Below are 118,706 nucleotides of genomic sequence, written 5' to 3'. Positions count from 1 at the left end.
ATGAAGTCGATACGTGCGGCGCGATTAGATTTACACGATAATTAACGATTTAGCATTACTACTTACAATTAAGGGTCGACAGGTCGGTCAGCCAAACTCTGAATTGATGTTGGAGACCTCGCGCGGTGACAACGCGAAACTCCGATTTCAGTGTTGCCAACGCCGAGAAACCAATTCTCAGGTTTTATGTAGTGGTGCATGTCTGTACACGTACATACACCATTGCATTGCTCACGCGAACGCACCGTAGAGAGACAAGGACCGATAATCACGTGTTCTCCTTGTTCCTCTACCGTGCCGGTATACGCGAGATGCCGCCTGAAAATGGCCTTCCGTAGCAGAAGGCAGTAGCGTAGCAAGGCTAATAAGTACCTACTTTTTGTAAATTTTATATATGCTTATGCACATATGTGCGTATATATATATATATATATATATATATATATATATATATATATATATATATACACATATATATGTATATATATTATATAAGGAATATGTTGATTATTCTTGATTTCTTTTTGATTATTGATGCTATTGTATAATTTGCTCCAAATACTTATAACGTGAAAGAACGTTGAGTAATGTATAATCAATGCAAGGATGTTCAGTATATATCATCCAGTAAATTAGAGTTCAAATATATCAATATTAATTTTTTTATAATATATATATATATATATATATATATATATATATATAATATATATATATATATTGGAATATAGAAAATTGATAAAAGATATATTTCGGCGATTTAAAAATTTTTTAATATATTGAAAATATTTTTACTACATACACTATATATAAGTGTAAAATAATTCAGAAAATAAATTTAATAAAAATCTACATACCAGCTGTGTGCATGTGTGCAATTGATTTATTACTTGAAATTTATTTACGAAATTATTTTGCATTTATATATTTATAGTGTGTGTAGTTGTAAAATAATTAAAATATTTTCAATATCAAATTTTTAAGTTTATCGCCTATATAAAAAATATATTTCTATGATTTTCTATATTTCAATATATTATAAAAAAATTGATATTAATATATTTGAACTCAAGTTTTTTACGTGATTAAATATTCTTGCATTGAGCCATCATACGTTACTCGTAAGTTTTCTCACGTCATAAGTACTTATGTAGCAGAGAGAAAGAAATGAGAGTTATACGCAATGTAACATCAATAATCGGAAAAAATCAAGATAACGGTTGTCATATCTGTGTATATATATATATATATATATATATATATATATATATATATATAAACTTATATATTATATATATATATATAATATTTCATTTATTTATAAAATACATTTTCAATTCATATTAAACCTGAGTGATATTTTCTATATGCTTATGCTATCCTCCGATCTATCCCTAACAAATTAAGAGGTGTAATTGCATTATTATCATCAATTATTATCTTATACTTTTTACCTCTAATTTCTATAAAATTTAATTCATTATCATTTTATCCTTTAAATCAATATTTATTTTGAATTTTCATTAATATTTTTATTCTATTAACATGAGCAGGAGCTCAACCTATTGAAATACCTTTTATCATTATTAGACAAATTTTATCATTATGTTACTTTCTTTATTTTATCTTATTACCTTTCCTAATAAAAATTTGAGATTTAATTATTTTTAAATAAATATTAAAAAATTTATCATTATAAATAAATTTAAAATATTAAAAATAATTATATTTAATACTTAAATTTTTTATAAATTACTATTAAATTAAGGTAATGATCTTGAATTTAAGTTTATGTTTTGAAAACATATTAAAGAAATTTTAATTTTTTATTAACTTTTAAACATTTAATTTTTTTTACTAAATTATTATTTATAATATAAATTTAAATCCAAAAATTAATAAAATATAAACTAAAATTATTGGTAAAATAATTTTCCAACATAAATATATTAATTCATCATATCGTATTCGAGGAAGTATTCCATGTATAAAAATTACTATTCTACATAAAATATTAATTAAAATAAAAGTTAAAATTATTGAATATTTTAATAAATTTCTAAATATATAAATTCTAATTAATCTAAAAAAAATAATTATTCGATATTCAGATAAAAAAATTAATGTAAACCCACCCCTAAAATATTCAATATTAAACCCTGAAACTAATTCTGACTCACCTTCGATAAAATCTATAGGACTTCGATTTAATTCAGCTAAAATCCTAATAAAAAATATAATAAACAAAGGATATAAAACTACTATATATCATAAATAAAATTGATAATTAATAAAATCAAAAAAAGAATATCTCTCTCTTATTAATATAATAACTAAAACAATTAAAATAAATCTTACTTTAAATGATAATATTTGTGAAACTGATCGTATTGCCCCTATTTTTGAATAAATCGAATTAGCTGATCATCCCATAATAATTATAACATACCCTCTAATAGTTATAAAACAATTATTAATAAAATAGAATAATTTAAAAAATAAATATTAGTAATGTAAGGAAATACTAATCATATTATTATTAAAACAAATCTAATTATAGGACATAAAAAAATTATAATTAGATTTATATACATAAAATAATTCTTTATTAAGTAATTTAATAACATCACTAAAAGATTGAAATAATCTTATAAATCCCACCTTATTAGGTTCTTTACGAATTTGTACATATCTTAAAATTTTTCGTTCCAATAAAGTTAAAAAAGCTACCCCAACTAATATAATTAATAACAAAATTAACAATCTTAATATATTTAACGCACTATAAAAATATAATCTTAAATTTTGACAAATTATTACTTGTATAATTTTTTTCTATTATACATCATTTAAATTCTAAATTTAATACACTTAAATTCTGCCAAAGTAATTTTATTTATTTACATATATTTAATCAATTAAATTTATTCATTAAAAAAAATATAATTTGAAAAAAAGTCCTTTCGTACAAAATTTTCTTAATTTTATTATAGATAGAAACCGATCTGGCTTACACCGATCTGAACTCAAATCATGTAAAATTTTATTAGTCGAACAGACTAAAATATTAAACTTCTTCATTTAATTTTTATTTTAATTCAACATCAAGGTCGCAATCATTTTTATTAATATAATCTTTCTAAAAATATTACGCTGTTATCCCTAAGGTAATTAATTTTTATAATAATTATTATAAAAAAAAAAATTTTCTTAATTTAATAATCAATCCTTTATAAAAATTTCATTAATTAATGTTAAAATTATCTTTAAATTAAAGTTTATTTTATTTAATTATCCTCCCAATAAAATATAATCATTAAAATAAAATTTATTTCCTTAAATAAATTTAAAAATTATATTAAATTCAATAGGGTTTTCTCATCCCATAATTTCTTTTAAGAATTTTAACTTAAAATTTAAATTTTAAATCTACAAATTGAAACAGCTTTAATTTCATCAATTCCTTCATTCCAGTTTTCATTTAAAAAACATGCTACCTTTGCACAGTCAATATACTGCGGCTATTTAAAAATCACTGAGCAGAAATAATTTTAAATTATCAAAAAACCATGTTTTTGTTAAACAAGTAAATTAAAATTTTAATTTAATAAAATAAATTTGCCTAATTCTTTAATTAAATATACATATATATTTTAAATTTAAAAATTTCTATATAATTAATATAAATATACTTATACTATTATTATTTATTAAAATACTTAATTTATTTAAAATATTTTTTTATTTAATTAAATCAAATTTTCAAATTATTATTATATTTAAATTAGAATAATCCATTCCATAATAAATTATTAAATTTTTATAAAAAATTTTTAAAAATAAAAAATATTTTTCTATTTAAATCATTTATATTCATAAAATATTTTAATTATAATTTATAGTTAATTCCATAAATTTACTAATTAAATTTTATTATTAATTTAATTAATTGTAAATGATTTATATATAAATTAAATTTATATAAAAAAAACTAGATATCATAAAAGTGGATTAAAATATCTTTTTCAAATAAATATTTAAAATAATTTTTATACATTAACTTTAATATTTTATTTAACTCATTTTATTCCGAGAAATTTAAATTATTCCAATAAACAACAAAATTTAATAATCCCTGATACAAAAGGTACAATTAATAAAATTTATTTTTATTTAATTAATTAATTTATTTTAAATTTTCATTTACATTACTTATATCTATAATATTTATTTAATTTTTTTTAATACTTCAACAATTCAAAAACTAACTCTATTTAATTTTTTATTATAATTTTATTTAATTAAAATAATCACACACACAAATCATATTAAATTTTTCATAAATATTTAAATTTAATTTTTTTTAAATTTTAATAAATTATATTAAATCATTAATCTTTTCAATGTAAATAAAATATTTTTAAATAAACTAAAATTTTTTTTTATTTTAAATACATTTTCCAATATATTTACTTTGTTACGACTTTTCTTACAAATCATAATTAATAAGAACGGCGGGCAATTTGTACATAATTTAAATATAATTCAACTTATAAATTTTTATAAATTTACATTTAAATCCTTTTTAAATAATAAATTTAAATATAATTTACAAAAAAAATATTTTTCAATATAACTCATCTAAATCTTAATAATTCTACATTTTGATTTGAATTTAATTTATAATATAAATTTATAATTAAAATCTCTTAATTTAATTTTCAACAATATATAAAATATTTATATTAAGTTAATCCATTTGTGGATTATCAAATTAATCAACAAGTTTTTCTAATATAATAAATTACCGCCAAATTTTTTATTTTTAATGCTTTACATTTAATATTTAATTAATTTTATTTTTATTTAAATAATAGGGTATCTAATCCTAATTTCTTTTTAAACTTAATTAGAAATAAATTTTCCAAAATAAATTTTTTTTATTAACTAAAATTATTACATTTCACTATAAATAAAATTAAAAAAAAAATATTTAAATCTCCTTTTTATATTCTTTAAATTATTAAAATTATTTATTCTTATCATCAGTTTAACCGCAATTGCTGGCACCTAAATTTATTAATAATATAAATAAAATTATCTATTATAATTTTTATTAAAATAATTATTTTAAATATTAATTAATCATTAAAAATTATTTAAATTTTTAAAAATTTTTTTATAAAAATTTATTTATATTCAAATTTTATAATTAATTTGTAGAAAAAAAATTATTTCCCTACCTTATTCACTAATTTATCATATTTATCTAATTCATTTATTTTTTAATCAATATATAATTTAAATTAATATTAAATTTAATAAACATTTAATTTATATATTGACTAAAAAATAAATATGACATTTCCTACCACATTCACTAATTTATCATATTTATCTAATTCATTAATTTTTTTATTTATTTATAAAATACATTTTATAAATAAGTAAAATATTATACAGACAATTTATTACATAAATTTTTTTATAAATATAATAAATTATTTATTATATATATTTTTATTTAATTATTTATATAATAATTATATTTTAATATAAATTACGCACACGGATAAGAAATATCTTACATTTGCTCATCCCATATAAAAATATAAAAGTAATGGAAATTAAATTTTACATTAATTTATACTAGTATTATGAGGTAGTTAATACATGAAAATCATATAAGATGAGTTCTGTACATCGATTAGCATAATATGATTACAAGTCAATAAATGATTTTGCTAATATATTATTTTGAATAAAAATTAAAAAAATATAAAAACAAAAAGAATGAAATTAATAAATTTTCTTCATTCTTTGTTTTCTTCTTCTATTAATTATTTTTTCTATTATTTGAATAAAAGATGTATCGTGTGTAATAGATTAAATAGATAGATAATTTATATAAATATATAATTATACGTTTTGAAATTTATATATATATATATATATATATATATATATATATTAATTTCAATATATACATATATATAAATTATTATTTATCTATTACATACGATACGCCTTTTATTCAAATAATAGAAAAAATAATAGAAAAAATAATAGAAAAAAACAAAGAATGAATAAAATTTATTCATTTTATTTTTATTTGTTTTTATAAAATTTTTATTCAAAATAATATATTAGCAAAATCATTTATTGCGACTTGTAATCATAATATTACGCTAATCGATGTACAGCATTTATCTTATACCTGTAAGATTTCCATATGTGTTACTACCTCACAATACTATTATAAATAAATGTGAAATTTAATTTGCATTACTTTTATATTTTTATATATAATGAGCAGATGTAAAATATTTCTCATTCGTGTGCGTAATATATTGGTTTTTGTATTTATACTGATTTTACACATATCAAATGCAAGAGAGACAAAGATAGAATGATACTCTCTCCTTGTCAAGCTGTCAGTATGTTACCACAAAAATTTCCCCATGAGTATAGATCTAGTGAGATTTGTTCATCCCAAATATTACATAAAAAGAAGTTACGTAGCTTCGTGAAATATTTTTTAATATATTCTTTATATAATAAAGCAGGGAGACAAAGAGTCAAATTTTGCATTATTGCTCTTAAAAATTTATAATAAATTAAATACGATCTCGTGGCTAACCCAATCTTACCCGCTGCTAGCTGCGCATCTCCCCAAGTTATATTATGAATTTTATATTTATCTTTTTTCCAAAAAATCGATCTTTGTCTCCCTGCGGACAATCCTACTGATTAAGAATATCGTAAATTTAATAAGATTCATTAAGTATTTTGGCTAATATATGGGATGAACGAATTCGTAATTCCCGGCCGGCCGATAGGCGTCTCCACCATGTCGCCTGTCGACCCTTAATCTGTGGTTTCGATCAGACGTTTCGCATTTAGATATTCATGAATCGTGACTGTTCGTAAATGTGGAGAGAAATTGCGCGAATAGATTTTATTGAAAATAATATTTAAATTATTCTTGAAATTTGTATTGCTTTTATAAATTTTTGTACGCAGTATTATGCAAGATATAAGTATTTCAGTAAAATTCGATGCAAGTATGTTGCTTTAAGTATATGTATGTTAAAGTTTAGCATTAATTTGAATGAAATATATTGAATGATCAGTATCACTATTTTTAGGTTAATACTTGTTAATCTTGTTCTTTTAATATTTCTGTCGTTTTCTGAGAGAAAATACTTTTACTTAAAAATTACAATTAATTATTTCCAAAAAACTTACATTTTCTATTAAGAATACTTCTATAACATCTCTCTTTTGCAAGGCTTTTAGCAAAACATGTCACGTGTTTCAATTCCTCGTGCAGTTGGCGTGTGATTATTATTACATTAACATTTTATAATATTAATGTATAATATTAAAACAAAAATACGCCTTAAATAATCAATTTTGCCCAAATTAATGAACTCTGTTGTGCACATATTTAATTTAATTAAATAATTTTTTATTATTTTAGGTATAAAATAAAGTATCATGCATTCTGACGAGGCTATTGGTTGGATTGTTCAAGACAATTATGTTCAAGACAGGATGACTGACAATTCTTTGATACATAAATTTACACCATTGGCAAAAATACGAAGAAGGACAAAAATACTCAACAGCAAAATAAAAAAATATTCTGGTGTGAAAGATTACAAGCACTATATAGAATTAAAGACTGATGTTATACGGCGTGTGGTAGAGGATACTGATAGTGATTACTCTGACTGTCTATCCGACACTGATTATGATATCATATACAACTCTTTAACACAGACTAAAAGCTCAGTTAATAATTCTGAAGGATATACTTTCACTGAAGATGATTGCAAAGGCCTTAAAAAGAAGAATAATATCAAGCGTAAGCAAAAGAATAATATAAACAATATAAAAGCAAACAACAAAGAAACCTTACCAAAGAAGAAACTATTGCAAACAAAATGCAATACTAGAGCATCTAAAAAACATATAGACTGGCAAGAAATCACAAAGAAAAATAAAATATCACACTTGTCTAACAATCGAACATGCACAGATATTGAGGAAAACAGTGTTAAGAATAATAAGTCTGATTATTTACTGACTCAATCTAATAATCAATCTCTTTCTCCACCATTTGATTCTCAAAATAGTACAACATCTAATATAGTAAAATCTGATAATGAAAATATGAGAGAAAGTTGCATAGATTCCAACATAGTGATAAATGACTCAAATTTTCAAGATACAATATTTAATGAAATAAAACTTAGTGAAAGTGGGATACAAGATTATAAAGAGCAAAGTGCAGTGATAGACAAATCAAATACTAAATTAGATTCACAAAATCCATTAGATTCTTTATCAAAAAATTTGGTTTCTTCATCTAAATCGATCAGTTTAGATAGTATTGAAGTCTCTGATAATGAAATAAGTACTGTTAATAAATTGAAAAATAATAATAGCAATAAATTAAAAGTAGAAGTAAATAACAAAAAGTTGATAAACTCAAAAAATAATAGCAACACATATGAAAGTCACAAATCTAAATTATTAAAAAATGTTAGAAGGAACTTAACACCTGTACTAGAAGAAGCTGATTTGATGAATAATGATAAAGATATTGAGAGGAATAAAAACGAAGAAAATGAATTAAATAATCAATTACTTGTATCTACCACAGGTTGTACTCGACATAGTACTCCAATAAAAAAAATACGATCCAATTTATCACCAGACCAACAAAAAGATTCTGGATTTGAAGACTCACAGGATAGATTTATCAAGATTGGACAAAATGATATAAAAAGTTCAAAAAATTTAAATATTATAGAGAAAATACATCTTTCTTCTCAACAATTTGAGAAGATTGCTGAAGTTGAAATAATAGCTTTGGAAAATTCTAAAGAGGATTCAAATAATGACATTTTAGAGAAACAAGACAATAAAGAAAAAAAGGAGTTTTCTACAAAAGAAGTTGAAGAAGAAGACGTTGAAGAAGAAGAAGAAGACGTTGAAAAAGAAGAAGAAGAAGAAGACGTTGAAGAAGAAGAAGAAGAAGAAGATGTTGAAGAAGAAGAAGAAGAAGACGTTGAAGAAGAAGAAGAAGTAGTAGAAGAAAAAGAAGAAGATAAGAATTCTTCCCAATTGAATTCAATTAATGAAGACATTATACAAAAAGTTTATTTAACAAATCAGAAAGATAAAACGAAATTTGTGCAAGCAGAAGAAAATATTGAAAAGCAACAATCATTACCTCTAAAGGAGAATTATGCAGAGGATACACATTCAAAATCTTGTGATAATTATGTAAAAGAACAAGAAAATATTAAAGAAGAGGAGACCTCTGAAAGAAAAGTAACACATTCTCTTCGATTAAATGAGGCTGATAAGGATACAGAGATTTATTCAATTAATTGTCAAGATGAGATGCATTCCATGAAATTACCAGACTTGTGTAGTATAGAAAAGCAACAAATATTACCTAAAATTACCTGTACCGAAATTGTCAACAAAAAATATACGATAATAAAGGAAAAGGAAGATAATATTAGGAAAGGAAATAAGGAAGATAATATTAGTATTGAAAAAAATGAAAATATTAATTCTAAAGAAGAAATATTGAAAGCAGAAGAAATTGACAACAATATATCATTAGAAACTGACAATGAAGAGGATAATGCAAATTATATATTGCCTGAAACTAAAAAGCGACTTCAACAGCAAGCGAGATTAAACTTAGTTGTGAGTAGTGATTCTAATTCAAGCGATGACGAATATATAACTGGTAAAACATCAAGAAAGCACAATGGTGATTCTGATACAAGTTGTTTTAGTAAAGATATGTTTGAGAATGATGAAACTAATTGCGAAAAAACCAACATAGATATTTCATATAGCAAAGACAGCAGCAATGAAGGGATGCCAAATCCTATAGAAGAAAAAGTAAAAATAGATTCATCAAATATAAAAAAAGAAATAAGCAAGCAAGCTGATAAAACTGTATTATCAACAAGCTGTACATATGAAAATAATAACTCAGCTACATCTGATGCAAACCAAAATTCATTAAAGGAAATACAATATTGTACAGATGTATGTAACTATGAAAATAATCAGAATGAAAGTGTAGATGATGTTGAAAGTTTTCAATTGAGAATTTCTGAAAATATTTCGTCCATTAGTGAAGAATCTAAAAATCAATCTTCAACAAATGTATCATCCTTAAATAAAGAGAACTTTTGTGATCAAAGTATTCAAGATGAAGACAGGATGAGCGATTGTATCAGCGAATTGGGAACTAGATGTAAATCTAGAGATGAACAAAACACACAAGTATCAACAAAACGTTCAAGTGCGCATCTTGATATTTCCTGCTATTCTAGACCATACAATGTAAGTGCTCTTTCTCTTTCGATTCTCTTTCTTAAATGATTATTATTTGATCATTATTTTTTCAGTTACAGCAATTAATCGAGGACGAAAATTTGCTTCTAGAAACGATACCAGCAAGTTTTACACTGCCGGATCTTACTGAAAATGATGAAGCTTTTATTTTGAATATTCCAAATAAGGTAAATAACTATTCATTAAAATCAATATACATATATTCTCTTAAGATATGGAAATACTAGTGTTTTAGCAAATACTACAAGCATTCTCATCAATGCAGTTAGCATCTTCAATTTTAATATTAATTTCTTACCAATATAAGAAAAGTAAATTCGAATAATTAGGACAAGAACTTTATCAATTAATATTTAATTATATGGAATACATCTAAATTTGTTTTCTAATAATAGAAGCGCTAAGTTATAGAAAAATAAAGTCTTGAAACATTTTTTTGATTAATCAAAGCTAATTCATGGAAATTATTCCATAGGTCTTACAGTGCAACCTGCAGGGTCAATTGCTATCATTAAAAGAAGACACGATAAAATTCGGAAAAAGTAAATATAGAATCGTGCGTAGAAAAGTGGGTACTGTATCTTGCATTTTTGCTACTGGTAAAAAACGGAAACCTTATAAAACAGGTGAATAGATTTTTAAGATGAAAATATAACGTCTTGTGTATATTTAAAAGTAACAATTTTTTTAAATAATAAAATAGAATATACTATTAAAAACTCAATTATTTTTGCATATTTTTATAGAATGAGAAATTCTTATAATTGATTTTATTTTCTAGTAAATATTAAAAATATCAGCACTATTACTGTACGAGAAAGATTGCCACCATGTTCGAGAAAATCAGATGTATTAAATTCTAATACTGTCATTTCTTCCGAATCGAAATCGTCAAAAATAAATAATCGACAAACGAAAGAAACAGAAATGTTAAAAGTTGATCGCAACAAGCGCAAACGAAGACATTCAGGTAAATCAATTATTGCTAATTATTATAGATAATTTCTTAAAATCTTAATTTGTATACAAATATCAATAATCAAATATATATATATATATAGTAAAATATAAACATATACTTTATAGAGGTAACATATATTTTATTTAATATATTACTTTCATATTCAAAATTTTCTCGAAAATTATATTAATAAAAAATTAATTTTTCTTATCAAGTTGATATAAATGTCTATACATTTTTTCAGGTTTTGAAACTGAACAATCTGCGACTAAGATAGGACGATTAAAATTGATTCATTCCTAAAAAAAATTAAAGAATATTTTTAAGGATAGGAACTTAAATAACAAACAATTTTATTATAATACGAAAAAATATTTTGTGTATGAATATTCAATATCTGAATAGAATATAGAATATCAAGATATTAAAATAAGGAAGTAAAAATGTTTATAATACTGATAATATATTGCTATCATTTTATCAATACATGATTCTTTTTCAGTTCCAATAATATATGTATACATTTCTTCTATATTCAGTTATTAATCAATCATATATGACATTTAATGTGCAATATGTCTATATATTTTTTGTGTTTAATATTTTAATATAACCTGACATTTTAATCTAATATTGACATTATTTAATATATGATATATAAAATATAGCATACAAACTTTATATAATATGACATGTACATAAAATAAAAATAGATTTAAATACAAAGATTTCCTTATATAAACTACTACAATATTAGAGATAAGACTCGAGATAAGATTTATATATATACAAACACTTATGTCCTTGTATGTACAAGATTTATCAAAATATAAAACACTAAAATATCGTAAATTATGGATCCTATATAATTCTAAAATAATTATAATATATAAAATAGAAGAACGGATTCTATATAATTATATTCTACTAATTAGAAGATTCTAATAATTTTTTGTGTAATTTCAGGAATGAATATATTTAAAATTCCTTTGCTACAAGCTTTCTTTGTAGATATTTAAATATCTTCCAAATGTTTATATTGTCTATTGCCTGATGTCTATTAAAGAGTATAAAAGAATACAGAAGAAAAAAATATTGATTTTTTTCAAGATATATTTTATTTAATAAATTTACACTCAATTTTATATTAAATTATGCTCATTATTTATGCATATTTTCCAATTTTGTAACTTGTAACATATCAGCAAGTTTTACAAATATAAATTTAAGTAATTAATTTTCGATGATAAACATTACATTTTTATTTGTAATAATTTTTTAAAGTAATTTTTATTTTTAGACATTCAAAACGACAGTCAAACAAGATATATTAAATTTCGTAGAATAGGGAAATTTTCATTATGTGAATTTCATCTATAAATCATGTTTTCATTATGTGAATTTAATCTACAAAATCTCTCGATGATATAATCCAACAATTCATTTTCAAGAATAATCGTTATGTATTTTACATATGTTATGATTTATATACCAATATAAATTATATATAAATTCAGTGAACTAGAGATATAAATGTTATTATGCAATTGATTTATTTAGAATAATTAAAACGTGCGTAAATTAATTTTTTAATCAATAGAAATTAATAAAAAGATTATGCATTACACAAGTTCATCTAATTCGTATTAAAATTATCTTACTATATTTATTATTTAATTATAATTTAGAAGAGCTTATACCCTTTCTAGGAAATTCCTTAAATGGTTTTGATAGAGGATATAAAGATTGACTAATTTTAAAAGATAAAATATCATCAATTTTCTTAACTTCTTGATTGGCTGGTATATCAGTAACTTTTTCAATTTTAATATTTGAATCGGATATACTTTCTTCCGTTGATGTATTATCTGTTGCTGTAGATATAATATGCACTGACAATTTGTGTCGTGCTTCACTAAATATAATGTCCTAAAAGATTATAAAATATAATTAATTTTTCAATACTTCAACCTTTTTCTACCATATTCTCTTTCTATAAAATGAGATAAAGTATAATACAAAATGTAATACCTTATAAAAATTAACTATTTGCTGCTGCGTTATAGTCTTTAAATAAGCTACTTCGATATTTGCTCGATCAAAGTTGTATTGCTGGCTTGAAATCTCATTCCAGAATATAGCACATAGAGAACTTAACATTTTTGGTTTCTCAAGACGTATCGTAGCCAGGGCTTTTTTATGTCTTTCAAATTGCTCTTCTGACATTGCAGATATATGATCCTAATAATAATATATATAATATAAATATTATAATATTTCAACAAAAAATTTATTCTATCAGTTTATAAGAAAATTTTGTAACATAATATTTTTTTTATTATTATTATGTTATCTCATGAGTATTATACTCACCAACATAGAATTCATAAATAAATCGATTCGTTTTTCAACATATTGCGGATGTTTGTCACTTTGAACTATAACTCGCAAGCCTTGCGCTCCATTCGTTCTACGCACACCGCTAAATACAATATAGCCTAATTGTTCCTTAGTTCTTAAAGTATTGAAGCAAGGTTCCGAAATAATTTGTGCTAAAAGTTCCAAGAGCATATTTGACTCTGTTGATTGCAAACCAGTTTGATAGTATATCTCTGTGCATGAACTTTTATGCAATTTATTTTCTGCTTCAAATAAGAAGTGGCAACCTATAATAAACTTATGTTTATTATTATGTATAATATTATTTACATTTTCTCTCCTCTTTTTAAGAATGTTAATTTTTAAATTAAGAAATGAGATTTAAATTATATGCTTACCATCTTCCAATCTAATTTCACGATACAATATTAGTTGTCTATGCAATAATGGCATTATGTGAGGCACTGCACTTGTCAACTTGGATTCAATTAATCTAACTGTATCTGTGGCCTCCACTATAGTCACATTACCATGTATCAAACATTCTACGTGCACTTTACTAAGAAGTTGTGGTATAAACTGTTGAACTCTATCAACAATTAGATCTGTGTAAAATCAACAAGATTTTAATAGTATAAAAATTTTGAAAAACATTTTTCATACATACACATTATTAAAAATATTTAAATATATAAATATAATAGCTTAAATATTTAAATACATATATTATTTAAGCATTATAAATTAAGAATTAAAGTAAATAAATTCTTTAAAATTTAAGAATTAAAATATTTAATTAGATAAGTACTTTATTTGCAGTAAGTTTTAATGAAATTTTTGAAAAGAAAAAAAAATTAAAAAAAGATTAAAAAAAGAATTATTTTAACTTTCAAAAATATTATCATTTAAAAATATTTATGTATATATGTTTAATATTTTTAAATACAACAAAAACTTACGTTCAGTTGCTTCCAATAATTCATCTTTAGTCCAGACTTGTTCTGCTAACAGAACTGCAAGATAGTAGACTGCATGTTGATAGGGCTGCTCAGCCACAAAATTTTTCAAGTTCCTGATATACTGTAAGCCACATATTCTACATAAATATGCTGCAATTTAACTTAATAACAATATAAATAATTATAAATCTTATTGTACATACACTTTCTTTTAGGATTTCGAATCTCTTTGGATCAATTTTAAAGTTTATCATTCTGTCCATAATTTTGTCTAACAATACATGCTGCTTATCGTCGTAACCACCTATAGCAAGCTAAAAAAATATTTTACTTTGAGTAAAAATAATTTTCAATGATTTTTAAATTATTTGAGATAGATATTATAATATTATATTGACAGACAAAATTATACAATAGTTTACATTAATATTATTGTTATTATAAACCCACTGTTATTCCATATTTGCTATTACTGAGTTCCCACTGTAAACCAGCTAAGTCGGCAGCATATGCATATTCATTGAGAGAATCACGAAATAGCTGGACAAACATATAACTTAAATTGCAACTAATGGGATCTATGTATGCGAGTGGGCTAAAAAAGATTTAAAAAAAGATAAGATTAGAAAAAGTCATTACATTATGCACAAATGTATATTTGATATACTTATATATATGTAGCTTGTCACATACCTGACGAAATCGAAGATCATCTTAGCTCTTGGTACAAGAAATTCGTCATCTTTTTTAAACCAAAGTCTTATAAACGGTGTATCCTCTATAATTGTAGGAAATTTTTCTATCTAAAAAATTTTAGCAGCTAATGTAAATGTTGACATACAAATAAAAGATTCAATTAATTCATAAGCACTGGCTTACATATGTACCTTGTAATATTAATAATCTTGTAATATTAATAATAAAATATGCATAAAAAAGTACCTTAATAAACTCTCTTGGATTAATACTCAATTTTATAATAAGTTTTATGATAATAGATCTTACGTTTCGTTAAAATTTCATATTAGATATCAAAGAGTGCTTAAGAATTAATATCTCAAAAATTAACAATTTTAATTACATTAGTTTCATGCTTCATATCAAACTTAGTCGCTATAAATTCATTCTTGGGAGGCAATTTCAAATCCGAATTATCGTTAACGTTCTCCCACATGCTAATTACGTCCACTGGTATCTTCTCTTTTTTGTATTTAGTGCCATACCACTTTTCCGTCGAGTTAGCTATATTTTCGTATACTTTTCCAATCACGTGAACTCTGATATTTTGCGGTGTTAAATACTCCATTATCTGATTGATAATGTCCGGTCGCCATTCAGGGAAAATACGTTCCGCACATAAAACTTCATTCATGGGATATTCCTGCATCGCTTGTACTGTAGAATTCACGTAAATACGTGGTGAAGATTTCTCTTTAAAACGAAAATTCATGTTCGCGATATCTCTATATTCCTGTAAATATAAAATCATGTTATCTTGTATTTGATATTAAAGTGTAATGTTTAGAATTTGTTTAAATACAAGATATCTGGTGAATCGTAGTATAATCGGCCAGCGAGAATATGTATAATTTCCTATAAGAAAAACAAAAATATATAATAAAAAAATAAATATAAAAATAATATAATCATAACTATTCTAAAATTTCTACATTGATTTTGTATGAAAAATATATCTGAATAAAGTTTATTTAGAAAAAAAGAATAAATATAATTGCGATAAGCATTATTTTCAAGATCACAATTTTCCAAAGACCTTTTTAAGATTTTTTAAAGAGAGAGATAGAATCATATTACATATAATTTTTTCATATAAATTAATTTTTCATAAGTGTTATTTTTTGTTTCGTGTAACTGTTATTTGGTATAAACTTTTTTATGCATCATTTATGAACATATGCAACATGTTTCCAACAATTATGTAACACATTCGGGATTCATTTTATATTCCTTTTATGAACAATTTGCAAATTATTCTACGATTTACCAGACACTTCCTACTAAATTATTTCATTTCGTCAATTACATTGTAGATCCATTCAATTGGGCCTTTTTTTTTAAGCATACTGATATACTGAAACATCAGTGTAATAATATCGTCAACATGCTTAATTCCTTCTTCGGTTAGATCGACAAGAACGCTGAAAAAACTGAAGCCTCTAGCGCCTGACCGTTTTCCAGATGCTAAGGAATTGCACCAACCGTTGGCCTTCAAGGCTGATAATAATGAGCCTTCTCCCTCATGTCCGAGCAGATGAGAAACATAATGTGCAGGCTATATCAACAAATAGAATAAGATATATCATTATTAAGATATAAATTGTCAAACATATTGTACATAAGATTTATATGCATACTGATATACTGTGTGTAACATTGAGAATTATTAAGAATTTTATATTATAGAATATTAATTATTAAAAAGTTTATAAGACTTATATAAGATACATTAAAAGAAAATTGACTTTATAAATTCTATGAGATTCTAGAATTGATAAAGTCAATTTTCTTTTAATGGAAAATTTGAGATAGACAATTTATGGTTAATACTTAATTATTAATATATGTTATATATTTTTAAACTAATCTTTCAATTAAAAAAATTTTATCAAAATATAAAGTCTACTTTAAAAACTCTAAACATACATACATGCATATATATATATATATATATAACAATAAAAAAGTTGCATTACCGCAGATCGATAATATTCTTGCAAGTCAGGCAAAGGAAACGTAATGTCTAAATTCCTCATATCTTTTATTGGAACAATGTACCATTTAGTACGAAAGCGTTTATTGTTAAATGGGTGTTCAGGCCATACTGGAACTTCAACTTCATTGTTTCGCACCTCACAAAAGAGGTCTACTACCATGTTTTCAAGTTCATCTAAACTCTCTAAACATAAAATTTGTTAAAATATAAATATATAACAAATATTACAATAATGAAAATTGTTGGAAAAAGATGCAATTTTAGTCAGAGAAATTAAAACAAAAATTATATATATTTATCATGAATTACATTTGCACTTATTGGCTTATGTTAATGTAATTAACTTAAAATATTCAGATTTGTTTTTAAAAATAATCCAATTTCGCTTTTATTTATTTAAAGTTTCAATAATCATTTCATAATCACTTTTAAAAAATTTCGTACTAATTTATATAATTTTTTTTCATAATTTCCTTATTCAAATAACAATAAAAATTTTTTTTAATGAGAAAGAATGTGACAATATATAAACGATTAATGAAATTGAAAATAAAAAGAGAAAAAAAAATACAACAGATTTATAATGAATATTTTGTTATTCATATTTTATAATCAAATCTTTAAATGCAAAATATTCAGATATTAAAATAATGAACAAACTCTTATATGTAAATTATTATCTTACCTTTGCCAAGAATGCACAATGACATAATATTTGCAGAATAATACTTTTCATGAAACTCAAGTAGTCTATCTCTAACATTGATGTCTTTCTGTTTTGGTATTATGTCTAACGTTTCTCTATTACCCGTGCCGAATTTGGAAAATGGATGATCAGAGTTGGCAGACGATTTGTCCAATTGATCAAATCGCCAGGTGTCATTTGCTAAATTTTTCTCGTGTTCCGAATTTATAGCATTTAACTCCAATTCAGTCAAAGTCTCTGTAAACAGAGGTTTCAAAAAAAACTGGGCAAAACGGTCTAATGCACCTCCTAATTTCTCTGGAGTTATATCAAAGTAATAGGTGGTATGATCTGAATGCGTTGATGCATTACTCGCACCACCATTCTGTGACAAATACATATTATAATCATTCTGTTGAGGATACTTCTCCGTTCCCAAAAATAACATGTGTTCGCAAAAATGAGCTAATCCAGGCAAATCATCTGGATCGCACATATAGCCTGTAACATATAATGAACAAATAAGTGTTATTATTTATGTATATTATTTTTTTTATTAAAAACGTTTTACATTAATTTGAAATATTTATAAATATATTGTTATCAATCTATGTGATATTTCTAAATATGTATAAAATAATTTTTAAAAAGGTTCTATAATTATTTTGCAAATACTCTATATCTATAGAACAGTAAGATAATATGATTAATATTACCTATATTAACATCTAGTGCAACAGCACTCTTGTCAGTTGTTGAATCACTTATTAAAAGTACTTTCATTTTATTAGCAAGTACTAAACCTCTATACAATCTGTCATCATTTTGTGATTTTATTATATCATCATATCGTTTTTCAACACCTTTGTGAGTTGACATATTGATTACCGCAGCTTTGGATTCTAGAATATTATTTCTGTAAACACATAAAAAAACAAAAATTTAAAAAGTAGAATTTATGAAAACTGTCACATAAAAATGTTACTATTAAATATTTAATTTCAACAGTTTGAATTAAATATAACATTTAAACACACACATATATATTAACACTAAATTTAAAACTGTATATTGAGGTCATTTCTTTGCACAGGTGGTTTTTTCTGTTGTGATATTTAGAACTAAGTTCTCTTTTTGAGCAAAACTTGTAATAATTTTATTACATTACATACAAGTCAAAAATTAAAAATTAAACTCTTATAAAGTATAAAAGTGGCATGAAAAAGATATTAAAGGTGTTATATATAACCCCAGTGTACAGTTTATGTTATGATTCTGGATAATGTACAATTACAATGGATCATTAATTAACTAATTCTTACTTGCAGTCACAACTCTCCGCAAGCGAGAACTTGTCATTCTGATAAAACGACGTCATCGTGAAATATCAATGATAAAATTTCGCGCGAAGAATTATAATAATACACAATCAAATTTATATATATATATATATTTTTCACTGTCACCAGTAAAATTTCACTGATTTTTGACAAACATCCTTGCTTCGCAGGATTATTATTGGACGAATGTATTTTCTCTCTCACGCAGATTAACTCGGAAAAAGAGAAATAGTAAAAAAAATTGACTTACACAACAAAGATTCTTGTTAGAAAAAGAAAAGTCACTGAAAAAGATACCCTTAAGGTTAGATTCCAGCGAATGATTACGAATTTGAACAAAAGAGCTGAAATATCGGGATAATCTCTCGATATTATCGAAAAGGTCAGCTGAAAAAAAAAAACACGAGATGTTGAGCTAAGCCTACGTTGATCTATCACAATTTATCAATCGATATGCACTCCGAGTGATGACAATGCGAATACAATTGTGTCAAGTATGTATGTAGGTGTTCATAGATCATATGGAGCATGCAGGTGTACGAAGGATGACAAGTCGCATATCTTTGAAACGTATACACATACGCATACCTGAACAATAGAAAAGATTGCTTGAATAGAATGCGAGATTTTAACGTGTGCGTAGCGAACATTTAAATTTGCAAAATCGGAGTAATCGGAAAGACGACGAAATGACTAAACACACCTACACACACATGCTAGGTTATACGACACGATGTTACACGAGTAGTCACGATTTGAAATAAACGAGAATCCCGAGGATTTAAATTTGGCGCCACATTTCGCCATAATTGTTAGTTTTCAATGTGCAGTCTGATATTAGTTGAAATTTGAAAACGAGCGTAAAGAATATCGAGTTGTCTCTCTTCGATTTCGTACTTTATGGTTATTAGTCGTGCAACGCTGTGATCGTGAAATTCAAATCGCTCTATCTCGAGTTTGACTGCTTAAAGTGTATTTCGCGCAAAAAGATTTTGTAGCAAGTGCTTAAATTGTTTGTGTCAATATGAAATATATACAATGTCGCTGCTACGCGTCAGTATCGCGAATTCGGTATTTATTATTCATTTATTTATTGTCGTCCATGTCTCTGATATATTTCAAGATATCTTTCCAAAGTGAAACAAAGATGCTGATTATATGTCAGGTACAATATATAGTCATTATAAAATCGGATAAAAAATATTTTGTGTATTAAAATTATGTTTATTTGACTAAATTTTAAGTTGATGCAATTTCATTATTTTATTATTAAAGCATCGACATTCGACTAAACACACACACACACATACATGCTTATATACAGGGTGTTCTGCAACAGATGGGAAAAAATTTAAGGGCGAATTCTCTGGCTAATTTGGAGACGATTTTTCCTTAGCAAAAATATCAAGAGAGGTAATCATTTTTTACAACTTTCCCATATTTGTCATTATGTATCTTGTAATTAAGCCTCAAATTAAAATTTTATTAAAGTAAACTCCACCTGAAATTAACTGAAGAATGTAATTATGTTACATTTTTAACTTCACAACGTTTAGTTTTCAAGAAATCCATTTTTTTCAATCGCTTATAACTCGAAAATTATTGACTTCTCAACATTTTTGCTAAGGAAAAATCGTCTCCAAATTAGCCAGAGAATCCGCTCTTAAATTTTGTCCCACCTGTTGCAGAACACCCTGTATAGTGTGTAGCCTGATATTGGCTGAAAGCGGATCTAAGAATATCGAGTCATCTCTTCAATTTTGTGCTTAACTTCACACTTATATTAGTCGTGCAACGCTGTGATGGACCGTGAAAGCTAGCACTTTAGATTATACTAACGTTCGACTGTTTAGAAGTGTATTTCGTGCAAAAAGATTGTAGCAAGTGTCGTATAAAGTGTTCCTGTTTAATATGAAATATATGCGAATTCGGTCTCTCTGATATATATTTCAAATATATCTTTTCGTCAGAGTGATACGAAGATTATGCCAGGTTATGTCAGGTACCACATATATATTGCTATTAAAACTGTCTAAAAAATATTTTGTGTATTAAATTTATGCTTTGCATGGCTAAATTTTGAGTCGATGCAATTTTATTATTATATTATTGAAACGTCGACATCATTTAATCGTATCAATTTCCCTCCAATTTAACCATTGCTTTGCGCATGTCTTGAATATGTCGTCATCATCAGGGTAGAAAACATAACGGTGAAAATATTCATCACAGATGCGATAACCTAAATTTAGGCTATCCGCTAAAGATACGTGAAAAGCACGTGTAGTGAATAATGTTTCGACCATATCATTTCGCTAATACAGCCTCACGTGCTGTCATTAACAAAAACAATGCACGATTTGTAAGTTTTCAAAAGTTGAAAGAAACATTCAAGCATCTCTTGAGCACGGATTCCAATAAATTACCGTATGAACATGTTTGTCAAATTGGTGATCCTGTCCTACGTGGTCGTGCCATGCAGATAAATCCAGAAGTCATAAAATTGGCAGATTTTCAAAAGGTAATTATAAATTATAATTTTTGTAATGCCAAGTTTTTTAAGTGTAAAATGTTAAATTAGATTAAAATATTTTTATAACATTTTTGGACAGTGATAGTCTGAAAATTATATATCATAAAGAAAAAAGTTATAATTTTCTACATGCATATATAAATATAAATAATAATAATAATGCTGCAAATAATTGTCTACGATGATAGCAAATATAAGATTTACAACAAATATATAGAAGAAAAAAGAAACCTATAGTTTGTAAAAAAAATTTTATGATTATAACATAAAAAATGCTATATATATTGAAATATGATATTGTGTTTGATTAAATAAAAATATATTAAGAAATACTATATAGAAAAAAACTTATGCACTATCTTATATACATATATGTAAATTTATTTAAATTAATTATGCTGATGTTTTAGTTTTGCATTCATTATCAATATTACTTGTTTCTATATAGAGATTAGAAAGAATTCAAAAGATGTGATATTTTTATGTTTCTTGAAGAATCAAACACATTGTTTCTATTTGTTTGTTTTAGTTAAATAGTTACTTATTTTTAGTAATTATAAATAATATCAAAATAACTTTGTACAAGAATTCATCAGTATTTTTTTCTATTCAATTTTTTCACAATTAGTTTATTTTTTAAGAATATTATTATTGTTTTTTCTCATTATTGTAGGAATTTATTTTATTATAATACATTAAAAATCTCATAATGCAATGCAAAGAAACAAATATAATATTATATCATTATTGATTATTCAGGTAATCAGACATTTGATAAATGTCATGCGGCAATATGAAGCATGTGGTATGTCTGGACCTCAAATTGGACTTCCATGGCAAATATTTGCTATAGAACACACGGAACAACATATGAAAATGGATCACCAGGTTATCAACAAAGTTCATGAGATGGAAATTATTCCAGTGACAATTTTTATCAATCCTGAATTAAAAGTTATAGATTATACGCCTATCATCTTTTATGAAGGATGCGAGAGCATTCGTGGATATTCAGCTGCTGTGCCCAGAGCTTATGAAGTGGAAGTTACAGCTCTGAATGCTTCTGCTGAACAGTTTACATGGAGAGGACGTGGATGGTCCGCTAGAATAGCACAACACGAATATGATCACTTACAAGTAAGATTTAGAGAAGAGAAAATATATATATATATTTAATATTAAAATATTATGTATTTATGTAGAATACACTATAAAAAATACACTAAATAATTTTGTTTTACTTTTTTTAGGGAAAACTGTATATAGATAAAATGGATATGAACACATTTCACTGCACGGCTTGGGAAAAAATTAACAAAAACAGAGGCAAAATACATTTAAATTATGGGCCGAAAAAATAAAATATATTGTATATTAGTATTTACATTGACTAAAACAAATGCAGTGTTTTTATATGAAAATTAAATTGCGTTTATTAATTGTCTACAATGTAATCTGTATAAAATATGTAAAAGTGACATTTAAATCATGTAATTATCATATTAGTATCATTTTGTAAGCTAGTCTCTTAAAATTGTTATTAAATTAATTTTTACATTATACATGTTTTTATTTATAGATAACATTATAAATAGAAGAGAATGTAGCATCTATACTATTTTATTTATAGAATAATTTATAGAAAATAAATTGATTATATTCTTTGATTAAATTGAAATTGTTTTATTATTTATTTGAACTCAAAGAAGTTAATTAATGTTTGCTAATTACATGTCATGGCATATAATGATTTATCTTGATAATAGAAATCGTTTATATCTCAGTACAGAAGCATATAGTTGTTCTATCTTCTACATTGATTGAAATACAATAACTACATAAAAAATTAGATGTTTTATTTACGCATTTTCCAGGATACAATCATAGCACACTATCAGACATATTATAGGTATGCAGAGCTATATAATACCGAATGAAGAGAATAAATATTTTTTCAAAATCGTATTCTTACATGATTTCTATAGGGCGTTACATTTAATTGCTATCTTACTAACGCAGTTTTAAATATCGTTCATTTGTATTATATTCTATCACGTTTATATTTTTCAATGGTCTCTGAGATATGATATTAAATATATATATATATATATATATATATATATATATATATATATTAATGCAGATATAATCTATGATTTTTTTATTATATACGATTTGATTGCATTTCTTGATAACGAGAAAAAATTTCTAATTTTTTTATATATATTATTTTAAAAATGTATATGAATAATCGATTCGTAAAATTTTTTTCTCAAATTACGACAGAGTTTATATTTTTCAAAGGAGAAGAATTCCAAAATAAAACCATTACCCGTCTATTTTTATTTAGAATAAACTTTATCTAGAGATTTGCGAATAGCTAGAATATTTAGTACAAAAAGCGAGTTATAAATATCACGTCAGCGGTGGTATGAAAAGTTCTTTGGTTCCGAGTATATCCTGTTTATTGTTTCAGCGCGTCATTCATGTATAGAATGTTTTGGACCGTTCAGAGAGATATGAAACATGCTCGCTTTTTCTGATAATATGATCTTTTAGCTGCGCATTTGTTATCTTTTCATAAATAATCACGATTTTGAATATTTTCTTAATTATGTACTTTTTATTATAATTATGCTATTATGCGATGTGTCATATGTACATCTAAATCGTATCTTAAAAAGCGTTTGTTTTCCCAGAGTATTTCTTGCTCCAACGACATCTGAAATTCTAAACAAAATATGCGTCATAAAGAGAAATTATAGATATTTTTCTTGAATTTGTTAATATTTAAACTGATATACAAAGTGAGAATAAATAAATAGTAATCATATATATCTAAAAAAAGATATATGTACATTAAAAATAAATAGTTTCTTTAAAGTACTATGCAAGTTACAATAATTGATAAAACAAATAAAATAATATTATATTAATATAAAAATAAAACAGGATATCTTAAACTTTATTAAAAACTTTAGACCGGCTTTATGATATTAATATGTCTAAATAGAAAAATGTGTGTTATTTCCAAGTTTATTTCATGAATAAGCGAAGTGATTAAAATTTAGACTTTTGCAAATAAAAAGTAATACTGTGTGAGAAGAGTTTTGCTGATTACCTACAGATTATCTACGTGTTCACAACCACATTTATTTAGTGTGCATATTCACACAGAATTTACAACGTTTGATTTATTAATGAGAAGCTTGTAATTCATTGCAGTTGGTTGTGAAGATACATTATATAAACTTAAATAAAAGGTTCCACATTTGATTTTTTACTTATTGTTAGTGTAAAATATATGTGTGAATTTTATATTTTTATTCTTATGCTTATTGATTGAAGAGAAGTGTCTTATTTTACAACAAGACCAAATCTTATACCGAGCATTATTTTGAATTTCTTCATTTTTTCCTGGAAGAATTAACACATAGGAACACGACAATTATATACGCGCGCGTGCACGCGCGATGTATGTTATACATTATGAATCATTATTTTTTTTATTTAAACATTATATACACTCTCCTAACACCAATTATTCGCGAATTGTATGTCTCCGTTTTTGAAAAACAGTGTGTATCAATGTGTATGGAATATTGGTCCGTCCATCTTTTTACCTGACTATGAATGATACGTTATCAGTAAAGAGATATAATTCAATGAGAACAACAGAATTACAGTTTTTGAATTACACATTATGTATAATACAATAATAACACAGATATCATCACAATTACGTTTAGTGATAGAGTAAAACTCGACTAAAGTTTTCGAAATAAAATAATTGTGTCTTTTGGTATGTTACAGAGTGACTATCTAACAGCGGCAAGAAATGTCTTCCCTTCTTCCGAGATGTGATTAAGCGTAGCCGCGATTCAGCCGATCACGCAGACAGAAAGGAAGAAGCAAGGAATAAATAAGTTTCTTATATCCAGGTATGTACTCGTTGTTGCTGAGGGTTTTCCTCGTCCTGTCAGGACACGTGTCCTCTGGACTGCGAAGTCCTCCACTTTCTACCGTGACCTCGATGATGAGCCAACAGCCGGTCGTTTCCGCCTCTCATTGATTGCAGATGCAGCGGTATTCGCACCGTGCCTATTGAATTAGAAATAGGGCTTGTTTGCATCGATACATCGATTAGTACGTATCGTGCTAGATCCAATTATACTATGATAATTAATAGAGCCATTTCGCGTTGTTGTGTTTAATCGTATGCGTAAATTCAGGTGTAATTTGCTCGCGAATGATCGTTTTGTCTCGTAACAGAATGCACGAAAATTAAGAATTAATTCTAGAAGAAAATCTAAGTTAATTATGTGCTGATATTTTCTATAATAGCAACGTGTATAAAAGAACTTAACATATAATTAAAATGTGTATAAAAGAACTTAACATATAATTAAAATGTGTATAAAAGAACTTAACATATAATTAAAATGGCAAACATATTTGATGGAATGAAATATATATGAAACAATTAAACGATTTTTTGATTAAATTTTATGAGGTTTTGGAAATTATATAATTATAATACATATTAATATATAATAATAAATCTATATAAAATATAAAGCTTGCTTTAAATTATATATTTATAATTCATAATAAAGTTCAAGATAGATTTCTATTTATTTAATTTTATGTAATAATATAATGTAGTACATATATAGGAAAAAGTAAAATAAAAAAATTAAGAAAATATAAAATACACATACGTACATATATTAAGATATGAACTATTTATAATTGTAGATGAATTTCTGTTTTGTTTTGACGCCAATTATAGAATCATGGTCTAAAGCAGTTGCTTTGTAGAAATAAAAAACATTTGCTTATTCCTTAACGTAATTTTCTTGTCAAAAATTAAAAATTCTTTCAAAAGTAAATTGATATAGAATTTAGATATACTCAATTTTTGATCTTGTAAATATCTCTTGTAAGTTGATGTGATGTTAGCAAACGAGAAACCCCGTGTAACAATTACAGTTTATTTTCCATCACGCTTATTGCCTTCCTGGCCTAAGCCGAAATCGATATCTAACCACCGTGTACGAAACGAGTTTAGCCTGCATTGTGCAACATTCAACACTGAAAATGTATCCGATTCTTATTTCCCAACGAATTGCAGTGAGCAAATTAAATTCGAAAATAAAAATCAAATATAAATATATATATATATATATATATACATGATACGTCCCAAAAGTAAGATTTTTTACACTCCACCGAAAAATAGCGCCAAGAGGATCCTCTTAATTTAAGATGATATTCTTAATTTATTCTTATTTTCAGAAAAAAATATACTAAAATTTAGAGAACTTTCTTAAATTAAAAGGATTCTCTTGGCGCTAAGAATACAATTTTTTCGGTGTCTCATTACTTTCGGGACACACCACGTATATACCTATATTAGATATGAATTGTTTAACATAAGATTATATTTCGTTGTTATCTTTAAATTCGAGTGCATCAATTTACATGGAATTTCGCGATGATTAGCATGATGTGCAATTTCTGGACGTGACAACCGCGTCGTCGTCATTGTTGACGATGATATTGGGGACTAAATGGCATAAATCTATGGGGGAGGCTCGTGCATCCCCCTGTGTCGAGTTAGCGTGCTCGGGATGAGGCTGCAATTCGTTCTTAGGCGTCGTAGAGCCGGTGCTGCAAGCGTGTTCGGACAAAGTGTACGAGGACGTACCGTTCCTTGATATCCTGGTGTGCATGTCCGGGCTACCGGTACAGCTATAGCGGGATGTCACGGCCTCCGAACGCGATAGGGACGGTTCCGATGTCACTCGTACCCATGGACACCAGAAAAAGAACTGGGCGAAGCCACGGCGAAATCTGCGACGCACAAAACACGCAGAGGAATTAACGTAGTGAAAAATCCCGAATTTACTTTCAAGATTAAATTTTACCGCATGATATATGTGTATGGATAATTCTAATCTAAATATCTTCATTTCTTAAAAAATCTCTTATTGCGCTTGAAAAAAAACATCCGTAATTATAAATATTGAATATATATTTCTTTATATATTATTTTAGAATATGAGAAAGTCTGAAGAATATAATTAGCAGGTTTTTTAAAATGAATCAAAATTATTTGATTCAGAGCTCTACTATCATATACTATATAAAAAAAATGACTTTGTTTTAATACTTCTACTTTTCACGAAAAGAAGTTGTAGTTGCTGTAGATCGTAAAATTTTCTCATATAAGTGGGTCGTCTTTTTTCCATGATATCCCCGCGAGAAATGAATGGTCTAAATAATACATACATACATACATATATATATAATGTAAAGCATTTAATTTCTCGGACGAAATATCTGGCTGTCATTCCATTTACATTATTACATAAATCATACATCACATATAAAAAAAATTGTAATAACAGCTATAATCGCAAAGTTTTTTTTTTATATAATTTATCTCTTTTTCATGTTATAAAGAAGAACAATGAAAAATAAAAAAATGATTGAAAAGAATTTAGAAAGGCATTATAAAAACTGCTTGATTTTTCAAGGAAAATATTACGATGTTATTTAAAAAAAACAACTCAACGATAATTCAAATATATTTATATAGTTTTATTTTAATATTTTAACTTTCCGCAAAAGTATCAATTGTAATATAGTAGATTGCAAAATTTCCTTACATGATCCATCTTCTCTTTATACGTTATGCATACAGAAGAAGAATAGATCTTCTACAAGAAATGCATGTAATCAAAATCGCCTGATTTTTTCCTCAGGGAAATATCCAAATAATATAGAAGAGGCTCTATGATCCAATTATTATGTAAAGAATATATATCGCGTCATTATTATTGTGTTTACTGTCATTATGAGATCGCGGTCCGAATGCAAAAGAACATAATATAATAATTACATCACTTCTTATGTAATATTATATCACTTATAATATTATATCACTTCTTATATACATATTTATAACAGGGTGTCCATCGGTCAAGGAAATCTGGAAAACTGAGTATTGTCACGGAATTTTATAAATCTGGAATTGTCAGGGAAAAGTCAGGAAATTTTACTATTTATTTTTTATATTATTCTACATTGTCTTAATAATTTGAAATTTTTTATTAAATAAATATAAACTTTTTCTTGATTCCAGCACGCTAATTTTCTGTGTTGTTAAAAATCGATTCATCTACAGCGTGTTTGTTAATTTATATTTTCATTGTTGTGTTATTTTATTTCAATGTGTTTAATAGAGATAAAACTAAAAAATTTGATATAATATAAATAAAAAAGGTGATTATTTAAATAGGTTATAGTGACATGTTTGTTTCGATTATCGTCGTTTAAATTTTTCGACACTTGTTAGAGTCATTGCTCGAATGCTGCGTTATTAAAAATTAAAATTTAATCTTTATTTACAGAATAAATTATATATCACAAATTCGAGAGAAATTGAAAAAAGGCAAATTAAAGAAGATTTGAATTTGATCCTATTTCAATTTTCTGAAATTGTGATTGTCTTGCAATCGCAAACTTAACTTTCATTGTGAAATATCTGATTTTAATACAATATTGTAGAATAACACTTTTGAATAAATATAATTAAGCTGAATATATATTATGTAAAAAAATCTTTATAATTATTTAAATGCTTAAATGCAGAGCACTAAACATTTTTTTTATTTTCTGGGAGGGAATTACTGCAATGACCTATCTTTTTTTCAATTAACTAATATTAAAAACTAATATTAGAAAAAATAAAACTAACCTGAGGAAAAATAAAACTAATCTAAGGAAAAATAATACTAATATTAGGAAAAATAATACTAATCTTAGGAAAAATAATACTAATATTAGGAAAAATGTATTTTTGGCAAGTTCTAAAATATTGAAAGTAAATATAAAATATAAAATTAAATATAAAATTGAGAAATGACGCGCGCTACGCACGAACTTTTGTTGTTCTAGTAATACTCAAAAATCAGGGAAAAAATTAATTTCTGGTCTTGGAAAATTTGAAAAAGTCAGGGAATCTTTTTCATTGAATCTGCTGGACACCCTGTTATAAGAGATCGAAACATTTTGTCGCGATGACATATTAAAAAATTGTAATCTGCTGTTCGTATTTCAAGCGGCGAGATGTATTATATTATATATTCTATTATATTTTTTTAAATCACACTTTTTTTCTAGGACTGTAAATTCTTGCAATACCGATGTTAGTAAGGAAATAAAACGTATGCGTGTGACGTGTAAAAGAGGATCGGACAGAGGGTTTGAGGTCAAAGTTACGATTGTCGATCGACGCTCTATTTATATTTTCATTTGCGGACGAAACGAAATTATTTCGATTCCTCGCTGAAGATTCGCGGCTTTTATCACGGTTAACGATGTCCCTCGAGTATACACAAGTCGAGTGTACACAGATCGACACATGTATGTATGTATGTATGTATACATTTGAAACAACGTTTCTGCGGTGCTAGTCGATCCATCCTGTCCACGAGGATACAAATCGCTTATATTTTATCGAAATCTCGATCTAGTTGACCACGCGATTCCATTAACCAAGAGAAAGGAAATATTCGGCATTCAAAGTGGATCGCGTTTGTGTAAATGGCGTTAATGGTAGCACTACGATGTTATTTTCTGTGTTCCGTAATAACTTCGGTCTTCCGTCTACTCTCTATAAGTATCTCTATAAGCCGGATGAGCTTATCTTCCGTGCTACGTTGGATTAACTCTCGATAGTTCATCAAACACTCTCAATGAGGCAACGGCAATATGAATTGCATTCGAGTTTTCTTAATTAACAACTTCATTTAAAATGAAGTTAAATTTAAAGATCGCGATGAATGACCAATCTACAGATCTTTATAATTTTACAAATATTTGAGCGTATCCTGCTTGATGAGTTTTTTATCTCGATGATTTAAAAGATAGTATATATAATCCGAACGTAGTAATGGAATCTGTGAAAATGTGGAATTTATATATCACGTTTTAATAAACGTGATGTACAAAAATGATAGTAAACATGAATTTGAAATATTTCGAACCGAGAAATTATTTAATTATACCATATACATATAGTTCGAAAACGATATATTTTGTAGATCGGAGATCTGTGTTTAATTTGTATGTATAAAAATGCGCGTTAATTAGCATAGAATAATTTAAGTTAGTCTATGGTATCACGATAAAAGCAAACTTGCGAAGTAAAGCACGGTATCTGAAATGGCGAGAAGGAAACTTTCGCGAACTCTGTTAATAAATGAGAGGATTTGTCGATACTATGTTTACGTATTCGCTTATCTTATGAAGTAAGAGATGGACTCTTAGGAAATAAATCTGCAGTCATAACTGGCATTATGAAAATTTAATTTTCATTATAAATACCTAAATTTATGTCATATATTTTATGTTTTTGATCAAACAAATGTACATTGTAAAAACGAAGCAAAATGATGCACTTTTTTAATGACAGAATAGAAAAGCATAAATATCTCTTACCTGGTATTCATCCAACAATAAATTATCGGGTTGTACATGCTGTTGGACATCGCTAACCAATAAATGCCCAGAAAAACTTCTTGGATGTACGGTTCATTTGTAATCTCTGGCAAATAGGACGTCACAATGAAGTACACATGAAACGGAAGCCAACACACCGCGAATATCACTACTACGACTATCATCATTTTTACGACCTGGAATATAAAAAGAGTTTTCTATCAGTCGAACAATTATTAAAACATCGGTCATTTATCCGTGATTAGTTCTCTACGAAGACCTTTCCAATTTTGTCATGAAGATATCAATGTAAATATATAAAAAAACGAAAGCTGGTACAAAAGTAAATTCAGTAGACAACATGATAAATTTTCTATTATAATTCATATCACAATTTTGCGATCTTCATAAATCAGAGATAACTTATGCTTAAATTGTCCAAATAGTATAACGAGAAATAATGAACTTTGCACATATAATTAAATTAAAGAGATTATAATATAAACGTTATATTATATTTTGAACACAGTTTGTAACGTAAATAATCTCAATTATTTTATAAAACAGAATAGAAATAATGTGTAAAATGTATAATATTTATGTCATTAAATTATCGATATGATTTTAAACACCTGTTAGATTCCACCCATTTGTGTTACATTTGATACCGCGAACGAGGATTTTTTGCGAATTCTATTTAAATATTCTGCGAAAAATGTGTTGAGAAATAACAGGTAAACTCGTAGGATGAATTAATTACGGTTAGAAATGACGTGCAAGATTTAATTACAGAGCAGCAATAACGAGCGGTAATTGTATCCACTATCTATCTATCGTAGGATTTTCTGCTTTCTCTTTTGGGTCTTTTCCTTTGACATTTTGTAAACCGGTCTTGTATAGAATAATGTGCCCGTTGAGAGTGGCAGCGTTATCGGCAATTCAAGTATTTTTAATTTCCCGCCTGGCAAAAGCAATTAACAAGCTTCACGTTAATTATTATTAGTGCAGCGCGAGAATTAAACTATCGATTGTACTTCATCGATGCATTCTTTGTTTCGATTCTGGCAGTTTTGTTGATCCGTATAAACGCACATTACAATAAATATCTTTCAATATGTGTTTTTCTCACCAAGAGTTGCATAGATTAAATTTTTATTAAATTTGTGATAACAAAGTGTTCGAATCAAGAAACTCATTTTTCGTTTTTTATTATTTTTACGAAATTTCTTATCTTTTTGTCGTGTTAACTATATATATTATGTTCTTGTCCATTCGATGAGAGATTCTCTTTTTTTCTTTTGAAATTAACGACGTTTCGCGCAAGGTATAGTTCTTGTAATCAGGCGAAGACAGCTTGCAGAGGACAGCTACTTGCTGAGAAATAACTTAAATTGGATCTCTTAGGATAGTTACAAACTATACTTCATTATTTTCTTTAGATAATTGAAAGATACGTTTATATTCTCCTCACGTATGTGCATATACACGAGTCAAATGTGCGGGAATTGTTTCTGATTTATTTGATTATAAATTGCAATACAATGAATACATACGCATCACGTCAATTTGCATTGAAAAAAATAAAATAAATTTTAATATTCCGGTGCAATCACGTTCGAAAAATTGTTATAAAGCAACGGACCGTGATATTCCATCCGAATATTTATGTCGACCTTTGGCAAGTGTCTGCGAGGCTTTGCGATACGCTCAGTATTCTTGTTGCTTCTATCCCACGTTCTTTACAAAGTCGGGTAAGAATCTGCATTTTTCTTCCTCGCTGGAAAAATCTACGGTAATCGCACCAGCGTTTTGTTCGCGGCAAACAATGAATTTTGAATAGCGCTTAAAAACTTGTATAATTTATCTTGTATAATTTATCCTTCCTTTTTTTTCTTTATTGTTTTAATTTTTTTCTTATAATTTTACTCATAAATTTTCTTCAAGTATGACTGATGAATATGTACATGGATGAAAAAAAAAAAAAAAATAAACGGTATATAATCGACAAATTTGCATTACATCTGCGCAATGCAAAATATTTGAAATTTTTTATTTATAATTTGAAATTTTTTTATTTTATAAATTTGACTGGAACTCGAAGAAAATGTGTTAATTTGGAATTATATAATGATTAATTGTTCGCGTGTATTTGCGTATATTTTCAGAGAGGATAGGAAGCGACAGTCCAAGAGACCCGAATGGCGAGAGTTATTAACGGATTCTCATCCATTCTTCCGGCAGTTGAACGAGAAGAATTGGTCCCCATTCATCAGGATTTCCAAAATAAGAAAAAGACTAAGGGGTTCGAGACAATTCAGCTCACGAACCATACCCATTTGCCATATCTTATCTGGAAGGATACTGCGCGCGGCTGTTGGGTAAGTCTAATTAAGGTCAAGGGAAGTAGTGCGTCCCGACACGACTGGTCATATTATCCAACATCTATCCTTTCTCCCGCACACAATGTCAGAAGCTAGCCTCGCTATTAGTTTCTCCATTATTCTCACAGGTTTGTAATAGCGTACACATTCATACCTTACAAGCCATTTCCGTTCCTTGAATTTCCTTGACGTGAATTGAGTGCATGTCCGATACGATTTCAAGGAGAGTTTTCGTTCGTGACATTGCGTTTTTTACAGTTATCACTGTGTAAAAAAATATAATCATTGAAAACTATAAAAAAATTTAGTTGATGTTCTCATTATTAGTTTAAGAATTGAAAAATTTCTCGTAATATTTTGAGAATTATTTACTTTCTCATTGAAAATTTGTTTAAGTACAGATAAGATTTAATTGTCTAACGTCATACATTTTCAAGAAAATGACATGAATTCAGTTCTTATCGTTCTCGTATTTAGTGTACGAAACACGTATTTCTACAAGAATTTATTATTTTTCTAGAGATATCAGAAACAAAAGATATTTGATATAACATTCGAATAAAAGCTAATGGGGCTATATTGCAAATGTATATACTTAAGTGCGCTCCAGATGTATTTGAGATTCAAATTTAAGAGCGACACTCCGAAGAGCTCAAGTGCTTTTCCTCTCTCGTTTCGCGCACACCTTTTCTAAACCACACATATTTCATGTGCACATTTCAAATATTAAATATGTATTACATATCTTAACGTATTAAAAATCTCTTGTAGAGATTATTCCAATTTTATATCTTGGCCGTGCCCAAGTAAAAAATTTGGTGCCTTGTGCACAGGTATTTAATTCTAACGAAAAAATTTAGTTTCGTTTAGAATAACGCACTGTCATCCGCGATTTGGCTCTTATTGCCTATCTTATATATGTTAAATTTATATTTATATTACAGAGCCTAGTTAAACTCTTAATATGTATTACATATTTCAAATATGATTGAGAGCTTTTAAATTTTTTAAGAACACCGACAGTGGTTTTCCACAGTTATCTAAGAACTAGAAAAATATAAACGGAATACATAATAATAGAAAGCTTTAGCTTTTGCTCTATGCGTATGTAAATTTAACAGAAGGAACGACTTAATTATATCATTTGACTAAATCAAATTCCACTCAAAAAAGCACTTTCCGGTTTCAAATAAATTATCTCCCAAAGAAAACTTATTAAAGAGATACGAGAAGATTGCGAGTATTTTTTTCAGAATAAAAAGTACATATAAGGATATATAGTATACAAATATCACGTATGTGTGTGCGGCTTAAATGATAGAGTAGCTATATTATAGGTATTGTGACACACCACAGTCTCTAACCAGTAGATACCGGCCGTTTGTGTCCACACATATCGTACGGTATGCCTATATAAGGGTTCAGGGTGCCACTTGTAATACACGGGCCGCCTCTGTGACGGACGTGAAACCCGCACGCCTGTATGTCGGCGGTCGGAACATTGCGTCGATACGATATGTGACGGAATGGAGCAACGATTCCGAATATGGCAGAGCGGACGCCTTTTGTCGTCTAATCGAAATCCAATGAGACTCTCGCCGCGCTTGAACATGCCGAGGAGGGTAGCTTAAACTAGATTCTCCTTGAGTTCGCACGAGCGCGAGCGTAGTTCATTGTTATGTAATCTCTCTTCTTCTTCACGCATATCTTTGGTATTCTCATTCGAAATAAGGAGTTTTTCCTCCGACAAGCATAGATGAATAATGATGGATTTTATGAATTATTTATGAAATATAATACCACTTCTGGATATTTTACTACATAATTTATATTAAATACTTCAATTATGAGAAATATATGAATTGTATAAATCATTATTACCTGTGCAGTGTTACGTATAAAAAAATTGATGTTTTGTGCTTAAAAAAAAACAAATTAAAACTCAAAGCGTAAAGACGAAGAGTTTAGTAACTGAAATGTAAATGGAAGACTAAGTCATAAGGTGATTCATTTTGCACTAACAATAAGTTTCTAACTTCATTAAGTTTTTGCATACATAGTTACTTTCATTATCTTTTGTGCACGATTTCTTTGCGCATATTTTTATAGAACGAAAACAAAGTTATAGTGATAATTAATTATCGATTAGATTTAGAATAGAATTCATTATGCACATGCAGGTGCTAATGTAATTCTTTTGAATTTTTAAGAACGTGAGAAGAGCGATAAAAAAAGTTATCAATTAACGTGATTTTTAATTTGTGGTTTGTCAATACTTTTAATTTAATGATTTTTCAAATTAAAACAGGTACTCTTATATAAAAACTTTGTGGCAGTTTTCATTACAAAATTTCTAAAATTAATTACAAAAATTTCGTGTCCTTTGTTTATATCGAAATGATAACGCGTTAGCATCGAATTATATTGATGTTGTGTGTGAAGTGGTTCGATAGATTGACTAAAGAAAATATGCATCTGGTCTCGTTGTATTAGTATATTGATTTACGCTCTTTGTCGCGAATTCATTATACATCCATTACATGACGGATCATTTTTACTTATCCGATAATTACGTTTCATTTATTTTCTCGTTCTCGCGATCGCGATTAGAGATGACATTTCATTATTATAATTGCACTTTATTATTATTATATTTATATCTTATACTATTGTTATCTTGCAAAAATATGTGTATGTGTATTGATGATTTTTTAATGTATTATATTCATTATATTACTATATATTATTATTATATTATTATATAATTATAATATAGCTATATAATTACATTTTTGCTAATATATTATTATTTTACTATAATCACGAATAAAATGTTCTTCGAGCTAAAAGAGCATTTAATTGCAGCGTTCGTGAAATGAAGGCAACGGCAAAGGTATGAAACATGTATCTTTGTATTTTTTATGATTTTTGATTGCAAAACGTAGATTCACAATGAATATTTATCGAGACATTTGATATTTCGTCGCTTGTATCGCGCAAGCGAGCATTACTTTTTTATTTTGTAATTATTGGATATGACTTGGTTTTCTTTTTATAAAAATATGCGAGCGAATTAAATCGCATAAGTATTTCTTTTAAAGACAAAAGAATCGCGTCCCTTGAAAGAGTATTATTCTCTTATTTCTCTGTTCTTGAGGCCAGAATTAACTAAGCATCCCAAAATCCCAACGTCGTATTATTGTCCGTCGAGAACAGATGAAACTTCCTCCTGCGAGCTTTATTGAGCCAGAATAGTCGGGAGTTAAAGTCAAAGCGCGGAAATAGAGGCCCGCGATGTGACCGAGTAAAGGTGCAGGGGTCAGCCAGCCTAATTACAAGTTACGGCTTTAGATTCAACCTCTCTGTACCTCTGTGGTATTCCGGTTGCTTATAATCGCCTTTCGCATGTATACGTGTGATTCGACTCATTGTTAAGTTTGAAAATCATTGCAGATTGCACCCAATTAGAAATAGGCGTCTTGTATTGCATAATGACATTTGCTATCTCGTATATAGCAAAATATATTTAAAAAATATGAAATTATCGCTAATATTAACCTTCGTATAGCTAATTTTTCTAGATGCCGATAGATATTCATGGAAATAAAATATATAATATATAAATATATAAATAAAATAATATATAAAAAAATATCATTAATAATAATTTTCTCTAAAGTTTGAGACTCGTACACAGTATCTCTGTAATATATGAATTTAAAGAAATTTCGTATAAAATTCGGACATCCTGTAGTATCTTTTGCATAATTTGTTTGCCTTCGCTGTAAATAGACAAATATCTTTTCTTTCTAAATGTACGGCCTCTATGAGAGAGCCAAATATTCATCCATAATAAAGATTATCCATAAGAGTCGTTAGGAAAAGATAAGGAGAAAAGACAAATTTCAGAATTCCTACGTATTACATATTGCAGCGCAGACATTATTAAAGAATTTCCGATGTTATTTATTTAAGAGAAAATCACGGAATATTCTATCTTTTTCCCCTAGAGTCGAATAAAGGCTAAAGCCAATATCAGATTATGAATTATTATCGTTTCATGCAAATCTTTATGCCGCCCCGCGTGTATTTCCGGATCTGATGGATTGTTATACGCGATTACATGTGGCATATTGTGTGTGCTTTGTAAAATCAATTTTTACGTTATTTGTCATGATGATTGACGCGTTAAAATTCTAACTTCCTTCGATCGGACGTTAAATTCATTTTTCCCGAAAGCTTAGACAAACTCGCAACTTGGCTATCATCGATATGTTCGAAGGAAATAAAAGATCGGAGATTTTGATGAAAGATTCCTTTGACAATGATAAAGCGGAACGAATGTGATCGAAATACATTATATGATCGCTATCTTGTCACTTTGTTCACTATATATGTATAGTACCAATAATGCGTAGTGCTATTTTTCAACGTATGTTGTTACATCATTATAAAGATGATCGACGACGCAACGCTGCTGTAATAATCATACGAGACTCGTTAGAATGCAAAAAAATCGTGTTATATGTCAATTCATGTTTTAAATAACGTATTCGAGATTTATTTAGTATTTGGAAAGTTAGAGAGGAGAAAAAATATGTTTATTTTTCTCTTGCAAATGACTAAGAGACTGAAATTTGAACAGAAATAGTTTTAAAGTGTTCTATTTAGCATTAATAAATTAAGATATATATTGAATTTCGATTCAGCGATATATAACAAAGACGTACACGAAATTATTTATTGTTAGTTGTATTACTTCGCGTATATATATGTATATTAAATGAAGATACTGTATCTTCACTTAGCAAACTTTATCGCGAATTTACGAAACTTATCAATTATCTTTTATTTCTCTTTCGTTCAAATATTAAGAACGAGAACAATTTACTTTTTTTTTTAATAGAATATTTCATCGTTATGAAAAAAAAGTTGGACACAGAAAAGGGGAAACCTTTTTACTGCTGCAAATCGCCCTTCGATCGTGAAACAAAAGCAATTTCAGCACCTGATTGTACACGGATATTTTTATTTATTTTATTTATATACACGATACATACCCTCCGTTTGCTTCGAATGTTCTCGAGCTGTCTGGCTGTGGCTTCGCCGATGCTTTGCGAGCCCCACAATTCCAGACCGACCCTGGCGTACGTGAATGTCATGGATCCGATTGGTAGAAAGTACGTCAGTATCATGAAGACAACGTTATACCTGAAAATCGATTAGAGAGTCATATCTTTACACGAGAGAAAATTTAGTTTTCGACATAATATTAAAATTTTTATTTTAACACAGCGTCCCGCATCAGAAACGTATTTTCCTTTCTATTTTAATCTAAACCAAATCTGTTTAAAAAAATAAGAGTCGACTTTTCCTAAGCTAGAAATCTGAGATCGCATTATGTTAACTAACATTGAGAATTAAAGTGTCTCGATGTGCCTTGTAAGCTCCGAGAGCTTAAACAAGTAGGAAAAAATTGTTTTTTTTTCCAATTAATTTCGCTTTTCCATAACAGAAAAACGTAATTTAATGTTTAATGGAACTGCAAGAGTTTTAAATCGGAAATTAAAAATGTTGTAAAAGTAATAGGCCGCAATGAAGTTTTTATTAAGGAAATCTTAATTTCAGATTCGCGCCATCAGATATTCATTAGGTATATAGAACGGTGTAATTTATAGTCTAATAGTCTAATTTATGTCAAAATTTCACTGAATCATGTGTTTTGTTTCGAGTGTGGTAGGGCATACTTTCGACATAATGAATTTAACGATAAACAGAGAGATAGAGAGAGAGAGAGAAGTGAGAGAGAACGGGGCCGTGACACGCGATGCTCAAAGGGAATGAAAATATCGTGGTATCGTGATTCCGCTTTCGTTCAAAAGCATGACGCGTGTAATCGCGCTTTCGGAGGCGTCGATTTCAAGTGAAAATAATTCACTAAATTCTCGATTATCGATCATATTCACCGCATGACGTGACGGATATTACGGCAAGTGTACATATTATTAGACTTAATGAAGTGATAAACGGTGCACGCATATTCCAGATTATTGTTTGCTAACGACCGAAGCGTATCGATGGCATTATCAGGTTGCAATTGGACGGACGATTAAACTGAGATCGCAGCGTTTTCGAAGCATGTAATCATTTCGGTACACGACCGCGATAATCGCGTATAATTGTCATTAATCTTTAGCGAATGAGATGCAAGTATCGATCTGCCGCTATCGAAATTTATGGCAGAAGAGCAGCCGGGTATTTAAATGCGCAATATGAAAATGCATGTAAAAATTACAATTTTTCATCAGATAAAATTTGCGAGATAGAGACGTAGACTGAATTCTAAAGATTCAAAGGACTCGAATATTTTATGTGAGCAAGTATTTCAAGAGAGCAGCGTAAATATATTCACATTTTTTTTCAAGTTTTAACTCACACATTGCGAGAAAGGCTAACATGCAAGAAGTGCGTTGACTAAATTATCATTAAAAATTTTCCGTATTTGAACGCGAAAAGTGGCGAAGACCGAATGTTATCGTAATTGACACCGCAAATTTTCCTCTCCCTAATGATGTTTTCCCTAATCAAAGACAATTCTCTTCTATCTCCGCATACATTGATGACGTTAATTAAGATTAGCTGTGAAAGCGACGCTAACAGTTATTAACTCTCTCTAATCGCGAATATTTAGTTCACCTGAACGAGTTAAAACGTACTCAGTCAGCGTTAGAATTATTAATAAACGGTAATGAATTCATTAATAGATTTTACCGCAACTGCGCTACAATTTGATTACGAGGCATCGCGATTATCAATTTACAGTAGTTGAAATTTCATGCAATTTCTCGCTCGCGAACATCGGTGTTGATTCGAAACAAATAAAAAACTTGATTTAGAATACGCTGGCACGTATTTTATTAAGCTATAGAAAGCTGGTAAAAAAGAATAGAGCGATCGCGTAAGCCTGTTTAATGGCAGTGAACGAACGAATGCGGAAATCTCCCCGGAATATTCGATTCTCGCCGCGTTAATACCGACATTTATACAAATTGGTTTCCGCTGCGCTCAACGCGAGGACTGCGTCTGGGAATGTTCGGCTTGCGGAAGGAAGAAATGTATTCGGAAAATCTTAGCAATATTGAGAGTGAGCTAGTCTTATGATAATGCATGCAGAAAATCGCACCTTGAAGTTGAGTATACCTAAAAGGAAGAAGATAAGCCATGAATTATGTATTTTATCGAATAACGATATACGTTTAGCGTAAATAAAAAAAGTACACGTTTTTCAACAACGCTGTCTGCGTGAATTATTGGATGATTAATTTGAGATGATAATAAAAAATAAAAAACATGGATAGTGTCATCAGTGCTTCTACAAGTTTAATCGTATTAAGTGATAATAAAAGATGGAACTCTATTTTCGATTAGTTTTTACGATCATGACTCGTGCGACATAAAATAAAGTTTTTCATCTCGCGTGATTTTTCAGAGCGGAAAAATTCAGGGAGGCTGTATATATCTATATAGAGTTTATAAAATGTAGTTTATGACGAAATTATATTATATACGCGATATACTATAATATACATTCGATTTTATGTCTTGTCGATATGCACGCAACTTAAAAAGCCCAAGCTTTCATTGAACCGGTGAAAGTGCTCGGGTGAACTTAGAGAAGACTCGATGTGTTTCGAGAGGTCAGTTTGAACCAAAATTTTTGTATCGACCAACGATGAAATCGACGGCACTGTTAAATTTCGGACAATTAAAGATAATTGAGAGAAGAACGAAATGAGCTTTGAGTGGTTGCGTGAGTCTCGCAATTGCTTTGGAGAAATTCTTATACCGGGTCGAGATTTACAACGATAGATATCTAGACTCGCGATAGCTTCGATTAAGTGACATGAATTATTTAGGAAAGTGCCGTTCGAAGCAGCATCTATATCGGGGATTACAAATTATCCGACCGCATGCGTGATTTTATACATGACGTGCTAAGCACGATAGCCAGGGGATGGGCTTTAGATTATAACGTGTCCGAATCTTTCAATTAAGAAGCAGGAAACTCACTTTGGGGCGAATGCGTTATCTTGTACGAAACGTTTTCGCGGTTCTATCTCAACGTACAATCATACAGAAACGCAAATGTGGAACAGATGTTGATCTATAATTACAACCTGATCAGAGCCGATATAATCGCACGAGTGGAACATAAGTATTTTGAGGGAATCTCGATACGTTTACGGCGCACCGCATCCAATCGAAATTGAAATCTATTTAGCGCGTTAACCCAGAAACACCTCGCGGCGAAACGGAGAAACTTATTATGCGATGGTACGCGTGGCATTTGGAGTTTATATGTACTTGAAAACGTGAATTGAAATTAATTGTAAAATAATGCTTTTATACACGTATGACATCGATAATCGCACACAAGGGGTTTATTTAAAATAAATTATTTGATAAATATTACGCGAAGAATTTGGTATATCTATATCAAGAAAAACTATATATAAAATATAATATAAAATTGCTAAAAGATTCGCGAATACATATTTATTATTAAGATGTTCGACTTACAAATATTCGTCGTAACTGAGTCCGTTGTCGTCCCTGTTCGGCCAATCGCTATAACAGACGATGCGAACCTCGCCGTTCATGAAATTCTGGGTGTAAGTGGTGTAGAAAAGCAGCATCGGTAAAGAAAGTATAGCCCCGACGATCCAAATAACGACTGCAACGCACAGCGTCGCCTTCTTTCCCATACGTGGTCTCAAGGGATTTACAATAGCCATGTACCTAAAATAAAATTTATATTAAAAATTATAATTAATAAAGAAAGCAGTTATATATAAATTAAACAATTAAACTGTTTTGATCAAACAGCTTGATTAAAATATTATTTTTTAAATATTTAGAATAGGATATTATATTTCTTACTTAAAATAGATATTTACGATTTGTTGTAGATATTATTATAAGTATGCATACATATAATTAAAAAATAATATATTTGTCATGATATAAGATCAACAATATAATATCGCAAAACCCAAAATTACGGTATTACTTTCACCAAAAAATATAATTAGGTGCTATGTTTCTAAGAGAATATTTGATGGCATGAGTTTTGTGACAAATTTTCCTTACTAAAGCCAACTTGCTTCAGAAAAGATAATAGCTCAGGCAGAGTATCAATCTGTTTTTTCTTTCCGAAAACAAGATACATTATAAAAATGTATCCTCGAACGAGGAAGATGCGAACGCAATCGGAGAATAATATCATATACGTATAGCGAAATCATGTTTACGCGACTGATACATCTCAGAAATAAGTTTTAAAGCTTTGCCGTAGGCGAGCGTATTAATATACATATATTTGATCTCTTTTTAGTAGAGAAAGAGAGAGAAAGACAGGCAAATCTAATCGTAAAATTCATATTACTGATTGTGAACGAAGATTGCTAGTACTATAAGAACGAAAAAGAAGGGTAGAGGCGCAGCGTGTCTTCCTGCAATTTCGACAAATGAAAGTTCGTGCAAAGGATCGAAAAGGTCAGACAAGAAAACGATGAAAGGAGTCGCGAAATCTATTTTCTAATATCCAGTAATCAGGTTATTTCGCGAGACACGATGTAGTAGGATCAAATCCCAGCGATATGTCAGAATCATGTCTCTCGCGAAATTGCAGCGATCTCTCTTCGCCATCGAACAATTCTGTTTTTACGCCGCCGAGAGCGGATGTGTTCGCGCAAAGTTCCTGTTTTCTTGAAAAATCTCGCGAGAAAAATATGCCAACGATATCTAACAATGGAATAATATAAACGGAAATTATGCTATAATTTAGAATTCTTATGTATGTGTATACATATATATATATATGTATAATATATTAGCTAGCAGAAATGCGCTTCATAAACTCGAGGTGGATGAATAATGATGCTAATAATGATGTAAACTTATCCATTGTTATATGAGCCATCGCATAAATCCTATAGTGATTTTAATAGCTATGTGTATTAAATGTTAGAGATGAACCTTTAGCTAAAAATTTACATGAGAAAGAAAGAGATGTTAAATTAAACTCAGATTTGTGGATTAAATTCCAACAAGACTTTTCTACCTGTTCTGAGTGCACGCTAATGCGATTCATAATGAAGGAGAATACATTATGAGTCATCGCGCTCGTATACGATGTAATAAGCAAGAACGTGGCGGTCAAAAAGGATTTCGTGTTTAGAACAGAACTATGAAGGTTGAAAGAATAGAGCGAGGAACGACGCTTTTTTTCATTTCTGTTCACTTTAACGGGCTATTCGTTAGAGATCATCGTGTTCCCAGTGGAGAATATACAAAGATAAATGCGTCTGAGATGACTCCTGAGTGTATTTGCGACGTTTATGAATCGTAAACATGACAATATTAATAACAACAATTTGTTTCTCTCAAATGACAAATCGTTACGTTCCATTTTGTCGCGCAAGAGCTGAGCCGTGAATTATTTTTTATACGAACAGAAAATTTCTCTCGAGCTTCTTTCTCGAGGAGATCAAACCCGAGTTTTATTTTTATTTTGAAAGAACGCAGCTAATGTTTTTTTACATTTTAATTTATTATATGTATATATAATCCGACATCCGATTCTAATTCTGTTATGCCATTCTCAAAGATAAAATTACAACAAAGTTTGTCCGCGATCTGATCGCATTTGTCTCGCTACATCTTTACTCTCTTCGAACTTTCTTCGTCTTTGAGACTTCGTACGCACACGTTATTTAACACACAATTCTCGTTATGTGACGCGAATAAAATAATCTAAACTTTCAAATAAAATATATTTCTCTTCAAGCCAGAAATTAGAACAATAAAAACAAATTATAAAAAATATAAAAATATTTTTTTAAAACAATTTATATTATTTAATATTCCGATATCAATCGCTGCAATTTTAATTTTTACAGAAAACATGTTTGATTTTTTCACTTTTCAGTGTGAATGAAATGTTTGATCTCTTGAAAATGTCCGAGACAATTCTGTCGATTTTTTTGGAAATATGATACTCGGCAAAACTGACATGTCTCGCATACATATGTATATACAAAGGTATCTCTCGACCTGAAATGTACTACATTTTCTCGCATTCGAAATAGGTAGTGCTGCACGCGTGCAGCAGGCAGTTGCAACCTGTGAGAACATTGTTACCGGTGTAAAAGCGGAACAGAGAGAAAGAGAAAGAGAGAGAGAGAGAGAGAGAGAGAGGAGAGAGAACTTTAACGGCCGTCACAGATGAATGTCCTTGACGTCCTCAACGTGCTTTTTGCTCGCTGCTTCGCGAATGTTAATCCAGAGATGAACATTAAGAGGTACTATACGTAATGCACGCATGCCAAATTCCAGATTCTCCAAGTTTCCACGCTTGGTCCTTGTCTGGTTATACTGCGAGGATTTCCACTTAACTGGCTTGCGGCTTAATCCCAAGTTGCGATATCAATGTTCTAATGTAAGGGCCGAATATATACATTACGCTCTGACACGGTACCAAGTAGATTCTTGAAATGGGAATGTTATTATTACAGAGTAATTTTCCGAGAGATATAAATGGATTTGCTAGTCGAAATGGATCGAAATTTAAATTTTGAGAATATAAGATAGATAATATTGCTCGTACAATTCATGTTTTAACTATAATTCAGTTAGTTAAGAGATAATTACGTTAAGCTTACAATTAGTTAAGTTCTTCAATATTGCCGAGTTTATATACGGCGATTATAATTACGATTTAACTTTAGATAAAGCATTAAATATTACTTAATAATGAAACTTAAAGATTCGTTAATATATTCTTATATATTTATACATTTATATGAATATTAATAAAGATTTATATAAGTATAAGTATGTAAAATAATTCATAAAAATATATATATTATGCATTTTACATATTCATAAAAATATCAATAAATTGAATTTATTAAACACTTTACTTTTTAATTATATTTAATTTAAAACTTTTATTTGACTTTTGTGCGAAAATAAAATAGATAAATCATTGTTTAATCATCTATTGAAAACACGATAATATAAATAATATACGGATATTTTGAGTACGATTTTCACAAAAAATATTTTGATATCTAATATTTTATATTTGTATATTACAGAGAAAACGTAAAATTCGGGAGTGCCGTTAAAAGTATCGCGCGTACAAGTGCGGGAGTGCTGTTAAAAGTATCGCGCGCGTTGACAATCCTGACAATCTAAGAGGAGGAGGAGGCTTTGGAGAGGCATCAGGCACCGGCAGAGCAACCCTAAGGTAAATATCGTTAAAGGAAATATCGTTCCCGATTCAGCGACTTTCGGATCTATATTTTTCTCTCGCATTCATTTATTTAATTTCCGTAGGGAGGTTCGAGGGTATTGAAATTAAATCTCAAGTATGAGATTATTTTATATTTTAATATAATTTGTATATTTAATATAATTTATATTTTAAGTCTTGGTAGTATACCGAGAGATTGATACGTGCCTTGTGCATAGTTTATTTCCAACGAAAACTTAATTTTCGTTGGAAATGTACGCAGTATTATCCGCGTATGGCCTTCTTATTCATGATTATTATTAAATATTGTTATGTGTATATTAATTATTATAAATCGCATTAATTCAGTTTATTTGTTTGAACAAGTTAAACAAGAGAAATTTAAAGATATTATATAAATTCTATAAAAGTTTTTATTAAAAAATTTTTTTTTTAATTTATAAAATTATTGTATTATATATATTTATTCATAGATTATTATTGTTATGTACCAAATATAAAGTTTGGCGTATCCAATAATTTTTTGAAATAATTTATTAATTTGAACGTTGCTGTTATTTAGATTGTTATTTTTGTATGTTACAGGAGGAGACAACGCGTAGCTTGAACATCAACTACTCCGCTGTTGTGCATCGGTGTCAGTAAGTGAGATAAATTTTTATAATTTTGAGGTAACGAATTATAGATCGTAGTTGTAGATTATAGATTGTAGATTGTAGATTGTAGATTGTAGATTGATTCGTTACCTGAAAATGGATAAACTAAGAATGAATTACATCAATCTTACTTATAATTTATTGGATTTTTGATAAACGCCTTTAATATACGTACATAATTAAAGCATATTACACATATACAAGTGTAAATTAAAGTATAAATTGATGAAAGATATAAAGGATTTCAATTCTGATTTCACTTACTTATTTTATTTAAAGAACACACTGATTTTATTAATTGTACGTAGTAACAACTGCATTATATGTATATAAAAATAACTTATTTTTACAATTTTTATTATCTAATTTTTTTAGTCTATCTATTTATATAATGTGACATATAAAAATACTTTGATTGACGTAAATCCAAATTATCGATCAATTAATTATTGATCAAAAATAATGTATATAATATGAATGTTTCTTAATGAATTTTATTTTATTATAAATTTATTACAAATTTTATTATAAGTAATATTTTATATATATATTTTTAGAAAAATATAAATGAAACCATTTTGATCGATGATTCGGTGTTATGTTAAAGCAAAATTAAAGTGATTCATGACAAACGATTTGTGATTTATTATGATTGTAATTGACAATGACCGTAAAATTTGACTCATGCATTGGTGATGATAATTAGTCGAAAAGGGAAGGAATTTTTCCCTTTTATTGATATTTCTGATAAAGAGCAACGTTACATCTTTGACTAGATGTAGCTAGAATTTATTGTGACCAATAAAGGTAAGTCCACTGGCCAAAAAAAATAGTTGATTTAATCGTGCAATACTATTTTAAAATACAGGTAAATAACGTATGCGATATATTCTCAGATCTAATATTGAGTTTTAATATTAAAATGTATGGATAAACATACACATACAATTCAATTGTGTACGTGCGTATGTGCGTTACCTAGTTTTAGAATAAATTTTTATGGTAAATTAGGACAATTTGTTTTTTTCAATAGAAATTTATTATTTATATATATAAAAAAAATGTCAGATATTACATATTGAACTATTTTCTTTCCTTAGTATAAAAAATTTTAACGCTTTAAATTTAAATCATAATTATACATTCTACATATGTATACATATAAATAATACTGAAGAATTTTCCGACATGTATTGTTTGTAAGCGCGTTTTAATTATTGACAAATTATTTTAAATTTTTCAAGAATGTCCTATATTATCGTATCAAATATATAACAAACGTAGATTTTCTATACGGTAAAATTAAAGTCTCTGTATGTGGAATTTTTTTAACATGAAAACAAATACTTATTTAGAAAATGCTTTCTATCGGAAAATTGATTTCTCGACTATCCTGTAGGCATTAACTAATAATACAAGCAATGCGTAACTGGTCGGGATTTCGCAGAAATAGACAGCTGATGTTGGGAAAAAGACTGATTGTGAGTAAAAAAAAAGAGATGCATTTCTTTCTTCAAGTTATCAGACAAAATTGGGTTAGTAGTTATGTAAATGACTTCGATAAGCTTTTATTGCTAATAAGATAGAACTTATTTTGTATTCGTCTTTCAAGTTGAGTGGCTTTATATCGTTTGCTAAGCCGGCCGTATCCAGGCTGATCCAGGCTATATAGCAAAGGATAGTAATCGAGAAAGGTTCCCATGACCTCCTTGCGTCCGATTATGCGCTTACTCGTACTACTTTTAATGCGGGAAATGTTCTTCTCTTATTATTCGGCTAGGCTTCAAATAAGCGATTTGTAAAATTTCAAGCGAAAAAAAAATATTTTGACAATGTTGCCATCTATCATATTTGTCGAGGATATGTAGTTAATCGCCCTATTTTGCGCAGCTGCTCGTGTTCTCATACGATACAAAGGTCCAAAAGCCGTCTTATTTCTCAGACGCTCTTTCAGACGTCTCTTTTGAAGTTTCGTCTCGAATTTTAACAAGGCTCGGCTTATAACTTTTTATTGAAGAGAGTCACGAAAGATAGATGTTCTTTTAGAAAGAGATAGCCTGTCTGTCATATGCTGCACGTCTTCTGGATACGAATGACGAGGCATTTATAGGAAAGTGGGTTGTACGAAAACTCTCAGAGGGTTCATTTGCTGTCAGTGATATCGTTCTTTAGGTAAAGAGGAATAATTCGAATTGCACTACCATGTTTTATGGGATCTTATCTTCGACGATTTAGGGTCTTGACCCTTCTGAATTCTTATTGCATCGTTACAATAATAAATTGCGGATAATATTAACCTTCGATCTCTTAGGGTAAATTTTGAGGACACGTAAAAATTTTGTTATACAAGCAAAATAAATGATTACAGAGTTAATGTGATATTTAATTTTTGAATATTACTATGCGCAAATTTGTAGCTTCCGAGTTATTCTAGGAAACGCCACGAAATATTATTTGCTTTTTTTTGCTCTGTGATAAACGTAAGTTTTTCAAAGAAAGTTCTTTCAGCGCGAAAGCGCGAGGTTGCTTCCCAAATATAATTTGAAATGCAAATAGACTGAGTGAGCGAGCGTGGTATAAGAATTTTCAACTAGATTACAGTATCAACACCTATACGATGTTATAATACTATATATGCTTTGAAAAAGCATATATAGTATTATAACATCGTATAGGTGTTGATACTGTAATTTGTCAAAGCACAAACACATGCGATGTTAAAATAGCAATGTAATTTGATATTTAACGGTTTGACATTTTTTTTCTCTCTTTAAATTTTTTGAAATAAATTTTTCTTTTTATCTATTTATTTGTCATTTTTGCATTATTTTTTATTACAGATAGTTTAATAGAAAATAATATTTTTTCTAAACACAAAAAAAAGAGTAATTATTTCTTGTAGTTTTTAAAAATACGATTCTGGCTTTCATATGCACAAATTTTTCCGTCACATGTTTCAGAAATTTGCAAATTTAAAGTTACAAAATAATTTAGCGACTTAAAAATCCTTACTTTGAATAAAGTTTGAATAATATAATTGAAACGATAAATATAATTGAATGATAACTATTTGTAGATTTTTAATTATCTAATTTGTAATAGATATAAAAATTTAACCACAAAAATCTCATTAATCATATAATCGACGTAATAAATTTTTATGGGGAATTGAATGTTTTATCAAAATCCTACTTAATTTTAATTCTAATAAAATGTCTCCAATACATTGCATATCATAGCTATATAATGAAATATATTAACTAATTCAATTTTCCAACTTTAATTAAGTTTTTCAAAATTACAATATGATGAAGCAATCTGAAAATGAGAATCATATTTAATGTAATAAAGAAAAATTATAAAAAATGATTACTCTCTTTTATATATTTTTTCATTAACATTATTATCACTCGTAAATATTATCGTATGACTTAAATATACAAGATTGTAATTAAAACTTAAAAACTTGCATTAGCCGCAGAAGTGGATTTTGCTTCATTAGATTCGCGCTTCGCTAATCTCGTTTCGTTATTCTTGCCAGCGGTATGCTTTTTCCGCAACAAATAACATTTTACAGTAGTCGGATAATCGCTCGACCGCTTCGTGAATACAATGCATATTTTATCAAGCTATATACTCTGTGTTTGTTGAATCCCTCGTTAACCGCGTAATCGGTTTCGATAAACGTTAATCCCGACTAAACATGGATGACTGACCGTTCAGGATTAACTCGTCGGGAAAACAAACTAGATTTTCGGATTCTCCGCGGTTGTCCGCTCCCGAGTTTCTTATCGGTCCCGCATTCTCATCTAAACGTTCTTATCCTCGCCGTTGTTGTATACAACAACTCGTGTCAACCTTTCTTGCTCTTTCATTTCGATTGTAATTGGCGCTATAATTGTGTGTCTAAGTTGTAGCTGCGTGTTTCGGGAAGTCCAAAGGTTTAAGCAACTCCTTGGAATATTACTATTCGCGGAGAGAGGTGAAGGAGGGTGTTGATCGATGACGCGATGTCGGTCGTTAATCGAACTCGCGTCGACACTGACGTTAGGCGTTGTAATTGTAGTTTGCGTTGACATTCGATTCTACTTGGCAGCTTTCCAAGTAACTTGGCTTTAAGCCGACGTAATCAAGAACGATTGTTTCTCCCTGTAGATCTTTCCATCTGAAGCGTCGGTCGACTCGTCGCAATTTGCTTTGTAACTCGAGTTCAAATTGGCCCTTCGCGATTTGAATTACGTTTGCGGTGGCGAGACAGAACGATTGTGGCGACGAATGTTACAGAAGGCGTCCGTCCAGCCAAAGATATATATTCGGTTGGATGCGCACTCGAAACTTTCTCAGGAAATTTGGAAGACTTGCGAGGAGCCTTCGTTTATCTTTAGTACGACATGATGGTATAGTAGCTTGTAATGTTTGTTCTCGCTTCTGAATTGCCTCACGGATCGAGGTACGCTTTCAACATTTTAGTTTCGAACACAGCCAGCTCGATGGTTACGAGTAAGTTCGCATTTATTTCCAATTCGCTGATCGTCCAATTTTGTCCTTGATCGACGACTCAAGTCAGTATTCGCATCTTACTTTAGCCGTTAATTCTCCGTCGAGGTTCGATCGGGGATGATAGGGAACGACGATATTACCGGCATTGGAATTTTAATCGGTCGTTGGCGATACCGTCGGTATTTCGATTAAAATTCGCGTTGTTGTTTGCCTCGCCGCTTATTTATGTTATTCGGGCACCGGTCGAATGACGTTAAGTGCCGATCGAGCGAATAAAAGGAATTAAGGGAGCCGCTCTTCCAAACCGCACGTTTTGGCCATTTTTTCTTCTCGTGAGTAACGCCCGAGCTCGATTCAAACAAACGGAATAAGTTGTTTTGCATTGTTTAGTCGCCGCAACAGGTTGCGACTCAACAGGTTCGGTACACTTCGAGCGTCTGCTTATAGGTACCACCGATGCGTTTCGTGCTTTTAATCTGATTTTCTGTCTCGGAACAGACGGAATTGTCCGTACGTCGCTTGCGGATTTCCGCGAGAATCTATTTCGATGACTTTTGAAGAATTGTCATATGTACAGAGTCGACGTGCGAGTTAACATCACCATTTCCCTTTTCTATTTTGTCGTATACAGTTCAATGAATTCCGATGAAATTTACCTTCTCAAACGTATTGATGACGTTTTGATTAACGAAGCGAATGTTTGTGTTGCGTCGATCGAAACCGGAGACTGTCAGCTGTGCCGCGACATCCTCTTTAATAAGCGAAATTCTCTCCCCAGGTTTTGTTTCCGGGTTTTGTTCCGGACGGATTGGATACTGATGGACGGCTGCGCGGCTACACCGTTGTTCGCGATTCAAGGTGGTATTGACACATTCGCGTCGGCATGTCCGATTTTACATAAATTCGACCTTCGATCGTCCCCTTTCCCCTTCCTTTCCCTCGGCGAGTTCCACCCCGTGGTCGTGGTTTTATCATCGGCCGTTATCTCTGGCAGACCGTGGAACGTGAGTTCTTCACCGCAACGCGAAGTTACTGACGGCTTAAGAGCGGTTCATTCCTAACCGTTTGATTGAATCTCGAAATGCTCGTTTCGTGAGAACGCCGATATCCCAGCTACGATAGGTATTGATGTTGGAATTTAAGGCGGTATTCGCGTTATAACCCTTCGCGACCTGATCTCTCGCGATACGCGAAAAGATGAGTAACTTTGTCGCGTCTGGTTTTACAGCGTCTTAACGGCGTTTTCTCGCCGCGGAACGACGAAGGGATTGAATTTTCCATGTTTACGCGCAAGATCGAACCGATACTGTCGCCGAAATTGCCGTTTACGTTGTTATATTACGTTGTGTTGTACCTGAAACAAACGCTCACATTCAGATTCTCTGCGACGCCGCATTTGATCGGCACCTTTCACGTTCAGCGAGGCAAATTTTTATATCACGCCTCTTGATTCTCGTTTACAGTTTCCCTCAAACGTGCTTGTAAACGTCACTTCATTATTAAGCCTCGTGATTTTTTTAGCAGTAAATTTCCACCTCGCGTTTAAAAACTCTGGATGCTACCTTTTTTCTTTTTTTTCCTTTTGATTTTGTTAAGAGATTTCATCATTAAACCAATTCGATATTGTATTTTCTTTCTCATCGCTCGTTTCATCGCGGTGATGGAATTCAATTCTACTCTTTTTTTTTTTTTTTTTTTTTTTTTTTTTTTTTTTTAGTTTGATCCTTTTGAAATCTGCGTTATCTCGCGCGAAATCCCGAACGATTCTGCGGCTTCCGCGGCGAATATTCCAGGCCAGAATTTTGCAGTCTAATCCGGCAAAAAAGGCGAGAGAAAAAAATTAATCTTGCAAAACGAGAATCGATCTCCGTCAATATTTACTCGCGAATTAACGGACCGAGGGCGACGTGTCGGAAACAGAGAGAGAGAGAGAGAGAGAGAGAGAGAGAGAGAGAGAGAGAGAGAGAGAGAGAGAGATCGGATTCAATTTGCGCAAACTAGTCAGTACTCTCCTGTGAAACAACGCTCGCGGACAAACCATCTTCTCATCGTAAACAAACGGCAATAGAAGTGCCGGTTTGCATCCTCATGCAAACTGATGATTGGATCGCTCGCCTAACTGCCTGTGTGTATCGCATTGTCAAACCACACGACAGATAAACTTCTCGATTATTGATACGATACGCGAGACGCATAACGTTCGATATCAATTCGCGAATACGTGAAGTTTCGACAGCCTGCAATTTGACGAGAGTTCGCGAGATCCGGTGGTTAGATATACTGTCTGTAATATCTATCGGCGATGACGTTTCCGGTAGAACGAACGCGATTCGAGCAAACCGGAGAACGCGCAGGTAAATTTCTCTCCCTTTTTCTCTCTCTCTCTCTCTCTCTCGCTCTCTCTCTCTTTTCAGTAAAAAATCGATGCAATGACGCAAAAGCATCGGTGGCTGTTTGCGGTAAAAGATATTTCTGCCGTCATTCTGATTAATTTTTCTAATCAACAGTACTTTTCAAGAGTGCGTTTCTCTCTGGGAAATTCCGAGCTTCCTCCACTTTGTTAGTCGAAAGGTGTCGGATGGTCGTTAGTAATCGTCGTCGTCGTCGTCGTCGTCGTCGTCATAGCGATCGTTAAAGTTTTCAAGGCGCTCTCGTTAGCTTTCCACGTGAATTCAGTCAGGTCCTCATTTTCTCTGTTGTGCAAGACACTTCGCCCGCAGATCGCTTAAAGCGACTCGGACCGCCGGTCATTGATTCGTGAAGCTGCGGAGACAATTCCCGTGGGATAATCGGCGTCCCGAGGAAATTGAATCGCGGGTATCGTCGTCCTTTCGGGAAAAGAGAAGACCGTCGATCGCGGTCGGAGTTGAATCCGTCGTCTCTTCGAAAAACTCTCGATTGCACTCGATGTCTTTTCCACGGTTTGATAACAGCAGTAGAATCCAACATCATCATTCTACGCTTTCGTCTTCGACTATCGATCCGAGAGACTATCGAAACAGGGAGTTTGATCTCTCGAACGTGATTTGGAAAGAAAAAGTCGAATTTTCCGGTTACTACATCGTAAATGCACAGGATGTGCGATTTGTTTCTATCTCCTTGGCGATCTCTGGACGAGCTTTCATCCGGAAAAGCATTTTTCGTGACCGGTTTCCGCGTAAGCGCAGCGTCTGTTTACGATCGCAAGCTTCTCAAGGCGGATTACCAGGTTGTAACTTGCGTCCATAAATTTTTCATAGATCGAACGTTGATCAGCATCGACATAAAATGCCAATGTCTGATTGCCAAAAGTATTGCCGCGCTGAAAACATTGTACGTGCATCGAATTACCTATCGTTCTCATCGATCAGCTCGCCCTAAATGAGAAATAAACTTTTCAAAGTGTTCATTCTTTTCCCTTATACTGCTCGCCTATCAAATTCAGTTCGCTTTTGAATGATAATCTGCAATTAACAGCTCGCTGAAAAGACGGTCGATAGAGTAATAATTGATAGAATTTTACATTTAATTATTTATAGCTTTTAATAGAAAATGTCACATGTAATGATTAATGATAGAATATCAAGGCGAGAAAAGAATAGCAGACGTATATTCGCAAGAATGAAATTTGCTCCATCATCTCTCCCTCGACATCAATTTATATTCTTTGTCTAACATGGACCAATGTGTTATTATAAAGTACCACTTTTATTGGTCACATCGGACACCGCATTTCGTCTTCTAATTGAGTCATTTTTATCGACTCTCCAATGTATCCCCGAGCGATATTTCAGAATTTATTTTCCGTCTCTTCTTAGACTCTCTTTCTTTCTCTCTTACGATTTCTCGCGGGTATTAAAACCGATCTTGTCGATTTACGATTTTTTTCTTTACATATCCCATTGAATTTTTTTTCCTTGAATATAACGGATCGCCGACGTAGGTTTTAAGATGCTATGCTCGCTGTTTCGGATCGATGTTGTTGTCGGAGGCAGAGAAAAAACTTTTCTGAAGATTTGTGGTGTGTGTGCGCATCTTTCCTTATTTCGTGCCATACACAGGGCACGCCCTTTGCAAAATTCCGTTTGCGGCAACGTGTGCATCCTTCAATGCGCGGCATTGTTTCAACGCGCGGCTCTCGTTTGAATCGGTATCGGAAGCATGTACGTGACATACCGCGCAAGGAGCTAACTGCATCCCCTTCTCCCTTCGTTATCAACATCGTCGCGCTGTGTGCATTTCCGATTGGAATAATGGATGCCAAACATACACGGGGATGTCATAATGACGTCAATATTTAGAAATGTGCGCTCTTCAGACGCTAGCAAATTTTTATAATTTTGCACAGTTGCCATATACTTACATAAAGGCGAAACGTCATTCAATAAAACAGAGTTCTCCAAAATTTACGATACATATTAAAGAACTACAATATTCTATCTTAGATTCACCGTACTGTTTTATTAGTCGTCGCCGTACACTGAACTGAATCCTGTTACTGGATAATTGGATCGTAATGACAATCTTTGATAAATAATTATTTGAGATCCGATTTTGTGATATCATTAACAAATCGCTAACTATATCTCACAGTCTTCTGGTTTCTTTAAGTATCAATTTTATAGATAATATTTTTTCTGAAAATAAGCTGACGAGACTTTTCTGTAACGTGTAACCTTATAGAACCAATTGGTATTAAATTAGTCGATCGATTCCATGATAAATTACATCAATATAAGTCCTTTTGTGAACATAATATAATAATATAAGTATGTTCTTGGCGTGGAAGCGCTATCAACGCGTAAGTTATTTTTATTCAAAGAAAATTGAACGCTCACGCATTTTTAAGGAGGTTTTTGTACAAGAAACCATAGGTACAGAGAGAAAGAATTCCAAACAAGAACGATGAAAAGTTATAAGAGAAAATTTTTCTTGAATAAAGCAGAGGGGAAGAGAGATCTAAAAAGAAAGAAGAATCTTGAGCATTTTTTTTACAATAATACTCTTAGAATAAATATTGAGCGGGAAATGTATGCAACATTTTCACTCGCGTGGGTTTACAGACTGCACGATAGATTTGCTTTCAATAGCATTTGAAACGAAAATAACTTGAAAGATTAACTCTCGACTCGGTATTCATTCTTGCTGTGCGTGGACGGAAAATCATATATTCTGTTATATTCTGTTATATGTAATATAAAATAATGTAAATATTTGTGAAAGACATTATATAATAAAATGATAAATAATATTTTAAAGATAGAGACGATTCTCGCGTAAAAATAACATTAAATTATATATACTACGTGTAATGCTGGACGTTTGATTGCATATTTTATTTATTCCTGTTGCAGATTAATTATTTGCCTTTAATATTTTAACCGCTAAATCTGCGATCTGTCGGTCAACGAGAATTCTTTTATAATAGAATAATATGGTAGAAGTATGTATTAACTGCACAGGAATTAATTCTTATTATGTGCTTATCACATTTGTATAAGAATATTCTGCGAAATAATTTGCAATTCCTTCTGTGATTATCTTTTTTTGAAGCAGAGGGTTTTTTCCATTCTCTTTTATTAGCGGTAGTTTTTGGGGTCGGCCAGTTTCTTTCCCTTTTGAAGAGACGTTTTCCTCAAGGTATTGATTGTGCTTGAAACGAAAATATTTCATGACGAGTGATTCTTTACTTTACGCGTCGGCAATTATTTATCCTCTTTTTCACGATAGACGGAAACTTCACTGTGAGTCTCTCCTTCGCGATTACGCGGCGATTGCCTTCTCTTCAATCTCTTCGATGTCGACTTTTCTCTCGCGATACTTGATTTCGATATCCTTACGGTAGGGAGGTAGGTAGGTAATGATAACAGCAATATCCTTACGTGGGCTATCGAGTGTGCGGGAGAAAATTAACTGACGATCCAATCTTTGAGTTTTTCTATCTCTACGACAACATCTGCTGTCGACATACGTTTATACCTAGGGTGTGACAAAAAACATTGTATAAACTGGAAAAGTTGGAGGAATCTGCGCTTAGTTTAATTCTACAGTTTTATAATTAGCGACAAAATTCAAGACAAAATTCTCTATTTACAATTTCATTGTGTAATAGCAAAATAGTAATAAAAAAAAAAAAAATACGTAGAAATGTAAAAGATATATCAAAGAGCGAATGAACAATACATTAGGATTTTATACTACAATAATATAAAGTTATAAATAAAATTCTATCTCGAGTCTTAACGCGAATTTATAGATCGTCTAAATTGAGCTTAGGATATAAATTTAGTGCATTCTCTATCACATATAGAGTCTTTCGATTAAGGCTTTTTCCATTTCGTTCGATTCCATCACATTTACGGAGGCTCGTTGCAGCAACGTCGCACAGTAATACATTTAATAATCTAGATAAAAGCGCTTTCTCGTCGTACTGAAAATCGATCGAAACGCGCGAGCTGCAACGTCCGCGTTATTTCTATCTTCGCAGCGAACCGCCAAAGCCTACGTTGCACCGATTCCCTTCTCTGACTCTCCGTCTTTACCTGTCTGTCTTCTCCGTGCTGTGATGTATTGTCGAATCGTCTCGGATCCTCGCGACGTTCGTGATAACGTATACATTATCATTTATCAGGGGACCGTCGCTTCGCGATCGAGTGCAATGCACCATGCACGTCACTTTAGAATAAATGTCAATGCTGTTGCGGAATTCGTCGTCGCGCAAGCACGATGTTTTATGCATTATCCTCCCGGTATCACCGAAAATTAATTTCTGCGAATAAATCCGTCCGCGCGACGAATTCGTGGTTATTGGCGCCGGCAACAACGAACAATTCTCCCTTCCCTGTGTTTTTTATCCTCGACATAAAAAGCGAATTTCGGGATTTACGAGCGCTGAGCACCTTCCAATATTGTACGGTGCATCTGTCGGCGACACCGGGCAATCAAAATTTTTTTATCTCATCATCCATTTTTATCGAGATTCCAAAAAAATAATGTCTAAATCTTCGAGAAATACACACGATTGTTTTTATGTAATTTTTATATTTAAAAATATCTGTGCAACGATGTCTCGTGAAAAAGACCCTTCAGATCCTTTAGAATCGTTCTACGCTTAACTCTGTGGATGCTGTTTTTGAATAACTTTTCTGATATACATAAAATGAGGAGTTCTTACAATATTGCAAAGAGCACTACTATTTATACTAGCGTTTTCGCCGTTAGTTTATCATTTTGGTCTTTGCTTACGTAGTTTCTTAAAGCAATCATTTGCTTGGTTGAATAGGACGCGAACTTATAATATAATGACTTTGAGAAACCGAGTTGTTTGGTTCGAAAAATAATTGAATTTTCAATTGAGATTACGATCATTTTAACTGACTGCGCTAGAAATGTTACGAATGCATTTTCGTACTTTCCGACAGAAACTTTAAAGTTTTCGCGATTTATTGCACCAGTCATCGATCACCTTAATTAAGTGCCTTCTCTCTTTAATATCGAAGGAATTATCTTTTATTCCACTCTGATTAAAGAATCGTAATCTAATTGGATTAAAAAAGGAAAGAACACAAAAAACTGGATTTACGGTAAAAAAAAGAACGGCGAATTATGTATTCCGTTGAGAGTATAATCCCAAATGTTGTTCTCGTTCAAGAGGAAAGTTGCTTTGGAAAATTAACTTGACATTTTTAAGCTGGCGAATTGAATTGCGATTGTTCTGATATTCCTGCAAAAAAAGCGCCCCGTTTTATTTGCCTGCTTTGTACGCGCTTATATTTCTTTTATTGTTCGTTGTAAAGCAATTTTTTATGAGTATGATTGTAATATGTGTTCTATTCCATGCAAAATAATTCTATTAAATATCTTTCAGATCGATACGACGCTAATAATGAATGCAATGATGAATTTAGGAAACGAAAGAAAGTTGTTCATTTTTTTTAACTTTTTATATGCACGGTGTTAAAAAAATAGGCCGACAAATTTTGAAGGGAAATGGAAGATTTCAAAATAAATATTTTTTGTTAATGCTATTTTTCTCTATGATGTTTTTAATTTTACTATATGGTATGAAATAGTTTGTGATTTAAACAGTAAACAAACATATAAGTGGAAAAATTAAATTGTATTTTAATCAACAAAACACGTAAATTGTATTTTAATGAACAAAACACGTGGAACACATGTAAAAAAAACTTTTATATGGTATATAAAAATAATTCACTCTTTTTACAATAAATGCTAAAAAATTCCTCCATTAACTTTAATACAAAGGTAACAAACTGAAAAATTACAAACTCATATCTCATATTATGTTAGTATTAAAATTAAACGTTGGTTGTAGAGAAAATTATTAACAATTTTATTTTGAAGTCTTCTTTCTTCCTTCTAAGATCGTCGATCTAATTTTTTAACATTCTGTACATATACGCGTGAGAAAAATATTTGGTGAGAGAATATCCCAATCAAGGGCGAATAAAAAGTTTAAATTTATTGAACAATGTAATTGGATCTTGACGGCTATGAAATTTCGTCTCGTCTAATCGCAAGACAGGTGACGCTAGAGCGAGTGTTTATCTTCCTCGTTTTTGTTAGCCAACTTTCGACGTCAGATTGATCGTCGTTGTAAGTCTGAGACTTGGCTCTTCCATTTCGTCGTGAAACCTTTGTTCTTAAGGCAACGTTACGTATGACGCATACCACGTTATACCTTCAACGCACGCAGCGAACTCGTCTAGATAAACAGGAGGAAATGTGTTTTCCCTGGACCGGACATCGATCTAAGTGGAGTTTCAGCACGAAAAGCATTCACACGCTAAAAGCGAGAGGGCGCTCAAGCGAAGGGAAAATATGGAGTTTGAAAAAAGGTGGTGGATAACCACGGAAGTCAAGAGTCACGTTATCGGGATTAATAATTTGATGTGTCTAAGAGTCTAAGCATTACGGTGATGACTGATACTTAAGAGAAATGATTAATATTGAGTCCTTTAGAATAATATCTCTTTACGTGTCTCGTACAATAGACAAATCTTGAATGTTACATTGTTCTAAAGTTTAGATTTTAGATGTCATACTTTAAAATGTGCAATCGCTTTTAAGATTATATTATTCTAAAAATATAGAGAGAAAAAGTACATAAAAGTTTATGTAAGTCTTTTTAATGTATTTCTATTTTTTTAACAAAAAGAATTGATATATGAAGTATTTACTTACTGAATAGTTTATTTATCACAAAACTCATGCATTTATATAGTTATCTATATATGTTAAATTATTATGAAATAATTTTAAAATTCTTAAGTTGCAATTTTTTTAGCGAATTACATAGTGATAAAATAAGGGTTGTCTTTTTGTTTGATATCACACATTCTACATATTCAAAAATTTCTAAAATATTTTATTTTTGTTTTTCTTTTTTTCACCATATTTATATGTTTCTGGTGATGTCAATTTTTTAAGGGCAAATTATTAAGATTTCAATTATTATTCACACAATTAAAAAAAGTTTGAACAATATTATCACATAAATTTTTATTCGAAATGTTAGCTAGCTTATGCGCGACTCGAATCTAAAAGCGAAAAAATATTGGTTTCATTACTCTTTCTTCCCTTACTTACCGGTCGATAGATATCGCCATCAGGGTGAAGACGCTGGCGCAGATCGTGAGAACCGCAATGAACTGGCAGATCTTGCAGTAGAGGGTGCCGAACGGCCAATGGCTGTTCAGCATGTAGGTGTAGTTGAAGGTGACATTCAAAGTGGACACCATCGCGTCCGCGATGCTGAGATTTACTAGGAAATAGTTGGTGACGGTGCGCATCCGTCTATGCGCCAACACGATCCATATTACTATCAGATTGCCGCCGGTCGCCACTGCGATCATGCCGGCAAACAGGAGCGTCCAGATCATCTGCCGCCACCACGGCAGCACAAATTGATTACGCGGCATTAGATCCGTGTAGTTGGTGCCGTTGTGATAGTAGGTGTCATTGTCGTACCACAGTGTCGTCACGTTCCAAGGATGTGACGTGACATTGTATGTCAAGTACTCGTCCACGAAGCTCTGCATCGTGACGGAATCGCGAGAGAGTCTCTTCTCTCTCTTTTCGTTTCTCACTTACGCGAAACAAAATTTCTCTTCACTCTTCTTCACTCACTTACTACAATTCACCTGTCGCCTTTATTCATCTTTTCCTTCGTATAATGTCGTTGTGCAATTTCTCCTTATTTCTCTCTTCAAGTTGAATTTTCCACCGAAAAATCTACGTAATCTTTATCTCTTTCGCTATTCGAAGGTTTGCGTTATGCCATTCTTCCTTTTTCCTCGAGACATGTTGACTTTTCAATAACTTTCGACATCAGTAGCATTGTAAAGAGACTCGGATGTACTCAGGTCGATCGAATCTTGTTCGTTCCTTTCCAGAATTGAGATACGAAATGTTCGAACAGTCTTAAAATTTTGTTCACGGCGCTCGATTTAAAGAGCGAAGATTCGCCTCGGATGGAAAAAACTCGGGAGGAGAATGGGGAACACTATCGTTTTTCGGGGTGAATAACTCGCACATTCTTGGTGACCGCGCATACGAACTCTCGACCGATCAACTGGGACGAGCTTTCACGTCGATGTAACTCCAAAAGACTTGCATCGCATCTGTTCTCGCATAGTACGGCTATATATAATCCAGGGAACGAATTCTTCCGTTACCACAGAGGAAAGTTTTCGCGGTCGAAGAATCGAGGAACACATTCATCGATCGTCTACGTGTCTCGCAGCAGAGATATTCCTCTTCTCTTTCCGGTGTTCTCCTCTCGTTCTTTTATTCAAGGTTGATCTTGCGTGAAGACGCGGGATCCAGGCTACGGGAAATACGAGCTTTTAATTTCTTGTCGATTTTTCCGTCCGGCCGACGATCTTAATTGGAAATCGCGCTCGGAGAGGGAAGATTGATTCGATTGAAGGGAGACGAACACGCGGCCTTTGCGGCCGCTTCGATTACGGAAATCGTTAATTCGAAGTCATTTTCCCGTTTATCGACGTCGTCGTTAATATTCGCGTTCTCGCGCGACGGACCATCTCGTTTAAGTTCCAGCGATACGGTAAAGTCGTCGATAATACCGTCGGCGATATATGTATGCCTTTGTTAGAGACTGCACGATAAGCAGCGGGACAATTCCGGACGATTCAACGTTTGATCTCACTTCCACTCGCGTTTCATGCACAATAGTCTCTCTCTGCAGAATCCAATTGTGCCTTGGAGCTTCGTTGGATGCAACTCCATTGTTCTATACTGTCGAAGAATAATAAATGCGCTTTTTTGCCGATATCTGTTGTAACCCGTCCTTCGTAAACGTAATCGTCGATTTTTACACGAGCTCGCTGTTCTTCTCTCTATAATTAAGAGAAGAGATCCGGCCGTCGTTGATTATTACGCTAATCTTTCCGGAAGGTTCAATAATTCTCCCAGAGGGTTTACAGGAAAGTTTCGCGTTTAATCTTACAGCGCGTCGCTTCGACCGTCGTTCGATCTTCTTTTAACGATGACTAAAGCGCTCGTTGATGTTTCGTCGTGAAATTCGTTTTACGACGACGGGATGGTTTTTTGCACGTCAACTCCTCGCCAAGGACGATAAATATTTCTTTCAGAATTTGAAAACACGGGTATTCGTCGGCGATGTGCATATGTTCCATGCGTTTTATCTCGAAAAGAGAAGTTTCGCCCACGGTCTGTTATACGATGCTGCTGCGCACTTAATGAAATCGTGATTTTGCAATGATTCTCATCAAACTTTCATTTTGCGTCGCTCAGTCATAACTCTTTTTTCTCTCTCTCTCTCTCTCTCTCGATATCATATTGCGCATCGTACTAATTAAGTCGAATCAAGTATTTCCGTTTCGTTTCACGCTAATTGAAAAAAGTTACGCTTTAAATTCCAGCCTCTTTCTCGCGAATTTGCGGTTGATTAATGCGGAAGCGAGAGAGCAATCTAGATCGTTTACACATCGCTCTAATAAAATCTTCTCACGTTCATCGAAGTCCCGGTATTATTGTGATTCTCTTTTCGCGAATCATTCCTCCGGTAACGCGCTCAATTAGATGACGACCAGAACTAAATCTTCGTTTAAAAACGTTTTCTCTTGGTGCTTTTCGCGACACTCTCAACTCAGATCCGCCCTTCGACGCTGCATTACGTCGGTTGCCATTCTCGTCTGTGACACGCTTGGAATTTTAAAGTACGATAGTCTCGCACATTCTTCTTCACTACGACGACGGAACTGTCGCTCGCAATCCTCTGTTCGACGTTATTAGAATGAGCGGGAATCTCACCTCGCGCGAACGCTTCCGGGTATTTCCTTAATTTTCAATTGACTCGAGGATTCCCTTTTTTTAGCTGCGTTTATCTCGGGCAAAGTGGAAATTGTTCCTTGCCCGAGAGCATTTTAACGAGGTAAGATAAAGGAGCGAGAGAAAGAGAAAAAGAGAGATAGAGAGAGGAGATGATGATTCGCGGCGTCGCGTTCTCAGGAAGTTGCCGAAGACTCGCGTCCGGAAGAGAGTTCGTCCGATTTGCTACGCGATCGATGCGAAAGTTCCTCGAGAACAATGCGCGAAACGTCCCAGTCCCGGGATATATAATTTGAAACTCGATGAGAGGTCCAAGTTTTTGAGGACATTTGACGAAGAGCCTCGTTGTTGAAGACGAAGAGAACGATGAATCTCTTCTCCTTTGTCCGCTGAGAGTAACGTCGCAAAAAATGCTTCTCATAGGCCGAGTATTTTCCGAGGGAAAAGAATTTGCTCCATTACTGCCTATTTCAAGCACGTCGGAAGATTCTAGTCGAGGAATTGCTCTGTTCTTTTTCGTCTCACCGGGATTCCATATTCGTTGTCCCTAATGGCATGCCCTTATGTCCGCGAATTCCTCCAGCGGGCCGCTGCACGATCATTGCGGTTTCAGCTACACCATCGCATCTGAAAAATATATATTACGACACCAAGTTACTCCTCAAGTTTGAATAAAATGCGGTCGAAATCGTCGCATGATTTTTTTTCTTTTGATTCTCGCACGCGGCGATATTAAATGTAATTAATCGAAATAATAATAAGAACAAAATTCGTAAAATTTCATTTTGATTTCGATTAAATTTTATTCTGTCTTGTTTGTGAGCCGATTGCAAAAGGATGAAGATATGAATGGGGAAGATCGCGATCGTGGAAAGATGCGGAAAAAAAGACGGCGGATGTGTTAATTATGAGCCGTTGAATTTCTTGAAGAAATTCAATTATAAAACTAGGGAGACCGTGATCGTATACGATCGTCTCGATTAAGATGCTCGTGGAATGCAAAGTGTGGCGATAGCGTTTCATATACCTTATGTACCTTCGGGTAATCATTCTTCAAGATTAATGTTTCCTTTCCGCCCTTTCTTCTTGCCCCCCTGCTAATCATTAAGTTGACGTTTTACTGACATTCTATCACAATGTAATCATCGACGGACTATTATTTTGTCGAATAATTCACGTAAAACACTTGTTTTAACATACTTGTAATAACCATTTCTGCCCTTTTGATAACATGTTTTACTTTTGCGCGTATATGTATATCAAGGATAATGTCCGTTTTGTTTTCTTTTATGTCTACAGTGAAATATCATTTGCTTAATTGTGCCTCGGTTGTATTTTTTCCATTATTCACGTTATCTAAGCTCTTTGTATATAATGTAGAATATTACGAGTAAAAAAAGATAATTTAATAATCATTCCATCCCTTTTTCGTAAAATAATTTGTATAATAATATAATATGTACTAATACCTGTTAAAGAAGAATATTCTTTCTCAAATATGTACATGCGCGATACGATTCTTACGTTATATTCTTTGTATTCTTTTTCTATCGAGATTAACAGTTTACGATGATGCATAAATGTCATGAAAAATGAATAAGACACAAAATTATAATCGAGATTGTTTTCTTTACGCGCGATATTATTTAGAATGGTCTCAAATAAATGTTTATTCATTGTTTGCTCACGTGCTTTTTGCATTTTATTTGAAACTTGAAGCGTTCTTGAAGAGCTAAATTTATTTAAAATTTATTTAAAGTGTAATAATGTAACATTAATATAACGTCTTAAAACGTTAAAATTATGATGAAAACTTAAATTAAAAAGAAATAAATAATTAAAATAAAAGTTTCCAAATTGTTATGAAAATTCAGTATTATGTGCCAAAAATAGAGATTGTTATTATATTCCTTAAGATATTTTGAGATAAGAAAAAGATATTTAATAACAGCAAAGAATTTTTAAAGGTAGAAATAATTTTGTGCAAAAATATACGTGTGTTAAGCAATTTTATTCAGAGTTTATTAAAAAAGTATACATCCAATTAAGATATATATATATATATATATCTTAATTGAATATACAACAAATTTAATATATATATATATATAATATAAAATTTCTTTTCTACTTTCTATTTCGTATATAAAATTATAACCATATATACAACTGTATATTTGTAGCATAAAAAATTGAAGTAAATTGCAGTAAACTTTAAATTTTTAATTTGCATACATTTACTGTGCTAGTTTTTATTAAATACATTCGATTAAGTAAATTCTTTTTATTTTGACAAATGCAAAATAAAATTCTTTAATAAATATTTTTGCGCGAAATGTACATGAAATAAACACACCATATTTGATGTAAAAACGGACATGAATTTTGAACAATACATTTAAAAATGTGCAAATACTTTAGACAAAACAAAGTTTGGATTTTGACTATTAGCAAATTATTTTTTCTCTATCTTAAGAGATCTTAAAGAGTATCATAAAAACTCGTATTTTTTTCGATACAAAATGTAAGAATAACAAACATAAATTGTCAAGCACATAAGCAATAGAACGCTATTGACCACCAAAACCGAATAGTATATTGATAAATAATTCGTTGATAATATTTTATATACGCATTATATGACATACTTATATTTTTTATAAAAGTGAATTAATTATTAATTACTTATTAATATTATTAGATATAGCAAAAGTATAGTTCCTATATTGATCGTGATCGCGTTTAGAAAAAAATTTAATGGAGCATTATTTTCGCATTATTTTTCTGTTCAAGTATCGGTGCGCGAATAACAACAAAGCCGAAGCAGGTAAACAACAGCGCGTTAAAATCCATAGCCGAATACCGAATATAATTATTGATAATTTATTGTCAAAATTTTTTATACACTAATGACTGATGAGGTATGCGTGGTCTGCGTGCTACATTTTGCAGTCCGTCATTTGCGCAGTGAAATTCAAGCGAAAAGATAACGGCGTAATCGCGCTCTGTATTATCATATTATTATAAGTAGTATTATGCAAAATGTGAGATCATTTTATATAATTATTATAATTAACAATTATCAGATTGTGGCGCGCGATTAATTAATTAAAAAATGCTGATATCATTTAATATTTTGCATATAGATATATGTGCATATGTAATAAAATGTAAAATTTATTTCAGCAATATTTAGAGATATATATTTCACTCGATTCTATATAATTCAATTTTTCGACAATTTAAAAATTATATATTAATATAATTAAAAATCATATATTAATAATATGCAATATTATATAAAACATATTTACATATTTACAAGTATTTTAAAAAGTATAGTATACATACAATATATAATACCCATGTACCCATATATTATACATATGCATATACAAAGAAATATTAATTTCTATCTATTTAATATGAATTTTTATTTTAAAAATATTCTTAACTTTAATAAAATCTTTCTGTGTATGATACTTCCTTGAATAACAACGTGACCTCGTTTTCTGTACATATCGTTAACATATGCAGCAAGTACAAAAACGATTATGATAATCTCGAAGAAAAATCGTGTATAATATTTGATATGAGAAAGTAATATGATAATCAACTTTGCAAATAGTTTCGTTATCGTAATTGTGGCACATGATCGCGAGGTTAACAAGGAAATTACAGTGATACTTTTTTTGTTTATACACCCCTGTGTTTGAATAAAGTAGTCGTACTACATCTAGCAAACTGTAACTGACACCGTACCGTGGTGTTGATTATTATTTTAGGTCACTGCAACACGTAGTAGAATTAGAGTTTACGCGGCCTCCCTGGCGAATACAGACGACGAATTAAGTAAAGCAACGTTGCACCAAAGACATTTATGAGATAATGAAAATCTCTCCTCCAATTTTAAAGTCGACCAGACTGGCAATAATTTATTTTAAATAATTAGTTTAATTTACAACGTTTCGGCTGTCATTGCAGCCCTTTTCAAGTAATCTATAAACAATTATATACATATAAATATACTCTTAATGCGCTTAATCATACAAATAATTATAAATTTACAAAAATATATATGTTTACATACCAGATTAATACAATAAATCATATTTACAGCAAACCCCGACAAAATTAACCATTGTTTTGATGAACAATGTATAACTGACAGAAGTAAGCCCGAAATAAATAGATGTTGACTGTTAGCAGAAAACTTAGTCACTACGCGTTGAGGAAATAGAAAACCAAAGTACTGTGTCTTTCGCAATTTTTAAACCGTCAATACAAAGTCAAATACATAAATAAATAAATAAATAAATAAATAAATATGTAACATGTGACAATATAATATATTAAATAGCTTCAAGAACGCGAACATAAATCCCACTGAAATTCTCCGTATCTTTTTGTAAATTAATGCTTTTTCTTTGGTTTTTTATATAAAACATTTCTGCTATTTCTCTTTTTCTTGTTTGTTTTTCTTGATGCAGAATTACAGGAGAATCCCAACGGAACTCATGATCGTTGCAAGTCCGATGCAAACTAACAACTGAGTGTGATGTCGTGTCTTTTTTGATGTTATTTTTATGTTCCTTAATACGTTTCTAAATGTCGCTTTGTTTGTCCAATATATGTAGAGTCACAATTCGCGCATTCGATCTTATAGACGACATCGGTTCTTTTTAGGTTATCAATACTATCTTTTCCTCTTTTTATCAAAGTGTCTAATTTTTTTGGAACGGTATATAATACATCGATTCCATTTTTGTTTATGCAACGAGTAATATTTTCGCTCAAATCTCTAATATACGGCAACACTATAACATTTCGTGTATCAAATTTATCTCGATTAGACGCACCAAAATTACCGCCAAGGGCGATTAAATTTGGCGGTAATTTTGGTGCGTCTAATCGAGATAAATTTGATACACGAAATGTTATAGTGTTGCCGTATATTAGAGATTTGAGCGAAAATATTACTCGTTGCATAAACAAAAATGGAATCGATGTATTATATACCGTTCCAAAAAAATTAGACACTTTGATAAAAAGAGGAAAAGATAGTATTGATAACCTAAAAAGAACCGATGTCGTCTATAAGATCGAATGCGCGAATTGTGACTCTACATATATTGGACAAACAAAGCGACATTTAGAAACGTATTAAGGAACATAAAAATAACATCAAAAAAGACACGACATCACACTCAGTTGTTAGTTTGCATCGGACTTGCAACGATCATGAGTTCCGTTGGGATTCTCCTGTGATTCTGCATCAAGAAAAACAAACAAGAAAAAGAGAAATAGCAGAAATGTTTTATATAAAAAACCAAAGAAAAAGCATTAATTTACAAAAAGATACGGAGAATTTCAGTGGGATTTATGATCGCGTTCTTGAAGCTATTTAATATATTATATTGTCACATGTTACATATTTATTTATTTATTTATTTATTTATTTATGTATTTGACTTTGTATTGACGGTTTAAAAATTGCGAAAGACACAGTACTTTGGTTTTCTATTTCCTCAACGCGTAGTGACTAAGTTTTCTGCTAACAGTCAACATCTATTTATTTCGGGCTTACTTCTGTCAGTTATACATTGTTCATCAAAACAATGGTTAATTTTGTCGGGGTTTGCTGTAAATATGATTTATTGTATTAATCTGGTATGTAAACATATATATTTTTGTAAATTTATAATTATTTGTATGATTAAGCGCATTAAGAGTATATTTATATGTATATAATTGTTTATAGATTACTTGAAAAGGGCTGCAATGACAGCCGAAACGTTGTAAATTAAACTAATTATTTAAAATAAATTATTGCCAGTCTGGTCGACTTTAAAATTGGAGGAGAGATTTTCATTATTTATTACTGGCGACTCTTAAGGATTATCATTTATTCATGAAATATTTTACAAAGATTGTTTGCATTTTTTGTGCATTACGCAGCCTTACTTGATTTCTATTATCAATTTTTGCACAATATATATACGTATTTATAATTTATATAAAATAGCTATGTTTAGATATACATAAATGCGCATTTCTAAAATTTATCTTAGATTATCTGTCTTTGTATTTTACAATTGCATATCTTGATGCTTCATATTTGGGTAATCTGTGGCATTAATCGGAATTTATTGTCAACATTCCAAACGCGTGTTGTTGTTTTGTTTGCATAGTACACACATTCAATAACGCGAACAATTTCCCGGAAAGTTCTTAAACTATACGTGCTCACACAACGGTCATGCCGCGCTATGTGCGCCACGCGAGTATCCTCCAATTGTGTACATGAGCTGTTTTGCGGTGAGGGATGAATAGCGGGGCGAAATGGAGCAATTAACGCTCGAATATTGTTCCTGAATCTGAAAATAGCTAACGATCGATATAATGTTGGAGAGAGGCGAAGAGAGAAAGAGAGAACGCGTTCGGCTCACGAAGGGCGCCGTGACGTTTGTGGTATTCGTGACGATGTATGTAATTTACGTTTCCGTAACACATTATTAGCCGCAAGGAGAATCCTCTGTCTTTCCCTCTCGCTCCTTCCCTTCTTGACTTTAGGCGCTTGCGAACTATTAGCCCGGATTAAAATGTGTCGTGGACCGTAAAATTACACAGTTTCCCTAATTTATCGGACTATGTGTGTGCGCGANAATGTTAGCTAGCGGAAGATTATTTTCATTCATGAGGATTAAACGCAGTATTGCGTGTTCTAAAAGAGATTGCTTTTAATTAGCCCGATTTTTTTTAGAATGCATATAATTACGTAGCTTAAATGAATGCATTTTTATTAGCAGACTTCGAGTTTCGCGCATTAAAAATTAAGAGCGCTAAATTGATCATTCGAATGAATGATCGGAAGCTAGCTCGTGCCAGTTTCGCGTTTCCTTTTAAGTAGCGTCGCAGTTTCCCGTCTTTTATTGTTGATAAAAAATTCATGCATTGAACATCATTGGAGATGGCACATTTTGAACGTGTACATACATTTTATATATGTATATATATATATATATATATATATATATATACAATATATATATATATATACATATATAGTATATGTATATACATGTCTCGAAGATATAAACTTAGTAAAAGTACTTATTTGATATAGTAAAAAAACATATTAACGAGAGACGCACGAAAGAATGTCGGTGTGAAAATTGAACGTAAACGACTATCGTTAAGATTTTTCCGCTGGTATATTAAGAGAGGACCAATAGAATGCAGATCGCGAACAGAATTGCCGTCATCTCGATGCGGTGCACGCCAATGAAGTATGCAAATATGCGAATTATTCTGGACTACGCGCACATACACAACTATAGGTTTCTTCAGAGTTTCTTTCGCTTCTTCTTGAACCCGAGATAGAACCAATATTCCGACTGCAATCGAACGAATAAGCGTATTCCGCCATTCGCGTGGAATCGATTGTTCGCTAGAGATACGATCTCGCGGATTTAGAGTCTCCCCCGAGAAGAAAGGGAACCCTTATTCTGATCGTAATTTTTTTTATCAGGCTCTCGCCGCCAGTTACAGTTGTTACATATACGGCTTTTATCAGAAACGTACTGTTTTAAGATTTTCTCCACGATTTTAAGTCACCCCTTGAAACTTCAATGATGCGGACGAGAATAAAATGAAGTGTAGAATAAGAACAAATATTGTGTGTATATATGTGTGTGCGAGAATCAATATATTCCGTAAGAAAAATTGAAGTTTCTAGATTCTAAATTCTTATGCCCGCTTTTTTATTTTACGATAAATTGTATAGGTAATATCCGCACAAAAAATCGGATGTAATCCGATTAAATAAATAAATAATATTTAAGAATAATATTTCCTTTTTCTAAGTAATCTTCTTCTCTGTAAGTACGTCGCTCGTGAAGATATCAGAAACTTTTATATATGTAAAAAAAAACATCACAAGCTTTAAGAATGACCGAGAAAAATCATCCTAAGATAAATTTTAGTTAACTTTAAGGGCCGAGCTTATTTCTCACTCTGGTTTTTTCGTCGCTTCTTTATCTTCTAGTGACTTTGACATATTTTCATTATTTCTGGCTGTTCGAAGGAGCAAAAATTTATTCGGTACTTTGCGCGAGTTATTGTCGTAAACATCGCTGTGTCACTATTATGTAGCATTATCAACTAATCTTTTTGTAAAGTGACTCAAGCTGCGAACTGCTTCAAGTTCCGCGTATGCGCAACATTAACAAGCTTTTACTAAATTTCCAAGAAACATTTGTAATATTTTATTTATTTCTTTATCTTGCTTTGAAGAGAAGAGAATAGCGGATGCTGCGCATGTATATAATCTGATATTTATGGTCTGATTTATCTCATAATCTTGTACATACTGGCTAGCAAAAATGTATAAGATCTAATGAATATTGCTCGTTATAGTTTGCTCGTTATAGCTTGCGAGCCGCAGGCTTAATAATCTGCCTCGTAGCGAGAGTAAAAGGACTTCGCCAAATAAGGGCACCTGCCTTGGATCATTCATATCGCCATGCATTACCTAATTATTATGAGTGAGAAAAAAGGGCTTTTCTCAGAACGAAGAGATAGAAAGGAAATAATATACACACACACACACACACACACACACACACACACACACACACACACATATATATATGTGTGAGAAAAAAAGGGCTTTTCTCAGAACGAAGAGATAGAAAGGAAATAATACACACACACACACACACACACACGTGTGTGTGTGTGTGTGTGTGTGTGTGTGTGTGTGTGTGTGTGTGTGTGTGTGTATATATTATTTCCTTTCTATCTCTTCGTTCTGAGAAAAGCCCTTTTTTTCTCACTCATAATAATTAGGTAATGCATGGCGATATGAATGATCCAAGGCAGGTATAATATATACGCACATATTTTGCATTATAATTATATATATATATATATTATATATAATTATAATGCAAAATATGTACGTATATATTATACACATATTTTGTATTATGTTTATATCATTATTTCCTCTCCATCTCTCTGTTCCAGAAAATATATATATATATATATATATATATATATATATTTTCTGTGACATGCAAAATTCTTATTAATCTGCAACTACATTAATTCATAAATTTAGACAGATTCATAAATTTAGACAGAATACGTCTCTCGGTAGAGAAGCTAACTAAAATGGATTGACGTTCGCTTTACTCCGACTGACGGAAACCACGAGCGGAGCGGTGCAACGAAATCGTATTCTCTCGCCTCTTATGTATGTAGACGGCGACGGAACAAAGTCAAGTCCTCGAAAATGCAGTAACTTTCCTCCAAACGGAGCGCGTGAAATATACGGCTATTCTTGCAACGACAACACCACTCGGAACCGAGGTTATCGAGAAGTCAGCGGACCGTTTGTTAAACTTTACCTACGCGCGCGCGGTACATTTACTTCGTACTTCGCCTCTTTTTTCCTTACCGTTCACGCCAACTTGACGTTGCATTCAGTTTGCACCCGCCTCGTTGCATCCCGAGCATTCATTCGCACTTACAAGATAAGAGCAACAAATTTGTTAAATTACAAATTACGCTGTTTCTCTTATACAGTATATTTACAAAAGACTGTGATTTTTCCTCTCGGTGACGGAATAAAATTATAGTTTACGGTAGAATATTTGTTGCAGCTTTTCTTGTAATTGCGCCGATCGTGTAAATATTTTATTATTGAATAGAAAATTGTATAGCAATATACTCTAATGATTATTATTTGTATCGAGAAAAGAGAAATTTTCTCATTCTCTTATCGATTTCACGAAGATATAAAGAAATGCAATGCTCGTGGAACACAAAGGACATGGTTTATGATTTTTGTAATCTTCCAAGATAAGGAAAGGCAATTCTGTGAGCTCAGCGAGAGCATTCTGTTTGACGTGATTCTCTCAGATATTTCAGATTACAAAGACGTATGTTATAACAACACAAGCATTGTACTCAGGACAGGTGTACGAATTAACAATAGCTGCTACTTTGCTTGATGGAAAGATTCGTCGTCCATCCACTTATCCGGACTGTCTATAAAATCCAACTCTGTCCAACGTCTCTTTCTCGGTCCCCTGCGAACGAGACTAATAGTTTGTGGAAAATGCTCTCAGGTGCTCTCGGAAACTCTTTTCGAGAGAAATCTTATCTTGAACGCGCGTTTGATATGAATACGATGACGTCTTGCGAGCACCTCGAACTATCGAAGCCGCAAGCGGCTGATCGATATGTCGCTGCTCGAAACCGCGACAAGTTGCCTAGGCACTTGCCAAACCCATCCCCCCGTCCATTCGCATTCTTCGCCATGGAATTGAAATTCTCGGTGTGTCCTCAGAACGCGCCGTCAAGCGTCGAATATGGAGAAATGCAGAAAAGTATTTAAAGATCTGTTACATATGAGCAGCGTTTTACTTTTATCTTTGAAAATAACTGCGGAAACGTGGGTTACGGAAGAAGAGAGAAATACGCGAATAAAAAAAGAAAAAAATATATGTATATATATATATATATATATATATATATATATATATCATTATGTCAGAACGTGGGCTTATTCGCGCGGCCGGGCTAGAAACTTGGCGTCACTTACCGAGACAGGAGAAAGGCTGGAAAGCACGCGAAGTAAGAATTGTTGCGCGAAACGAGAGTAAGAACGTGCCTTCTTTACAATGCCCTACATGCTTAAAAGGGAAGAAAAAACGTGCGCTACGAAAGCAAAGACGAAGAGAAAACGAAAAGAAGAAACGGAGAAGAAAAAGGGCAATGGATCGTAAATCTCTCGACTAATCCGAAAGAATCAGTTAGGCACATACATTCTGCGAGATATGAATCAAGATGACAAAAAATTCAGTGTCAAAGTCTGATATATAGCGTTTGTTTTCTTTTTTTCCGATCATTCAACGGTCGTTCTTGTTTCCTGTATTCGATCATCAATTCAAGAATCTGACGTTGTAACGATAATGGCATTCTTCGCAGTTCGCTCTCTAATATATACAATCGATAGATAGCGCGTCATTATATATTATACATAACAGACTTATGTATATATGCACGAGCGAATTATAACTATATTTCGATACAATTCGAGTTTGCAGTAAGCACCGTTCTCATTTAACACTCTATTCCCGTCCGCTTGTTACGTCAATTTTGCTTTTGACCACACATGCTGCCTTCCTCAGTCACCCTTTCTTAGAGGACTAGTAATAATTATTTGAGATGAAAATAGTACAATGGCGAATATAATACTCCATTACTGAAACTGCCTTTCCGTTTTATTCCTCCCGCGTGTTTTCTTCTCTGGGTGGTGAGATATTCTCAAATCACACTATTATAATGACGAGTAGGCTTAAAGCTCTTTAAATCTTAAAGAAATAAACGAAACGAAATCGAAAGTCAGTTTGAAAGTTCTCTTTTCAAAATCTATTTTATAGTCTATCACGCTACTATTTTCTCATCTTTAATTTTACGCAAGAATTCGTCAGTATATAACGTATCTTGTAAATCCCTAGAAATTATCTGACAGTCGCTGACATTATTCGAGAAAATAAAAAAGCAAATTATGAGCAGCTTACGAGCGTCTTGAAACATATTATGCAAGAAAAAATTATTTTGTATAAATTCAAAATTTTGTCCATATTAAAATAAAGTGAATTAATAACAGAGTCTCTTTATTATATTAAAAATTCTTTTCCCGAGAATTAAATTTAACAACACGCGGCGTATATTACGATAAACTGTAAAGACTTTTTTTGCAAAAAATATTTAAATTATTTTTTATGTCTTTTTTATGACCTTTTTTTACACATTATTTTTTCGAGAATTAACTGTTAAATTACTTTTATTCATGATGATAAAATTCTGGTATTTTTAAGACGTAACGATTGCAATAGAGATTGCATTCAGACTCTATTTCAGTGAGATGATTACGAGCAGTGGCGTGAAAACGTGTAATTTAGTGATTTAACATATAAATTGGAATTAGCGCAAGCACAGGAATCGACGCATTGATATCTCTACCGGATGCCAGATGAGATTGACCGATTGACAATCGGTCTCTCTATACTCGATCGAATAATTTAATGTAATTTGCTTCATAAAATATGAATCTGCATGATTTTGCAATATTCAATCGCGGTACGTTTAAAATAGACCATTTTATTTGAGAAATATATTTTGAAGAATTTCTTGAAGCGAAATTAGGTTGCTGCAATACTGGCGACACTTTTAGAGACAGCATTCGCCGACTTAATACCGACAGCATTACGTCGAGAGAGAAATTTTAAGCGACTCGCTCGTAAAAGTTAATATTTTATAGTTCTCTCGTACAAATATCCGACGTAGAATTCAAGAAGCTGAGAAAAATTACATCACTTGCTGAGAATGTTACATGGATGAGGGCGCAAGAAAATTCGAGAAATAGTGACTCGTTTTAAATAAAAGTTACTAGTTATCACACCGATTGATTGTTAAGTTCTAATCTCTATAGGCATTTATAAATTATTTGTCGAAGAAATTTACACAAAAGACTAACTTTCGAATTTTGAAAATGACCTGATACAAGTCGATTTTTTTATATTTTGATTATATTGCCGACTTTTATATTTCTGATGATCTAAATTTATGAAAAATCAGGGAGAAAGATTTGTATCAGAACTGATAAAATATAGCACACATTTAATTGCTGAAAAATAGGCATAGTACATCTGTTTTGTGCTTTTCCTTTTACACTTAATTTTTTTTGAAGTTTTCCTTGTACGATTCTTAGTATATTCTTATAATGTGATTCTTATACATTACTTTCCCGAAATGGCAAATACACACAGACCCCGGGGTTCGGTCGCGTTGTATATCCACACACGTATGTTAATGCAAAACAGGAGATGTGCAACGGGATGCGGCACGTTCTTAATACGATTAGCCCCGCGGTAATGGAGTACGCGAGAGCCGCCAGGTTGTTGGCGAAGTGGCGCCTGATCATGTTATCAAGACACTGTCAATACTTCCCGAACCAGTCGAAGTGTCGCGAAAGCCACTGTGTCGCAAAGAGAAGACGTTTCTCTGGCGTATCGCATCAAGAATATACGTAAGCTATTACAGCATGAGCGACAGTGTGCAATACAATATTTCGCGTGTTGGAATATAATATATTCAAAAATTCGTCGTTAGAATCCAGCAATATACAATCGATGATAATTTTATTAATTTGTGACAAGAAATCAAATCCATATGCATGGCATAATTAAATGCTAATTCATTGCTAATTTGTGACCCTAACTAAGCCTGAATTTGTCGCTCCTATCGATTAATAGGAAATTGATGTTAATAGGAAACTGATTATTAATGCCTGACTTGACATTATACGCTAGAAATATCATTTCAAACAATACAGCGAATAATAAACAAAAAATTAATTATAAGATATAATTGCTACTTAATTTGTTAAAGATACTAGAAATAGATTTCAAAGATATTACGTTTTTATAAGTGTAGTATGCTATATTATAACCGTTTAATTACTAAGTAAGTAAGAAGTTTAATATCTGAAAAAGTAAGAAGTTCAATATTAGATAAGAGTGAGAAGAACAATATCAGCTTTATCACATGATTTTTCGAATTAATTGCTACCGAAATATCCTAGTATTTATTACTCGCAAAATAAATTTAAAAATTAATTAAAACCATCTAAAAATCAATTATTTTATTTATTATACATTATTATACATTAAAGTAATGTATAATATTAACATATTTTTCGAATTATTTTTCTAGATATACTAATATTGCACATCGTTTGACTGAAAAAAACGGGTGGAATGTTTAATAATGTTGACTTATAAGAGTAGTAAAATGTTTTAAAAAAATGAATTATTATTAAGAAGAATAAGTTAGTATAAAAATTACAAATTTTAAATATAAAGATATATCAATTTATAAAACTACGAGGCTCGTATAAATATAAATATAAAAAAATACTACATATAAAAAAAGCCAACTAAAACGAGCAAACCAATTACGATGTCAAATTATTAAAATATTAAAACATTTATTAATCTTAAAAACTTAAATAAAATTAAATTTAATTTACATATACATATACGTTTCGACTGCACGGCAGTCTTTCTCAATATAATACATTGTTAATTGATGATATAATATAATTTACATTGAGTCTCAAATTTGGTCAAAACATGTTTAATTTTCTATCGATTACAAAACTAATTAACGCAGATTTCTATTCATCTATATTCTCGCTTATATTATTGACATCTTTGTTAAGAAAAATTTTTTACAATTATCATTTTGAATTTTACAATAATATTAGAAAGCAGAAGCAGTTAAAGTATACTCTTTTGTTGTTCATCTTTTTATTAATAAATTTTTTTGAATGAAAATTGTTTTATATAGTATTCCTTTTTTATATGAATTATTATCTCTATTAATTTTTTAAAAATGTTTTTTAAATTAATTATTAAAGTGGGTAACTACCGCAGAGATAAACGGGCAATTAATTTTATAAATAACATAATAAATTAACAGAATTAATAAATTATACCATGGTTTTTCCACTGCCTTTCTGGACATCTTTATTTTTTTCTCGTTTCTTGTTTATTCCTTAGCATTTCTTCTTCATAATACTTATTTACAAAAAAACGATTAATTATATAATATGATACGGGCATTAATCATCAAAATAATATACATATATTATATTATATATATTAACATATACATGCAGGATCAATAATAATTGTACTTATTAATTAAATGCAGTAACGTTCCAATATATTATTGTATTTCATAATTACAATATTAAATATATAACGTTAATAACTGAGGAATTCTAAAATCATATCGACAATTTTACTCTAGTACGTATAATATTACACGATTGAGACATGATAATTTCGAAAATTAATTAATTAATTACACGGATTGATCATTGTTAATTTTAATAATTGCAGGAAATAATGTTTTCAGAAATATAATACGGCGAAATACAGGATGTCTCACGATGTTTTTTGCTTGTTTAAGTCTTGCCGCTTGAATGACAACAATAGCGCTCTACTGTTGTCATTCATAGCGAGACTTGAACGAGCAGAAAACGTCACGAGGCACTCCGTAGTATTGTGATGTTACTCGTAACTGGAATATTTCTTTAACGTGATTTTTTACGATTATTAAAATTGGTGATTGTACAATTTAATAAAAGAACTTTTTATAAAATATTTTTATTTAGCAGAAAGAGAAAAAGAAAGAAGATAATCATTTCTTGCAATTTTGTTAATGCTGAATATATTTTCGGTCTCTAAACTGCTCTATTACATTACAAGTTTGAGAAATTTGCGGTTTAAATATGCAAAACAAAGCTATTTTAATGTATTTTAGCATGTTATAGTTACCATATATAACGTTAGAAACATTCTATTGCAATCAAAATTAAATATTGTTAAAATTATTAATTTTTTAAAGAATTTTTTTATGTAATTAAATAGACTCAATAGCCAACTTCATAATTTGCTCCATATTTAATCATATTTTGGGAATATTTTATTAATCATAATTGTTAACATATAAAATATTGAATATAATACTCTTTCTTGTGGTTTTTTTCATTGAATTATGCTATTATTAATTTACACAATTAATTAATTTTTGCGAATATAGTATTCTAAATATTAACTTGCATAGCATCGCATAACATTGTGCAGTATTGAGATAAAATTGATATAATTGTTAAATTTAATACATGCATTGTACCAAATATTATTGCAATATATTTAATTAATGAGTAAGTACAGTTATTATTGTAATTTATATTTATAATATATATATATATATATATATATATATATATATTAATCATATTTATAACATATGTATATATATATTAAATTTTGATCTATATTATATATATGAAATAAAATGTATGTTATATTGAGAATATTATGTTAAGTACTAACAATAAGTAATATAATCCTATTCATTGATTAATATACATACCATAATGAATTGTGTTTTTGCGAATATGTACTATAAAAGAGCGACTAACGATCAATAAAAAAGAACGACAAAGCAAGAGATCAGCAACTTTATAACTTTATTACATTATTATTTATTACTTTTGTAAAAGTATAATTACACAATAACTTTAAACTTAAGTTAGTAATTTCTTTTAGCGAAAAATTTAATATCAAAATCGTAGATTAATTAATTATATTAATATAGTTTTTGTAGCGATATAGACTTTTGATTATTTTTTAAAGATTTTTTTTAAACTTATTTTGCAAGCAAAATTAGATTAGAGCAATAAGTTATTAATAAATTTATTATATATTAATTATATATTTATATAATAAAATTGTATATTCGAATTTGATCTCTTGTAGTGGGATTTGCCAGATTAATAAAATCTGATAATAATTCGCAAAACGAACATGAGAATATTAAGCATGGCGATTTTCGGTTCTGTCGTTGCCACGACTTACGTGAAGTCGGTTATGGATAATTCATTGATGGCCTGCCAATATGGGATTTCCAATTTTTCAATATCGTCCTCGACACTATAACGATAAAGGCCAACGCTTGCGCTAATGAGTTGTAAAAGCACGAAAAGGTCGAGACTTTCTTTCGGGAAAATTGTGGAACACTGATAAAAGCGATCGACTTATCTTTAAACGGGGCTTACATTTGATTTTTGGATAAACGTCTATACGTGCCAATTTTCAGATATAATAATTGGAAATCCTTAAGAGCAAAAAGAGTTAAAAATTGAGCGAAAATAAATCGGAATAACGATATTAATGAACATTTGCGTGGAAATGAAATCAGAGACAGAATTCAAATTAAATTTTTTGTACAGAAGTTTACGCGACTCAATTAAATAATATCAGTTGCACTGACATCGTTTTGAAATTAATTTTGGAACATGTTAAAATGTTTCAAAAAGAAAATTTGCGTGACAATATTTTTTCGACTTGAATTAAAAACGTTTTAATATAATTTTTATTAATATTATCACACAAAAATGATGGAAGAGCGACTTGTCATTTACTTTCACAAAAAAATGCTTTAAAAGCGAGAAGAAAAAAAAATAAAAAAGCTTTGATGAAAAATTGACGAAAGAGATTGATCGACACTTTCGTTTTTAATTGCCGCTACATGTGTAATTAACTCATCGCATTGATTATCGAATCATATGATTTATTTGAAAATAATTCAACCTTGCCTCGTTTGTTATAACTCGCGAAAATACAAGTGAATGTAATAACAGCTATAATTATTGTTAATGAATTCGACATTACTGCTAAAGTTGGTGAAGCATTAAGTTGAATAATGTGCAACACAAATGAGACGCTCGTTATGGTTAATATAAATAAAACGACGACGTCAAACAATATCTTCTCTCGCGTAAAATCGTAAGACGTCGATTACCGGGCTTTGCGAGACTGGTAATAAAATGCTTTATGACCATTAGTCATTCAGGATCGATCATCCTGTAGCCGATGATTAACGAACAGCGGTAATCGCTCCCTCGATTTGGACATTTCATTAATGAAATATCTGCTCATCGCCCTAGCTAATCAAAGAATCTTCATCAGTCAAATTATGCGTCATATATGAAAGAGAGAAAGAAAGGTGAATAACTTTATGTGCGTATATTTATTTAGAAATTCTTCTCGTGTATCTGATATCGTAAAATCTCATGGGAAATTCGCGGATTTGCGGAAAGCCACATCGTTCACACGCGACGAGACTCTTCTTCAATTCAACGAACCTGCACGAAGGTGATGTCTGATAAGCGTAATATCTGTCATGTAATAATACACGCGAAATAGTACAAGGGATATTATGTTCGAAGTTATTAGAGAAGTACTTTCACGACACGTTGCGGCATGCATTCGAATCAAAATTGAAATAGTGTTAGGATCGAAACCGATATTATCATGGTAAACTCCATGAAACAAGTATATAATAATATATATCATAAAGACCACATTAAAAAAATCCATGTTTTTACATGGAAATTACTTGTTCAAAACTGAAAAAATTACTTAATTATCATTGTAATTTTTTTCCATACTTCTTTAAAGTGAAAATACATATTAATGTAAAAATATATATAAAATATGGGTACAGTTACTATTTTTATGCAAAAATCACTTGTAATTTCAAATTTAGTATCTAGTATTTTTACTTTATTAGAAGTTTATTTTATAAGCATATATCTATTTTATTTATAACATTATTTTATAGCATTTTTACTTTACTAGCATTTTCTGTAATTCCATATGTTTAGTAGAATATTTTTGATCTTAAAAATATATAAGAATATATTTCTTATAAAATTGCATATATAATCTATAATCTTCCATATGGGTAGCAATATTGCATGATTATACTGGGTCGAAAAAAACCTAGTATAATCGTGTAATTTCACACAAATATACTTTTCAATTTGTTTCAAATATTTTTTATTTTTATATATTGCAGTATATTTCCATTAAAAAAAAATCTTTTCTCTAATGGCAGCATTTTTTAAAGTAAATTTTCAATTATTATCATTAACATAAATTTGCTAGAAGACGATCTTCGATAAACTGATTTTTCTTATTGCGTTCTACGCTAAAATATCGATTTATTTTATTGACTCCGTTCTTCCGCGCGGTAGGCTTGCAGTAACTCGTCACGAGAGAAATGTTGACTTCCTCTCGCGCGGCCGTAAAAATTCGTCTATTTTCCACGATGCATATTCATGCCACCTACGCGCGTCCCAGCAAACGGAAATGACATTTAAATGAGAAGTACTATGACCCTGCTATCGCCTGCAGCTTATGACTAAATAAGCGGGAACGCGGAAAAGCTATATGCGAAATAGTAAACTCACGGCATCCACTGGGAAATGGCAGCTTTGCAATATGAGTAGCGAAGCGATTTTGCCGCCGATGGCGTAAAGCTTCGATCATCATGGTATAGTGTGCATCTCACAAAAACACATCTCCCAACGGAGTTGCGGCTTGCGCGTATATGCTCGCACGGTTGCTCGTCCTTCGTGATGGAGCTCTTCTCTTTAGAAACTGTAGTCTCTAACGCGCATAGTTACACGGCCATTGTAACGCTGCAGCCCTCCATTGTATTTCTCGCATGTTTGCGCTGCTCAAAAGCTACCTTCTCCCGATTGTAAATTCTTCGATGAAAGTTTACGTCGGCATGCACACACATATGTATCTATATGTATCTGTTGGATGATAACAGTTGTTAAATTAATTTGTGAAATGATATCAAGGAATGTAGTTATACTTCCTGTCACACACGTAAAAATATTTTATAAAATAGATATGTATAAAATAGATATATGAAATAATTAATTTTGGAAAATACTTGACATTTTTTTCGAAAGCAAAATATGTTTATATTCGCGCGGATAATACGATATAATATATTATGTATGCTCAGCCATATACAATCCAACAAATAATGTCACTTAACATAATCATATATGTCATCGCTATAATACAGTTATACTTATTATGTAGCATTTGTAATATTTAAAATTGCATCTATATAAAATATCATAATGACTTATAATTTGAATTATTTTTGAGACTAAGTAAAGATTTGAATTTGCAATAATAAAAATATCTAAAATATCTAAAATACAAACATACAAACATATTTAAATTAAAAACATAATTGTAACTTAAAAACATTGTGTGCATTATATATATATATATATATATATATATATATATATTGTAATTATTTACACAGCTATAGTATAACGTTTATTTCTGTATTGTTTCAACAATATTAGCAGTCGAGTTATTGTTTATGGAGGATGAAAATCAGAAAAATGTTTACATATAATCTATATAGAATAAGAAATATAAATTATATTTAAAATAGATTAATGGATGACATGAATATACATATGTATGTATGGGTATACACATTTGATATCTGAAAATAATTTCTAATAAATTTTAATAAATCTCGGGGCAAGAAATATATTGGTCAATAATGAGTTGTATAAAGAACCATCTATTTTCGCAGACTAAATGTATCTTCTTAATGGGTATACCTTGATGTTAATGGGAAAGCTAGGTACCGGAAGACTTTTTCTGAAGGGCTAACTAGCCAAGCGATTAATAGTTTTTTAAACTTTATAAGATCTTTTCTCAATATTTCCTTTCGCACTTCTCTCTCTCTATTGTCGCTGACGATCGCACTTTCGATATCGATAGAATGACATATCTCATTGCTGGACAATATTGAATAAGAATATGCTCTGCTTCGGCAAATAGTTCTGCCTGAATTCAGAGTCGATCAATTTTCCGAAGGGTGAAAGAGATCCTCGTTCCAATTCTTATTTCATAAAAAAAGACTTTTGTGCATGGGTAAAAGCTAAAATCTTATAAAAGTTTCTACTTTTAGAAAATTATAGCTTTTATACAGAGTTATTAGTATAGAGATTTTCAATATTTAGAAAATTATATCTTTAGTTTGTTGTACGCATTTTTTAAATATAAAATCCAATATATACAATAAAAATATTTTGAAATATTAGTTATTTTGAGTGTTGCTCCAATAATTTGGATCTTTTATTTGTATGTTACAGATCAATGTAACTTCAGTGCCGTCAACTCCGTTGTTATGCATCGATCAGTGAGTCACAACAAATACTTTTTTATGATAAAAACCACCAACTACATATAAATTTTTAATTTAAAGTTGCATATAAGTTTGAATAGCTTGTTATGTATTTGGTGTACGTTTTTATCTCTTCTTACAGATTATTTTATTAAAATTTTCATGTGAAAACTGAGTACATGTTTGACACTTTTTTATATCGGACCAGCGCAAAAGTAAACAAAATTTTGCACGAGGTAAAAATTCATTACGTTTAGGCGTGCGTATAGATATTCACTTTTTGCACAGGCTGCTTGAAATACTAGAATATTTATATTTTACGTTGATGAATCAATTAGGACGACTTAGTATGATTTTTGCGTGACGAGAAGTTGATATCTCACTTCTTAGATTGTCTAGATAATCGAAAATAATCTTTACAAAAATATTTTTACGAAAATAATCTTTACAAAGTATATTTTTCTTCTTATTATATTTATAAGTAGCTATGATATCATAATAAATGTTTAATGAGTTTGAAAGTTATTCTTTCGCTTAACTCTTGCTCAAAATTATCTCGTCGAAGTGCGATCTTCGCATGAAACGAGGTATTGCTTCGCGATCGCGGATTTCGGGAGATGTCGTGTAAAGTATCGGGCGTTTAAGTGCGGGAATACTGTTTTAAAATATCGCGCGTTAACTGCGGGAGTGCCGTTTTAAAGTATCGCGCGTCCAAGTGCGGGAGTGCCGTTTAAAGTGTCGCGCGTATGAGTCAACGGACCCTGACAATCTGAGAGGAGGAGCAGGCTTGGAAAGCATCAGGCACTGGCGGAGCAACCCTGAGGTAATTTATTATTTATACATTAGATATTTATTAATTGTGTAAATACAATTTAAATTATGCTAATAATTGTGTAATTTGATTTGTTTGATTAGATTTAAATCAGAGAAAAAAATTAAAGAACAAAACTTTTACCTAACAGTTATAAAATCTTGTTAAAGTTTCTACTTTTAGAAGATTACAGATTTTATACGGAGTTATTAAAAAATTATTAGTAAAGTCTTTTCAACATTTAGAAAATTATTTCTTTATAATCTGTTTATTGTATTGTAATCAAATATAAAATTCAATGTGTACAATAATAATTTTTTGAAATATTAATTATTTTGCGTGTTGCTACAATTTGAATCTTTTATTTGTATGTTTCAGATCAACGTAACTTCAATTCCGCTGTTGCACATCGATGAGTGAGTAACAAATATTTGTTTTTATGATAAAAATCGCCAACTACATATAAGTATATTTTATTATTTCGTTTTTTTAAATTTCTATATTTAAATTTCTAATTTAAAATTTGTTTTGAGTACTCTGTTATGTATTTGGCGCGTTTTACCTTTTTTGTAAAGATTATTTTATTAAATTAAAATTTTTATGTAAAAACTCAGTGCATGATTGACAATTTTTTATATCAAACTGGCGCAAAGGTAAACAAAGTTTTGCGCGAGGTAGAAATTCGATAGGTTTAGGCGTGTATATGGATCTTTTCTTTTTGTACGGGTTGCATGAAATAGGATATTTCGCAGTATATACCGAAAGTGATCACATTGCTCGGTTCTATGATAGTAGTCGGCTGAAAATGTAGTTCTGTATTCCTTCTATGTCGTGTGAAAATATCACACCGCAACTGGCAGCAGTAGTACCGGAAGGAACAATTCAATATCGATCGCGGCCTGCTCCATTAACTGTTCGCACGCCATTTTGATCGCGACATAAAACAATTATATTTATCTCACTACTAAACTTTATATCGAATGTAAATACTGGATTATAATATTACGAATCGGGTGGGTGTCTTAGAAAATTATTAGTAAAGTCTTTTCAATATTTAGAAAATTATTCCTTTAATCGTAGAAGTCAAAACAATGTATTCAAAGCAAAATAAACGTGCGCAACTTTCGTATAATTTTGTCTCCGGGCGACGTAGAATCCATACGATATTTTGTCGTGATATATGAGGAATACATAAAACGAGAGGCGAAAAGAATATGAATTGTTAGGGATGAAAATTCCGTAAGGAGTTGCGCGAACAGAATCTTAAATATCACCATCACCTTAATAATAATGCCTTTGCGATAGATAAGACACGGCAATCTCCTCTGAAATATCTACTGGCGAAACCGTTCCATCGCGAACTTTGGCGGGAAGTTTCCAAATTGGAATCTCTCTCGCAGTTATGGGTCCTCGATAGTACATGTATTTCATATTTATGGTTCTTGATATATACACGTCGGTGATTCATGATGGAATGGATAAAGTTCATGCTTGCGATGTCTCACCTGAAATTGATTTATCTCAAATGTTACACTGTAACATTTCTTGCTTAGCATATCTGTAATTGATTTAAAAAGGATTTATATAGCTATGGAATCGAGATTAATATATTAAATATTTCGTTGTAATAATAAATATGCGAGACAGTAAAGATATTTTATTATTGATATATATTCATTTTTTCCTCGTTATATACTTTGTAATTATATAAGTTGTATAACACACATATTAAATTAACAGGGGCTCAGGAAATAAAAAATTGGTAATAACACGCGAAAGTATAATTAATAAACAGTCTTATAGTTTTTTCTAATTTGCTGAAATTAAGATGGATGGACTTTGGTCACGGATGTGCATTATCTGGTTATTATTCGCATTCCAAAATATATAATATTCTATAATTGGACGCGCCAAAACACACTCTCTTGGTCGTGTTTTATTGATATTTTACAAGCGAAGATAACGAAAAAGAGCGTATAATAATTACATATAATGCAAAAATTACATCTTTATTGAAAAAATCAGCTGTTTACTTTATGAAAAATTTTATCTTAATTTTAAAAACGATCATTCTAAATTCTCCATCGTGAAAGTAAGATTTATCGGATCCCGATTGCGAGCAAAGAACTATTCGGAAAAGTGGAAGAGAGGACTCGAGAGAATCATAAAACGTAAGAATCACCCGATTTTACGAGTTGACTACTTTGCACATTATTGCCAAGTCAACATTAGTCAGAAATTCACGATCCATGAATATTCGTTCCAAAACGCATTTTATATATTATAATTTTTACGATAATTTAAAGTTCGATAAATTGGAAACGCCTTAACTGCATTGTCGTCATTAATATCGATTTATTGAATATATGAAAAAAATATATAATTATATATAATAAATTATATTGTATATTAATAAAATTTAATATATGTGTAATAAAATTATATATTAATACAATAAATTGTATTATAATAATATAATATTATATAACAATATATATATATATACTAAATTTTAATAAAATTAAAGTTTATTATAATTATCAAATAATTAATTATTAAAATTATATTTCTTCTTCTTATAATTTTCTTCTTGTAATCAACAAATTAATATTATTAACGAAATAGCAATTAAAATGTTTTCAATTTAATTAAAAATTATATATATAATTTTAATATACATAATAAATTATGAGTGCGTACATACATAATTAAAAATACACATTAATATTAAAGATTTATTTATTTTGAGAATTTCTTTTTTTTGCTTTTATTATAGTACTCTGTGGGAACGTGGTCGTATAGAGTACACGAGATTTTAGTGCGAAAATTAATGAGCAAAAAGTTGAATTTGATGGACCAAAAAGTCGCTCGTCTCGGGAACGATTCAGCGGATGGAAAGCAAAAAAAAGAAGAACGGTCTGTCGTTGAAGAAGTTAAGTCGATCGATCTTTAACTCCACCCGGGATCGACATGGAGAAAAATGTACATTACTTCTTTATGCCGCTCATCCAAGTAGGTTTACACATTCGCCGTAAAAGAATTATAGGATAATCATCTGATTATACGGCTATATATTAAAATTAAATAACACATAGCGCTTATCATAGAAGAACTTATTTCCTATAAGATATTATAATATTATTCTTTAGCTTTTCGTAGTTAAGATAAGGAAGATTTTATATGAATTTTTCGCAACAGTTGTTATTTTTTAATCTTTAAAATTGTCGAAAAATCATGAGGAAAATTGACGATTATTGAAATCGAGGCAAGTGCGGAGCGAATAAAAATCGATGTGCTTATAATCGCGATGCTCGAAAGTTCTTTGAACGAGCGATTTTCTTTCGCCCGCAAGAAGAAACTTCCGTAACTATGCCAAAGCGAAACAGCAGTAGTTTTTAATCAAGTCTTCTTCTGCGGTTAGAGTATGTGTCAAGTAAATATCAAAATCTCTCGACACAAGCAATGAAATTGATGGTAGTTTTAAAACAGATTTTGTAAATTGAAAAATATTTGTTATTACTAACACTCGATTACTTTGATACAAGAAGCAATTTTTATTTATCAAATAAAATATTATATCACATTGTACTAACTCTTCGATTTCCAAGGGGAGAGCGTCTCGCTAAATCATTAATATCCCTAATAAACGCGACATTGGAATAATAATTAGAGATTTAGTATGTGTCAGCCAAACGCGCATTAAGGAAATTGATAATCACTAATTAGACAGTCACTCTTGGAGCAAAAGCCAACAAACACGGAATACATATTTGTTAACTGTCCACACTCAAAACGGATCGTGCTTTATGACCGTCTGTTGATCCCTGCACGCGGTTTGACGTATAAACACGTATCTCGAATATACACGTGCCAAATATACGCGCGCGAATTGCGTGGCTAACGCAAAAATACCGGTTCCGGTAACGTCATGCTGGAAGCATTAATGATTTGATATCATTAAAGCACCGTGGCCGCTAATCCATCAGTCAGATCAAAGCACTTGGTCCATGTCACTTGGAAAATGGTTTTAGCATGTCGCCAGACATGACCCAGAGAGATACGTATACGTACATACATATACATACATGCTGGCGTATTTCAACTTATGATGCGCGAGAGCAAGTCGTTGTTACGTTTTTTTTACACATTTTTTTCTGTCCATTTTTTATATTAGGAAAGCTATTATCTGTCCCGATAACGAACACGTTGAAAACCGCGTCATCAAAATTCATGAGAATAACTGGAAATAAAAATTCGCCCCTCTTGTTTAAAATAAAGTTCATTAGGGATAGGCACACGCCTCTGTGTGATCGTTTAACCTTTCACGGAATACGTTTTAAACTTTGACCATAACACTTTCGAAACTTGCGGCATCGCATCGCGTCGACCTGTTTTATACCTGTCGACTAAATCGATCCAGAGAGCTTCTCGCACGAACAAATGCGAGATCACGCGTCTCTTTTTTTTCCCTTAAATGACTTCTTCTTTAACAGTAAGATTATGAAAGATGATTCGTATATGTGTTCATATCCGTTTGTGGATGTCTGCGTATATGCAATGCTCTCGTTTCCATTATCAGTTTCGCATATTGGTATCGTGATTGCTTCACTCTAACAAGCTTGCGGAGAACATTAGCATCTCACAGGTATGGACAGCCGGTCACCTCCGTTCGATAGATTCAACATCCTAGTAATGCTTTGTAGAATTATGGAACGATGATAGTTTTGAATGTCAAAAGTGATCACAGAGGAGAAACGTATAATAGAATTTTGAAGGACTCGATCAATTTCGTCGTCTCGAAAAGTACGCCTTTATAGGTATACCACTTATTCGGAATATTCGAGTAGTTTGTGTCGGACAATCGTGTGGCAACGTAAAATCATTAGGACGTAATTAATTGCGTTCGTACATACCTCTATTATATATTTATCGTATGTATATATATATATATATATGTATATATACAGATATATAGTTGATAATACGTTTTAATTACGAATGTTCAATATCTCTCGATTACAAGCTCTTTTAATATAATATCGACTCGATGCCGTTATCGGGACAAATAAATAACATCGGTAGAAACTCGTATTGCGAGATCCATTTTGCATTTACACGAACTCCCTCCGCAGCAAAACTCATTATATAATTGTTTATGAGAAACGACAATTTTTTTTCATCGATTGACACGTTGTTATAATTGCAAATTATAAATACAATGACCATGTAATAGAGAATTCAATTTAAACGATCAGCCGACTTATCGTAGTTTTACGGAATATCATTTTGCATCTTTTATCGACACTTTGACATTCGATACAATGGAAATACGCACAGCATATTCTTTATTTCTGCATGATATATCATACCTTAAGTACGTATACTTATTGAATTTGCAAAAGTAGCGCGGTAATTATCGGAGAATCGATTTTATCGAAATTATGCGCCCTGATATCGCCAACCAGGGCTGGCGACTTTATGTGACAAAATCAAGACGGCTCTCTACTCTCTGCTATTGCTTTATTCATACCGTTAAATCACAGACATACAAAGAGCTAAAAGCGGTACACAGTAATGCTTCATATTTATGTAGGTACCTATGAATTTTTTCATTTACATACTTTCTGCTTTGTGTGAATTTTGACGCTCTATGTAAATAAATTATACACGGAGAGAACTTTTTTTTAGAATTTACTCTGAAAATTATAGTAATCGTGGAACAATATGGTATTGGAAGAATTTTATGAGATTCTCTGATTTATATTTACCAGAATAAAATATATTAATATTAATATGTAAATAATAAATTTTATTATATATGTACTTAATAAAATTAATCGAACATATTTTATATCTTATTGTGATAGATATTAATATTTTTATTTAGGGTAAATTCTAAGAGAAAATTTTCTCTGCGTATAAACTGAAAGTTTCGACTGCGTTCGTTTTGACGCTACAAATGTCGGAAGTGTTTGATTCATCAATTACATAATACATGAAGAAATACACATAAGGAAAATCTTTATTTCGACTGCCAATCAAGAGCTTTCAGAAATTGTAACGTCAAGACGAACGCAGTCTTGATCGCTCAAGCGTAATAAATATGACATTTATGATATACGCGGAATGTTTCACGAGTCGCGAAAGATCAAATATGAGCGAGCGTTAAAAGCCACTTCCGATAAGCTTTGCTGCAAACGCTGAGATTCAATTTATATAAGCTGTTGCATATATGAGAAATAAATTTCCTTGTGCACACAGATCGTCGAAAAGCCGTGGCGCATAGAATATTCTTGTGGCCGCGCTTTTGCATAGCAATTGCCACATACCGTTGCGGTCAAAAAGGTAAGTGGCGGAAATGGGAATTTGATACACGCGAAATCCGCGCTTACAATTTATGTGAATACGCGAGAATCATTAATGCAATTTTACGATTTGGTGGTGAAATATATGCAAAATGTATATCGTACCTACACGTGCACGTAACACATTTCATTTTATCCGCTTACATAGTAATGCTAGACGCTACCCTGCCCTCGTTTCAAGCAATGATGGAATAACGTAGCACACACAGGAGATATTATACTTTTATCCCGTAAACGAAACGTACGTATTACGTTACTTTGAGCATGTCTTTTTTGCGTAACACGCGTAAGTAATCTTACATATATCTCAATCGTCATGATTACATAACAGCACTATTGACACTTAATCCGATTATATGGAATATACCTCCAAGAACAATACCAAATTCGATTAATAACGTTCGACAACGTTACATAATCCTCGGATATCGTTACACATTGCATATTCTCTGTCTCTGCGAAGTCTCAATAAACCTGCTTTATGTATATACGTACATAATATGTATGTGTATTGCACGCTCTTTCTTCCTCCGATATTGATTTTCCGACATTTATTTCGTCGCTACCTATATGTCCATTAATCCTTCATTTTATACGATTGCCTCCGCGCTCTATTGACATGTAATATACTTTAACAAAGCAACGACGACGCGATGCCGCGACCTGTCTTTTGTTGATTTTAATAAGGCATCGGAGAGAGGTATCGGCTTTGTGTAGCGCAAATTATTGAACTGGCGGCATGGTTAAACTGTTCCTGGCACATAACCAACGATTTTAACCGGAAGTTAAATTAGAGTCAAGTTTGTTATAGTTAAGTTAGATATTAATCGTTACTTTACCTTTACACACGCGCATGCACACACACATACAATACACGAAGGATCGGATAAGGTACTAAGGTACATCTCTTGAAGTTTCCAAGATTTATCGATTGTCTTGTAAACTTGACGTTTACCTAACCTGTGCTGTAATATTGAATTGCAAGCCACTCACATAAGCGTTTAAAAGGCGAGAACTTGCGCGAATTCTTCCGACGGATGAATTTTTGACCACGTCAGTTTTTGACATCTCAGCGAGATTACACGAATTTTTCTCATGTCTCTTCCGATAGAGGAATTCGCTGTTATACTGAACGAGAGCGCGTTTGCTTACACCCACTGAGCATATTTTAAATCTAGATTATTGAAAATAATTTTTCCATTATTTTGATGATGATGATACAAGAGGACATATTTATTCTCAGCGCGCAATAAATAAAATTATTAATAATAATTTTTTTAAAAACATTCAAAATTTTTATCTATTAAAAACATATTTAAAGTCTCCTTTTCTCTGCTTCTCTCTGCATATTTCAAATATTTTTCATCTCTTCTATTATTCCAAATATCATTTCAAACGTTTCAAAGTAAATAAATAATAAAAAATTGAGGCAAAATTCGAATATTTATTTATTTTAAAAAGTATATGTAATTACTGGCTATTAAATAATTAACATGAGTCAAAATATAAACTTAATGAGACGTGAATAGTAAGAGGAAAATAATGTAAATTCGTTAGATATATTTAAATATTTTATTACAGGAATAAAATGAAAGAAATGAATATTATTTTAATTGTATTTTTTTCGAGATATATATATTCTCAAAATAATTAAACATTTTAAGTAGAATTTTAATTATTTTAAATTATTATTTTCTATTAATCATATTTATAATTTAGTATGAGAAATGGAATAAGTAAACATTTTTATCAGATAATAATATCAAATGAAATTACTTTATATTCTTTAAAATATATTTATATATAAATATTAATTTCAATATATTAAAAGTAAATAAAAATGTATTTAAAAAAATAATAAAATTTAAATTTATTTAAAGAATTCTAAGAAATATTTGAACATTTAATTTAAATATTTAAATATTTTATCAATCGTATGATAGTTATATGAAATCTTTAATAAGAAATAAAAAGAAGTAGAAATTTGAATATTTTATTTCTGATTCGTAAAATTAATTTAATATATTTCAAATAAAATTTTAATCGATACAAATTATTATTTTACATTAAAAATTTATAACTTATAATAAGACAAAAAATAGCTTATTATGCGTGAATGTTATTTTTCTCCCGACTGCTGCCAACCGTAGGTTGGCGAAAAGAGAGGAAGTATGCGTTTCATCGAGCCCGGATCGGTCGTGACCTTAATTCTCGATAACTACTGCATAGTTTTATATCAACTTTGGAACATAAGTTTCTTATTAATCAAGGAAGGTTTAAAGCGTATTATTATCGTTATTTATTCTATTAATAAAAAGTGAAAAATGAGTATTATTTCGTCAATACGGTCTCTCATTGGCTGCTGTGTGAACCTAAGAGGAAAAATGATTCACCAATGAGATTCGTTGTAGTATCTGGATAGGGAATGTTGGTGACATTGGTATATACATCTCGAAGTAATAATGACGGGACTGATAGGATAGGTTAGCTGTCACCTGTTGCGTGTTATTGTCAACAACAATATTAAGTGAAGTGTATTATTATGGATATATCTCAAGAAGATATAAATAAAGGAGTAAGTTTCTTCTTTTATATTTATTGTTTCTTTCTTTATTTAGAATATTGTTATTATTATTTATTTATTGTTTCTTTATTTATATGTAGGAAGAAGATACTCGCTTGAAGATATCTGAAGAAGAAAACATTATTAATAATAGAAAACGAGTAAGTCTTGTTATTAATAATTAATAAAAATATATAATATAATTAATAATATAATTAATCTGTTGTAGTCATAACATGGCTATATGAATTTATATTTGTCTGCGTAGCCACTTATTTGCTATTAAATTTGCTACGTAGCCACATTGCTATAAATATCCACATATATAATTGTATAAATGTATATAGTTATTTTTTCTCTTATTTGTATATTATATAATAATTATATAATTAATTAAAAATATGTATACAAATATATTTATAGTTATACAAAGATATTAGCGCACCAATAATTATGGCAATGCAGACAAATATATTAACTTACATAGCCAATTATCTACTACAAAAGATTATTCACATATGTAATAATAATTAAGGCTATACAAATATATAAACTTACTTGTGATTACATAATGTATAAACTTATATAGCCATAAGAAAGTTAATATATTTGTCAAAGCCATAATTATAACTGCGTACAAGTTTACGTATTTGATATAAGATATTGTTGTCATCTGTCTTTGTCATCTGTCTCTCTCTATCTATCAATCTATCTATCTAGCTATTTTTTTTTATTTATCTCTCTATTTATATTATATTATATTAATTAAAAAAATTGTAGCAGAAAAATATTTGGAAAGAATATAGAACATTGCAGTCACATGGTGAGTGTATGTGTGTCTTTATTATTATTATTATTATATTATATACATTGTAATATATATATTACATAATAAAACTTTTACATGTGTAGGATGAAGAAGCAGAGAGACAAAAGAATGAAGAAACAGCATAAGAACAGCAATAAATTAGAAAATAAATAAAAAAAAAAATAATAAAGAAATTAGAAAATAAAAAATAAAAAATAAAAAACAATTAAAAAAAAATAAAAAATAAAAAACAATTAGAAAATAAATAATAAAAATAAATTAGAAAAAAAAATTAAAAAATAAAAAATAAATTAGAAAATAAAAAAATTAGAAAATAATAATAAAATTTTTTACAAAAAAAAACTCCCGACTGCTGCCAACAAAGTTTTAATGTTTAAATTAAAAAATAATGTTTAAATTAGAAAATAAATAAAAAAAAAATAATAAAAAAATTAGAAAATAAAAAATAAAAAATAAAAAACAATTAGAAATAAATAAAAATAAAAAACAAAACAAAATTAAAAATAATAAAAGAACAAAAAAATTATAAGTATAAAAAATAAGCTTGTAAAAGTTCGAAATAATCACACATAAATAAAGTCTGTTGTTTATTATATAATTTTTCTTATTTAAATTTATTGTTATCATACATATTTAGCGCTATATAATTTACAAAAATTTCAGATTTTTGAATTCAAAAAATTTTTTTAATTATAATTATTATTATTAATTCTACAATTTACAAGAGCAGTCGGGAGACGCCGCGCTAAATTTGAGACATATACGCACGCGCACGTTTTATGTAATAAATAGACACAAACACAAATATCGATACTCAACGGACGTTACAGTTTTTAGACGCGCGGCGTCTCCCGACTGCTCTTGTAAATTGTAGAATTAATAATAATAATTATAATTAAAAAAATTTTTTGAATTCAAAAATCTGAAATTTTTGTAAATTATATAGCGCTAAATATGTATGATAACAATAAATTTAAATAAGAAAAATTATATAATAAACAACAGACTTTATTTATGTGTGATTATTTCGAACTTTTACAAGCTTATTTTTTATACTTATAATTTTTTTGTTCTTTTATTATTTTTAATTTTTGTTTTGTTTTTTATTTTTTATTTATTTCTAATTGTTTTTTATTTTTTATTTTTTATTTAAATATTCGTATTTATCGATTTCCGATTGCACAAAGACAATAGTACATATATCTATCGTGCAAGTTATCTAAATGTGCAATTTAACAACGTTAAATGTTAAAATGAGTCGTAGTAGGAATACCAAAACACACAGTCAATAATTATCTAACAAATTAAATTCCGCATGTTTACATTGAATAAATAAATACCCAAGCGAACTGACGCGAAATACAATGATTTACATCGTGCGTCATAGACTATTGATGTTGCAGCCGACACGTGCAGAATGTGAAAAGTAAAATACATTATAGAAAAAATAAAATAATTGTATAGTATAGAAGAGGAAATATAGTATAAAAAACTATTCACAAAAACGGCGAATTTGTAAGATTTGATATTCCATTAAAATTCTATGATTGTTTTATTATAACGTTTGACATGCATATGAATTTTTTCAGTCAAAAATTGCTCGTCTGTCAATCGTGATTGTTGTTAATTTTTCGATTTGCTTTCATTTCGATTGAACAATTGCATTTATATGTGGGTAATTGAAAAGCCACGGCAGCCATAAATCAAGTCAATTTGCTACACAAGTTAGACAGATATAGTCACAAATAGAGCCACAAAATAAAAATTATGTTAATTACGATGTGTATGTTGCAACGTTAAAATTATATATATAGAATGTCATTAATTAGACAAAATATATGATACCGCACAGCACTGAATTAGATCCAATAATATATTTTAAATAAATTTGCACATTATTAACACGTACTGATTATATTTGTATATTGATACGTATTAATATATTACACAACTTTAAATTAGCTTTTCAAAAGCAGCCTTTCAATTTACACGAATGGCAATAGAAATATTAATGTGAAAATAGCGCGTAATCCGTTTAATAATTTAACTTAGCAAGGGGAAATTGGTTTAAATGTTTCAGCGTGAACGAACTATTTTCTTCTCATTTTATTCCGCGGTAATTTGCTCTTTCTTTTCAAAGTTTTAATATTATTTCCATGTTGTGGGATGTATTAGAAAACAATGTTCTGAATACAATTCTTCGTCGGAAAATTTATTGTCGATTTATCGAAGGAGAAATTTACCGTTGAAACTTTTGCATTTATAAAACGAGAATCGTTCTATGTATGTAAACAAAATATATTTCTACTTACATCAACATTGATACAAGTGCAAAAATGTCTTTTTATAAAATAATAGTATATTTGCTCGTATAATCTGTAGAGTTAAGCACTTAGCAATTATATTTGCAAATCATTAAAGTCTGACTGACACGTCGCGACTCCCTAAAAGTTCAAACCTTGCTCTAGTTTTTTCTTCTATATTTTTTCTCTCTCTCATTCTCATATACATATACATACGCATAGGAAAGAATATACATTTATTTGCAGAAAATTTGCGGTTGGGTGATATTCACAAAATAGATTCTCCGCGAGTGCACGAAACGCATTTTTTTTTTTTCGTATAAAAATCACCGATGGCGGTGTCGAGATTCGACTGCTCTCGCGAACGAGGACTCGAAATATGCACGTGCTATAGATATCTAGCAATATATGCATATATATAACGACGTCCATTGACCGAGTGGATAAAAGCGGAAGAAAGTCACTCGAGGAAAATAGCTCCGCGGTCGCGGTTTGAAAATACTGCGACATATTGTTAAAGCTTTCGGGGTTCCGGTAGCTCTTTTATCGCACATTTGGAAAAGGGAAGAGAGGGGAAGAAGGATCGAAGGTCTGGGTAGGAATATGTTAAAATTCTAGCTATCAGACTAAACAGGGTATCCCTTTGCAATTTTCAACTTTAGCGTATGTCCCTCTATGCACCTTTACATATTTAAGAGTCACGCCGGGCGAGAGCAAAGTAGGGCTCATTTTACTCACCAAAGTTCCGATGCGATAGTTTCGCCTCGTTCGGCGAAAATTGATTTTCTAACGAAATGTGTAATCGGGATCGAGATTATTTTTTTTCTGCTCACAAAGAACTCGTCAAGTAATGCCATTTTAGATGATAATCTAAATGCGAATCGAGAAGCGCACGGTGTGTTAAACACAGTTGAATGTTTCGATCTCTCGAATAACGAAATGTAAACAGCTACGTTTATTTTAAATGAAAATTATTATATCGGAGCAAGACAGAGGAAACGTGTGATAAAAATAAGGAATATACACACGAATATTTTTTTAACTGCGCGACTTGTATATTCAATTTTCTCTTCTTTATTAATTTTCTCTCTTTCTCTTTTTTTCTCCTTCCTCCCCTCTCGAGCGTGGGATGTGAATTAAGGATCGTAAGGACGTCGTGTTGGGTGAATCGATTAGTTCTCAGGAGGAAGGATCATTAAGCATGCCGCGCGTTCCATTTTCACGTAACACACGTTCCATTTTCAATATTCGCCCTTCTTCGACCGCCAATCTTATTTATTATATTTGGGAGAGATGAATGATCGTCGTTTTTCCAATACACACAATTCCTGATTGAATTCTATATTTCTCATAGGGGACGCAATTTCTTTCGCCACTAGTAAAAAGCGTGACTTGTGTGTACACCACTTATGTCCTATGGGAAAAACGTTTATCTTGTCCACCGGGTGGAAGAAACCGTTTCCTCCTGCGGGGAAAACATCTATCATATATTGCTTTGGAATTCCCGGGATGGCGCGAACGATCGAAAGCGTAACGGTCCCTGGAAATCACATTCGAGTTTGTATGCGTAAAAAAAATTTATGACGAAGAAATTACATTGCGTCGAACTACGCGCGCGAGTCGCATGCTGTATATATGTACACATACATACGTGTACAAGGGCAGTAAAGTTTCTTCTTTACTTCGCAAGAACAGAGTTGGCGACTAGGAGCAATTTATCGCATTCACGGTACTATTGCTCCTCGAAATTCTGATATTACACCACGTCGTACTGCACCTAACGCTTTCCTGACAGTTGCAAGATATTCGTTTGACTTTACGTCAGCAACTGTGCAATCTAGAATGACGCGCCATACATATATATATATATACATGGGATATATATACATATACATGGGATATATATATATATATATATATGCTTCACTCGAATAATAATAAATTCGATCATGCGAATTAATCACGCGTAAGATTCAGAATGATTATATTCACATTTCACAATTCCTCTTCCACTTCACTTTAATCTTTATGCGAGTCTTGGAAAATTATATAAATTTTAGGAGAGAGAATGTCATTCGTCTTTTTGGCAATTTTAAGTCTAGCGAAATCTCGGGTATTCGATGAGCGCGATGAGCGAGCAAAATTAACGTAAATTATCGCAGTGAGCGAATTAGATAAGTTGCCCTTATCACCGTAAGGCTGCTGCTCGAAATTTCAAAGAAACTGTAAGTCTTTATTTGTTCTTTGCTTTTGCAGAAAATATGGCACGGTTTCCATCATCTTTGTGAAAGCCTAGAATCCAATTACACCGGCTGCGGATGAGTCCCTTAATAAACACCTTCGGCGGGTCGTAAACCGCTATATCCTTAACCGCCCATCCTTTCTCTTTCTCTCTCTTCTTACTTATATTTTTATCCTTATATCTTATATAATATAATAAATTCTATCTACTCCCCTTTTACGCATAATGGTTTCATTAATCCACAATTATATCTGTTAAATGAGGAATATATGATACGTGCATGATTGCGATTGGCTCTTTGATTATAAATACAATTGCTCTATAGACACGAGATATAGCTATTGAATGTAGCACTGTTGTAGAAAATCATTTGTACCACCGTTGTACTTTTCGGCATAGAAAGAGAATAAAAAAATCTTCGTCGTGATTTATTATTTTATTTTATTTTATTTTTTTCGAAAAACCGTCGTACGAATTTTATTAATGGTCACCTTCTGTTTACAAACTCAGGGAATAGTCTTTTAATAGCGTATAAAATCCGACCATTAACACGGTCATATGTACAGTATATATAGGGAGTAAATCTCGCGCCATTGAATCGACGCGGTGAGCTCTCTGATAAATGAATTCGAACGGATAAATGAATCCACATCGATTGTATATACATGAACGATAATAAATAAAAGCGGGACATCGTTGCATTCGTCTCTCATCATCTGCGAATTGGGTCGTTTTAGCATGCACAGAAAATACGATGTAATCCGACTAAATATCGGTACCTAATATACTGGGCTTATACGCGATCTTCGGTATCGTGAAACATTGCTTTTAAATACCAAAATGCCATTTCTGGTCATTGGCGAAACTAGTGCGTGATTTATTGAAGAAAGATAGAGATAGAGAGAGATAGAGAGTCAGATAATGGATTGTATTTGACGGGATTGGCTCTGGGACGATTGATTTGCATAGGCTAAAGTCAACTAAAGCGCAAATTACGTCGGCACCGTTGTGGAGCGATGTATTACGGTGAATACATTTAGGCTGATTTTGAAAGCACTTGTGCATAATGCTGTCTCGGTGTAACATTACTCTCGAAGAGAGGTAATTACTGGAAGTATTCGGATGATAGATGTATTTCAAATAAAGAATATTTAATATTGTCACATTTCAAAAATTCTTATATATATTTATATACATTTCTGCCTATTAAAACTACAACACTACATATATAAATGTATATAAAATATATTTAAAAATATATGTTTTCTGTGGAGATCATGCAAACATAAAAATATCTATTTAAAATGCAATAATTAATAGTATTCATTAAAATTTATTATAATATTATTTGTAGGAACTTGTTAAAAATTCTCATTTGAAATAATATTAAAGTTTCTGAATTTTTCTGTCTTTTGATTATTTCTTGAATTAAACTTCAAATATTTTTCTAATACTTTTATCTCGAATCCTGCATAGTTAGGAAAATACTTAAAATACGTAAATACTTAAAAAGTGACAAAATACAAATATTTATTCAAACATTAATTATTTGCATATTACGATTTAACAAAACACAAACAAAATGGATTCAAAAGATGTTAATTAAGAGAGAAATAAGTCGATTGATTATATAAATTCGTGAAAATAATTATTAAATATTATATTTAAAATTTTCACTATAAGAAATACAATATAAAAAATACATTGTTCAGATATTTATTTTTATTGTAATTGATAAAAATGAAATATCTCAAATAGATTTTTAATTAACATACACAAATAAATCATATATTGTACATTAGGCATTTTAATAATCCATTAGAAGAAATATAGTTTTTTTCTTAAATATTTTGATTTTCTATTTTTTCAGATATTATTTTCTTTATCTCTACAAGTCTCAAACTATAATATAGTTATTTTGGAAATACGATAAGATGATTCATAGGATCATATTAACTGTGTCATCTTACTTAACATCGTCTAATTTTGGTTTATTAACCTATCGCGATTATTTTTGACCCAAGATAAATCTTGATTAGATTACTATATACGAAACCTATTATTTCATATAATAGATATAATAAATCATATGCATATAATAAATCATTGAAGTTAATCGTAGGAATACTCTTGATATTTAATGTATCATGCGAAATATTTTTAAATTAATTACGCGCCAATAATCAAAAGAGCTAATTAAAACTACAATTCATCCCAAACAGAAATTATTAATATAAATTTAACGTATAAGACGGGCAACAAGAGCCAAATCGCGGATGACAATGCGTTATCCTAACGAAACTAAATAATTTTCCGTTAGAATTAAATACCGGTGCACAAGGCACCAAATTTTACTTGGACACGGCCAAGATTTTAAAATATGAAATAATCTCATATTTGAGATTTAATTTCAATACCCCCTTTAACCCCCCTACGGAAAATAAATAAATGAATGCAAGAGAAAAATATAGATCCGAAAATCGCTGAATCGGGAATCGAACCCGAGACCTTTCGCTTGCCGGGCGACTGCTCTTCCAGCTGAGCTATTCAGATCCTTTCGATTCTATACTTTTCTTTGTTATATATATTAATGTTGGTAAACAAACGCATTTTTAAGCCAGCGTGTATCAATATAAGAGTTTTAACAAGGCTCTGTAATATAAATATAAATTTAACGTATAAGACGGGCAACAAGAGCCAAATCGCGGATGACAATGCGTTATCCTAACGAAACTAAATAATTTTCCGTTAGAATTAAATACCGGTGCACAAGGCACCAAATTTTTACTTGGACACGGCCAAGATTTTAAATATGAAATAATCTCATATTTGAGATTTAATTTCAATACCCCTTTAACCCCCCTACGGAAAATAAATAAATGAATGCAAGAGAAAAATATAGATCCGAAAATCGCTGAATCGGGAATCGAACCCGAGACCTTTCGCTTGCCGGGCGACTGCTCTTCCAGCTGAGCTATTCAGATCCTTTCGATTCTATACTTTTCTCTGTTATATATATTAATGTTGGTAAACAAACGCATTTTTAAGCCAGCGTGTATCAATATAAGAGTTTTAACAAGGCTCTGTAATATAAATATAAATTTAACGTATAAGACGGGCAACAAGAGCCAAATCGCGGATGACAATGCGTTATCCTAACGAAACTAAATAATTTTCCGTTAGAATTAAATACCGGTGCACAAGGCACCAAATTTTACTTGGACACGGCCAAGATTTTAAAATATGAAATAATCTCATATTTGAGATTTAATTTCAATACCCCCTTTAACCCCCCTACGGAAAATAAATAAATGAATGCAAGAAATTATTAATTTCGAGAATTACCTATTTCTGTTTTTGACACCTATAGATGTACATTGTCAAACAAACTTTTAAGTGACAGTAACGGTACCATTGTGTGGATTTCTAAGATTAAAAATCAGATGATATATTTTTTTTTAGATAAAGGTTTTTCTTGAGTGCGTCATAATAGGACGGTTTTCAGAAATCCCTCGAGAAACTTGTACACTAGAAAAAAAATTTTGTTGGATTAAAAAAAATTCTGTTCGAAAATGGACGAAACGGAATTACTAGTTGAATCTACCAAAATTCCTTTTAATGCAACAAGAATCTACCAGAATTCCTTTTCATGTAACAAGCATCTTGTTTGCACAACAAATCGATTTGTTGGTGCAAACAAGATATTTGTTGTATTAAAAGGAATTCTGGTAGATTCAATCAGAATTCCGTTTCGTCCATTTTCGAACAGAATTTTTGTTAATCCAACAACATTTTTTTTTCAGTGTACATTCTATCTCTAACAAAACTATTGCATCGTTTATTATATATATACTTATTTGAACGAATAATTGAAGAAGTTTGATAAAAACTATTGTTAACGAACCGAAAATAATCTTTTATATAACAAAATTTTAACGATAGCTATGTTCAAGGATTATATAATTATGTATAAGAATATTCTTTATATTAAATATAAGGACATTTACTATACATTTGTATGTTTTCACGATAACAAATTCAATTTTCTCGAAGAAAATTCTGACTTGGCGAAAATTATGTGTTTTTCATTTCCTTCATCTTTTTGAATTTATTATGAGTTTATATATTATGAGCCATTGAGAGAGAGAGAGAGAGAGAGAGAGAGAAAGAAAGAAAAAAAAGGGAACGAAGCGGGAAAACGTTCTCTTTATTAAACGATCATCCGTTTAACGACGCACTTGGCGAGAAAATCTTGGCTATATAGCCAAGCTCTTGCTATAGCCGGAGAGATGACCACTCGCGAATTATTTCCAAGGCTGCAACTGACATCTTGTCCGGTAGTCGCATTGAGTCGATTGTCAGATATAAGTTCCGTGACCAGCGGACAAGAAATATCCGCAACTACGATATTTCAAACTTCTGCTGTTGAGAGAGAAAGAGAGAACTTGCACGTGACAAATAAATTATGGTCGATGCGAGCAGCATTTTCTCGTCACTTCGCGTGATTAGACAATGTGACTCTTATAATCTTTCCAGAAGCAATACGTTCAGACAATAGCCAATGTATATGCATATATGTGCAAAATGATATATTTACGATTCAAAATCGACTTGAAAAGTTTTTGCCGCGCGGTGCCAAAATATTGCGAAACACAATTATTTGTACGTCGAAACACGAGGTCAGGACGCCTCACCCTCGGGACCGAAAATTTGATCATTCGGTATAACAAGAGATAGCAGCGTGCGATCGGAGAGATTTACATGTATGTTTAAACATCACTTGGAACCGTACCGTCCCGTTTGGGGCATTCAATCAAGACATCGGTGTGAACCGGGAAATGAATTGTATGTATCTGACTGTTTTCATGTTGAAGAGAAGGAGAGAAGGAAAGGGACATACTCGAATATATTTCTTATCCGAGAAAGTTAGTCGGAAGGGAGAGAGAGATAGAGATAGATAGAGAACATATTTATATATTTTCGCAGCCAAATTCTATTTTCGCTGCAATTCAGAATTTATGATATAATCTTTCGTAAGACATAAAACGTTATTGCGAACAGAATTTCGATGCTCAGTTTAGATGCAGGTAAAAAGAAAATATAGGTAGAATGTAGAGAGAGAGAATCATTAATTAAATTAATAAAACCCCGCACATCATTAGCATGCGCGAATAATGTAGAGAGAGGAGAGAGAGAGAAAGAGAAAAAGAGAGGTACGTCATTTATTTCGACAGACCTAGAAATAATTAACACGCGAAATTGGAGGCACCGGAAAATGTGGCTTTTTATCGCGAACGTTGCATACGTCACCGCACCAAAGAAGGTAAAAAAAATTGTGAGCGCGCTAAAAAAATGCACGTAGAATTGAAATTTACGCTCGATAAATAAGGAACTGTTGTCTCGTTAAAACGATATGATTTGGCGAGTGAAATTCAATGCGAAATTATGTCAATTGCTACATTAAATTGCGATAAACGCGTCAAATCTTCAAGATATATTTTTGATGACTGCAAAGAGAGTACAAAAGGAAACTGAGTGAGTCAAATGCATTTTCAATGCAATTTTCACGCTGAAATAGCTACCGTAACAATTCTAACAAGTCACCATTGACGTTCGACACAAAGTTGCGATACGTTGCCTTTGATAAGGATACGCTGTAATAATCGAATTCCTATCATAAAAGCGATAGTTGTGAACGAAGTTATCTTTTGTTTTGAATGACGGGGAGGCAGAAAGACAGGAATCTGTGTTTTGGTCAGTTGATTCAATCTTGTGAAACTTATCTTCATATACATATATGACATAAGTTATACTTCAACATGAATTATCTAGAATATAATATATCTATAAATATCTATTCATCTAAATTTTATTTATTTATTTGTTTAAAGAGAGAGGGGAGAGAGAGAGAAAGACAAAAGAAAAATTGATAGATTCTCGTAAAAGACACAAGTTTTTATGCGGGAAAAATAATATTCCATCATTGCTACGAGAGACGACAAATACGCCGACTTAGAACTTCGCGATCTTTTCGTTTGTCCTTCAGGATGTGAAACGAGCGACTCATGCACGGCGAGAAATCTGGCGCAAATTCAACGTGTATAACGATCAATTTGTACGACCGTTTGCAAGGTTTGCATTCAAATAGCATCACGACCCTGTGTGTACAAGGCGAATCAAAATTCTCCTCTTGCAAACTTCGGAGGCGTGCTCGATAGATATCAATGTGAAAAGTTTCTGCGAACACGAGAAAGCTTTCTTTCCGTCACCATTTGCAGCGCGACATACGCAAATTTTTTATTCATCTTGAATGGAAAGCTCTATAAACCGCGAAACGTTGTGATAGCACATTATTCGTTATCTCTTATCTGATCCACCGAAATTAAAAGCACTTACAACTGTGATATTTTTCAAATTTGCAATCTCGTAGGACCTACAAGATCGGTTTTTGCGTTATTACTTTTATACTATTCTACTCTATAACTCAAACATTTCGGGAATGTGTAAAGAGAATTTTAACTCATACCCTGTATTTGTAATCGAGTAAGTTTAATCAGTGGTATAAATAGTGCATGTATAGCAATTCATGAATCGTCAACACGCGACATATATCCACGTATTAATTATTATGCATACCGATAGTTTGCGATACGAAAATTTCAGCGTAACAAATCAGTATTGTTACGCATTATACGCATACAAACAATATGAAATCAAACAATTATATGTACGAATAACATACATTTTGCGCAACAAATATTTCCATTCTGTCGGAGGGTAATATGTTTCATTAAAGAACACATAAAAACAAGATATTAATACGTCATTGTATTAAATATATATTTTGCACACCGTATTGTGTTTTATATATTGTACAAAAATATGTTGATACGAGAATGTACGAATATATAATTTAAAAGCTGCCTTAATAAACTCTCGCAATTTAACGCTGTGAATAACATTAATGAGAATAAATTTGACTTTAATGGACGTACATTCGATTTCGTTTCTCCGCTCGCGTTTGTGTCACAACTGTCTATTAGTCATTTTGTCGTGGTGTATCGAATCACGCACGCATGTTCAGTCGTTAATCAATCTTTAATTGAACGAATATACCGCAACTGCATAGTGGCAGATATTCACGCACGATTCGATTATTGAAGTTTAATTAATATAGGAACGCAGTCCATTAGCGATACTAATTAAGCGAATGGTTCAACGATTTTTTTTTAATAGGACGCGTATGTATGTATGTGTGTATGTGATGCGGGATCGCGTATTACGGCTTTAGCACACCCGAAAGTCATTAATTGCACGTCGCGGTTATTTCACCCTGATGATATTTACTCAACCGGCCCGACGTGTTCATTAGATTATTCAATTTACAAAAGGAGGATTAACCGGCCGATTAAGCGCTCGGACGCTGACTACCCGCTAGTTGTACATGGATTTCACATCGGTTTATCGTTAGGAAAGTTCGACGTGGTAAAAGTAAATAGCTGCGAAGGCCCCTCTACTCGAAACTTGTTGAGTTCGTGAAGTTCTCTTATGGTATTACAGTTCTTAATAGTTTTGCACGCGAATTAAGATCGGATCGTCCGAGAGCGAGCAATTGCAGTCTCTACAAAAGCGAGATGTATTGTACATACTCGTACGTATGTATATTTACGTACATATAAATATATTTAGCATATTGTATAACTTGCTTTAAATTTTTCAGACTTTGGCATGGATATGTGATTATTTTTTTAATCATGTAATTATTGAATATATACATTCTTAATATTAAAATTGGTATTTCTTTGATTCCAATTTTTAGCTGAAAGTTTAATATTAAATACATTCACGGATGTTTGTTAAAACTTGCTTGCTTTATAAAATTAGACTATATTACAGTTTCGATAATATTATTTCAAACTTTTTCTTTTTGAACAAAAATTGAGATCCGAGATCCTCGAAACTGACCTGGCTACTGAAAATTACATAAATATGATAAAATTCGCGATGATAAGATAATAAAGGAAATTTGAGATATAACTTCTCTATAATTTTTTTTACTCTATAGAATTATAATAATATTGTTAATGAATGAATATTTTGCTATTATTACTACTATTTATATAAATTATGTAATTTGTGTCAAAGAAACTCAGGCAAGAAATTACTAAAGTTTAAGAACTTGATACAAGCGAATTTATAAACGAATGAGGGCTTTTAATGAGCAAACTAATTAAGCGGACTAAGTTCGTATCAGGCATGGATAAAACGTAACACCGAGGAATATGGGTTTGTCGACTTAAACCTAGGTCGGTTCCGGTATCTTTACTTTACTAATTTACACATACCTACACATATTCTCTCCCTATGCTTCTCTTAAAGCGAATATTCACCATTTTCGAAAAGATTAAGCGAAGCGGTTATTATCTTAGTCTGGTTATTCTCATAGGAAAAATGCGGACACAGAGAAATGTTAATTCTCGCTTTTAGTACATATGTTTGTCATAATAGCGGTTTTGCTGATGCGTGTTACGTGTGTTTTCATTCCCGCAATAAGCAACGTTATGCAAGCATGTGGCCAACATATGGTGAAAATATACAGTCTTCGAAGCGTCGTAAATCTGTGCTTTAAATCGGTAAGTCGCGATGACAAGTCACTCGCATTATTTTATGCGAATAATAAGATCATCATCGTCGCAAATTTCTACTTCGGTGAATGTTAACAAAGCTCGGTGTAACAATTTCATATTTATTAAAAATTTTCCTGGATCTACTTTTGCGAACGCTCGAATCTTATAATCGTATCGCTTGAAACTACATATTAATCTAGATATGGTAGACAATAATAATACTGTAAAATATAGTTCTCATCAAATATTTGATTTTGTATGTGTTAATTTTCAATAATTACATTCTTATGAATTGACGTGAAGATAATATTCTATAAATTATTAGAAAAATTAAAGTTATATGTTTGCTATCTAATATTCCGAATTTTTGGTAGTAAAGATACACTTTTACGGTATATCATCGATGTTACAGATAACACTTCACAAACAATGAATCATTTAATTAATGCCCTCGGCAAGTCATAATAAACCAAATAACATGTTACTTCGTTTGTGACTAACTGACTTGTCCGATAGTTATCCTGATTTAAAGCCAATTCTGCATTCTCGCCCGCGATGCGTTAGCCCGGATAACTAACACGCCCATAAATATGTATATCTGTCCCTAACGCGTAAATATATACCTTGCGCTTCAGGCAAAGTTCGCGGTGCACGAACTGCACGATATATTATAGCCTAGATTCGCTCGGATAATAAGATTTATTACCGTCCATCGCGCCCGACCTTCGTCAAACTTCCGTGTCTCTGCCCATCCTTGACGATCCTCTCTCTCTCTCTCTCTCTCTCTCTCTCTCTGACCCGCATGTATGTCCGTCACATCATTCTAGGATAATTCGCCCTTCTTGATCGTGTCGATGAAAAGTCGGACGCTATCGAGGTCGCTTTCGCTATCGAACGCTGTTCGTTCCGTCTATTTTCCATCCCCGTAGAAGTCTGTCTTTAGGTTCTTTCATTTCAACCCGAAACAACGAAACATAGCAAAATGGGACTATGTTATTCGCGTTTAAATCATCTGGATTAACTTCTTCTCTCGCATGAGATTCTCGTTCAACTTCAAATTTCTGCTTCAAAGCTAAATTAAATTTTCGCCTTCCGCCGGAGGCAAAATATGCTGCTTAATATTTTTCACAGCGAGTATGAATTTTGGGAGGAATCTTTAGGCAGAAAGAGAGAACGATAATACAGTATATACATGTATTCGTTATAAGAAAGAAGTACGATTAACAAGCGAGCAAACTTCTATGCGCCTGTTGAAGATTGTAATAATTTTCTTATATGATATAAGAGATCTTTTAACTACTTTTAATTTAAGTTTGTACATATAACATAATAATCGGTTTTAAACAATTTCTGATATTTATGATTAAAATTTTATCTGGAGAATTATGTTTTTCGAAAGACCCTCGGTTTCTTTTATAAAACAAGGAGATAAAAATCTCTGGAATGTCGAAATTAACGTAAAGATGCACCACTATGTCGGAATTATTCAAATATCAATTCCTCTGTTACACGGCGAGAATCATAATTAATCAATCTGTAAATTACAATAATCGCGTAGGAAATGAACGTAATTGTAATGTACCGTTGTCCTCTTGTCATCCACCGATGGCGATTAATTACCCGCAGATTTAGATCATTTATCTCGACAAGATATATAGCAGGATAATTCCAGTTCTCTCGCTAAGCGAGAGATGACTTTAAGATTGAAGAATCGCTAGAAATTAAAGCGGATATGTACTTTACGGGTCACGGTGTGTCAGTCAAGATCTTTCCAGAACAATAAACTCGCGATTAATCACATTGCACGGTACTAATTGTAAGTCAACGTTAGCACGAAAACGCTAAGGAGTCGGTATATCATTCCTTTGTATTTGACACGCTATGAAAAGACATAGGTGTTGCACGCGTGCTGCGGCGCTCGAAGACACATAATGGAATTGAAATTTTACGATCAATTCTTAGTATGCACTCCCTGTAATTCTTTCGTCGAGACTTCTCGTCACGTCTACTTCTCATCAATTATGGAGCCAAAGAGAGCGACAAAAAAATTCTTCTCAATAACGGAAATGCCGAGGAGAATTCCTCGTCGCTTTTAGTATCTCTTACCCTTTCTTCTCTACCTCTGGTACACTTTTTATCACGTTCGAATCGACCTTTTGATACTGCTTCTCTTTGTTCCGTGTGTGCTTCGCGAACGATCCCTCTTTTTTCCCTCTGCCCCTTTTCTTTGAGTTTGCTTTGTTCTTCACGTTCGTCTCTATCTATTACTTACATAGATTATTTCGAATATCAGAATATTTATGAATCTTTTTTACAATATATCATAAATTACGTTAAATTTATAAACAAAACATTTTTTTTTATTATATATAATGACATTACTGCTCAGACATTATTCATTACTCGCTAAATTAAATATGATTTAATTTGATTTTGATGTATTGTTAAAAAAAATAATTTTATTAAAAATCGAAATTTTATCATAGAAGAAATAATTTTATCAACAGTTGAAATAATTTTATTATATGTAGTTGACCATTTCGTATAACAGGGATGAACTGATAATTATTAGTGTTTTAATTATTTCCAAAACTAAAGCGAAAAAATTTATTAAAAGCATTATATAGAAAATTGTCATATCATAATGATATGTATACACCAAAAAGCAAAAAGGCTCGTAATATACAACGCAATAAATAAAAATAATACAAGACCAACTTACGAGCAAACGAATAGATATGATATAATAAATTCAAATTTATTTATAAATTTCTGATACAGACATAAGTGACAAAAGTGTTAAGAATCATGAAAAACAATAATTTAGTTTGAAATATTTCATGACTTATTTTGATATCTGATATAACATGTATTCACTTTAATGACTTAATACTTTTATACACATAATAATGATATGCATTGATTAATAGAATTAATTATAATTAAAAAATATATAATTGCGTGTCACAGAGGTGCAGCATTGTATTTATATAAAATTATACTCATTAATCAAATTATTATTCTGTGAAATATTTAATGTGGAGTGCATACATTTACAAAATATTTCATATTTTATACGTCATTATAATATATTAAAATAAATCAAATTTAATTTTTGTTGTTCTACTTTAATATTTTTACATATGCAGATCTAGATTAACAAAATTGATATATACATTAACCAAATCATAGGTCTAAGAAAACGTAAATAATTGACATGCTTGCAAATAAATGTAAATTTTCTTAGCATGTTGTTTTATAGCGAAAAGTATTTTACAGCATTAAATATCTTTATAGCGTAAAGTAGCTTAGTATCTTTTTTATTCAATTTTTGTTTGATATTTTCTTCTAGCTGTTATAGTTTCGGAAGTAGTAAAGACGCTATCAGTTATCGGATTATCTTATAAATTTTATTTCTTATTACTTTCGATAAGAATCCGTTATTAAAGGCGCATGTGCCAGTTATTGAATATCCGCTACCTGTACAGTTAGTCAACGGCTAGTAGTAGATAATTCATATAGAATATAGGAACATTTGAACCCAAGTGAATCGGTCCGCGACAGGCCAGGCAGCTTATATATACATATATATCGCGCCAACAGTATTTTTAATTATAATTTATTCGTTTAATATATAAAATCGTGGATACAATATGATAATTCTTAAATTTTACATCGCAGATTTATTGACAGACATTTCGTTATCATGCTTAATTTTCCATTGAACAAGATCATAATTCACTGTCTTTTGACTACGTAAAAAAGTTCAATGTATTTTGAAACCAGACAGATTGCAGCGCGGCCGGCAGCCTGTGTGTTTAATTGTCGTCCATATCTCAAGTAATTTAGCCTAGCTCTTTTGACAGAGTATTGAATTTTCTGACCTTTCGTTTATCGTGTTTTTATGGTCTCTGAAATTATTTAGTTGGTAGAAATCGGCAAACAGAAAATGCAGAGCTTTCATCTTTAGAGAGATTGTCGCGATACGTATGTATATTACAACTGCAGCAATGTTTCCGCTGTTCGCGTGACGTTCGTTATGGTTGTCGTTAATACTGGCGTTCATTACATTTGGAGATCCGAGTGTTCCGTATAATTTTTGCGGTTGAAAAGCAAGGAAATCCGTCAGCGCGTACGCCAATTGCATTCGGGAGAGAAATTCAGACTATCTCGAGAAGAACTTTCTACGAAACAATCCATAAATGACTACTCGACTATTCCATTCTCTTGAATTTTCTTGCGATGTTATATTTGTTTTTCGCGTTTTCGCATTTCTCGCTCCTTCAACCTGTCCCCAATACTCGATGGCACTGCGTTCTTAGTTTGTGCAGTAATGTTGCGCGACCATCGGCAGTAAGTCTTTATAAGTATATATATGTTCTCTCAAGAGCACTCTCTCGTCCCACAACTCAGTTCGTCCTTCCGTTTTATTTTACAGCGAGCCCAATTGCAGTGTTTACGTTCCTTTTATCTTTAGTAGCTCCTCGTATAAAACGATCTAATCCATTCCTCTGATCAGAGGAAAGATCTCAAGAGAAGAGAGTTGAGGAGAAGAGAAAAGTGCACGCAGAAATTTAAAAGAAGAAACAAAATTTAATAAAAGAAAAAAAAAAGAAAAATAGAGATTCCGCGCACTTACTCAAATATCGTGCATAAAGGATTGATTTGTCTCTCTCTTTTTTTATTTTAAATTATATCAACTGTCTTTGTTTTTTATTTTTTTATCCGTAAATTGCGCAACAACAAATTGTAATTTGCGTTTAGCACGTTTTAAAATAAAATGCCATGTTCTTAATGAAGTTCCTGCAGCGTACTTGTTGCAATACGATTGCAAAATTCAAAGTTTCACGAAACCAAGTTTTACAATGCGGCAACTTCCAATTTGTTCTGAATTTTAAATGAATTCTTCAGTTATAGCTTTGCAAGCCGTCGTATATTTCAAATATAATTTATTTTTTCAGTCGCCTTGTGATCAAGACAAGCATAAACTTTTCAAATTCTATTTAACTAAAACAATATCTACTTTTTGTACGTAATCATATACAATGTTCTTTCTAACAGTAATTTAATAGAAATGGTTCGATGAGAGGAGAGAGAGAGAGAGAGAGAGAGAGAGAGAGAAGAGAGAGAGAGAGAGAGAGAGAGAGGGTGTAAGAGAAAGAAACTGAGAGAGAATTTTTCCTTTAACTTGATTAATCGCTGAAACAATCATCAAGCGTGGAAATCCCTTTGAATCGCGATGTACAACATGTCGCATAATTGGAGAGCCGTGTAGGCGTTGATGGATTCGGTGAATGTAACGTGGCGCGATTTCCACGGGATCGTGTGATTGTCGCGTTGATCTTGTCGCGAAGAGCATTCCTTTTTTTCGGCTCAACGAGGGTTGAGCGGACTGCGCTCGTCAACGTTGGACGAGCGAGCCGCGAGTTTACGCCAATCATCGCATTGTTGTTGGATTCTCGGGTGAATTGTTGAACAAAAATTTTCACCTCTTTCGACTTCATCCGCTCTAGTCCGTGGAGTATTGAAACAGGCTTCGCCTGCGCCATCATTAATAAACGTGCGCGCGCGTGACCGGAAGCTGATCCCTAAGAATTATGTATCGCGGATGTATAGATATTTGCGAAACCCGCATCGTCAAGTACGCGGATATCGGCGGCGATCCTCCGCATTCGACGCGCTTAATCGTGTCACGTTCTCATCCTCTCGCGCTTTTCTCTTTTCTGGTCTCGCGCGTTCGTGCCGATGCATACATCGGGACGATCATCTGACGATATTTAACTCTATATCGCGACGAGCAAGTGTAATGACGTTGTACAGAGAGAAAGAAAGACAGAGAGCGTATTAATCAAATCAATGGGCAAAAATTCGTACATGTGATAGACAGGTCTAATTTCCTACAGTATTGAATAAGGTTCAGTAATGAAATCCTGTTCATAAATATGCCAAAGTGATATCCAATTTCTCTTTTCTTCTATATATGATAATTCTTTTTAGATAATTTAGTTTAATATTTCTAGTGTGTGTGCAATTGGAATCTATATCAGCATATAGGTATAATGAAGCGTACTTTTTAATAAGATATAACGCATCTACCAGCTGGGAAACTTGTATGTTCAAGAGCTTATGTTAAGCTTATTTCCATTGTTTATGTAGCGATTTCGTAGCAGCTATATGTGCGAAAATGATGTAAAATCAGCTATATATGAGTAAAACGTGACCATTTTTATACCGTAGATTGAACAAGTAGTTATAAAAGACTTTTAGAATTTATAGGAATAGCCGCTGCAAGTATCTTTCTGACGGATATATATACGGTGATCTTCTGCAAAGTCACTTGTATTAACGTTAAACCAACTCTGAGATTGGATAGCATCAATGAAAAATTCAGAAAATCCAAGAGAAAATCCAATCATAAAGAAAGTAAAGCTTTACTTAACATAAATGTCATGTTTCGAAGAATATAATTCTTCTTTCTTCACAGAGTAACATTTTTATGTATTTTAGAATTTTTCTGAAAAGATTGTATTATATTTTTTTCAAATATGACTGCGTGTTAAGGCAACCATAAAATATCTCGACGATATAAAATTGAATCATTCTGGTAATAAAATGTTTCTATATACAAGATAATATACATTACATTCTATCTAAACATTGAAACATTAAATAAGAGAAAATTTTTCGAAGAAGACTCTATTAGATAAAAAGCTACCATCACAGAATATAGTTAATATATATATATATTTTTTTTTTTCAAAAACAACATTTAATTATCAAAATGTTTAAGAATACATATACATAAACGAATAATAATTTGACTTTTATTTACTCGGTTGAAATCATTAATACTACATTATATACAGTTGGAGGTAATTATATGCCGCATCGCAATTAAATATACGATATCGCGACGATATCGCATACGTATGGTAATATCGTGAAATATCTATCGTGTTTTTATTTATTCAACAAAAATCGTGCATGCAAACAGATGCTTTACTTCTAAAGCTCCTCTCGAAATACGCGCGCGTGCGATGTAAATAAGGCTTTTACGGTTAGAATATCAGTGCATGCCGTGCAATTTAAGAGGATGCAATCAAGTAGCGCGATACGTGGTATCTAATCTACAAGATACTAATTTCCGGAAGTAACGGCCTTCTCTCACCATGCATCAACAACGATAATACAACCCTTTCCAACATTGTTCATTCTTTTTTTCGAAGATGATAGGATAGAGGGATTTATTGCGAAATGTTCGTAACGCTGTGGCGGATTTCCATCTATTTTAACACGCCATTGACGCCATTGAATACGTTATTTTGGATAAAAGCTGTTCAGTAGACGATTTAATCCAGTGCGCATATAAAGTTTCCTTTTTTTATACATATATATATATATATATATATATATATATATATATATATTCTTGTCGGAACGGAATTCCGTCAGAATGAATAACGATTGACGTGAATCAATATCGTTACATAGAGCGATATTACAACAATACTAGAATGATGATGAAAATAAATGAATTTCGGATACATGCGCATGTATATACAAGCGCGACATGTAATTTTGCATCGCAAATTTTTTTTTTTTTAGATTATTATATTTTATCGCAAATTTTTGTGAAATCTACAGAAGCGACTATCTTCGGACGTTTAGCGACCGATTAAATGCCCTCAAATCCTCGAATGCGTTATTAAATACTTGTAACGCGTGCGCTTGAGTGCCGATCATAAATTGTGTAATTACCGACCGGCGCGATTGCATCGCGTTCTCCAAATTCACGCTTACATCACGCGCTGTCAACTTTCATTAAATACAGAATCACAATTTTCTCGATCGCGTGATTTTCATAAATAATGTTCTGTTTTTTGCAAATACAAACACGAAATATAGAGTATAAGAGTTTTAACAAGGCTCTGTAATATAAATATAAATTTAACGTATAAGACGGGCAACAAGAGCCAAATCGCGGATGACAATGCGTTATCCTAACGAAACTAAATAATTTTTCGTTAGAATTATTTTTGAAATTAAATCTCAAAATATGAGATTATTTCATATTTAAAATCTTGGCCGTGTCCAAGTAAAAATTTGGTGCCTTGTGCACCGATATTTAATTCTAACGAAAAATTATTTAGTTTCGTTAGGATAACGCATTGTCATCCGCGATTTGGCTCTTGTTGCCCGTCTTATACGTTAAATTTACGAAATATAGAGTTTTTCGTATCGCATCGCATTTATCTTGCTAATCGGTTATGCTACGCAATAAAATACGATATAGGTACAGGATATCTCGCTTATGATGATCGTAACGTTCACGAATAATGTAAGCGCACATTGAGGTCTCTATATAACCAGTCTGATAAATTGAGATGTAAAGAAACTCGCGCGTTATATTCTCTCGATTACTCTTTGTCGGAAACAAATTAATTTTTATTACAATATTATATTTTTTTATAATAACTTATTGTCTTTATAAGTAATTAGTCTGAATTGTAAGATTTTCGCAAAGTTTTTAAGGTAATAGCCGAGCACGCGATGGTGCATTAAGAACTTTTCGGCATGCTAATGTAGCATTAACGACCGACCGTTCTTGTTTAAAACGTGCGGTGTTTGTTGAGTACTTTACTTGCAAAAAAAATTAAAAAAGTATGAGATCCATCGCGTCATTAATTACTAAACAAAGTCGGAGAATATTGTTTCGAATTCACACTAACTTAATTTCACGCTTTTTATTTTTTCCTCGCTCTCGTCAGTTTTATTCAGTTAAGACTAAAACTAATTAGCTAAATTTTCCTTCTTTAAATTATATTTGAAATCGTAAAATTATTTGACTTACGAATAACTTTTGCTCGTTTAAATTTGTACATATCTCATGTAATATAAACAAATTCTATATACTCCCGACAGGAGTAAATTCTTGTTCTCTGTAAAATGAACAAATTCTATATACCCCCGACAGGAGTAAATTCTTGTTGTATTTCAAAGTAACTATGTAACTATGGAAGGGTATAAAATGAAAGATATTACATCGCGAAAGTGATAACGACTATTATTTTTCATGTGATTCGTGATTTCCTGCCAAGAGCCGTATTGGAAAGTTTCACGTGCAGAATATATCACTTTCGGAGAGACATTTATTGCGAAAAGCGATGCTTATAGCCTCACTATTAGAAAACAGAGATAATATATAGAGATAATATACCAAACGTGTATAAACATAAAATTCATTAAAAGATCGTCCTTTTTTCCCGCCCGTTGTTTCCTTATTACACCATTAAATGCAGCCCTCGACGCGGCTTTATGTGAACTAATATTCTCTTTCGCTCTCTCTTTTTTTAATTTTATGATAAAAGCCCCGACTTAAAAAATAAAGTATTTATAGTCGTTAATGGGCACTAATCTAACACCTAACGATAATAAAACAAGAGAGAGGTACGATTTGTTCAGCCGCGCCGCGGCCGACGATCGGTTGACGTTCTCCACTTAGCACTGTCGGAACTCGCAAGGGGGTCGCGCGGCACTCGAAAAAAATTGAAAACTCACCGAGAATCAAACTATCAAGAGAAGATCCCCCGTATCCTTGAAAATATTCCTTGCACACGTTGTTTGTGTATATGTGTTTGTGTGTGCGCGCGCGTGTAAGTACGTCATGTACGCACACAGACGAGGGCGAGCGGGATTTTAAGGGTTGTACGATCGCAACGGGCCGCGCGCCTCCACGATACTGGCCGGCCGTCTCTCGCGGCCTGGCACTCGCCTCGCGACGCCGGCACAGCTAGAGCGCGTACTCCAGACGCCGACCTATCGCGACACATCGCTCGAACCCGGGTCCACCGCCGAAGGTGGTTCGCGTCACGACTAGGCTTTTCGATATGGGAAAGTGTGCAGTTTTGTCATCCGCAGCCGAGGACATACACACATCATACACTCGTATATTCGTAAAAAAAAGCGCATCCCTTTTTTGTCTTGAAAGCTCCGAAATTGAGAACCATTGAAACAAAATTCAGTGCGTATAAATAGGTATAATTGAAGATGGATTATAAAATTCGCATGCAGAGAAAGTTTTTTTGCGATTTCATTGAAATATCATTGTGACGTAAAGTATATCGTATTAATGCATCTCGTATATTTTAATTTTTAATAATCTTCTAGAACAAGTACCTTCAATTTCCATCGATTAAAACAAATATTATTAACAATCCGGATTATTCAAACTGACTAATCAAATTAAAGCAGATTAAATATTGAAGATTATATTTGCTTAACGTTTTCACGACCGATTAATATTTTAATTGTATATTTTATGTAAGGTAACTTAAGAATATTTCTCGACATCTTGACGTGAAAATAATAATTCTGCAATAATGAAACTGGTTATAATGCATTTTACATAAAGACATGAACATTTAAAAGTAAATTTATACACTCGAGAAAATAAATTGCTCTTTTTTTATTACATTAAAAGATTTAAACATTTATCCGAAAATTTCTGACAATTTGCGTAATACTGAAATATAAAATATTATTTTAAAGAGATAATTTTTAAAATGAGATAAAATTATGTGATTATATGAATAAATGATACTATACAAACGCTACATAATTCGTACA

The 118,706-nt window shown here is 31.1% G+C and overlaps 4 protein-coding genes and 1 long non-coding RNA gene across 9 annotated transcripts; 3 read left to right on the top strand and 2 right to left on the bottom strand.

Annotated features, from left to right (window-relative positions):
- The first annotated feature begins 6,921 nt into the window (after positions 1 to 6,921).
- On the top strand, positions 6,922 to 11,869 carry LOC114935099 (uncharacterized). 2 transcript variants are annotated; one of them, XM_085489156.1, is made up of 6 exons: positions 6,922 to 7,064; positions 7,484 to 10,383; positions 10,449 to 10,562; positions 10,871 to 11,021; positions 11,177 to 11,365; positions 11,601 to 11,869. In XM_085489156.1, exons 2-6 carry the CDS (start codon positions 7,501 to 7,503, stop codon positions 11,657 to 11,659), a joined length of 3,396 nt encoding a protein of 1,131 aa, XP_085345282.1. In that variant the 5' UTR covers positions 6,922 to 7,064; positions 7,484 to 7,500; the 3' UTR covers positions 11,660 to 11,869. The 2 variants fall into 2 exon arrangements, with proteins under 2 accessions (XP_085345282.1, XP_085345283.1); XM_085489157.1 differs by having other exon boundaries at positions 6,922 to 7,084.
- Positions 11,870 to 12,679: 810 nt separating this feature from the next.
- On the bottom strand, positions 12,680 to 20,192 carry Ide (Insulin degrading metalloproteinase). 2 transcript variants are annotated; one of them, XM_029307845.2, is made up of 14 exons: positions 19,436 to 19,697; positions 18,830 to 19,029; positions 18,114 to 18,614; positions 17,409 to 17,611; positions 16,739 to 16,987; positions 15,776 to 16,165; positions 15,388 to 15,497; positions 15,145 to 15,289; positions 14,898 to 15,008; positions 14,695 to 14,815; positions 14,134 to 14,340; positions 13,730 to 14,022; positions 13,388 to 13,597; positions 12,680 to 13,285 (listed from the first exon to the last, which is right to left on the bottom strand). In XM_029307845.2, exons 1-14 carry the CDS (start codon positions 19,489 to 19,491, stop codon positions 13,034 to 13,036), a joined length of 3,048 nt encoding a protein of 1,015 aa, XP_029163678.2. In that variant the 5' UTR covers positions 19,492 to 19,697; the 3' UTR covers positions 12,680 to 13,033. The 2 variants fall into 2 exon arrangements, with proteins under 2 accessions (XP_029163678.2, XP_085345284.1); XM_085489158.1 differs by lacking the exon at positions 19,436 to 19,697 and adding an exon at positions 20,042 to 20,192 and having other exon boundaries at positions 12,681 to 13,285.
- Positions 20,193 to 21,643: 1,451 nt separating this feature from the next.
- Positions 21,644 to 23,531, top strand: LOC114935098 (peptide deformylase, mitochondrial). The gene is made up of 3 exons (XM_029307846.2): positions 21,644 to 21,974; positions 22,746 to 23,123; positions 23,237 to 23,531. Exons 1-3 carry the CDS (start codon positions 21,747 to 21,749, stop codon positions 23,345 to 23,347), a joined length of 717 nt encoding a protein of 238 aa, XP_029163679.1. The 5' UTR covers positions 21,644 to 21,746; the 3' UTR covers positions 23,348 to 23,531.
- Positions 23,532 to 23,821: 290 nt separating this feature from the next.
- LOC114935100 (tachykinin-like peptides receptor 99D) lies at positions 23,822 to 117,829 on the bottom strand. 3 transcript variants are annotated; one of them, XM_085489303.1, is made up of 7 exons: positions 117,639 to 117,829; positions 60,944 to 64,297; positions 42,458 to 42,676; positions 38,938 to 39,088; positions 31,497 to 31,693; positions 27,697 to 27,842; positions 23,822 to 26,087 (listed from the first exon to the last, which is right to left on the bottom strand). In XM_085489303.1, the coding sequence occupies exons 2-7, from the start codon at positions 61,393 to 61,395 to the stop codon at positions 25,966 to 25,968; spliced, it is 1,287 nt and encodes a 428-aa protein (XP_085345429.1). In that variant the 5' UTR covers positions 61,396 to 64,297; positions 117,639 to 117,829; the 3' UTR covers positions 23,822 to 25,965. The 3 variants fall into 3 exon arrangements, with proteins under 3 accessions (XP_085345429.1, XP_085345428.1, XP_085345427.1); XM_085489302.1 differs by lacking the exon at positions 23,822 to 26,087 and adding an exon at positions 82,578 to 82,928 and having other exon boundaries at positions 26,710 to 27,842; XM_085489301.1 differs by lacking the exon at positions 23,822 to 26,087 and having other exon boundaries at positions 26,710 to 27,842.
- Positions 93,937 to 95,064, top strand: LOC146719995 (uncharacterized). The gene is made up of 4 exons (XR_014926257.1): positions 93,937 to 94,091; positions 94,181 to 94,240; positions 94,860 to 94,908; positions 94,992 to 95,064. It is a non-coding gene; the product is annotated as an uncharacterized LOC146719995 (long non-coding RNA).
- Positions 117,830 to 118,706: the final 877 nt, after the last annotated feature.

The sequence above is a fragment of the Nylanderia fulva genome, unplaced genomic scaffold (assembly GCF_048542155.1).
Source record: "Nylanderia fulva isolate GAGA-0341 unplaced genomic scaffold, ASM4854215v1 Scaffold8, whole genome shotgun sequence".
Lineage (NCBI taxonomy): Eukaryota > Metazoa > Arthropoda > Insecta > Hymenoptera > Formicidae > Nylanderia > Nylanderia fulva.
The sequence above is the reverse complement of the archived record's forward strand: the minus strand, read 5'-3'. Positions and strand labels throughout refer to the sequence as shown.

Coding starts and splice junctions, on each gene's coding strand:
- LOC114935099 (XM_085489156.1), top strand. CDS start 7,501: ATGCATTCTGACGAGGCTATTGGTTGGATTGTTCAAGACAATTATGTT. Junction 10,384..10,448: donor GCTATTCTAGACCATACAAT/GTAAGTGCTCTT, acceptor TTATTTTTTCAG/TTACAGCAATTAATCGAGGA. Junction 10,563..10,870: donor TTTTGAATATTCCAAATAAG/GTAAATAACTAT, acceptor ATTATTCCATAG/GTCTTACAGTGCAACCTGCA.
- Ide (XM_085489158.1), bottom strand. CDS start 20,103: ATGTTCGCTACGCACACGTTAAAATCTCGCATTCTATTCAAGCAATCT. Junction 15,290..15,387: donor ATGATCTTCGATTTCGTCAG/GTATGTGACAAG, acceptor AATCTTTTTTAG/CCCACTCGCATACATAGATC. Junction 15,009..15,144: donor ATAGCAAATATGGAATAACA/GTGGGTTTATAA, acceptor ATATTTTTTTAG/CTTGCTATAGGTGGTTACGA.
- LOC114935098 (XM_029307846.2), top strand. CDS start 21,747: ATGTTTCGACCATATCATTTCGCTAATACAGCCTCACGTGCTGTCATT. Junction 21,975..22,745: donor AATTGGCAGATTTTCAAAAG/GTAATTATAAAT, acceptor TTGATTATTCAG/GTAATCAGACATTTGATAAA. Junction 23,124..23,236: donor ACGAATATGATCACTTACAA/GTAAGATTTAGA, acceptor TACTTTTTTTAG/GGAAAACTGTATATAGATAA.
- LOC114935100 (XM_085489302.1), bottom strand. CDS start 61,395: ATGCAGAGCTTCGTGGACGAGTACTTGACATACAATGTCACGTCACAT. Junction 39,089..42,457: donor CTCAGTTACGACGAATATTT/GTAAGTCGAACA, acceptor ATCGATTTTCAG/GTATAACGTTGTCTTCATGA. Junction 27,843..31,496: donor TATTGTTGGATGAATACCAG/GTAAGAGATATT, acceptor TGTGCGTCGCAG/ATTTCGCCGTGGCTTCGCCC.